A 120,133-nucleotide genomic window follows, 5' to 3' on the forward strand; every position below is an offset into this window, starting at 1 on the left:
CAGCCTGTTTTTACCTCCTGGAAGTGTTAATGAGATGAAACTCTTTAAGGTCAGCAGTTGGGTTTAAATGTTACAGATTTTGTGTTGCGCTGTCCTGCCCTGACAAAACAAAGGCTTCAGAGCATCCCTGGGCTTAAAGCAAAGAACATGATGAAGTAATTTCTTGTTCCAGGGCAGGCAAAAAATGAAACCTGCAAAACACGGAGGACTTCTTCTGACTTCATAGAGGTTCTGCAGACTGATGTCCTGGTGCAGCCAAGCCCATGACAGAAACTCCTCTTGACCTCGGAGAGGCTGGGTTTCTCTGAAGTGTTCAACTTAAGCTTAGCAGGGAGAGGTGTAGGACAGCAGATGGCAAGGGACAACATGCTGATTGCATTGCTTTGCTGAATGAGAGCCACAAAAAGATGAATGAGGACCACAGCTTCACTTAAGAGAGCTTGAAGGACTGGCCTTGGCACCATGAGCAAAAGATGAACTCTTGTACTCTCAAGTGCCCACCAAAGTTAGTCAATCGTGCCCTTCCTCAGCTGGACAGGGGAGAGAAAATTTAATGAAAGGCTCATGGGTTGGGATATCACTGGGGAGAGATCACTCGCCCATCACCATCATGGGCCAGAGCAGAAAAAGGAGAAGTAAAACTAAATCTTAAAAACACCTTCCCCCACTCTTCCCTTCTTCCCTGTCTTAATTTTATTTCTGATCCTCTAACAACTCCTTGCAGTGACACAGAGGGATGGGGAATAGGGATGATGGTCACTTCATCACATGTTTCTGCAGCTGCTTCCTGTTCTCATACCAGGATTAGGAATCTTCTTCCTCTCACAGAAACATTATGAATATGAAACTTCTAATCATGTAAGTACAAATACAGATGTCAGACATTCTCTATAAAGTGAACGTCAATGAGCACGTTTGGGGAACAGTGTGCCAGAAATAAATGTCATGCAGCTGTCACTGCATACAGCAAATGTTCTGAGTTTTGCAAACTATTCCCCTAGCAGCACTAGGTGGATGGGGAGCCTTCCCAAACACTTAAATTATGAGAGTTTAGAGTGATAACATTTTCCATACATAACAAAATTTTCACGTTTACCACAATCTATAAAACCTTTTCGTTTCAGAATTCCAGTTCTGTTACACTGGTAAATATCACAGAAACACTTCCCACTTGCAAAGTGAAAATGATAATGAAATGATAAATGAAAATACTAAAGAAGATCAATAGCTACTGTCTCCAGTGTGCTTTGTTTTGTGTATTCTTCTTGCTGCTACAATTAAGGATTTTTTGTCGTTATCACTTTGTGTGTCGCTATGGTTTTCTATAATTTATTGTGGAGAAAAGAGGGAAAAACATTTCATTCATTATTACAAATCTCCTTTAGGTGTGTTAATGTGCTTTATATGAAGTGATTATACTGACAACATCAGCATTTGGACGCTAGTTTTTATGCAGATAACTTGCTCTGCCTTAACTAGTATATGTCCTCTTGGGGCAGAATCAGAATTGCATTGCTTTGTCTAAACTTTCTGAAAGACCATGCCTGACATCTCAAGTGGCTGCAAATGAAACATTTTCTTTCTCTCACCTGCCTCCTTAACAAGTATTTGCTATGGAGCTGCTTGTTGAATGCAGACAGCTTGTTCCTATGCCTGATGGTGCTCTCATCCACAAATTTCTTGGCCAAGCCACCTCACTGAGCTGTCAAAGACACCTGTGTTGAAGTCTACAGCTCAGGTCAACAGCAAGACCCTGGACTGTTTTTATCTGGCTGACATAATTTCGTGCAGTATTCCTGTCACATTTCTGCATTTGCAGCAAGCCACCACTGTTGTGCAAATACTGTAAAATTCTCAGAAACTTTGCCAGTATTGTAAACTATTTCAAAGGTATCCTTGTTTAAATTGGATCAGGGACATGGAGAGAGTGCTCTGACATTAAACTTCTCTACCCCTTAAGCAGGCTATGCCTATGCTTTACCATTGCAAAACAGCAACCCCAATGATAGCAGTACTTTTTCCTTTGATTTTATGAAAATGGTAGCAGAAAATTTCCAATTCACAAGCAAATAAGGTGGAGAGATATGTCAGTACAATATGAGTAATTCATTTTCTCCCTGCAATGCAGAAATGCTCTGTATTATTACTTTAACATGATGACAAGCTTGCTTTTGTTAAAAACTGATGCACTTGATCTGAAAAAAGAAAAAAAAAAAGAAAAAAAGAAAAAAAAGAAAACCAATCTTCAATCACAACAATCAACTATATAGATGTATTTATTTTTAGCTATGTCTTTGTCTTATATCCCTACTGAAATTTAAAGGAAAACTATTGAACCAAGGCACAAGTCAGTAGAATAAATCAATATGATAAATTAATTTTTATAAATTATTTTGTGCTTCTTCATGTGGTGTCTTATTCAGACTCTAGATCAAAATTGAAACTGTGATTCCAAGGCCTAGAGAGAGTTTAGAAATTACTAACAATGAAAGTAGCTCAGAGTGTATTGCTGAGCCATCCTGTGTCCTCAGATAGTTCATCTTTGATGCCTTGTGCAGAGCAGAAGATGAAGCAGCATGTTTCTCATCACATACAACTGCTCAAACACACATAAGTCCATAGTGTTAGGTTCCTCATACACTTGGATGAAGTCAAAGCATAAAATTGCAACCAGGGAACTGCTAAAGCACTCATCTCAGGGAGGCACAGTCTTTTACAGTATGCTGCAGCTCTCTCTGGCAAAAATTCAAGTTAGAATCTGGCAATATCTGAAGCTCTGCTAGAACAATTACAGTGAATCCCACGTTCCTGCTATTAGAAAGCAAATCCTGCCTTCAGTTCCAATTTCAAAGCTCCCCAGCTTTTCACACTGCCTATTCTAGTTAAAGATGGCAAGGATAAGAAATAGAGAAGAAGTTTTTCATTCTTTTTTTTTTCCGCCTGCCTCTTGCTTAGTTTCCAAAAGGGATTTGCACAGTACATGGCCCTTACACATTCTCTTGTCCTCTCTAAATCTATTAACACAAATCTGCTGGGTTTCACCCCCCCCCCCCCCCCTTTCTTCCTTTGCAAATCAATTTTTTGTGCACAACATCCCTTTCTGAGGACTTGTTTGTGTATGCCATCCATCTTTTCACCTTTCTTTATGTATTTCCTCTCTGGTCTCATGAATTCTCACCCACATTAGATTTCCTAATTTACCAATACAGAAATAACTCCTTGACTCATAAGTAATGACATGATCGAGTCCTTGAAAATCCTAACACTTTATATTTCCCATTCAAATCCTCTCCTCAGTTATTTATCTCTGGGCTTCTTATAGGCATCTCAGGCTGGGAGATTTTCACATAAAGCCCTTTAATAAGGAGCCCATCTGGTAACTAACCTGATGCTGGTTTTCATTTATCTAAGAACTAGTCCCTAGCAGTTCCTACGTGACCCTTTTGTTAAGGGGTTATGCCCTTCAAGAGAGCTTTGTTTGAGAAATGCTTCCCTTCTTTTTTTTTTTTTTTAATTTGTATGTAAGGATTTCTGCTGCTCTTACTTTCTTCATTCTTCATCCCACATTCTGAGGAAGGTTCAGAGGGGGTTTCATTTAGAATTCATCAATGCCTCTCGCCAAGCTACCACAGTGAGAGGATACATTTCCTCTGGCCCAACTGTTGAGTATTAAGAATACACTAAAAAAGAAAAAAATAATTATTTATCATGCATTCTTCTTGGGTCTCAGGCTGTATCTGGCAAGGATGTAAATTAGAAGGTATTCTGGAGTGAAAAACATTTGCACCAATTCCTTTTAATGAAGAAATGCTGATTATGAAGATGTAACTTATCTGTATGCTTTAAATTAGAGGAATCACTGAGATTAATCTCTTTCTTTCTGTTGATATCTTGCAGATTAAATAAACACAATTGTGCAGTCTCTGGTGCTGTTCCCATTCTCTCTCATTTCTGTTACAAAACCTGAAAGACATGGAGCCAGCTTGCAGGCCACAGCTAGATTTATCACTCTGAGATCCCTGGTAGGAGGTTTGTTAGGATGGCCAGAGTTCTTGCCTCATCTTTGTTCTTTCCAAAAAATCCTCTCAGTTTCATCCTGTCTGAGTCAATCCACTTGTTCAGACTGACATGCCAAGTGGTCTCCTGGGAGAACAGGCAGGAGGCAACACAGAGTCAAAAATCACTTCTTGCCCATCTTCCCTGTCTAAAAAGCACTTGGCTTTACAAGGCACAAAGACTTCATAATAAGACATTATTCCTGTGTGACCAATCCCTTTCTGAATCCACCCTCTTGGCAGGACACCCTGCAGGGATGTGTTTGTATCTTGCTTGCTTGTGTCAGCAGCTCCCTGAGATGCTTCTGAAAGGCAGGGTGAGGGCTTGAAACCACATCATGGGGAAATATTAAATGGAACTTGACTATGGGACATACTATGGTCTCTCCCATTCTGAAACTTCTAGGACAGAAGAGCTTAAAAAGCACACTAAAAGAAATCCAGTGTCCTTCCACTTATGGTCTCTTTTCCAGCTTGGTGGTATCCAGCATGGTGGCATATGCTTTGAGATATGCTTGCTTAGTGTAGCCTGTATATTAGCATCAACAAGGGCCTGGAGGGGCCTTTGTGCTTCAAAATGAGGTGAGTAGAAGACAAGCTGGTAGTGTCACACTTGTCAGAGGGTTTCCTGTCAAGAACAGTGACAAAGACAGTGACTTGGCATGTCAGGCATATTACTCAGTATTTACAGCTATTTCTGGGTCAAGGGCTAAGACAAGAATTGGATATGAAATTGCCCTTCTCTCTAAACAGAGTAGTATAACACAAAGAAAAATGAAAAGCAATTTCAGGAATCGAGGGGTGAAAATTGGAGAGGAGTAAATTTGTTCAAGTGCTGCTGAAAGAGACAATTATGAACACTCTGTGTGGCAGTCAAATTCTCTGTACAATTATTATCATGGTGCTGTAGTGCCTTGGAGCCATTTCCATGGAGCAAGACCTCACTGGTCTCAACAATTTTTTCCCACAAGTGTTCACCTTTTCATAAGAAAAAGACATGCTCTCAACTTTTTTTATTCTCCATATTGCAGTGAAAGGAGAAGACTCTCCTGCAATACTCCACATGTACAGTCCAGCTGGGACAGTTTCTGCAGGTCCCTTCAGTTTGCTGTGTGCTGCCCACGTGAGTGTGTGTTGGACTGAGCCACAGCACTGCAGGAGAAAAGCACAAAGACAGCCCCAAGGTCTCAGGAGCAGCCAAAGGCTGTGGTTACTCTGTACAGTGTCTCCAATATCAGTTTAAGGAATTTCTGCTCTTGCACCAAATGGGCTGATACAATTCTGTGGAACTAGCCTACAACGTGGCCTCTGGAGCTGGCCTATCTTTAATAGCTAAAAATGTGCTTTAATCTCACTTAAAACCAAAACAACGCATTGCACTGAATTGAAAGTCTGTCTAAGAGTATTTTAGTTACTACTGCAGTGGTCTGATGGACAGGGACTGATAAATAAAAGCCCAGGGCTTTGATCCCCTGCCCCAGCCAGATGATCTTGAGTCAGTATTTGTGTCTCACTTCCAAAGTAGCTGATCTGAAGCTCCCTGACATGTGCAGCTCTGGACCTCTCCAAGATGAGCAGGCACAAGAAGATGTAGTCATTTCTCCCAAAGGTGTGTTACCAGTCTCAACAAATCACAGACAGGATGAGTGTTATCCTTGCTGTAAGCTTCCTGTCTGATAAAACTCTTTTCAACTTCTCAAAGGAAAAAAAGCCAAACAAACAAAGCATGTAAATGCTTCCCAAGAAATGAACTGAACAAGTTATTTCACATGTGTAGCAGCTACCTCACAAAACATTTATTAGTAGAATAATAGAATCATTTAGGTTGGACAAGGCCTCTAATCCAAGAACACCGAGTCCAACCGTTAACCCAGAACTGCTAAATTGTCACTGGAGAATTTCCCAGACGAAGGATTCACTTTATTACAGTAATGAAACTTGGGTGGGGAGAGTGAAAATGGATGTTTCTAAACCCCACCCCCCTGGTCTGCTGAACTACGGCTGAAATTATAATCTCTTTTCAAAGAAGCTGAGGAAATTAACAAAATAACTATTGCTCAGGGGCAGACAACTCGCAATTTGCTATTGAATATGGAGCAATGGGTGAATCATTGTTCGATCCACCACAGCCTCTTCATTTGTTCTCATTGCAAGCTGAGCTCTCCTTTCCAATCAAGGCTGTCAGGAGCCTCAATGTCACTGGGGCTCTTTTGTTGCTGCCAGGAGCACTCTTCTTGATGGACAGTAGAAAATTGTCTGGTTTTTCACTTCAGGTGCTTACTGCACAATTGAGGCACTCACAGCACAATTCAGGCAACAGCAACTGATAACCTGGGCATTGCTGCTGCATTGATTTTTGGGTGATGTGTTCTATCATTTTATGGCACTGAATTTAGACACAGTTGCTTTAATTTTCTCCTGAGTAAACATAATGAAATTTCTATGAAAGAAATATGCTTTTCCCTGTAATTGCATCATTCTATGTTTGTTTGGTTTTTTTTCTGCTGCAACTTCTCCAAGGACTGACATTTTTATTTGAGACAAGACAATGACAATTCCCATCTGAGTCTAAGTAATCCCTCAGAACTGAATGTAAAGGACTGCTCGATAGTACCAATGGCAACAGAAAACTAGGTGGTTTTAAAAATTACCAGAAGAATTAACTGAAACTAAGTACATTTTGACTGGGGTGTGTCCCCTTTCTGTCCTCTTATCAGCATCTTACTGGATATTGTTTTTCTTCAGTATGAGAACTTCATAATGTGTTGTTATAACTGAGGTAAGAAATTCTCTCCAGCATCATAGTGGAAAAAGATTTTGTATTCTCAGGAAAAAAAAGAACTTCTTTCCTCTTAGTGAAACCTTGCCTCTTGTTTAAAGAAAACTGCACAGGACCACACTGAGTGGAGAGGATTTTTTTTAACCTTTTTGAAATAAAAATAAAACATCAAGCTGAGAGTTGAAGGCACGTAGTGAAAGTTAGAAGCATGGAGGTTTATAACACAGGTCAGTTGGAGAGTCACCCACCAGTTTCTTTCAGAGAAAATGTAAAATGTACCATTAAATGGAAAATAATACCTCACTATAAAAGGTCAGTTCTTCCCTAAAGTTCATCAAAAATCAGTATCTCCAAGGCATTACTGTTTTTTTAGCCTTTTCATTTTAGCACAGAGATTTAGACAACTGAGCAGAGGTGCCCCACTGACCATTAGAAGTGGTATACCAAGAAGTAGTTCTCTAGGCTCACTGATGTTTTCTGAGCCTGTGAGGAGCTCTCAGACATACTAATATCTTGAAAGAAATAAGGGTAAACTTTAGTTTTTACTTGCTTCCTTTGAGGAAATACTTATCTTGAACAAGGAGAGGAAATGAAACTAAATTATGCCACCATTTCCCTAACCACTGACTTCAAAATTAAAGGCAGCTCTCAGATATAACTTTCTAGGTTTTACTGTTCTTCAGTTTTTGAGATTCTAGAGCGTATTTGTGTCATAGTTTCTTTCCTGAAACCAAGAGTATTAGAAAATGGTTTTAAATGAAAATTTACAGAACCACCCTATTAATGACATGGAGGGTTACAGGTATGAAGAATAGCATGTAACACTGCAAGAGCTCACCCCGGTGCTTTGAATCCACTTCTTTGTCTGTAACTTTCTGCTGTAGAAAATACATTCCCTGTTCTCACTCCCAAATTGTCCACATCTGTCACTATTCACGTTATGCCACAGTTTTCAGACTTTCTGTTCCCATTCTCAAATACTTCCTAAACTGATTCAGTCACAAGTAGTTGGCTCAGCTCATGGACTATCAATTTTCTGTTTAGATTTAATGCAAATCTATTAAGCCCATATGCCTGGCTGTGTGCTGAGCGAGTTAGAGAGCACCCACTTGAGATACTCTGCTGGCTGCCTGGAACAAGTGGTAGCACTGGGATGGAAAGAAACCAATTTGTTGGTGAGAAGAGCACATCACAATCAGAGAAGAGGCTTTCCTTAATGGAGCAAACATGCTCTTTTCTTGCTTCTCCTCTCTCAAGCAGTGTACTTTGCTGCACATAGCCAAGGACTGGAAGTAGCATTAGTCAATCCTGCTGGAACATCTTCTGTATCCATCTGTTTGCTCTGTAAATGGCTCCCCGAAGATGTTTCACATGCTGCTTTTTCAAATGGTGCCTATGAAAGTCTATCAGTTATCATTCTACATCTAGTGGTGATCTACAACAGGTTTCTCTTGACATGCTGTTTACTGTCAGCATAAATTGAACAAATATGCAAATTCAATTTACACATTTAATACCACCATGGAGATGATGATTAAATTACTGTTATCACTTTGAAAACATACTGTCCCATGCAAATAGCTAACAAATTACCCGAGATCTTCACTCAGACCTTGGCCTAAAGAACGTTATTACTTGGCAGCTGTGGACACATTTGGTGTCAGACGCATTAATAATGCTCTGATCTCATCCCAAAGAAATCATTTCCCAGATAAACATTTGTTGCACCAGAGGCATAGATGCCCTGTCAAATACTGTTGGCCAACTGTAACTTTCAAGTGCTTGAACACACGTGTTTTTGAATTCCCCTCTGCTCACCCAGGCACATTCTGAGCAGCCAGCACCCTGACATTACCGAGGTCACAGTGTAGCATGGATGCACTGAAGTGGCTGCAATCAGGCAAGAAAGTGCCAGGAAGATCACCTGGAGCTGTTCGCAGCAGTGAGGAGCACTGGGCACTGCGTGGCTCTGGAACCTGTGAGCATCTTTTGGGCCACGTTCCCTTGTTCACTCTCATTGATGCTGGTCCGGACAAGCAGGCCAGGGTCTGCACAAAGGGAATTTCAGCCTGGCAGGAGGGATGAGCCTGAACCTCAGTATACCCAGTGTTGAGGATTACATTGAGTGCTCGGTGTGCAGCTGCAGGCTGAGCTCTGGGGAGAAGTCTGAGGCAAGAGACTGTGAAACTCCCAAAGGGCACAGAGATGTGTGGTGCCAGCCAGGTGCCCAGCCAGGGACACGGAAGGAACCAAGGGTTCCAGACATGACTCTGCTTGGACTGTGCTTGTGAGGGTGTAAGAGCCCTGAGGTTTGTTCATTTGTGGTCCCTCCTCCAAGGCACCCAGTTCAAATTGTTATTTTGTTGTGGTATTATGATTAAACTATTTTAAGGATTGAAATGTCTGAGACTTTGTTATGGGAAACCTGGGGTCCAGCCGGTAAGGAAACTATGTCTGACTGTGGAGTGCGGAGCTGCCAGAGCAGCTTGGGTGGTACGAGTGTGACTGCTGGAGAGTGGGGGGGGTGGGCAGGGAAGTTTCCATAATGCCCACTGCAGGACTGTGTATTCCTGTTGGTCCAGCAGCACAGGTTTCCAATAAGCTGCTGTGCCATGACATGGTAGTTGTTGTGGCCTCCACCTGTGAGGCTGGTGACCTCTGAGCAAGGTGTGAGGAACCCACCTGGGTGCATGGGATGGGACAACCCTGGATGTGCAGACAGACTGGGGAATGAGAGGATGGAAAGCAGCACCACAGAAAGGGACCTGGGGCTCCTGGTCTGTGGCAAGCTGAGCCTGAACCAGCAGTGCCCTGGCAGCCAGGAGGGACCAACCCTGTCCTGGGGGCATCAGGCACAGCAGGGCCAGATGGGCAAGGGAGGGGATTGTCCTGCTCTGCTCTGCTCTGCTCTGCTCTGGGGTGGCCTCACTCCAGTGCTGGGGGCAGTTCTGGGTGCCACAATATGACAGATACAAAGCTGTTAGAGAGTGCCCAAAGGAGGGCAATGAAGATGGTAAAGGGACTGGAGAAGCCATCTGAGGAATGGCTGAGGTCACTGGATGTGTTCAGCCTGGAAGAGACTGAGGAGAGACCTCATCACGGTCTGCAGCTTTCTTGTGAGGGGAAGAGCAGTGGCAGGCACTGATCTGTTCTCTGTGGTGAGCAGTGACAGACCTGAGGGAACTGGCGTGCAGCTCAGTCAGGAGAGATTTAAGTTGGATATTGTAGAAAGGTTCTTCACCCAGAGGGTGGTTGGGCACTGGAACAGGCTCCTCAGGGAAGTGGTCACAGCACCAGCCTGACAGAGTTCAAGAAGTATTTGGACAACGCTCTGAGGAACATGGTATGATTCTTGGGGATGTTCCCGTGCAGGAGCTGGACATTGATGATCCCTGTGGATCCCTTCCAACTCAGGATATTCTATGATTCCATAACCCTGGCATGAGCCGAGCGCGTCGCGACGGACGCCGGCGAGAACAGAGGGGCTGAGGGACCGAGCGGGCACCAGAACCCGGCTCCGGGCAGCTGCCCGCCGTGCCCGGTTGTCCCCGCGGTCCCCGCCGTGCCCCGCAGCCCCGTCGGGAGGATCCGCAGCCCCCCCGCCCTCCATTCCCCGGCACGCCGTTCACGACAGTGTCGCGGCAGGGCTGCCGTACGGCCGCTGCGCGGTTTCCGGCGGGCCCTGCGGATGGCGTCCGGGCCGGAGGGCGAGCGGAGCCGGGAGTAGCGGGAGCGGGAGGCGCTGCTGGCACAGGTGGGGTGACCGGCCCGGCCCAGCCTTATCCCGGGGCTGCTCAGCACCCCCCTGTTCCCCAAGCTTGGCGCTGGGTGCTCTGCGGGGTCGGGGCGCTCCTGAAGCTGCCCTGGCCGGGGCAGGCGGAGGCGGGGAGAGAGAGAGCCCCCTCCTGTGCCCAGGGGAGCTGGGCTGGCTGCGGCACCCACAGTGGCAGGACGCAGTCTGGAATTTCTGCGTGGCAGCCACCTGATTTCGTGCGTTTTGCTGCTTGTGGTATTGATCCTCTTGGTGTTTCACTTATTATGTATTTCTGTGCTTACACCTTTGGAAAGAGCCGGAGTCTTTACATTCTCTCTTCAGATTTTTTTATACATTGATAAGATGACCCCACCCTCACTTACCGGCCTTCTTTAGGCTAAACAGGCCCAGCTCTCAGCCTTTCCTTAAATGAGACATAAAAGGCGACTCTGTCGCCTTGTTTTGTGGCCTGCCTTTCTAAAGAGCCTGTATCCCTCCATTGCAGCATTCTGGTCGTGGAATGGTAACAACTTCAAGTTGTGTGCGTGTGTTAAGAAGTGGGAGCCTGATTTCATAGGACCAATTACTTGCCTGGTGATATGTTGTTGTACTGTAAGACAAGAATTAGGAGGCTCCCACTCAAAGGTGCTTTGGAAGAGATGCTGTGACTTGGAGACCCATGATAATCCCTGATGCATTTTGTTCAAAACCTGCCTGTTTTTGTTATTTGTGGTGATTCTTGTTGTTACTTGTAGGTAGAGTGAATGCTGAAGTCACAAATGGCACATCACTTAAGTGACATGGCTTGTTTTGGGCTTTAAGGGGGGATAACTAGAGAAGTGTAAGAGAAAGACAGTTGTGATGATGGGCTTTTGACAAAAGGAAGGTGAAGGTAATCAGCAGCCAAATCTTCCTGGGCAAAGATATGGTCAGAAAAGAAGTAGTAGGAAAACGGTCTGGATAGCTTGATGCTTACACAACAGTGATGTCTTTTTTCAAGGCAAAGCAGAAGGACAGAGGATTTTATGTAATATATGATGTGGGCATCTTGTTTGTAGAGTTATGGAACCATTTCTTGGCAATAAAAGTTCCCTTCAGTGATTTCCCCCCTTTTGACAAGCAGTTGAAGGAAAATTCTTTTAATTTAGTAATAGTGAATCACACTACCCTGCAAAAGTTTGTTGATGTTAAGATGTTTGTTGCTTAACTTGAACTACTGTTTATGTTTAAGATTGCTCCTTTGCTCAGCTCAACCTCTTGAATGTTCAGAAAATACTCTTAGCAGCAAGCAAAGCTTACGTGGGGCACTATTATACTACTTTACCTTTCCTTCTCAGCTGGTGCCACTTACAGCAAGCTGCCTGGGCCAGTGCCACTGGCTTAGAATCCTAGAACAGCCCTGGCTGGAAAGACTTTGAAAGATCACTTGGTCCAACCCCTTGTGGGAAAGGGAGCCTAGGTGAGATTATTTAGTCCTCTGTTCAGTCATGTCTTGAAAAACTCCAATGATGGGGTTGAGGAAACTCTCCTGGCTGACCATTCAGGAAGCACAGTCCCCCACCCAGGATGCACTCCCACCACCCAAGGCTGTCACTGATGGCACTGAAGCCTCTTTGTGGAGGACAGCTCCAGTGTGAGCCAACCTGTGCTCTGCTTGATTCCCTATACACAACACTCACACTCAGTCAAGCAACTTTCCCTTACCAGCTTGACCCCAGGTTATCCATGGAAGAGTCAGAGACATCTGGATCCTTACAACAATTTAATCATGGTGCAAAACACAAAGCCACCTTGAGCTGGGTGCCTGCAAGGAGGGACCCTGAGCAACTGAATCCCTGAGCTTTTATTCCCTTGCAGTGTAAGTGTGCCATAGTCTGGGCTCCTGCTGCTGAGTCCTTGGCTCCTGCAGTGTCTCTGAGTGCCTGCTCTCCTGGCTGGCCCCTCTGTTGTGCCTCTCTTGTGCAGAGGGGCAGCACCAGTTCACAGCCTTTTTGCCCAGGGCACAGGTTGTCTTTGGCACAGTTCCTGTAGTTGCTAGAAAGTTTGGTGTCTTGGGCAGGAGGGCTGCACTTCTGACTCCACTGTCAGGATATGTCTCAAAGAGTTCTTTGATGATATTGTAGCTTCATAGGCCCTAACTCTCAGTGTTAATACGTTCTTGTAGGTTTAGATTCTGCTCATCAGCCTTGCTGAAGAATGTTAGAGAAAGTGGTTTGGAGTTTTTAGAATAAAACCAAATCTGATATTTTTTCTTATTGCTAAGCTGTAGTGTGTTAAAAGGTAGGATCTTTGTTGAATTCTATAATTTTCTTTGACTTCAGCAAGAAACCGACCATCGTTGTATTGTTCAGCATATTTTTAAAATGCCATGAATACAAATTACTCCTATATGAACATCTTTAAAATGCATCTGCAATATTTTTGTGATACAAAAGAAAACCCAGTGTACAACCCTGATTTTCTAAGTAAGGCAAACACTGATTTTCTTTGTACAGCAGTGGGCTCAGCATTGGCTTTTACCATTCAAAACTCACAAATGGGAAATAAATAGCTCTATAAAGATGCTACATCATTGCTTTGACAAAAGCTGATCAAGTGTTAGAACCGCTGTGAGATGAATAAAGAACAAAGGAAGTGGTTGCACAGACTTGTTACCCATTCTGTGTAATTAAAAATAGTTTATGCAGCCCTGGTCCCAGCATCTCAAGAAGAACCAAACAACCTTGGAGAAGGTGGGAAGAAAGGTGCAGAGATGATCATGGTGCAGACTGGCCAAGGACTCTAGAGGTTTTGAGACAAGGAAAGATAGGCTGAAAATAAAGTTAATACAAGAAAATTCTGTAAAATTGTTAAATGATATGGAGAAGGGAATAGGAAGTGCTATCTGCTGGTTCTTTCAGGTTAAGAACTAGGTTGTATTAAGGATTTTACAGGTAGCCAGCTTAAAGCAGACAAAAGAAGTGAACGTTCAGATGATGCACAGAGAAATTCTGGAGTCTCTTGTATGGCATATTGCAAATACCGGCACTGCACTTCATCCAGACAAGAATAGCCTAAAATGTAAAGTATATGTTGGAAGCTGTAGATTGAAAAGTTGTTGAGCCTCAAATTGCTGGAGGATGCAGGAATAGTTTGGAGATGGCTCACTTTGAACTTAAGCCTGTATACACTTCAGCTTCCCTGGGCATTGCTGGACATTTTTTAGTTGGGATACTAGTTTAGATTCTCAGTTCTGAGAATGTCAGAGCACTGAGAAATCCAGTACAGGTAAACAGAATGGAGTATAATTTGTGAAATACTATGATTCTTCAAGTCCATTTTTTGTGGAGTGTAGGAATGGATCTGGAGACAGTGACATTGTTTTCTACAGAAGTTAACCATTAGAGATGCTTGATCCCTGTATGGCTGATGAGAAACCTTCCTGATGGGACTTTTCAGCTTCTTACTGAAAGTCACAGTATAGAGTCTGTGTTATATTTCCACATTGTTATGTTTTCATTTCCAAGCAACCTAAAGCGAAGTCAGATTCTTTGATTTTCAGATATTCTCTGGGGTGCATTGGGGTAATACTGAAACATAAATTAATGATCAAATGGTTTTCTTTGCTGTTGCTTGTGGAATTGCTCTTCATCATCTTATGAATGTCCTTGATCTATTTATTTTCCTTGCAGTGAAATCAAAAAGTTGAAGTGAGGAGAGGAGATATTGAAGTTTGGGAGTTTCCCCCCACACCCCCTTTTCTATACCAAAGTTTTAGAATGTGTTAGCAGAAGTGTATCATAAGCATTTTATCCTATACACGCCCATGTGGGCCAAAGGAAGCTGTAGAGATTCCTTTATTACTTATTTGGCAGATAGGGAAATTTAGGAATGAAAGTAGTTTTTTTTAAAACTCATTTCATGTTTCCTCTTCCCATTTATGGACCAAATAATCTAATATAGCTATGTAAAAGGGCAATATTTTTAAGACTTCCCCTGCAGATACTCTTATTATTTCTGTGAAAAGTCAATTTAGCATTTTATAATGTGAAAGCGTGAGGATGTCATAGTTGCCATGTCAATACTCTGCTGTCTGGTTTTCAGAAATGGACTTGTTGCTGCCTGTGTGAGAACAGATTAATGTCCTAAGTGTATTGACTTTCTCTGCTTCACTTTGATTGTGGCTGGGCTGCCTGCTGCAGTGCCTGTTCAGGGAGGGGATTGTCCTGCTCTGCTCTGCACTGGGACAGCCTCAGTCCTCCAGTGCTGGGGGCAGTTCTGGGTGCCACCATATAAGAAAGACATGAAACTAGAGAGATTGCCCAAAGGAGGGCAGCAAATACAGTGAAGGGCTTAGAGGATGCAGGCATATGAGGACTGACTGAGGTCACTTGGCTGGTTCAGTGCAGAGGAGACTCAGGGGAGACCTTGTCATGGTCTGCTGCTTCCTTGTGAGGGGAAGAGGAGGGGCAGGCACTGATCTCTGCTCTGTGGTGACCTTAGGGAATGGCCTGAAGTGAAGTTTTGTCAGGGGAGGTTTAGGTTGGATGTTTTGAAAAGGTTCTTCACCCAGAGGGTGGTTGGGCACTGGAACAGGCTCCCCAGGGAAGAGGTCACAGCACCAGCCTGACAGAGCTCAAGAAGTGTTTAAGAAGCTCTCAAGCACATGATGTGACTCTTGGGGTGTCCTTTGCAGGGGCAGGAGTTGGACATTGATGATCCCTGTGGGTCTCTTCCAACTCAGGATATTCCATGATTCTATGAAGAGAACTGGGAGAAAACTATTGCGACACTTATTCTCAATGTGTTTTGTTTGTCTTGCTTAGAAAAGCAGCAAGAGATTATCAGGAACTTATCACAGCTGGCTATTGCAGTCAAGACAGTTACTTGGTGATTGTAATCCTGGAATCCTTTTACTTTGGGAAAGACACTTGGAAAGCTGTGTAGTCTTTGCTTCTGGTAATCTGAGAAATTTGCAGAAGTAACTGTACTTTAGTAGATCTGTTTCTGGAAAGATGAGATGTTCAGCCAACTCACCTTAAGGAGCTTTTTGTTATGAAATATAGAACTTGCACTTGTTTCTGTGAACCAAAATGCCACACAATTCATTGATCAAGATTTCTCTTTTAAATCTTGCAGGTGTATTCTTTCATTTGTGTAGTCTGTTTTCCAAACTGCACTGATAAACCCAGTGGCTGATAGTGTTTATGATAATGATCAGTAATCAAATAATTGTGTTGACATGCAAATCATTAGAAAGCTTCAGAAATAGCATCTTGTTTTGCTGAGCATGATAGTTCATGACACTGCTATTTTGGTTTACAAGTTTACAGCAAGAAAATAATCTGATGGGTGTTGTGGTATGTGCAGGGATGTGTATTCTTCCTAGCCATGAACACTTCTTATCAAGACTTCAAATTTTGGATTATTTTTTCATCTGTTGTTTCATATGGTATTTTTGTATTTTAAGGTTGCTCTTCTGTTACTTGAGGCTTTTTACATGGACTTTGAGTCTTTCACTCTTTGGCCTCTGAGGGTGATGTGATTTGGCCATTCCTTGTGCAGAAAATCCTGCCTTTTAATTTTTAAGGATTACTGACGGATTGGAAGTTGAGTGTAGATAAATAAGACCTCGGTCAAATAATTTATATTATTGAAGCAATGAAAATAAATTGATACCATAAAACAAGTTCATTGTATAAACAAGAAATTACATGTTTAGTTTTACTTATTTATATTTCTGAAACTTATTTATATTTCTGAAAAAATTTATTTGATATTTGCAAGCCATTATCTTTGGAAACATCTTATTTAATGCTTTTTATTAGACTTCTCCCTTTAATTTTTGGTTTACATTTTTTGTTTTATTTTCTTTGAAAATACAACTTAAAATTAAAGAAAAGCAACTAACCAACAAACAGTGCATAACAGTATCACTGAGTTCACAGTATTAGAGCTCTAAAGAAGCTGTGAAATCAGCAGCTTTCCCAGTGAAGTACGATCAGGTATTTCCTCCTAAAAGCCTAACAATTGGCTTTTTGCAGTGATCAGTATTTGCTGAGGTGATGGAGTGCTTGGCAGTATTTCACATTGCAGTTTTCAGTGGAAAATTACAGAAATCTCTCCTTAGGCAGAAATTAGTAGCAAAACATGTCTCTGTTAGGGGTTATAGTTGCTTCTGTGCTGTAATAGTAAGCACCTTCTTTTTGTTCTTTCCCTTCTAAATCTTCATGAAGTGTTAAATCCTCAGCTCTATCTGCCAAAGAAAATAAGCACTTCAGCACTTCAGTCTGTGGTATTAGAAGAGTAATGGTACTGAGAAATGAATACTGCCTTTTCACAAAAGATTTTTGGATTTTTGTCAGAGCACCTCCATGCATTTTTGCAAGCAACATCTTTGAACAGACAGGTCATTTTTGAAGGTCAACGATGAAGACAGATGTCACATTAACAAGAGATACTTATTTATGGTTTCCTAGCAGTAATAGCTTCTAGAGCTTCTAGTTATCTGTTGTGTCTGCACGCGTACCAGCAGAACCTCTGCTGCCTCCCAGATGTTTCTGACTGAAGGCTAACATCTTCTGTAGCCTGCTCTTTAAATCACATCTGACTTTTGATTATTGATCACAAGAAGCTTAAATGATTGAAATGATAGTCCCTTCAGTGACCTTTCTTCTGTGCCTTTTGCCGGGTGAAAATGACAAGAGTGGTGACATTTCCAGTTGGCAAAGCTGTGTCTGGAGGAGGTGGTGGTGCAGGCAGCTCTCTGACTCAGTTGCAATTTCCCAAATTGGGCTGGAAGCTAAGCTCTTTCTTGTGTTTCCACTGTTGTCCTCCTTGGGAAGTCTTTGTGGATGTAGCAATAATTGAAATATTGAGACTCAAAAAATAATCTAAGCATTCACCAAAATAAGTGTGTTATTCAGACAGAGAGTTGGTATAAAAGCGTCAGAGCTGCAAAGAAGGGTATGTTCAAGTTCCCTGGAGGTAAGCACTCATATAACCAGGGCTCTCTGTCCCTGAACATTGGGAGGATGGAAAGTAATGGGGTGGTAATGCATGGCATAGCAACCTTTCTGATACTTGATTATCAAAACAGTTAAAATAGTGGGGTAGTTTGTATGGTAGCATGGTAGATGGTCCTGAAATGAGAAAGAAAAGCTCATTGTACATATTTTGAATGCCTTATCTAGGTGTCTGAAGGACTGGCTAGGTGTTAGATTTTTTGAACTTTCTTAACAGAAAGCTGTTGCTGAAAAGAAGTTTTTTCCACAATTCTTTTCCCCCAAGTGCACTTTGCCCCTTTGTTCCTTGAGCCTTGATGACCTTGCTGGAGTGGCAACTTGTACTCATGTTCTGCAGGAAGCTGCACCGTACTTTTGGTGGGATTTATTTTGTGTCGGTGTGGTCCTGGAAGTGGCTTTGCCTTTGATGGGAGTGCAGGAACAGGCCTGGGTGGGTAGGGTGAATATGTGAGGGGCAGTGCAGAGAGAAGAGGTGTGGGATGGAGCCCTGCCCTTCAGTGGCAGGTGGCCAGGATAGCAGCTTAGCTGGTGCTCTCTCTATTGAATGTTTTTGTCGTACTGTAATGATCTGATGTGCTGTAGATTTTCTTCTGATTGCTTGGAGGAAAAGGGAGTCTTTCGTCTTTTGGATGAAGAAGTTGACTATTGAGTCATGGGAATTATCATTTAAAGAACTAGAAGTTGACCACAGTTATAGGTGGAAAATTGCAAGGTCTTTGTGATGGTATGGGAAAATTTCCCTGGCTTTCATGAGAGCTGAAACAGTAAAATAGAGTTGAGGTCAGGAAGGAGTGTTGGTCAGGGTTTCTGTGAGCTGGGGAGGGAATTTTTACCTCATCCCTCCATCCCTTCTGGACATCCTTGAGGGACTGCTTTGTAACAAGCTGCATTTATTGTGTGACCTATAGCTTGGCTGTTGGCAGTGCCTTTGATCTTTTCTGCTTCTTCCTGATGTGGCATGATGTAATTTTTATAGCTTTTGGGTTTTGCATCTGCAGTGTATTACAGGCTGCTTTGGAGCAAATTTTATTCATTTAGTAGGTCATGTTGTCAGCTACTGGACAGGCTGCCTTAATGACCCACTTGATGGAAACCAGAGAGAACTTTCCTTGAACTTGGTTTCCTCCCACATTCACCTGGATCTGTGAAATTCAAACCCTTTTTGCCTACTTGTGGTAAAGTCTGTAAAATTTGGCTCTCTTCGACCATGGCAAGCATTGCTGACATAGTGCTGTAGAATAATTACTGTTTTTGTAGCACCGTAACAACAGACCTTGCAGAGTGCCTTGCCAACCTTAGACTTCATCTTTTTTTTTGCAAAGGAGACCATAAGCAATTTTAGTGGGGTCCTGCAGAAGTATGTAGTGTAGCATGATGCTTCTTTGACAGGTTGTTGCTTGTAATATGTTCATGTGTACATGCACAGGCATTTGCATAATTAAAGCATTACTTTTGAAACAGAGGTATTTCAGAAATGTATCATCCACTATTTATGGAGGAAAAACTGAAAAATATTGCTGTGTTGGCCTAAAATGTACCTCATTTGTAATGGGGAAAAGTATAAATTATTGGATTTTCCTGTGGTATTGTAAGTATTAATGAACCTTAATGTGAATTAAATGCTTGGACTCCTCTGAGTTGATAGATGTGAAACTATTGGAGTTGGTCCTCATAGATAGAATGGTAAATCTGACAGGAGAATTAATTAGTTTTTCTTTCTTTTTTATGTTTTATGACATGCTAGTAAGCCCTGCAGCTTTTGAAAAGAAAAGTAGAATATGAAGGTAAGTTTTGAAGCTAATAAAGTAGTGTAGGCAGATTTTCCGACTCACTTCTACTTGAAGTAATTGTGTGTGTGTGAGGGGAAAGTATAATGAACAATAAAAAATGAGTATTATAATTCGAGGGAGCTAGATTTTAGAGACAGAAATATTTAGAGGGTATTGCTGCTAACTTTCTAGTCTTGTGTTAAAGTGATAATATAGGTGAAATTATAACTTTTTCATATTTTTAGACATGTAGGCAGTGTTCTTATTTTTTTCTTTTTTCTTTTTTTTTCCTTCTTTCTTTTTATTTGATCTTGCATAGATATATTGTTAAGAATCTTTTATATTTTGTATCCTTGTTTAGGAGACACAGACTTCCATCTGATGCTTTTGTTTCTGTCTTTCTCTTTTTAACAGCCTTGTGGTCAATCTGCCACTCCACATTCATCTTGCCCAATCCTGTTTAGTTTATATTCAGGAGACAGCAATCTGTAGTCTGATGATGATTTCTAGTTAATCTGTGTTCTAAATGAGTATTTGTGTACTTCAGCCAAAATGATGATCCACCTCTTTCATTAGAATGATGTATCTCAATTACTTAAATACTTGCCTTCATTTATTCTGTTTATTTTTAGATCTAATAAAAAGTATAAAAGCTCAGTTTGTGCCTTACTTTGTAACATTACCTCATTTTATTTGTAACTTCAGCAGCATGAAGAAAATAGTAATGTTATTTAAAATATACTTATTATTATAGGAAATGATAAGAGGCTAAATCTTCCATGACAGGCAGAGAACATCTACAACGAAGAAATGTTTACAAGCTGATCTTGAGTGGCCTTTATTGTGGCATTTATAGATTTATGGGCTGGAGAACTGCAAAAAGGGTGGAAGGGAGCTGTTGACCCCAGCTGCAGTTCTTTCTCAACCAAAAGTGAAATGGAATATGTAGAAAAAGCCTGCCTATTTTTTCCAGTCTACATCTTGGTAACTTCTTTGTGTTGCTTGTGGAGCGAACAAGCTTGGAGTCAGGGTTTGGTTTTTTTTTTTTTTTTTTTCCATCTGGAACTACATGCAGGTTCCCTTTATCTCCAGTGTTTCATCTCTGTCCAGTTATAAACTTAAGTTTGGAGTCTGTGGCTTGTAGACATTTTGTAAGTTGCAAAGCTGACGTTATTTTCCTTTATTTGTCCAAAAATGTGGCATATTCAGTTACTTTGTTTTAGTCAGATGAATATGTTTTTAAGACAAAAGAGCCATCATTGTCTACATAGACTAGAAGAGAATATATCAGTCTGATATATTTCTGCATGAATTTTCAAGGATCTTGTCCCAGATGTCATAGGGTGGCCAGGGTTACCTCTCTGTATGATGGAGAAGTTGCAGGAAACACACCTGCATTTTTTGGATTCCTGGGTGGTTTTAGTGATGCTATGTTGTACTTAACATCTATTTCACTCTCACTGCATTGTAGTCCTGCACATTCTTTTGTTACTTTGTTTACTTGTAAACTAGAAAATGTTTTGATGTTGGAACAGATGTCTGAATGCATTCCTAACTCTTTCTTTATGCCTGCCTTTTGAATTTTAAGAGGTAGCATTCACGTTTGTAGACTGTCAGCTTCATTCTAGAGATGGAAGTCTCAGTCTTGACCTCTTTTTTCAAGCTGATTTATACTATTTTTTGTTTGGTTTACGATATTCCTTTGTTTAAAATCAATAAGTCTGGGTAGTAGCCTTGCTTTGCTTGCATGTAATTGCATTAGAAAGTTTATCACATGGATAAACTACTAAGAAAGTAGGCAGTGAAAAGTTTTAAAGGGTGTTTTGTTTGGGCACAGATAAGAAGTGGGCTTTTTTTTTTTTTTTGAGTTCATTGTGTTGTGCCACTTTAAAAAACACAACAGCAATCCTGTCTTCTCAGTTAGCACTTTAAAAAAAATCCCCTTTTAATCTTATTTTTTAGCATGTATTTCTGTTCTTTTGAACCCTTATAGTGTATTTGTCATCTTTCTGCAAACATTGTTTTCTGTCAGACAAAAGCTGCAGATTTTCTTCTTGGCTATATCAAAAAAGAGAAACTGCCCTGTGGTAGTGTGGTTAGTGTCGTGTGCAGTGCCCAGGCTTGGATCTGAAGAAACTAATAGCTGGCCAGGAGGAAAGACCTCAACTGTTGTCCAATTTCCTGAGACTTTTTTATTTTTTGTTTTTAATATTGGTCTTTCTTAAACTTGTATGTGTTCTCTTAGCTTATGTTTGACAACACTTTCTGGTAAAAGTTGGTGTTTTAGGATAAGAATTTCAAACTCTACCTTTAGTTTTTGTTTTGATTTTAGTTGTTTTAAAAGAAACTCATCAAGTAAATAAAAACCCAAAAGCATGTTGAAATTTGCAAGATTATCTAACACAAAATTAGGGCTGTAATAATATAAAATAAGTTTGTCCTGTTTAATTAGGGTAGGGTGATATATGGCATATATAAATAAAGATAAAGAATTTATATGTGAAAAAGATAAAGAATTTACTAAAGACAAGTTATACTTAAGTAAACTTCCTTCTGAAAGTCGTGTTTATGCTGAACATAACAGTGAACTTCAGAGGCTGAAAAAATAATTATTTTATTGATGTGATTTGTAAAAATCCTTTTTAGGAATTGAAACTGTTTGCAGTGATGGTTATTTTTTCAGAAGATGTAGTAAAAGTATTTCTAGTTTTATCTCTGTAACTACAAAGGGAGGAACATTCTGAAACCTGAAATGCCTGAAATGCCTGAAATACAGTTCTCAACATTGTGTGTGGAAATGCTACTGAGCTCCACCTGATTATTTTTCTTCTCTGTTCATCTTAGACCAAAATTAGTTCTGAGAAGAAGGAGAGCTGCAAGCTGCTAAAAGATCTTTGAGGTGAAGATCCATGGATGCCTTCTGATGTGAATGAACATATGGAGCCACTGGAAAAGGTGATGAAATTGTAAATAATTAAATTGGGTTGTTGCCTTTACAGAATGTTTGTATGAACAGAAGACTTGGTGGGCTTTAAGACAATCTTGAAACACATCCCAATTTCTGATTTCTTTATGCTTTGATATTAGCTTTTTTTAAAGATAGACATTATCTTTTATTCGCCAGGAGGAAAAAATTCTGTCATTCAATTCCAGCTTTAATTTCTACCAAAAGCAGAAAAGGAAGTGCTACCAGACAATAATAGTCCCATGGGAAGAAGTCTGGAGGATTCAAGGCTTCATAGCAGTCTCATTTGTGTTCATTCACAGGAGAAGCCTTAATGGAGCCTGTGAATATCACATCCTTTTAATGTGCAGATATTTCAACAATGGAAAGATGTGTATTGATAATGTAGTGACACCTGAAGAAATAGGTTTGACCAAAATAAATGTAGTTTAGTAGGTATTATCTGTTTAGTTGCAGAGCCTTAGTTCCAATGAAAAAGATACTAAGAGGGGGAAGAAAAATTGTTCATAGATGTGAAGTATGCCCTCCCTGCCCCTACCACTCCAGCCCTTCCCCCATAGAAGAGAGAGAGGGTAGTAAAAACAAAAGGTATTTATGTGTATTTCATCTTTTTTCAGTGAGGTTTGGTAAGTAGGTTTTGATTATTTTTTTTTGTATATGGATGATTTGGTTTACTGGATCTCATTTACAAACATTTACTTGTAGGAACATTCTGTGCAGAAAAAAAAGAAAAAGGATAAACATTCCAAAAAAGCTAAGAAGGAAAAGAAGAAAAGTAAGAAACAGAAATCTGAAAAGAAGGATGACTTACTTGATAGTTCTTCCGTAAGTAAAAAATTCGAAAATAGTTCAAATTACAGTCTTAAAACTTGAACCATTTTAGTCCCTGTGGGTATGCATGGTTAGTAAAATTAAGGCTCATTCTTACCATTTTCTGTTGGGAAAAATTGCAACAAAATTTTTCCATTTTCATGTACTGAGTATTTAATCAACTTAAAATAGGCTGTTATGTGAGTGCTTGTGAATTTTATGGTATTAAATTCACTCATTAGGAGCGAAGGGATTTCTAGTTTTTCAGCAGAGAGAAAATGAAAATCAAAATCCTCATTCTGATATGGAGAGGAAAAAATTTCATAGATAGCCTGTAGTGTGTGGTATATGATAGAAAGATGTGTCTAAAATTGGAAATAATTGACTTTGATTTTAAGCATGAATTACCTCTGCCTTTTTCCACAGATGTTCAACCATGGACACTCCCAACCACATGGGAGTTGTACATGGGGCTAAAGACTTGTACATTTGAATCTCTTTCTTCCATGTAAGGACATGCCTTCACATGGAAGGGCACTCTGGAAAACAGTGCAGGGACTGCATTTGAAATCTGGGTGCTGCCTTCTGGCCACATTGGGGAAAACATCTTCCCAGCACTTTTGGTACAAGTCAGGTGGCACTATTAGTTGTAATTTTCAGAGTTGCTTTTATGGAATCAAGGAACGTCCATTATAATGAGACTTATTTTTCAGGGGTTAGTACCAGAGATAAACAATAGTATCAGTGCGGGAAGTAACCAAAGGCACAAATGTCCCACATTCTCCATGGGAGTCACCAAAACTCTTCAGATCACAACAGGGACTCCTAGGATGCAGCACAGTCCCGGCTGTAACTTCCATCCAAAGTCTTTTACTCCTAAGATGGGTTCATGTGAATAGCAAAGAAACACTGTTCAATGCAGCCTATTGGATTCAAGTGAAAAATCTCTGCACGCTGTTTGCAAATGCAAGTGTAGGAAGCTGGATACAGGCAATAGCATGTACCATGATTTATATTGTGCTGTGTAACTGATCTAACTTTTTAAATGTGAAACATACTTAGTAATGCATCTAGATTTTTTAAAATTTTGTTTTTTGTTATATCATAAACCCAGTTGGTTTTGGTTTTGTTTTTATTCTGACTGTTTTACTTTTAGTAGAGTTATGCAAATAAGCTGCCTGTATGAGGTCGTGTTGCATGCTTATGAAGTGAAATACTTTGATCATGACAGAGCAATCTCCTATTGGAATATTAATATTCTAGTTTTATTATCAGTATTATTAAATATTAAACAATATTATATTAGTAATGCTAATCAGCATTAATTTTGATTATTGATATAATTGCTAAGTATTGCATGTTATCAAGTAGTGTGTTAAGGTAGGTATTATTTTTATTCTTTACATTAAACTCTCTTTTTAGGATTCTTCAGTTGAATGGGTTGAGTCAAATGTGTCACAGTCAGATGACACAGAAGAGGCTTGGAAGGTCAACAAGCAGCAAGATACTGCAGAAGAACCTTCCCTGCAGGTGGGCAGGCTCACAGCTACTCCAGAGATAAATTCAGCTTGTGAAACGTGCTTAGGTTTCTTCGGAGCTCTTTTGCAGAGCATTGAGTAAAACCTGTTTTACGGACAAATGTCTTTGTTTAGCTGGGTGATGTTACTTTTCATTGATTAGAAGACTTCTCTACCTAATAGTTCTGAGTGTTTAATAAGGCACTACTCTTAATGTTGCCCAACACCAACTCCTATCAGGTTTTGAGGCTCTTACAAGTTACTTTGAACATCATCTTAAAGGTCTTAACTAGACATGTTACTTTTTACTTCACAATTTTGGTGGCTGTTCTACAATTGAATAAATTGGCAGCTGGCCCTAGGTGATCCTCCTTGAGTGGGGGTTTGGAGCAGATGACCACCAGAGGTCCCGTGGACATCCGCATTTGTTGATGCACATTGCTTGCTGATGTGGACATAGATATTATGGAATCACTTGGAGATAGATAATTTCTCAGTTCCTTCTCTTTCTTGAAAGAGATCTGAGAAATGGAATGTTATGTTTCACCTCTGAAATTCTCTGGCATGTTGTCTACCATAATTTTTAAATAAGAGACAAAGTGACATATGGCATCTGATCAGATTGACAACTGAGTCTTGAACTCTGTTGAAGATAGGAAGATTCTTCTGCAAGGCCATGTTTCAAAATAGATGTAGTCTGGTCATTTTGGTTGCTACACTAGAATTACAGAATTGCCCGAAATACTTGCCTTTATAGAGTAATTGCTTACAATGTGTATGTCACTGCTTGCTTTTGAGGCTTCAGATTTTAACCTGTATAAAGGTAGTGGATATATCTAGGCTTTTAATATGATGCTTTTCTTTAGTCTAGTCCTCATTTTTAAAATCTCTTTGATCTGGCTTAAGTTCTGAAAATGCAGTTTTCTAGCTGTTATCATGGGTACAGTTCACAGAATTTAGATGTATAACTGTTAAGTTTGAGGGTGCAGTTAGTGCCTGGATATCTGAGGTGTGAACTATGCTCAGATAATGATTGCAGATTTTGTATACACTAGAAGAGATGTAAGAGATCATGAGATTAGAGTTAGCTAAATGAGATGTACAGTATTTGTTTATTCTAATGATTAGCAGACTAAAAATATTCATGTTTACTAATGTCTTAAATGCCATTGTAAATATGTATTTCATATTACAGGGAGACATGAAATTTGTTTAAGTATTAAAAAATTTGAAGATTAGAGTTCTTAAAATCATATTTGCTTTTCATTGAAGTATTTAATATGTGTTTGTAGAACCTATACTGTTTATTGTCAGCAACATTTGTCAGTAGTTGCACTGCTTTGGTTTGGCACATAAGCCATGTTTTTGTTGGAATTATGAACACTGATTCTTTGTGTTTATTTTAAAGAGAGAAGAATGGATGAATTTAAACTTCATGTCATTGAAAACAACATCAGTAGCAGCTGTCAAAGGTGAAAGACACAAAGAAAAAGTATTGGAACGGCAGAAAGCTCAAGAACTTGAGCAGGTAGGAGGAATTAATATCTTAATCTTTTTCTGCCTTTTACTAAATTTTGTGTGATGAATAAAGTAATGAATTGGTTCAAATATGTAAGTCTTTATTGTTATTAAAACTAATGCCTGATGTGATAATGATCTTAATTAAATTGGTCTGTTTGGATGGAAGGCTTCATATATCAGGCTTGTGGAGAAAAGCCTTTTAACTTCTAGGTAAGGAGAATGCTACTTTTGTTAGTACTAAGTTCTGTTAGTAACAATGACAGGCTATTGGTCTGGCCTTCTCCATGGTGTGTGAAAGGGGCACCATTGTTTAGTGTTGTAAAAGCTTATTTAAGTTACTGTATTTAAGTGTAGGGTACAGAGGCTTGTTTTCTCCTAAAGAAAGAACTCGGAGCAGTTGTTGTGCCTTTCATGTCTCAGTTGTTGGTGAACACGTGGGTGATTCAGGGTCTGGCTGGAGAAAGGGCTGCTGTCATTGAATTAACTCTTTTTACATACAGTTGATGGCTCCTTCATTTGTTCATTTACCTTGTTAAATGCTATGTAGTCTGATCTGAAAACATAGTGACGCATCACTAGCTAATATTTCTTTGTCCTCACATCTCACAGCAGGCTCTTTCTTGCCATTAGGTTTTCCAGTTAGTTGTGTTGTACTTGGGAACCAGACTGACCTGGATCACTGTTTTTGTGTAGTATGCAGTGCCTTGGTTATTGTCTGTGGACAAGGGATGAATATTTTAAAATTTTTTTTCTCTGCAATTTTTTTCCTGAACACTATTTCAGGAGGACCATTTAATGTGGACATCTTAAATCACCAGAATGTCAGCATGTATTATATGGTTAATGACAATTCATATGTATTCTTAGTCTTAGAAAAGAATTATTTTTATAGACTCTCCCACCCAACTACTTGCTGTCCACATAGGTTTATACTGCTCTGTTTTCTGTGCCTGAGTGTCTGCTTTTTCTTTGGTACACAAAACAATGTGTACAACAGATGCTTAGACCATGAAAGTGGTGATGGTGGTGAATTGTGTGACTTCACATACAAGTCTCTCAAAATGTATAGATCTTCTATAAAATACAAACCATATGCTATGCAAACATTTAAATTATTTCTGTTTTAGGCCGTGTTGTCTGAGAGAGAACTCAATCCCTATTGGAAAGATGGTGGTACAGGTTTGCCACCAGAGAAAGATGAAGAGGCTTCAGTTAAGAAAGGTAAAGAGCAACTTTTAGTAATAATCTTAAATTTCTGTCTCCAGTTTCTGGACTCTGTGTTGCTAACAAATGACTCCTAATGTTGTTACTCCTGTTGTAACAGGATTATTAATAATATATATATTATTAATAATATAGGTAATAGAGTAAAATTTGGATGAAAATTCCATAGTGAATATTGGTTAGTATCATAGTATATGTGTTTTGCAGAATCACTGGGTTTTTATCTTGAGTGGTTTGACCTTCAATATCCTTACCAAATTCTCCATTTTGAACTAATTAAAGAAAAGTATGATTTAACCAAGACAAGATAAATTGTTGTCAACTCATTTGGTTCCTTTCATACCATTGCACAAATTACAGTTTTAAAGAATTCACCCACAGAAGTCTGAGTCACATCAAAATGAAGTACATTACAGGTGCAGTTGGTGAAAAATAGCATTTCTGTAGTCTTTTCACTTTTTTTCTTACCCCAGGACTATCCTGCTCATTTTCAGCAAACACAGTAACAAAAACCTTTTACATAATGTCATGAAACATTTATTATGTGGTGAGAATGATCCTTGTATTCTATCAACAGAGAAGAGTGGGGTCTGCTTTTTGAGAGCCTTTCCCTGTGAACCATTAGCATGAAGCTAATAGTTTCTGGGACAAAAATTTCCAGGTTTGTCCCAGAAACCATTAGCTTCATGCCCACTTTTAGGAGTCACAGAGATCAGAGATCTGTAGGAGTTGGCAGGCATCAGTGAGTGTGTGTTTAGAATGTCAGGACCACTGCTAGCCTTCTCACATGGGAAGCAGTGGGTTACTCATTCAGTTTCTGAGAAAAGGAATTCACTTGTTTGTAAGGAGTATGCCCAAGAATGGATACAGGATGTGGGAGTGACAGGAAGGTTCTTTAATGTCATAAAGAAACTCTACAGCTTCTCATATGTCACTCCTGTATTGGAAACTGCTTGTGATAAACTAGAGAAACTTAAACTAAATGAGTGGTATTGCTGAGGTATAACCAGCATTAACTTATGAAAATATGTAATTGTATTTGTATATGAATTCTGTTTTTCTTTTGAACTCCTTCAATTTTTACAATAAGTTTAGGTGAAGCTGTAATGTCACATACAAAATAAGGTCAAATAGGAATAATTATTGAGATGTTAAACTACAACCTCTTGTTGTTTTCTACTTTAGTTACAGTGGTAGAAGATGCTGGATTAAGTTGGCTGCGAAAATCATACCAAAGGATGAAGGAGCAGGCTGAGAGAGAGAAGCGAAATTTTGACGAAATTGTAGCAGAGAGATATGGGGTAAGGATCTTCAGTTAAATTTTCTTCATATTAATAGATGCTTGGAAAAGATTACTTTCATATGAAGGCACAAGTACTTAATGTATAAAGTAAAACATGTGAAAAGAAGCAAGAAAAACCAGCCCCTGAAGCTTCTCTCAGTTGATAAAGGAGTTAGAGCTACCAAGCCTTTTATATATTTTTCTTGTTAAATGTTTTTAATATATGGGATCTTATAGCAAATTTGAAATACTTACACAATATCCCCTTGCCTTAAAAGTGGTATGACTTTTTTGTTTTTTCTTTTAGTCAGTGGAGGTATTTCAATCACGATTAGAAGAAGCTGAAAAAGCTGCATCCAAAAAGGAAAATTATCATAGAAGTGGAAGATGGAAGAAGACTGACTATTCAGAAAGTGAGAAAGAGAAGAAAGAAAAGAAAGAACAGCATATTGAAAAGATGACACGAGATGAAGATGATAGAGACAGGCATACGTCTGGGGGCTATTCCAGGGAGAAGTATGGCAAGGGGTGGGCACAGGAAGACAGGGGTTACAGAAGAGATGTGTCAAGAGCAGACCAGGAATGTGGACACAGTAGAATGGACTCAGTACCAAGGGGCTACAGCTCCAAAGCAGACAAATACTCCAGTGACAAACGAAATCAGGAGAGGAGTTCATCTCTAAGCAACTTGAAACACAAATTTTTGAAGCCCTCTGAAGATGATTTAACATCTTATAATGCATCCAGAGACTCCAAGTTAAAGCAGTTCTCTTCCAAGGAGGACTCAGCTCATAGCTCTTTGAGCAGCCGTTTCCAGAAACCTGGTGAGGATACTGCACTGTGGACCAAAACACACACAGAAGATAGCAATGAGAAATTAAAATCTGATCAAAAATCATCAGGTACTAGAGAACAAATTGATGGCAAAAGTTGGAAAAGAGCTCCAAGTGATGAAAAAGAGAAGTTACGACAGGAGCACGCAAGTGATACCCCTGAGAAGAAACAGATTTTATCTGACAGTAAAACATCATCCTCTAGGTATTTTATGAACATCCTTACTTGGTTTTTATTTGCTGTATTTTTCATGGCAAAATATAACGAAAGCTCTGTCTCCTTTTTGACATGATAAGCACTGATTATATCAGATCTCTTTAGTTTCGAGGAGGGGTCTTAGCCTCCAGCTAAGGGCAGCTGGAAGAAGTAACTTCAGCAGAAGTAGTGAACATCCCCTACCTGATCTGTCTCCTCAGTGCATTTGAGAATTGCTAATGATAGGCTATTTTCTGCTTCTTTCTAATGTTATTCACACTGTGGTAAAATTGGCCTCTTAGGCAGAAAAACCTCCAAAGTATCCTAACGGTCATTGACTTTATAAAATACAACCTTGAAATGGTAGAAAATGCTGACTAAAAACTGAAATAATTAATACAGTAGGGATAGGTTTGCCACTCGTGAGATGAGCTCATATGCTAAAGTAGTAGCATATGAAAAATAGTAGAAGCTGTTTAATAGAAAGTGTGTTTTTTGTGGTGAAGGGGAAGCATTAATAGGACTGGGAAAGGAAACACAAACTTGATAGGCAGCAGGAATTTAGTTTTCCATTACTTACTTTTGTGAAAGACAATGGAGAGTAGTAAGGAGAGATGGTCAGACTCAGAAGTTGTAGAGAACTAACCTTTTGCTCTGCTCAGAAGGCCTCCTGTTCTCCAGGCCATGAGTATTAGCAGCTTGCTGGTTCTTCCAGTGATCTGACTAGTGTGGTTGTTACTATGAATCTTTTCTTTCAGATTGTTCCAATAATTCACACGTGCATGCACGTGGATGAAAAGAGATCTATAGGGATAGAAGTGTATAAATGTATAAATATATATATATATGTGAATATATAAAAAATGCCTTTTAGGAGTTCCTCTTGAGTTCAGTGAAATACTTGAAGTGTATTGGGGTTCATCAACAAGCAGGAGTTGAGCCTCAAGGAGTGGAGGGTTTCAGGTTTCTATGACAGTGCTCTAATCTTTGCATGTGGGGGAGTTCGTGAGTTCTGAGAGGGGTCCCACTCAGTGCACTGCTGGCACTGTGGGCTAGGAGAGCTCAGGGGCCCTCACACAGCTCTGTTGTTGGGGGAGTCACAGTGTGCTGGGCTGCAGTCATCAGTAGATTTAAATCCTGGCCGCAGTCTGGCACAGTCACTGGAATTTTGAAAGTTCCAGTAGCAATGGTACAGTTCTACTCAGGCTGTGGTTCAGGTGAGTAATGATCAGAGGCTGCCAGGGGCTGACTGAGTTTTTCTGCCTTTGTTCCCCACTGTGGCAGGCACCAGGAGTTCTGGGTGCAGACAGTGTGCTCCTGCCTTAGCCTGGCAAGAGTTCCTGCTACAGTCAAGGGATACTTCATTGCTCCTCAAAGGCCAAAGCATAATGGAAATTCCTGGGATTGCAGAATGGCCTGAGAAGGAGAGGGCTAGGCACAATGTGGAGGAAAATTCACCACCACACTGCTGTGGAAAAAATAAATTCCATCCCATCCAGCCAGACCTAGAAGAACATTGCCTCAGTATTGTTTTCTTCGAAGAAGCAGCTACTCTTTTCAGTCCTTTTTTTTTTTTTTTTTCTGTGAAAGAATGGTGATTCACTTTTTTTAGTTGCAGGTAAATAACAGTACCTTTTTTTAACTGCAACATTTACTAAGTGCAATGGTAATTGTAATTGGACAAAGCTGCAAATTTTGGGAAATGAGATTGTGTGCGGAAGTGGTTTACTTGCTCAAGTTCAAAGAATTCAATTATTATTATAAAAAAGATAGTTCTTTTCCTCACAGAAGAGAACTAGATGTAGAAACTGTTCAGCTGATATTTTCTTTTGCATGTGTTTTCCGTTCTGGTGCTGTTAAACCCAATTGTCCATCTTCTTTGATATTTTAATTATATTTCTTAGCCAATGCAATTACTAGGCTGACTCATTAGTAAACTGGGGATTACTTAGGCCTGCAAAACCATATAGCCTCTGCTTATTGACATAACTTATTTCCAAGTTCTTCTGAGATGACTTTTTAACTCCTGAGACTCTGTGTGTTTTGAAATACTAAATAACCTGTCCTCCTGTTTCCAGCAGTCAGAAGTATTTTTTTTGGTATTGTATTTCATAGAAAATTCTGGCTTTTGGAACGTTTCAGGTTTGGATTTGTGCAGCAGATACCTGTTGAGAGTAATTTATAAGCTGCTGCTTTCTTTTTCTTCTTAAAGTTTCAAGACTTGTAATACATGCACTCTTTTGATAGTGTTGTCAGTCACAAAAAGTAAATCTTTGAGGTGAAGGCTTAAATTAATAGGTGTTGCTGGTTCAGTTCCTCATCTTTCATGCTGAAAGTATGGCTTTTAAATTTTATCTTTTCTAAAGCACAGAGGAAGTCTCTTCAGCCTATAAATCAAAGTGTTTTGGACAGTTATGACACAGGTTAATTAAAAGTGCTGATTGGATGTCCAAGGGATCTCCCCAGAGGAAAAGTCCATCAGCTAGTGTTTGCTGGAAGTCACACTTAATAATGTGACTGCTTCAGAGTTTAATTTGAGACAAGATAAAAAGCAAATCAAAGCAATGTCTCAAGTCTCAGAAAGTTCAGACAGTGATTCGAGCACTAGCACCATCAAAAAAAAGCATATATGAATTAATAAACACCTTTTGTTCCCTTTTCTGACGTAGTCTGCCTTGCTTTGAAGGATACAGCTTAAGGAACAGTGGGAACTTAATCTTTGCATGTTTTGTTTCTGGTGAAATTAAAGTAAATTCTGCTGAATTTTGGGGGTTTGGATTGGGCATCTTGAAAATGAAGAAAAGCAACTCTAGTAATTTTCTCAGGACTGGAGAGATCTGGTGCCTAAAGAGGATACCATCTTCAAAGATTTCCCCTTCTTCAACTCCTACAGGGTTTAGCCATATCAATTAGTGAGAAAATTCTGTCTCTAACAGCAGGAACCACTATCATAACTGTACTCTCATGTATCTTTTGTGTTAGGTATTTTACTTTTAGAGTTAATTGGTTTTAGTCTTTCCTAGCGTCAGAGAACAAGAGCCAAACTTCCTTGATGCTTCTTTGCAGTATTTTTTTGGAATCTGTACTTAATAAATATGATAAAAATAACAAGTCGTATAAAAATAAAAAGTCGTATGCTAAGTTTTTAATACCAACATTATGGTACAATACTCTTTATTACCAGCTGTGGCTTCTCTAGAGGGACTTCATATTTTTAAAAGGTACCTGTTAATTTTCTATGGCAACTCTTCTGTATCAACCATAAAATATTCAGATGCAAAGATTGTACTGTGAGCAGATAAATATGGGAAAATAAATAATCTTCAAGAGGTGGAAGGCCATTTGACAAGCATAATAACTCAGAAATGGGTGATTTTGCAGAAGCTGAGAAGTAAAAGCATGGCCAAAGCTGGAAAGAAGAATTAGAGTAGTTGAAAATAAAACTTTCTTCTCTCTCTTTCCCTTGTTTTTTCTTCCTTCTTATACCTGCTCCTGACTCTTGACTGTTTTTTCATGCTGGGAGAATGTTCACAGATAGTGCTTTTCATTTGAGTTGTTCTCAAAAGTTAGAGGAAACAAACCTCATAAAAATTTGATTCAAGGTCTTTGGTTTCAGAGTCCTTGGCAAATTCAGTCTGTAAATACATTTTTATAATACATCGTTTTCAATTATTTTGCTGGTAGACACATATGTACAAGTACAGTAGGCTTATCATACTGAATTACACAGGTGAACACTGCACTGTTTTTCTGTGGCTTTAGTGCAGCTGCTGTTTTACAGATCATCAAAGGATGAGCCGCCTCGGGTCCTTAGTGAAGAGGAGATGAACAGACTGGGAGCGAGGATTGTGAAAGCAGAGCTCATGGGAGACATGGTAATGGCTCTGAAAAACTGTCATGATTTACTGCAGTTTTTCTTCAAAGCTCACAGCAATTTAATTGTTTGGGTGTGTTTTTTAAAAGGGTATTGATTCAAGCAAATAAAGACTTGCAAAATTTGGTAGGATTTGAAGGTACTGCTTTTACAGTAATTTCTGCTTTAAAAGCAGTATAGAGGATTCAGGACCCCAGGCTTTTTAGGATAAGCAGCATATCTAAACCAGTTGTTCTCTGCCCTTTTTATAGTATTTATTCTCTTTTTATAAAAAAAGGAGCAGGTGAAAACTACAAAGCTCCCTGTCTTTGTTACAAGGTAAACAGTGTCTGAAGCTTTGCTTATTTCATCAGCTTTGCCACACGTAGGTGCTTGTGGTCCATAGCTCTGCTGTATAAGCGGGCTTATTAATTGTCATATGGAAATTGTAAAACTGGCTGCCATTGCAGCCAGCTCTGCACTGAGAACAGCTGTGGAATGCTTTGTGGTCCTGCTCTGATTGAGGCTGGTCTGTGGAGCTGGGAGAAACAGCTCTATATTTAACGTGTAAACATTTTATTTCAGCGAGCTACCTGAAGGAACAAGATTTTCCCTCTTCAGCAACACAAAATTTGGAGGTTTATGTATTTTATTTATTACATTAAACATGGCTATAATGAGTTAATTCCTTTCAGTAGTACTGTCTGGAAGCTTCAGTTATAACAAGGTCAGAGTCTGTTAGTTTTTAAGCTGTGTTTTTCAAGTGCTTGGCTCTGAATAGCTGCTCTTAAGGAACTATTTTCATATTTTTTAGAAGCAAATGCTATCACTGTGGGCTTTTGTATTTATTTTTTAAGATTAATTTTTACTGCACCTGTTTAGTTTGCCTCTTGTGACATAATATTTGCACCAAAATCTGCATCTTTAAGAAATAATAAATAAATATTTATTTATAGTAATATATAAACATTTTAAGTCTCCAAGTGGTAATTTAATATTTCTCAAGAGCTATCAATTCTTTGATTTGTGGAAAGTTTTAGTATGTTTTGTCATTATTGCTGGATTAGGACATGGTGTTAATCTTTGTTAAAGCCCCTATCAGATAATTCAAATTTTGTTAGGAGAAAGTGTCCATTTTACAAATATTTTCTTTTCCAACCAATTTTATGTTATGAATTCTTTTCTCACAGGCTTTAGACATAGATGTGGGTATGTAGCTTTAAACATTTGAACAGCTATACCTTATCTAGAAATTGTGTCCATTTTAAATGTTATTATCCTCAAAGGTGAATTAAAAGTTACTTGAAGTAATGTATTTCCTACTAAGGTACAGTGTTAATAATTTAAATAGATGTGTTCATATGTTAATATCTAGATTTCTTAGTTAATACTAAAAAACATACACTAGTGAGGAAAAATATGTTTATGAAAGTAATTATGATAGGTTTGTGAGGGACTGGTGTCTACCATACACTATCTATACACTATCTATAAGCTGTCTATAAGCCATGTATACACTAATTGCTAAAGTACTGTGAAGGGGAAGGTTTTCCAAAGACTGATGGAAAGCAGCAAAAATTTGTAAACTTTTTTCTGATACTGTTCAGCTTCAGTAGCATTGCCTAAACAAAACTTCGGGCACAAATCTGTCTTTTTCTTTTCAACCTGATGGGAACTGAATGCAAGTGATTTGATGAAAAATATACACGTATTCTATGGGGACAGTGTAATTCATTTAATATTGGATCATTTTGTTTTATTTTGACCCAAATCATGTGACAGAAACCAGTACTACAATTTATTATTATTTTTATCGATACATTTTTCTATATATGCACTCTGGATCAACCTAATTTTTTTTTAAACCAAACAACAACATTTTAAATAATAAAATAGCTAATATAATATATATCATATATAATAGCCTTGTGGCATTTTAAATATTTTTCATGGTCTTTCTCTTATCAGTTTGAAAATGCAGCTTGTTTAAGCAAGTTCATCCCCACACACCAGACTAGATGGTTATGTAACAGCATGTTCTGGTGGCTGGAGCTCGAGGTTGGCCATGTGGGCCAAATGAATTCTGAATCTATTTTTGTTACTGGTTTTCTGCCTGGTGTTGATCAAATGACTTAATTTTGGGTGGCGAGTATGGGCATGATTGTTGGAGTCCAGTCAGTGAAACTGACAGAGGGGTTAGAGTATAAATAGTTCTATTCTTTGCAGGTTGATAGGCTGCCAATTCCTAGCAATCCAAGATATTCTGAAATACTTCTATTTAGTTAATAGTCAGATGGTTAAGGGAGCACAGGAGCATCAAAACCAATTTGCACAAGACTGTAAACTGTTCTTATTTTCTACCTCTTGTACATTTTAATTCTCAAAATAAGGTCTGAAGTGCAGAAGTTGGACATGGAGTGTAGAGAGCTGTGAAACTTCATAGCAAAGATTTCTGAGAGCTATTTCCCTAGACCCATAGAGCTGATGTATGTGTGTAAAGCTGTGTATGTATGTGTGTGTACAAGAAAAGAAAAAGCATATGATGTGTTCAAGCTTCCTTATTCAGCTTCCTATACATAAAGTAATACCTATGCTTAATTATGCAAAGCATTTATTCGTAGAACTTAATAATGCTTAAGAATACATTTTCTGGTCTTTTTATGGCAATGCTTGTTCCTATACTTCAGATGCCTCTATTCTGATAATTTTTTTCATGTTATATCCTATAAAGAGTTGTGTGAATGATATTGACATTTTCTTTACTATTTTGTGTTATTAGAGTTTAAAATGTTATATCAAAATACAAAAAAATGAAATGAACAGTTCATTTTGATAAAAAAATTTAGATAGTTAAACTAATGGAGTACTATCACTTTTGTTGAAGGATTTAGCTTCAGAACTTCAAGCAAAACTTGACAGTGCTCGCAAGTTGAGAGAGACTCAGGGACAGATTCCAGCAAAGGCTGGCAGAGAGGTAAGTGGGAAAATATTTTCTTTTCTTTGCACTGATGTTATATGTATGATACAGGTAGCAGCTGAATTAGAGAACATCAGATGTACTCAGGAACATTAGGAAGTGTGACTGAGGTGAGTGACTGACCAAATTGAATGGTACTTTTTGTTGGTAAACAAAACTTTGTCCATGGTACTTTAGCAAATTCAATGTTTTTTTTTTTTAACTCATAATATTTCCTCAGCAAGGATATATATCTTCCATTAAAAATGAAACTGATATGTGCTGGCTGTTACATGACTACTATCTCTGAAGAAGCTGGCACTTCAAATGTTATTCCTTCTGAGGGGTGGTGTTTAAGAAATGTAAGAAAGCTTCTTCTGTACCAACACTGATATAAGGAAACAGGGCTAATACCTTAAGTTATGAGTTATCTTTCCTCATGTTGGAGAGGAAACTTTCAGACAAAAACTCAGTTCTTGTTCAATTTTACCCAGTTTCACAGTAAAAACTCAGGTGCTAGTGAGTTGAGTTTTAAAAGCCACTAAATTCTTTTGTCCTAAAAAGCTTCATGTGAGACCTCATACACCAACTAGTATTTGTCCAGTCTTTAGAAGACAAATTAAACTGAATTACAATGTGTGGTCTCTGCCTGACTACCTTGTGATGATAGTATTTAAGTCTCACACCTGAATTCACAACAATTCAAAATTACAAAAGCTCTGTGTAGGTAGATTCTGCTTCTTTGCAGTGCAGTTCTTTGGCATGTTTTTCATATATATAAAAAAAACACTAAATAAAGCAGACTGGAGTTGTGTAATTACACAGGAAAAAATCCATTCAGATTTTAAAATTGGGAAGTACAGATCATGTTGTGGGTGAGCCTCACAAATGCTGGTGGACACCTATTCCTTAGGTACTGAGTTATGGATAACAATTTTGGTCAGGTCTGGTCTTCAACCATATTCTGATTTTTATCTTAATTTTTAATTAGAATGTTTTTACTACTAACAGTCATTGCAAAAATACCAGATGTAAATATTTATGAGTATCCTTTGCCTGTGCCTCTTTCCCGGCTCCTTTTAGTCTGTATTAGGTGGTGTTGGAGTGTCAGAAGTCCATCAGAGCTTACAGTTGCTCTGTCCTTTGTGATGGCAGGCTATTTTTACTGATTTTACAGCTTTGAATTGCTTTTGACTAGTGGGACACAAGCAGGATATGTTTGGTGCTCCTGTGTACCAAGGGCCAGCTAAGTAACATTGTGTGTCAGCAGCCCAGATGTTCAGAAACCATCCCATATCACAAGGGAAGCTGCTTTGTGAAGGGGTGTTTGGCTCTCCATGACTCAGCCTTCCTGTGGCATAGATCACCCAAGTGCCAGCCTCAGCCACTTCACACAGATGTACTCCAACTGAGGTACCTGAAGCAGTTGCCACAGAAATGGTTTTCCAGATATCCCATTGATCCCAAAGCTTGATAGCTGTGCCTCCATTACCAGTAACAAACATGAAACATTTTGTTTCAGGCAGGTCTGTCTCTGCTTCTGCAGAGCAGCATGGCCAGTGTCGTGCTGGGTGGTCCTGAAGTGTGTCTTTGCCTTATTTCAGTTTCTGTTGGGAGAGCTGGGGAGATAAATCAGGAAGCAGTGAAGCCAATTTTGAATGCATCTCCCTAGGAAGGTTTTTTTCTTAATTAATTGGACACGGATCAATTTCCCAATTCCGTTCCCTGTGTGACTGAGTGAAGACTTACACTAGTATAAGGGGGTGTATGAATGGCTGGGGTTTGTACAGAGGACAGGATCAATTCTTTTGAATTGATGTGGTGCTGGTTTATTCTGCCATAAAGTGATCAAGAAACTACAGACTGAAGGGACTATAAAGTGTTAGCTTAAATCCTATTTTAATTTTATATCATTTTATTTTGTTTATAACTGGGAGTAGAGGCAAATATAGCTTTTACAGTGAGACTTAGTGACTAGTTTTGTAATTTTTTTGACTTAGACAAGAATTCTACCCCAGGCAATCTCAAAAATGTGGTTGTGAAGTACAGTTTTCAAAAACTTGTTTGGAGTTTAAAACCATTGTGTTTCTCAGCTGATATACTTCACTAAGTCTCAGCTTGGGTAGAACCCCTCTGTTGTTCACTGCAGGCTGCCTTAAATATGTAACCCTATGAATTTTAGTATGAATACAGGTAAATTACCTGTTAATGGAATTTGGAGTCTTAATGGGTATTGTAGTTAAATGTTTGAGCCACATTTAGATTGTGCTTATTTTATCTTTAAGTTTGAGCAGGAGTCAACCTTCAGGATCTATGGAAATCAAAAAACTTTTGATTTCATTTGGGATAGAATGAAATTATGCTTATTTTCAGATGCTTATTGTCTAATTTGTCATGGGCATTTTGAGAAAGCAAAGCTGCACTTTGAGTCCTGGTGAAACTCTGTAAAGAGAAGGCTGCTGTACCATAGGGTTTCTGAGTTGGGATAGATGATGAAAATGATACCTATTAAATGTAAGGAGACAGCAGAAAATTGTGGATACTTCAGCATTTACAAAACAACTTCCATGTGTTCATAGTTTACCACTTAAATACAGTTTGTATTTCTATTCTGAAAGTGCTACACAACCCTAGATTTTATTACATTGATTATGAGGATGTCACCTCTGCCATTGTCAGTACCAGTCACAACTGCTGTAATTTATACTTTTATTCAGTATTTTTATTTAACAAACTGTATCTGGAACAGTGGAACTCCTATGAGGCACATTATTTGCAGCGGGTTTTGCTACTACAAAAATTGGAATGTACAAATTTAAATGTGGAAGAGGCAGAATATAGAATATATCCTTTGCAAGGTACTTATCATGAGCATCTGGTCCAACAACATGGTGGTGGATGAATATAGTATAAGAGTATGCATCTTTTTAAAGTGTTTTCAATCCCAAATGAAGTATGGCTTAGAAGAAAAGCTTCTCAACCCTAAGCTTTTTTCTGTATTCCATAGAACATAATTAGTATGCAGGAAACAGAAAGTAGTTTCTGCTGAGCAAATGCTAGATACAGTTATCAATAATGATGAATTGCATTTGAAAGACAAAAATCAATACAAAATTGAATGAAAGCTGGAAGGTGGTACTTTAAGCAGAATAACATGGTAGAGTATAGTGCCACTGATTATTTAAAAGAAGAGAGTTCTGAAAAATAGAAACAGCTATAGGCTTTTCTGTTATGCATTTGAGAATATGTAGGGAAAATATGAATTATTTAATCACAGAAAATCTTCATTTGAATAACTGAATTTTCTGTGGAAGTCCTTCAGCCTTTGGTCTAGTATGAGTGTTTTTCTACTGAAGAGTATTCAGTGCTTCTGTGAAGCCTCTTGGGCATAGAAGACATCCGTAGAGTAAGACTTGACTTTTGGCAGGCACAGCATTTCACTTTACAGTGGCTGACATGGTGCTGCTTTAAAGGAGGAAACCTTTTCTCGGCTACCTGTTGCATCTGTGAGAGTAACTCCAGGCCATTGCTTGTACATATCAGGAGGAGAAGATTTATAGTGCAAGGAAAAGTTAATTTGGTGAGTTTTATGGCATAAGTGGGACTCATCTTTTACTGAATATATTTCATAATATTAAGAACTCCATGTACTTCAAGCACTTCTGCTATTTTTATTTAATTATTCTTCTTGGGTATAAATAATAAGGTTGATTATGTTTCCAACACCTCCTGTCTGAACACAAATTTTGATGTATTGAAGTTCTGATGTTTAATTTGGATTCCTGAGATTTATTAGACTCCAGAGTGAGGGAGAATTCTAGGGAAACTAGCTCACTATAAATAATATTTTTTAAAATTCTTTTTGAAGAACTAACACTGGTTTTTAGAAAAGAAACTGAATAAAACAGCTTGGCTTAAATCTCAAATCCTACTTGTCTGAAGGGGACCTACAGCGAAGCCAGAGAGGGACTCTACATTAGGAGCTGTAGTGACAGGGCAAGAAGTAATGGGTGCAAATTGAAAGAGGTAAAATTTGTGTTAGATATTAAAAAGAATTTTTTTACTGTGAGGATGGTGAGGCACTGGAACAGGCTGTCCAGTGAGGTTGTGGATGCCCCAGTCCTGGCAGTGTTCCAAGGCCAGGTTGGACAAGGCCTTGAGCAACATGGGCTAGTGGGAGGTCCTGCCTATGGCAGGGGGTTGGGACTAGATGATCTTTAATGTCCCTTCCAAACCCTTAATATTCTCTGATCCTATAAAATTGCATCCGTTGCATGCCATTGTGTATAGTTCTGCCTTAGGGGAGACAGGATGGAACATGCTGGATCTTTAGCCAGAGAAATGATTTGCTGCACAGTTACTATCCTGAGACAAGTAAACTACGTGGCATTAGGAGTGAGAAGCTGAGAGGAATCAGATGTGGAGCAAACCTGAAATAATTTTCCCTTGGTTTCAGTAATGATAATGGGGAAAACAAGAACGTATGTTTATTTTTCATATGTTTTCAAGATTGACCTATTCACAAATAGCTTAAAAATGGCAGTGATTCTTTGTAGAAAGAGACAGTTATCTCAAAGTCAGGTGGTATGTGTGGACATGTGTGTTTGTGTATATTTGTGTATACATGCAAAATTTAGATAGTGATTAGTACTTCAGAGTAGGAAGTGAAAGAAAGAAGGAAAGGAACGCTTCTGATATGTGGGGGTTTTTATTTAAAAAGAAACCAAGCCAATGCTAAACAAACACAAAGCAAAAGCCAAATCACCCTGAAAATTAATGTTCAAAATTGCAGGTGTACCAGGTTGTTAAATTTTAGGTTTGGGAATTGAGACTATAAACACAGATATTTTTCTGCAATGAAAATATTTGGTTGTCAAAATTTACCTATAATATGTTTTCATAACTTTTATTCCGACTTAACCAATGCAGAATCTAAATACAGCTGTAGGATAGACTTACCATATATAAAGAATACTTTAAAAATGATTTTAAATTGCTTGGCATAGAAGTATAGCTGAGACACTTGTGCAAAAACTAGAAGGCTGGGGATTAATGATCCTCACTAAATGCACAGTAAAAATCTGAGATTTTATTTGAAACTTCAGATGGTGGGGAGATAAAGCAACAGATGGCTCATGGCCTGTTTACTCTCAGATGTTTTCAGCTCATCATCATTCCTGATTCCTGCTGTTCCATCACACTTGAATCTTGTCTGCAAGATGGCTGTGCCATTCTTTCTTCAGCAAAAGTTTGTTTCCCCTACAGACTTGAGTAGCTCTAAATGTAGCACAGAATAATGAAAGGGGTATGAGCTGCAGAACAGCTTTCATGTCATTAGTGCATACTTTTAAAAAATAATAAGTGTATGCTGTTAGTGATTAGTTTATTTCCTGAACATTCTTGTTGATGTCAGTAAGAGTGTATTGCACAATTATTTAAGACAAATACATATTAAGTCAAAGTGGTTTATCTTCCTGAATGTAATTCATAGGAATGTGGCTTTTGCAATTAAAACATGTTGGGAAAATTGTATTAGTAAGTAAATGATGTAAAATATCATTTCAGAGCACCTAAAAAGTATAAAATGGCAGAATGGCAAAAACTTCTTAGAATTCAAACTGAGAATACAAAAGGTTCCAAATATGCTTTAACAGCAGAGAAAAAACCATATCCAAGTGCCACGCAGCACTTGTAACTGATGGTGCCATTTTTTCTGGCTGTATTTGTCTCCCACATCATGTTAAATTCCTGCATATTTTTACTGCTGTATTTACCATTTCACTGTGTTAAATCAGTTGATAAGATGAAATAGAAATCTGTGGACTTAAGAACCAACATGCTTCAATACTTCTCTTTTTTTATAGTTGTAGTATATATGTTTTGTGTCAGATGTTCTCGCTGTAAAAACAAGCCATCTAGTCATTATAGTTTTTACAAATTTTCTTACATCTCATACCTACAGTGGCTCATTGATGTGGCTAAGTGACTAACCATTTCAAAGTGTAGCTAACAATTTAGAGTATCAAACTGAATATTTAGAGCTTTGTTTAAGGTTGTATTTTCAAGGCTATGTGGCTTCCTGAAATCCAGGATATATTCTAAAATTAGACTTAATTGCTTTAGTTTTCTCCATTTCTAGGTGCATCAATGGACAGACACATTACAATCTGCAGTAAGTTATATGTTACTAGTTGCAGTTTTACTTCCACAGGCTGGCAGTATGACTTAATGAATTTAATTCTAGATTTGTGTGTGTGGCCATTCTACTCAAGAGATGATATTCTGATCACCCTGTCTTAAGGATGCTCTAAGAAAATAAATACTGAGCAGAAACAGAAGGATTTCTGCATGCAGGGTTAATGTCAGAGACATTCATTGTAAAAAGTAGATTAATGAAGATTAATAAACTGCTTATTCTGAGTAATAAACAGTTTAGCCAAAATAACCTTTTTGTAATATAAGGTCAAAGAATTGCTGAATTTTAAGGGGCAACTGACTTTACATCAGTAAGAACAAATGAAGTTTTTTACTTATTGTGTTAGTAACCAGTGTCACTCACTTACTAGCGGAAAAAAAGAATAGAAAGCTAATCCTTTTCCATGGTTTGGAATTTTTGGATTTTTGTTTAGTCCAGTGTTTACACACAAACCAAGCACTACCTGATACAGATGCTCTTCTGTAGAATAGTTCACCTCTGTGTTGCAACCTGCAACACAGATTTTCTAATGCTTCTCTTCACTGTTAAACACAAGGGCCTAATTATGGCAATGCAACTTTCTGATCTTGTAAAACCTTTTAAAAATCCCATTACTGTGTTAGCACCTTTTGAATGTGTAATAGTGACTCATTAATATATTTATGAAGTCTTTATTGAAATACTAAATTTTTAACCTAGTTTTTAGAAGTTTGCTTTTGCTTTCCTTCCTCATGCTGCTAATTCTCTTAGTCTTATCTTTTTTCTACTTTAAGAAACCCAGATCAAAGATGGGCTATATACAACATGTATATACATGGGGTATATACAACATGCATACAGTGGACTGCTGTCATAGGCCTCTGACCATTTTAATTTCATCTTCCTGTGAGATGCAAACCTTAGTCTTGCCATAGAGAGTGGTTAAACTACTGATTTTTATAAGCATTACATTGAAGGCTACAATGCCACTATTCACAGCAAATGTTAGAGCCTGAAGGGGAGCTTAGATGCTTTGAAACTTGTTATTTGGGGACTCCAGGTTGGGAATAAAATGAGTCCTAAATATGAGATATAGTGCCCTTAGGACTAGCCACTGAAGGAGGCAGACGCTCTTCCTACATGGGATTTACCCTTCCTTCTGGTAACTGGTGGTTATGTGTGACTGCAAGCTGAGAGCCTAAGAGAAGGGTAACTGGAATGGGAGGAGAAGGAGCAAGGGAAGTGAGCAGGAGATGGTAGATGGGAGAAATAGCTGAGTCCAGCACTCTGAGAAGTGCTAGATATCTTTTGGACACTTACTGATACTATAACATAAGGCCAGACTTTTCCAGTAGAGGAATAAGACAATATTCAAAGCATTTCCATTCACCGGAGACTGTAGGGGAAAGGAAACAGGTGGCATGCTTAATGCAGAATCTGATTTAACAAAGCTAGAATTTGGTTGTAGAGGCTAGTTCCTTGCTAAAGACTGTTCCTTTGTTATGCCTTTATTACACTGTGCTTGTACCACTTGAATGTAGCTCTCAGTAAACATGTGCAGAAAGCTTTCAAATCATGCAGCATCCAGCTTTTTGTTGGCTCAGTAATTAAAAATATATTTTTAAACTTTATTTGTTCCCTACCCTAAAATACTCTGACTATTAAAATATATTTTATTCCCTATAGCTATTAGCATTGAAAACTGATTGGATCTTATCTTAGATGCTTGGCCTGACTACTTCATTTTTTCACCTCACTACTTCATTTGCTCCTCAAATTAAGCAATGCACCTGATGTTGCAGAGGATTTCCACTTCCTCCTGCTGGATTATGGAATAGGGATAATCTCTGGAGAGTTCAAAATTCTTATTCAGATCGGTATCTTATTTATTTATGTATTTAATTCAAATATTTTATCTTTCAAAACCAGACTTGTCTGCTTGTTTTGTTCAGTTGAGTCTTAATTGCTGTATAGCAGTTTGTACAATTGGTGAGAACAACTGTGTACTTTGCATATTTAATTGGCCTGAAGTAAAAAGTCATGTTCCTTAATTAATAGCAACAAACAATTCCTCTCTCACTCTGGAAATAGACCCTATTTTTATTCATTTCAGACTGTAAACTATATTGTTTGTTTAGCAGACATCACAAGATTTAAGGATAGTGACTGAGCCTCTTCTCCAGTTTCAATTTTAACATTTAAGAATAGGTATATTAAAAGTACTTTAATATATGTTTTAAACTTATTGTTGTACTTAACAGAAATATTATTTATCTGATCATATTTATAGATGAGTATTTATTATATCACAGTGGCCACATTGTGTTACCATATACCATGTCATATAGTCATGGGAATACAGGTGTAAAGAAAATATCAATAGATAAAAAGAGAACATTAAGTAACTCTTGCAGTTAGATTGATATCCACACTCCTTTGAAAAAGTCTATTACTTCTGTGAGTGGTGGATTGTTCCTGCAAAGGCTCTTACTCAGTATGGTGTAATTGTTCAAGTGTAGAGGAAGTCTAGTTTTTATTTTGCTTGTGTGAGCTTGTCCATTACAAATTTGCATACATTGCCCCAGAATTCCCAGGATCAGCCTTTGGCACATTTTAAAGCTTATTATTATATTGGGCGCTTTCATTATTTTTGTACTAACACCTGTTTAAGGGATATAGTATATGCTGAAGGATGTGGACATTATGTGTTAGAATTCTTTTTTGGAAGCTCTAGTGAAAATCATTACTTCATGGCAGCTTACTAAAAAACCTCCTTTTATTGATATATCAGTTTAAAGATTATTTCTAAAGTTCTAGGGTTTTTTTTTTTTCTTTTTCATTTCAAAAAGTGCTGTTGAGTAAAATACAATTAATTAATATATTATTCAAATGTCACCTTCTGATAATGCTGTAACCACTTGAGCATCTTTTTCTACCAGAAAGCTTTTTGTTTCTGATGTGTTTAGAAATAGCTTTACTAATTATTGTTAGTAAGATTCTACTAAAAATCCATTTTTTGTGTGAATAGAATTAACTTTCTGTTATGCTATATTTTTAAGTCAGTTCTATTTAGATAGGGTTTTGAATTTTGAAGGATGTTTTTACCTCTAATAACATCTTTAATCTTCTGAATAATCATGTTTGGCTTGCATCCATTAAATACATTTTGGTTCCTAGTATGCATTTGCTGTTAGTCTCTAACATGACTTCACATTGGTCTTCATACTGTCCATAATTATTTTATCCTTTTATCTGCTTCCTTTAATCTCTCTTTGAAGGACCACTTTGATTTCTTTGTACTTGGTATTCTAAAGGTAAAAATTACTATAATTTTTTGCCTTTTTTTTCCCCTCTGGAATATTGAATCTAAATACATTATAGTCAGTATTACATGCTTTGTGTCAGGACTCAGGACTCTTGGAAATTAGGGAGAAAAAACCTCAAAGTCTCATAAAGCAGACAAAACCTTGCCAGCTGTAGGGTTCTGACCCAAAGAATTCAGTATGTATTATATCTATTGCTCCCCTCTCCATTCCCTGTCCCTGTCCTAACTCATTCCATGGTTCAGATCCAGAAGATTCTCTTCTGCTGCTTGTGTGTTAGTGTGTAAGCATGCAGAAATGGGAAGAAAAGAGAAAGTGCAAATGTTGCTTGGATCTAACATTTTAGAGCCCTTTTTCAAAGACAAAGAAAGTCTGACACAAAGAACACCTTGTGAATTCCATCAGCTTTTGGGAAAATAACAGCCTGCACATCAATGACATCCTTTTTGAAATGTCTGTATTAAGAATTTTAGTGAAGACAAATTTGGGGATGGCTGTCTTTAAAAGGAATTAAGTGTTTGTAAGTTGGTATAAGAATCTGGTATTTACTGTTCTTTGCAGTTGTTGAAGCACTGCTGTTGTAATGATTGTTGGTTTTAGTGATTTGTGTTATTTAAAAGTCGTGTATACAGTGAAGTTAAAGTTTAGAGACTGGGAATGGAAAAGTTCGTCCTTTTCTTGTCTCAGTAAAACAAAGGTGCGGGGAAGGAGAGACCTGAAGTTAGCATCCTTTTGGAGACACTATGTGGGCAGCAGGTAAAAGGAGCTGAATGACTGGAAAGATGCTCCTGGCAGAGGATTTCACATGAACAGGACCCTTCAGAAGTGGCTACTTAGTAGATTATTCACTGAAAACTGTAAAGGGTCTGCTATGTGAATTTGATTAGTCCTCTTGGGAGAGCTCTGTATCCCTGCTTGGCCATGTGGGTATGGTGAGTTTTTCCTCTACAAAGGTCTGTGCAATTACAGGCTAATTAGCAATGCTCTGGATTTTTGAGATTTCACTGCAGTATCTGTGGTTATGTGTTCAACCTCCAAACTTGTAAAGTCACCCAAGTTTTAAAGGAATTGTGGCATTGGAGAAGTTTGCTGTGATACATTCTTATTGATGTTAACTTCATCTTTGCTTTCTGTATCTGCTGTGAATAAGGTTTTATGGCATGGTAAAACCTGGTCCCCCCAGTCTGGCTGTTTGTGTCTCAGTCAGCTGTGACCTTTTATCACATGACATGTGTGGGGTGAATGCACACAGCCTTTTTCTCCCATTGGAATGAACCACCTTTTTTCCCCCCAAAAAATAAAAATAGGGACAAAAGCCCTTACATTGTGAAAAAGGAATACTTGAGGTACAGATTACACACAAATAACATGTATCTGTCTGATTCTGGAAATAAGTCATGTTGTATTCTCTGAAAATATCAGTATTGTTATTGGAGCCAGAGTTGTGCTGGACACCCTGGTTTGCTTTGCAAAATGAGATTTGCCTTTGGTGTTACAGAAGAGAGAGGTCTGGCTTACCCAGGCAGCTTTTTGGTCCATAACTTCTACCTTCATATGACTTTCCTTGGAAAAATGTAATTAAGCTGTTGAAGTATACTTCAGTATCTACAGATTTTCCAGACGTTATTTGGGTTTCTGGGACAAGCTTTCCTTAGGCAAGGATGGCAGGTGGAAAGCAGTTTGGTAGAAAATAGCTTGAAATGGAGATTAATGAAGTTGTTTGTAAGATTTGACAAAGGCTGTCCTAATACCATCTGATTAAGTAGTGGCCCCATTATGTGCTCTAATTTAATCAACTGGTTTACCTAAACATCTTTGGAGTATAATCAGGAAGTTCACAGGACTTTTAATGATTTTAAAAATTATTCTTAATATTTTAGAAAGCAAAATACTTACTTTTTGGTGAAGAATTTCTGCCTTTTTTTCCCCCTCTCTGTGTTTGTATATATATCTATCCCCTATATCTATATAGGGGCCCCCTATCAAGCAGGGGCCCTATAAAGAACCTTCCATGAAGACAGGTTCTATAACTTTTTGGGGAACAGAGGTGAGAGTGTTTATTCTTCACACTCCCAATCTATAAAAGAAGTGGTCATGGGCTGTAGCTTTTTAGATGGTTTTCAGGAATACAGCATTATAATGATGGTGGTGTTTATTAATTCAGTATTATCTCTTTAACTCTTTCAGAAGCATTGTGTGTCTATCTGTGTGAGATCATGCTTTATGTGAAAAAAGCAAGAATATACAAACTTGGTTCTTTTGGAAAAAAAAGCTCTGCATTTAATTAATTGAATGTATTTTTAATACTTTTTTTCCTTTTTGAATGTGAAAAGAATACCTCACTAAGGTGAAACTGTCTACTTTGAATTATACTGAACACACAAAATGTAAAGAATCTGTTACTTAATCTTTAGGATTTTAAACACTTATTTCATGTGGATTAGGTATTTCTTTTGGCTTGTCTGTACCATCTGTTTTAAAATATGTCTTAAAACCTGACACAGGTTTCAAGCCGTCAAGAAGATGAACAAGTGGTCCTTGTGAGAACAGATGGAAGTGGAAGGGCATGGCCTGTGATGGGAACAACAGAGCCACTGGAGCCAAAAGGAGGACGAAGAAAGCAGCAGATGGTAAATTTTACAAATCTGAGTATTGAACTGCACCTCTTAACAGATTTTGTAGTTTTACTTTTAAAATGCCACAATTAATGAGTATCTTATCAGAATGTCAGTAGGTAGTTAAAAAGTTCCTTTTGGAAGATGATTGTTATTAAGTATTAGAGTACGTATTTATTAAGCATATATTCAGTTTATTTTCAGATTGCATTTCCCAAGGGATCACTTTGGGACTTACTTAAATGCATGTTCAGGGAAAAGTTATCACAGTCTCTTTAGTTTATATTACATAAAGTTATGTAAATAACAAAGATTAGCAGAGCTGAATATTTCCAAATTAAGAAAGATTTTGCTGAGGTACTCAGGTCTCAGGGGTTAATTTCACTTTAGTTCTTACCAAAAATGTGGCTACTGATGACAATAATAATTATGACCTAATCTTTGTAACAAAGTGCTTTGGGGAACAATAAGAAACTTGGAAGCTGGAGCAGTGTTTTATTCTTACAATAATTGCTTCCAACAGTAAATATAGTAGCACTTTGATCTTTTGAGATAAGAGGAGGTGACACTACCTCATAATTCTAGCAAGCATTCTTGATTAGTAGGACAGATCAGTTTGCAACACTGCTGTGGAGAAGTGAAAGACAGAAGAGGGTGAGGAATTTGTTGTCATCATCCTGTTGTTTCCATTTTGGAAAATGCTGTCCTGCTTTATGTTAATGACCACTCCCTGTACTCCTTTGGAATTTAGTTTAATCCTATCCTAAGGGACATCTCTGTTCCCTTGTGCACTCTGTCTAAGATGGCAACATTTCCCAGAGGTACCATATTCACACGGCAAGTTTGCAGTACTGTCTGTGATTACTGTGTTTCAGTAATGTCTGTGACTTTACAAAAGCTTTAGAGTTGTCAATAATGAAAATTACTTTTTAGGATATTTCATTTTTATGAGCTAATTAACTGTTTCAGTGAAGTACTGTCCTATCTTTCCTGAGTGTTAATGTTGTAGCTCTGATACCTTAAGGATGTTAAGGATATAGTGACGTTGGGAAGAGGCTTTATTTTTATTTAGACATACTGATGCAATTGAAGAAAGGGAAAGATGTTTTTCTCCTTAGATAAAATGGAGCTGTTAGCCCCAATGTTTCAGATCTGCATACCTTGATTCATGAGTCTTTAAACTTGTTGAAATTTTTAGGGTCTGAATTTGTAGCTGATCTTTTCTGATTAGGTTAATATTTATTTTTAATGTGTTTGCTTCCAGATGCCTACTCATGTAGATAAAGAGAGAGTAAGGTATTTTCAGGATGATGATAGTATGAACCTGAAGGATTTGGTCAAAAATGAGAAGATGAGAACAGCAGAGGATCAAAACTCACTGTTTATGCGTATGGCATCAAAGGTAAGGTGCTGTGTGTATGACTTTTTAATTAAGCATGTTATTATTAGAAATATCAGGGAGGACGTGAGGCCTCAGTACAGGGAAGGCATGAAGGAAGATGAGATTTTTTTATGGCTACAGAATTATGCAAGACTGTCAAAAATAGGGGCCATTGTAAATTGTAGAATTACCAAGTACAAAGCGAGGATTTTTCTAAGATTGTGAAACATCTGAACTGATTCTTAAGAGTCACTTTACAGAGTTGCTGGAGAGACGTACATATTATAGTGATGTGAGTCACCTGTCCTATCTTAAATGATCTCTGAAAGGCATTATGGGTATAAAAGGAATTAAAATGTCTAGTTCAGACACAGGAGATTATTCCATGGAACTCTCAAATAAAAAGGAAGGGATCCCATCACAGGCATTGAGGCAGTGAATTCAGATGACAGACAGGGTTGATGAGGGCAAAATGTTGATAATGTTGAAGCTGAGTGAGGCCATGACTGTAAATATACAAGAGGCTGTTGATGCCTGATTTGAGAGTTGTTGTGAGTCTGCAAACATCGTCTCAGTGCTGGTGTAATTAAAAGGACAATCAGAATTTTGGATGTTATGAAAAGGGAGTATTTAGCATTTTAAAGCATGTAGTGAACACATCATGCCACCCATATCTTGAACGCTGCCTAAGCTGTTAAAGCATACCCTGTGTTCAGGAGCACAGAGCAGTGGCCTTTTGAAGAAAACCTAAGTAAACAAAATTTCTTTAGCTTGGGGGGAATGGGTGGATGGGTAAGGGAAGGCAGCTTCTAGACTAGAACTATTAGCATTAAAGGTTAATAGAATACAACTGTTTTTGTTTCTTATATGGGATGTGGCCACAGAACACATAACATGAAGGAGTGGTTTGAGGTTTTTTTTCAGTGAAGAAGGTAATTGTAGAACTTGTGTTGTAGAGCATGAAATGCAATGGAGGCCTTGATTGTGAGTTGAATTAAAAAAATATATATAGCAACTTAGTAAAATACAATTTCATTGTTAAATATTGAATAGGGAGATCTAGATAAGTTTTGGCTCAGGATTTCCATAGTAAATGCTGAGAAGTGCAAATGTGTAGCAGAAGAGTCAATTCTACCAGCTTTCCCCCATATGTCTTCTCCATTGCTGGAGATTGATTTTGCAACATGAAATGGTCACACTAGGTGAGAATGCAACTGTTTCATTCTAACAGCTTTTCCCTTTTTTTTTTGGTTTCATTTTTGGTTTTGTTTTCTTGTTTTGTTTTTGTTTGGTTTTTTGAAGGATAGGATTTATTAATAACGTTACAAGAATGTATTGTGTTTCCTAGCCTATGCAAATACTTCATTGTAGTTTTGGAAGGCTCTGAATTCCTACTAACTTCAGTGAGCTTTGGATCAGATGCTAAGTAATGTTTCTTTTTTGTTACTAGGCAAAGATCTACTACATCACATTGTTTTATTAGAACAAGTTTCTTGACTGACCTTTTAAGATTCAGACATACTATTTATTTATTGGCTAAGTGTATTGGAGCATATGCTCAAAGTAGATATCTTGTCAAAGCCATTACTGTTGCAATGTCCATGTTTTAATTCATGGTACTATAGTCTTTCCAGTCCTTTGCAATGTCACATTAAGGTTTTGAAGGTATTTTTATTCAGCTTTCTTAAAAAGAAGCATCTCAGATGCCAATTGTTCTTCTCCATTAAGATCTGAAATGCTTTTGGTAGTTTCTGTGCAGGTGATTCCCAGATCCTGTCACCACAAAATGTGATGGTCTTCCCCAGATGATGTTTGTTTCTTGATCTTAGGTTAAGAAACTGGCTCCTAGGCCTCCCTGAGGTTTCCATGTCTTTCCATGTCTGTAGAATGCATTCTTATTTGCAGCACAGGATCAGTGTTACCACTGAAGTGTTGTCAGCAGTCTGAAAAATTTGGGTGTGATCTCAGATATTCTAGATGATTATTTATGTACTTTATAAGCCTATACTACATGGAGTATCTGCATTATGATCTGGGGCTCAGTAAGTTAATCTTCAAAATTCTTGCATGTCTCCACAGTGGTTTCAGCAAGGTGTTTTACTCCAGCAGGAAGTCTAGCAAACAAACCTCTTTTGCCAGTTTTATTTTGATAACATAGTACACAAATTTGACACATACAAATTACTTTCTCTTTCTGCCTTCGTTTGAAAAATGAAAACGTTATCCACAAAAATTAATCTGTCATATTGCAAAGGAGTGGTGGGAGGAAACTGCTGCAAGTCTACAAATGATATCCTGCCTCAGATGGGAGAAGGGAGATTGTGTCCCTTAAATTCTGTTCAATAATTTCATTCATCTAACCACTGTGAATTGCCTAGGGAACTATTATTTCCTTCAGAGATTTTCCCAGGGCTTCTATCACTTTCCCAGACTATGCCCAAAAGAAACTTCCAGCCCCATGGCTGCTGAGGATGGAGGAAATAGGCGCTGCTCTCACAAATGGGAACAGAATGAGAACGACAGTCCAGCATGTTTTCTGGCTTTTACACAGCTGAGTGCTCTGCTCTAGATCAGTGTTACTTTCCTGATATTTAGTACTTTAACAGTATTTCAAATGAAATACAGGCTAGTTGTTATTGAAGATAATAACATAATTGCAGTTTTGTAGAGAGAGATGGGGTTATTGAAATAGAAGGGTATAATTCATGAAAGGATTTATTTTCTTGAATGGGACTTGGAAGAAATATCAGTGCGTAGACCCAAAGTCTCTCTTCATGATTAGACCTCTGTCTAATCCCACTGGCAGGTGAAAGTCTGTATGTTATCTCATGCCAGACTCCCACTCAGATTGACAGAATAAACATCTGCAGTGTTCAACCCATACTTGTACTTATTAAATCTTTTTCCCACCTCTCCTTTTTTCAAGAGCTCAATGAGATGAGATTGAGGGATTTTGCTGTCTCCTTGCTATTTGTTTACCTGTTGAGTCTCTGTTTTAAATTTAGATTCTGACTTATCATTGCCCTCTTGTCCATTCTTATTTTTGTAGTCATGATTCTAAGACAACCCTGCTGTGCTTGAGACTTTTGCCTCCTGTTCCCCTTCAGCCTCTTTTGGAAGGTGGCTGATGTGGGTGTCACTTATCTCAGAAGTTTGAAATGCTGCCTTTCCCACAGCTGTCCCTTGCATGCTATTATGTCAAATTTATGAATATGAAAAAGGCCCAAATCTTTAATTTACAGTGGTGAAAAAAAAACCTTTTTAAAACCCAACACTAATCTTTTTGATATATGGAGAAAAAGCAGGCCTGGAGTTTGATTTGTTCATGTTTTGCTGTTATGTCTCAATGAAAAAACCACCCATTTAAATCACTATTTCTACTTTTTATTTTCTTCACCTCTGAAAGTGGTTTTGGTTCTCACTGTTGTAGAAGCATGACTTGAGGATATAAAGAAGTCAATAAAACATTTGAAAGCTGTTTTTTTCTTACATTTCTAGAGTACAAAATATGTGTGCAGTCTTAGATTGTCACTACTGATAGCTTTAAGTACCCTGTTTGTAGTTTCTTTAGCCTTTGACTGTTTTAAGTGGTTCAATTTTCCCAAATTCATGCTGTTAAGACTTATGTAATCCTTTCACTCATGTCAATAGATGCTTGTGGGTGTTTAGAGACTGGTTCCTGGAACATAACCTCAAGAGAAATTACCTTGTATTTGTATGTATTAATTCTACTAAAGCATTTTTTTTTCCTTTTTATATTTTACTTCAAGAAAGAGAGAACAATTAATTTTAGTTGTTCATCAGGACATTTTAATTTTGGCCAGAAACTAATTTTATTTTAAAATATGTGCAGTAATTCCTAAGAGGAATTCAGCAGTGAAAAATTAAATGCTTTATTAGTAATGCTGACCTTCCTTTATGGATTTAGCCGAGTGGTATTCTGGTATTATAGGTTTGCAAAAAGGAAATTTGTATGTTGCCTTTCCTTGATTCTCTAAAAGTCTGTAAAATGGAAAATTACTTTCAGCCTAATCATTTTTGCTTGCTGTGCAAATCTACCTGTTCACATTTTTGCATTTTCATCATCATAAACCAAAATAATAGTCTTGAAAAAGCCTTAGAAGCTAAAGTGAAAAATGCAAAATGTTGTTGCTGCTGCTACTATTATGTAATGAACCTTTTTCTTCTTCTTCACATGGTGAAGCAATTTTAGCACAATATTTAATAGACATGATAAAGCCAGCAAAGCTCTGGTGCCCTGTTGCTTTTTACATTTACTTAAAGACCATGTGCATGGTTTATTGTAAAAAACTATTGCGATAACCCAAGAGAAATAACTTTCAACACCTTGTTCTGGTATATTTCAATTCAATTCACTGAACACCCTTCTGTGTATATTCTGTGGACACAAAATTAAAGCTGTTTCTGCATGTGGAAACAGATCAACAGCAGTGACCAGCTGCATTAGGGAAGAAAACCTGGGAAGAGTAAGAACTGTGTAAATGTAGCCCATATTAAAGTACTGCATAAGCATTTAGGATTCTGCCAGAATTATGTTAAAATTACAAGATATGTTGCAATTGAAGACTTGTGCAAGACAGTCTTTCCTAGACATAAAAATTATTACAGGAATAACTGTAAAGTGAAATGCTAATAAGAATTTTAAAAGTAGAATTCTGTGACTGAAGGTATTTTTGTTTAGTTTACATTTTATGCCATTAACTTTATATAAAGTTTTATCCATTCTAATAACTACTTATAGGAAAATCTGCAGTTTTCATTTCATATAGCAGAAACAAAAGGAGCTTGGTCACTAGCCATTGAGCAGTCCTCTGTCATCTGTTTTTTGCTTGACTTCTGCTGCTCAAAGGTAATCCTGAGCTACCTTGCTCACCAGCATGGTGGGTAGTCTTTTCTTGTCAGTGACACAGGCCTTAAAAGAGCTCTGTGCACTGATATCTTAAAATCCTTTGATATTATGTGATTAAAATATTCTTTAATTCAGTGTGGTGATAGGTTTTGAAAATGCCTATTCACTGAATTATATGATGAATTAAACCTACAAATTTAAATGTCTGTGTTCACAGGGAGACTGGAATTGTAATAAGGTTTTACATGATAAAATTCTGCCTTTGTTTGTCTTAAGCAAATACTATTTGAGATCAGAAAAACTTTTCTGAGGTGATTTTGTTGTTCAGAATAGGTGCTAAATGCTGAATAAATTTAAATATGATGAGATGTATTCTTATGTCACTCAGGTTTGTATTCTAAAATAATAGATTATTCTTCTTTGCAGCTTCCTGAAATACATTATGATACAACCTTCCACAAATATTAGCTCTGTCATTTAAAGACGTCAGTGTTGCCATGACAATTTAAACCCAAACTGATACATTTTATACAATCTATAGACTTTTTTTTTGGACGAATTTTTCAAGCAGATGCACTTTTATTAGCTTATATGGAAGTAACTCCAGCTATGATTGCGTTAGCAAGGAAACAGGAAAAGCAGAAGTTCAATAGTTGGATACAAATTGGAGCAAGAAAATAAGCAGAAAAGAAACAGTACAAAAAAGCTGAAAATAACCCACACTGGAACCATGCAGGTATCTTTTGTTCCTCTGCTAATTGTGTTTAATAGAATTTCCCATTTCATCCACGAATTTCAAAGGAAATTTGAAGTGGGGGGAAAAAAGTACTGAGGTATTATACAAGTATAATCTCGATCATTGGGAGTTCTGTCTCTTAAGGTTTCCTTTCAGTATCACAGTGATACTGAATTCTTTAGCAGGGCTTTTTATTTGAAGGGGCCACCCAAAAAGCAAGTAGTAACAGCAGAGGGAGCAATAAGAGACACAATGAGCAGCACACTCGAGATGGAGTGTGTAGGAAGCCAGCAGTGTATAAGACTCCAGGAGTTTTACTGTGGAATAAGAAGAAAATAATTGCTTTAAAATCAAGCTATGAGATATGGTTCCAGAGGCCTGAGCACAGGTTGGCAGAAAAATTAGGCTGACCCTGTAGTAGTATACCTTGCACAGATTTGCAAGAGTTACTTCAGGAAGTAGCCCCATGCCATGGTGCCTGATGGCTTCACTAATGTAGCAAATGAAAAAAGGCTTCAATTATTTAGTAAACAGAATGTTATATAATGAAATAATTCATGTAATTTATTCATATTATTCATGGTAATTATCATGATAAGGATTTAATCAGAAAATACAACACTGTAATTTTTCCCTCTCTCAAATCATTCTAATTTATGCATAGTCAGATGCTGATTTCTTTCTAAACTCCTCTGCTGAATGGTTAGAGATCTCACCCCTTTTCTTGGGTTTTAGCCACATTTGCACTGTATTTGAGCTGTCCAAATGAAAGCCCAGAGGGCTCCTGTGAGAAGTTTGGATGCCTTCCCTGACTGCTGTTTAAATGTTTGTGTATTACAGGCCTCTCTCGGCCAGGGCAAGCACAATTGTGATTCTTCTCTGTTAGTTAAATGAAAACTGCATCCTGGTTGTAAAAATCAGATGGATGGTAGCAATGACATAGTTGCACAATTATGCTATGAGATGTGGGAGGCCATGTCATTTTGCCTGGTGCTAAGAGTCCTAATGCTGCCTTTGTGTCCTCTGGTTAATCAGTGCTTGCCAAAAGAGAAGGGAAGGCTGGAAAAAAGAGGATGTATATGAAGGAAGAATGTGGGAGATAAGCCCAGAATAAAGAAAAGTGAAGTAGGAAAAAGAAGACTGGGGATTGTAGAGCTGATCTGTTTTATGAACATATCACATATCAGTTTAGCACAGCTCTGGACTTTGGTCAGTGTCTGGTAGAAACAAGGACTTCAGGTGTATTGCCCTTACAGATACCTGAATTTCCTTTGTTAGCTTTAGGTAATTCAATGATGTATTGCAGGACATCCCACCTTTAAACTAATAGATCAGAATGACTTCCTGTGTCTTTCTGATCTCTGTGCAGCACCTGAGCAGCAAGGGCGATACCGAACAATATCAATCATGGCAAGAGAACTAAATGCACAACATCCAAAATGCATTGGCTTTCATGGTTGGCAGGTGTGATGCTGCACCTATGATTCAGAACAGCAGCTTTCCAGCAACTCTAATACATCAGCATAGTTCCTTCTTTGGATGTGTACTAGCTCTGTCTTTTGTATGGAAGAATATATGTATGAAAGAAATTGTTTTTTAAATGATTACTTGCTTTCCTTCTGGCATTTTAGGGAATGATTTCTTCTTGTTCTTTCAATTCCCTTTTAACTTCTTTTTGAGAGATTTAGTTATAGCCAAGTAATACAATTGGCAGAACTCGCTGGGCACCTTGTACAAATAGAGGTATAAACATTTTAAAGGAGGAATGGAGCACCTCTCCCATGAAGACAGGCTGAGAGAAGTTGGGGTTGTTTAGCCTGGAGAAGAGAAGGCTCCAAGGAGACCTTATAACACTTCCAGTACCTAAAGGGGGACTAGAAATCACACAGGCAGATACAACAGGGGTTAATGGCCCCAAACAGGAAGAGAGTAGATTTAGTTTATTTATCTGGGAGAAATTCCTTGCTTTGAGGGAAATCAGGCACTGGGACAGGTTGCCCAGAGAAGTTGTGGATGCCCCATCCCTGGAGCGTCCAAGACCAGGCTGGATGGGGCCCTGAGCAGCTTGGCTTAGAGGAAGGTGTCTCTTCAAAGTCTCTTTCAAACTAAACTGTTGTATGGTTCTATGGTCTGTTGGTCATGACTGTACCAGAACAAACAAAATCTGGATTTTAGACTGCGCCTACTTTATAAAAGTTTGCTACTTTGTATGTAAGAATTTTGCTTTGCATCCCAGATAGCATGTTGTATACAGCAATTTATCCATCTTGAAGACAGACATCTTCTATCTAGGCTGTTTAATAAGATGAATATTTATTCTATCACAAGGGATTCTGTGGAGTATTTTGGAAAGTACTATTATTTAAAAGAGGTTGTGGAGGTTGTGTGTAACAAACCAGGAATTTCCATGGCTACTTCTAAGTGCAAGCAGAGCAGAGTAGTAATGGTATTCTCTGCTCCATGTGATACTCCTGATAGCCAAAATGTGATTTCCACTCTTCCTTTCCTTTCTAGTCTGCCAACTGTGATGTTTCCTGAGTATTTCCAGTCTTTCATCTTTAAATCAAAATTCATGACAGAATTTTGATTTAAATAAAAATCCCAAACTTAATGTTTAGTAGTAACAAAATGCTGCTATTCTCCAAGCAGTGCTTCGGCTGCAGGTCTAACTTTACCTTATTAATGCTTTTATGACAGAAGAACAGAGACTGGATTTTAGACACCCAAACCACTACATATTTTTTCTAAATCTCAGAAATCTCCTTTTTCTGTTAAATGTAGAATTACAGCAAGACAGAAGAAGAATGGAGTTAAACTCTTGAACTGTTGATTTTAGTCTGCAGTGGCTTCCAGTAGGAAATGCACATAAGCACTTAAGTGTATTATAGCTGAATAAAGTAATATTAAGGAGGCTCCTTCTCAGTTGTTTGATAAGAAGAGTACTGAACATATTTAAAACAAGGTTTTGGTCTGTGTTAGAGGACTGCAGTATTTGGGAAAAGCACGAGCTTTTGTCTTTTTTGGGGAAAGTAAAAAGTTACTTATGTACTCTGTCCTTTTTTTTTTTTTTTAATGTCAGATTATCTACAGAAGCTATGTCTGGGATATTTGGAAGTATTCTTAATTTGGAGACTGTACCTCAGTTATGAAGGCATGCCTTCCAAATGCCTCCAGTTAACATTAGTTCTTTTCTAGGGCTACCCTAGTCAGTATCCTAAAATATATTAAGATTTGTTGTGGCATACAACAGGTGCACTCAGAAGGACTTAGTACTGAAGGCAAAGACTGTTTTCTTCCCAAAATGGCTTAGTCCTGTTCCCTTGGTAAGAATAAGTGTTGGAATATTTTCACAGAATGTGAATATGAAGTGCAGAGTCATGATCTAGTTATTTCACAAAAGATGATTTAATGGTAGTTGTAAAAGGCGAGGAGGAGGAGACAGGAGAGGATAAAATATATTATAAAAAATGATATATTAAATTGTGCATCTATTTAAAGATAGCCAAAGTTATGTCAAGATAATATTGAAATACCTAGGCCCTTAATTTGAAATGGAATATAGTAATATACTTTTCTCACTGCTGTCACATATCTATATTTTAATATCTGTGTAGGACTGCTCTCAGGAGAGGTACCTGATGATTCCATCTGCAGCAGATGCCATATGAAAAGAAGAAATGCTGCTGCTTATGTACTTGATGCTTTTTTCAAGGAAGGAAGCTCTTTTTCAAAGAGCTAAGTATTTTTTCTTGCTACTTTATAAATAAGTGCAATTTTTCTGCATATCTTTTCAGCTTATGGAGAAAACAGACAGAGAGTACTACACTCTGGATGATATGTTTGTTTCCAAAGCAGCCAAGAGAGCACGCAGTGGGGAAGAGGAGGAAGTACAAAGAAGAAAAGCAATCCGTGAGCACCAGCAACTCGCTGCATGCATGGAAAAGTGCCCCTACTGCTTTGATAGCAGTGAACTCTCTAAACATCTTATTATTGCAATTGGCACCAAGGTAAGAAAATAGCAATTTAACACAAGCATAGAAATAAAAGAGAAATGATGTTAGAGTGTTTAAAATTAGGAATGAAAGTGCTTCTATGGAAGGATTTATTGTTCTGCATCTTACTTTCCTTGCTCTTTCAATTGATTCCACAACTTCATGGGTGAGGAGGAAAAAGATATAAATCTGTCTGAATTTTAAAGCTAATCTTTGATGTCAGGACTTCACATTTGTAGAAGACAAGAGTAATAATGAAAGATCTCAGTGCAGAGATTAGACTGTCGGTGGATTTGTGGATGATTAAATCACACTTCACTGGAGGAAATTTGAACTGGTGAAGAACTGTGTCTTGATATCAAAGAAAACTAGGTGGAGAATTCAATTTTTAAGCTTAGAATCCTTTGAAATAGACAGAAGTTTGGTTTGGAAACCTTTCTGGTTCTGTTAATGCTTTTAAGAGTTGCATAAATATTTGGATTTATAACATCTGAAATACTTCAATATAGCCTTTTTTGTAGTTTTTTTACTACAGTTTTCATTTATCAGTGATGTTTTCATTTGATCTGAAGCTCTTTATAGGTAAAGAGCTGCACAGCTGCTACAGGTACACAGAGTTAGACAGCTGAGAGGTACACAGCTGATACAGTGCTGTGTTTTGGATTTAGGATGAGTGTAATGTTAATAAGACACTGATGTTTTTAGTTGTTGATAAGTAGTGCTCAGGGACTCTTCTGCTTCTCGTACTGCCCTGCCAGTGGGAAGGTGGGGAGGGCACAAGGAGTTGAGAGGGGACATGGCCAGGACAGCTGACCTTAACTGACCTTAGGAATATTCCAGACCATATGACATCGTGCTCAGTGGATAAACTCAGGGGAAAGTTGGCCAGGGGCCAGTGCTTGGGAAGTGGCTGGGCAGCAGTTGGTGGGTGGTGAGCAATTGCAATGTGCATCACTTGGTTTGTACGTTGTTGTTATTATCATCATCGTTACTTAATTTCCTGTCCTTTTAAACTCTCTTTATCTCAACCCACAAATTCTACTTTTTTTCTTGATTCTCTCCCCCTATCCCACTGGGAGCAGGGAGTGAGTGAACAACTGTGTGATGTCTAGCTGCCTGCCAGGTTAAACCATGATACAGAGTACGCATTATATATCTATATATATATCTACATATTGTTTAAAATGCATAAAGCCATATATCTATATTAAAAAGACCAGAGTGCACAAAACAGTGTGATTTCATAGCAGCTATGATACCAGTTGGTTTATAAGGGTGAAAATACTGCCTTGCTGGTGGAACTGCTCTCAGGATACTGGTTTGTTTGATTTGCTGGTAGATAATGGGCCCTTTTAAAAAGTACTAAAATTGCTAATACCTTTCTGTAGTTAGTAGCTAATGGCTTCTGTTGTTTTGAATTTAGCAAATGATGAATTTCTTAGCCTCAGCAATGGGAAGGTTTTTAATGCTGGAAAACTGGGCACATGAGTTTTTGTTTGCTTTTCTTAGGTATACTTGTCTCTACCAAGCAGCCAGTCCCTTACTGAAGGTCACTGCCTGATAGCCCCTCTACAGCACCATACTGCAGCCACTCTTTTGGATGAAGACATCTGGGAAGAAATCCAGGTCTGCTCAGAAACTGTCTCCTGTTCTAACCCTTTTGTAAAATAATTTTGTTGTGGATAATAACATCCTTGTCATAAGTACGTATTTTCATAATTTGCAGTCTGGCAGCTCTGTTCTGATTCCACTAAGGGGCAAAACCTTCTGACATTGTGGATGAAAATTAGTGGTCAAATATTTACAGGAAAGAGAGGCAGGGTAAATACTGAAGCAAATTTTCCATTTATGAGCACTAGGAGAAGTTTCCTGGAATGCTGCAGAATGTGCATCCTTGGAGATCTTTGAAACCATGTCAGAGGAATGTCTATTGGAAATGAAGAAGGTACAGCTGATCCCTTACAGAAAATAGAATAACTGGCTTCATAGGATTTTCTTGGGAGTGCCAAGGAAAAGGAAGAATTGTCAGAGGAGACAGATCACTTAAAATTAAAAACAAATATGTTGTTTACATATCTTCAGTTTTTAATCTGTTTTTGCGTGGATATTAATTAAGAGAGAAATACCTTACTCTTAAAATCAATGAGATCCTTGTTCAAATCCAGCTTTCTGTCTTTTTTGAAAAGAATTATTAAAATAAAGCACCAAGCATGATGGGTTGTGCTTTCCAAGTCTCTTATGAAGACATTTTGAGTTCTGTTTTCTTTGGAGATGGTAAATCAAGGGAGGGATGTAACAAGCTTCTGCCTAAGAGATTGACTATGTTTGTCAATCCCCTATTCTGGCATCAGGATTATTACAAGGGGAAAACAATTTGCCACCTCTTATATTGAAATATTGGAGAGTATATCAGACTAGAGAAAGGTTTCATTGTTGTAGTTGTGAGATTTAGAGACTTAAAACCAGGATAATTTATAAGTTTGTAATAATTTAAATAATGTTGGTCTTGCCTCAAGTCTGGCAGATGAATTCTCTGACTTTTCAAATTTGCCCCCACATTGATTCTCATGTCTGATGTTGTTTCATATAGTAAATTATGCTCCCTTCCAGCCAGAAAGAAATGGAGTTCTCTTGCATATGACAGAAATGCCTAAGAAAGTTGGATAAGAAACAAATAAGTGCAACAAGTAGGAATCAGGAGGAACAAAAGAGCATGTGGAAAAGTGATAAATATGTTTATCCTCGATCTTCTGTTTACCCCAAGCTCTTAACTAAACAATTATGATTTTTTAAATTGTATGAGAAAGAAAATAGGATAATGAAAAGATAAGCAAATGCAGTCCCTGTATTCAACACTAGTGTTTTACTTGTTAGAAAAGGCATCTAGTTGATAAAACCATTATCCTTTGATCCTGTGAATATATTCATAGAGAGAATATAGATATTCTGAGATATTTCTTTGCAGCAAAGTATTTTGGAAAGTGATGGATACATAATTATTTTTTCCCCCCCAACATATATGTAATACAGAAGAAGGAGTCTGGAAAACGTCAGCAAAAGTATAAGCAGGCAGTCAATGGCTTAAGTAACTTTCTGATGCAAGAGATATATTTTTTATTACTGTTGAAGGGAAAAAAATTAAGTATTCACAAAAGGTTGTGTGAAGTATGTGTTTTAGCTAACTATTTTTGCTGGGTTTTTTTTTAGGATATATTGGAGTAAAGCAAAGAGTTCCTTTATGCTGTATGCCTTCAAGCTCTTGAATTTAATGTATTGTGTAGTTTAGACACCGATGTGCTCACTTGCCAAAGCAAATATGCATGGAATATTTTTAATATGAAAAGATACAAATCTTTACACATTCTGTGTTGACTGAACTGTTGCATGTATTAATGTTGTGTGCACCCAAGCATAAGCCAATCCTTCTTATTTCCCCTTATGAATGGTTCTCTCCTTTCCACTGCTAATTATTCTTGATGCTTTGGCCTGCTCAGAATTTGGAGGAAAAGTCCACTGTATTTAAAAATAAGAAAATCCAGCTGGGGAAAGTTAGCTAACATCTGCTGATATTCGAGGCTTTTTGGTGGATTTTGCATTTCAGTTAACACTGCAGGGTAGCAGCTGTAAGTCATAATCTTTCTCAGCCTTTGGTGTCTCACCACATTGCTTGCTTCAGTGTGTTTCTGAAGTAGAGTTCTGGTGGCTGGAGTGACAAGGAGAAGACAAAAAGTTGTTAATCCAGAGTAGCCTGTCACTCTGTGCTGTAGAGGCCCATATCAGTCATGGCACACTGGGCAGTGTCTTCCGGCTGTAATTCATCAGTTGCTTTAGGGGAATGATGGCAGCATTTTCCTGTCACAGCCTGGAGAAGCTCATTAGTGAGGAAAAATTCAGGGCACAAGGACCTGCTTTGAAGAGCTTAAATGCCAACTTTAGATATATATTGGCCATGTTTCTTAGACTTTTAGTTTGATTTATACTGAACAAAATGGCAAAAGGATGAAGAGCTCAATTTCTAGTCCTGTTGCATTAAAAACCTGGTAATGATTTGTTTTCCTTCTTTTTTACCTCAGTACTTTATTTTTACAGTAAATTATGATGTTGCTGATGTGTATTTGTTTATGTATGTTTGATTCATCACTCTCCATTTACATTAAGATAGGGAATCTTAAACCTTTGAATGGGATTTGCCTTTTAATGGTGCTGTTTCTACTTCTGAGCATTGTTAATTGGGAAAAAATGGACTACCTATGAATTATGTGAGTCTTAGGGCTATGATACCTTGATCTGTGAGGCTCCTACAGTTTCAGTGATTTCTTGGCTTACACTTGGAAATGATATAAAAGCACTCGTTAGACAAAAATCTTCATTTTTAAAAAGCATTTTTCAAGATCTTGAGAAACTTTCAGAAACACTCACTCTATCAGAAAGTTAGATCTTTTTTGCACTTGAAAATGAGTTTGAATGACTCTTAGAAATCATCCCTTTTTCTTGATAATGTGTTCAGCATCTGAACATTGTAAGCTATAGAATGATGCTTTTGCATATCTTGGATGCAATGCCAACTGTCAGGAGCCAGGGAGCAGCCAGAGCCAGCTGCTCTGCAGGAACCAAGTCAGGAGCTCAAGGTAATGGGCAAGGCATGTGGGGGAGGTCATCTCATGACAGGACACGCTCCCATGGTACCAGGCCAGGCGTGTTCCTGTGCTAGTAGGCAAGGTCATCCATAGCCCTGTGATGGCCACGCAGGTTAGCAGTGAGGACTTAGGTCTGAGATGAAGTTAGGGCCCAAGAGCTGCCAGGTACCTGGCTGGGCACAGACATTCCTGAAACAGCTCAGAAGAACCCAAAGAGACAGCCTGGACTTAATTGCAGCTCCTGAATGATAGGGGGCCAGGTCCACAGTTCTCACCACTCTTTAATACCCCATCCCTTTCTGCTAGACCTGATCCAGTTCACAACTGAAGTGTATCAGAGCTTCCCACCTACATAGGCAGCCAGAGCCCCAGCAGGTAGGGTCCTGGCCCCTGCAGGGCCTCTTGGCTGTGTGCAGTACCCTGACACTGAAGCTATCAGAATTGTTACCTGAAATACACTTTGAGTAGGTGCAGCACCTCCTCCCTCTGACAGGGAACTGGTAAATGTAGCTTGAGGCCACATGTACTGAGTATTACATTTGGTTTGCTTCAAACAATGAAGATGGTGGATTTATTTTTTGAGGCAATTATTAGTGTTTTACTTAAAGATCAAGCATGCCTAGTGAAAATACTTTCATTTTTTAATTTTTTTTTTGTTGAACTGTATAATTGGAAGGAGTAGTAAAAGGGTAATTGTAACTATAGTCAGTAAAAGCCAGGTCATTACCTTCTTAGGAATTGCAAGCTTGGGACTTGCTAAAGCCATGTTGTTTTATGGAGCACTACAGTTAAGAAGTTCAACATAGTTTCAATTTCAGCTGTAAAAATATGTGGTATATATTAAAACTTAAGTTTATTGTGCTAATTATATTGTGTGTTTCAAAATAGTTTCCTAGACTTCCTATGTTTTTATCATAGGAAATACAGTTAATCTTAAATTCGTAAATAATAAAGAATAAATAATTTTCCTAGTATGATTGCTACTGTTTTCCATTTTATTGTTAGTTTATTACAAATATAATAAGCTAGTGAAATAGTACATTATATCTAAAAGTTCTGCAAAGTCAGTTTAAATAACACATTTTTTTTTCCTTTAAACAGATGTTCCGAAATGCATTGGTGAAAATGTTTGAAGCTAAAGACTTGGACTGTGTGTTCCTAGAAACAAACATAAGTATGAAGAAGAGGTATCATATGGTATATGAATGCATTCCTCTTCCAAAAGAAGTAGGAGATATGGCTCCAATCTACTTCAAGGTACATAAAAATGTTTTTTTATGAAGTAATTTGAATGAATATATCATAATTCATCTATTTCTGGGGGAAAAAATTATATTCAAGTGCTGTTTTTGAAAATATATATTCTTAGATCCTTCTTCTGGTCCATTCTTTGCTAATATTCCTTGATCTTAAAATAAGCAGTGTGAAATAATCCAGTTTTTCAAGTAGTCAGTGGAAGAGCTGTTTTTCACTGAACATTTGTCCCAAGTCTGACTGCACTGAAATTCTAGAGGAAGATGAGAGAATTGTAGCCTCTTGAAGTGCTTTAAGGATTGCAGTACTTCTTACTTGAGTCTTGTACTATAAACTTAAAACACAGTATTTGTGCCTTGGCAAGCATTAAATGAGAAAATAATGTTACCTATTTTAAGAAATACCAATGTAGATATTGTTTCCTCCCCATTTTATTTCAGTAAGCCCAATGTGTCTTAGGCCTCTGATGAATGTTCTACAGCAGGATAGATATTTCTTCTACAGCTTTTCTGGTCTCTTTACCCTGACCTTTTAAGAAAAGGTTCATTGAGGCTTCTGCCTGGAGCTGAGTCCTTTCAGCTTTCAGCAACTGACTCATTATTTGCCTTTTATAAGTAAATTATTTTTATTTGATTTTTGAAATACTATTTATGCTTTCTGGAAATAATGTGATTAAGTTTTGATGAAGTGAGGCAGGAGTATGGTGAACAACCACACACTAACTTTTACCACATTTGAAATCCTCCACCTGTCAGATCTGACTGCTCTGCTTCAGGTGCTGGTAAAACTTGTGTTTTCTTTGAACACTCAAGGAAAGAGAAAGAACAAGATTTAATGCAATGTCATTTATTTTGGAAGTATCTACCATTAAAATTGCAAATGAATTTCATTTGCGTTGCAAATGAAATTTAAAGGTACCTACCCTACAATATACCCAATTCCATGCTATGGGGAATACAGAATCAGCTTTGAGTTTTTAAGGGCAATAATCCTTCTAAGCTGAATTCTTCTCTTGGTGTTTAAAATAGAAAAAAGGCTAATTTAGTGTAATGAATTCATAATACGTTTTGTATGGGGTGAGTAAAAAGAGAATGTGACCTTTTATTTGAAACTTGTGTCAAGCAAAACTTAAAAAAGAAACAGAGGATCTGAATTGGGTGGGTCTGAAATACTATATGATGTCTTTATAAAGTAGCTTGTGGAAATGAGACAGGTTACCAAAAATAAAGTTACTTTGTTAAGAAGTTATTGTTGCTTGCACTGCTACGATGTATTTCACTACAGTTAGTTCTTTATTTGCTGTATGAAGGAATGTTTTCACCTTTAGATAAAATAATTTTACAGAAAGCTATAATGGAGTCTGATGAAGAGTGGTCCATGAACAAGAAGTTAATTGATCTCTCTTCAAAAGACATTCGGAAATCTGTAAGTAATGAAGTGTTTTGTATCCTGAATTTATCATCAAATTCTTCTAACATTTTTCCATTATTAACTGTTTCAAAGAGAGAAGAAAGGGAACACAATTAGATTAGTGCATTAGAGGATGGAATAGGTATGAGGAGAATTACTAGTCTGCACTCTTAACTGACATTAGGGAAAATATTCCTATTTATTTCAACAATTGGTGGACTAAGCTGCCAGCATTAGTTCAGAACAAAGCTGACACTTTGAGGACATGTACTGGCATAATTTTCTTGATTAACTTTAAGAATTAAGGTAGATCAAAGATTTGCAAATTACTTTCCTGGAACAAATATGATTTGTCCTTTTCATTAACCTAGAACAGCTGTTTGTGTTGCTAAGTTTATGAAATGAAAATATAAATAGCATTATGAATCTTTTTTTTTTGTACAACAAGGGAACAGTACCCTCTCTGTCTCCTGGATACTGAGATGAACCATCTTTATATAAACAAATCTTAAAGGAATAATGCTGGATTGGTTAGGTTCAAAGATTGTTCTGTCATTTTAATATTGAGCTGGAAGATGTGTGTTATATAGCCATACATTTTTGTGACTATTATTTATTTATTGAAGGTAGGCCAGTTTTCAGAATAAGTCAGGACAGTTCTTTACAGTAATACAATGTAGCTGAACATAAATTGTTACACAGTTGTGTGATTTTAACATTTGTTGGGTAAGAATGTCTGTAGGCTTCAGGAAGATCGGACAGTGTGGCTTAGAGACTGACCTGAGGTTTGGGAATTTGGGGAGTTGTATTGGGAGATGGTGGTACCTGACTAGAAGGTCAGACTTGGCTAAGACATCACCTAGTGGGTGGATTGTGCGTAGAAATTGTGAGAAATAAGACAAAGCTGACCTTTTCTTTAAGGTATCACCTGCCAACCCATTTTTCCTTATCTAATGATTTTTTTTAAGTCCATTTAAAGTGTTAAATGTTTCTTGCTATGCTACATTGCTCCTCTTTATAAAGTCTTAATTATTTTTAGAGTCAGTATTTCAAGCAATAGATTGAACACTCCTGAAAGTTGTATGGTTATTTGGACTGTAGCAGAGGAAATGCTTATGAATTGGAGGCTTTGTAAATCTAACCAGTACAGAAATGTCCTCAGCAATTAAAGAAGTGAAAAATAACTTGTTGCAGTAAAACAGCAGAAATTATTTGCAGTACTGTAGCAACAAATGGATCCACTTCTGTTAGACTGGAGGGTCTTTGTTGTGGCAGATATCTAGCATCTCTCCTGCAGGCTGACAGAATTATTGTCTGATTTGGCAAGCTAAGGATAATATCTGTCCATTCACATAGAGGGGGTTTCTGGTAATCTATTGTCCAAAAAGGTGTTTCTCCTTCCCCTGAGTCAGTTTTTTTACTGGGTAAATATTTCCTGTTACCATAGGAATGTTGACCAAAGTCAACATCTTTAATAAATGCAGCTTGCTAGTTATCCTTAAAATTTCTTTTAAACTTATGTAATTCATAGATGTGGAGTCAGGGAGTCATTTGCCCACTGTGAACACTGCTGCCTGGTGTCCCCATCTCTTACCTGCTATTCCAGCTGTGGCCTCTGGAGGTTCTGCCACGCAGTCATCCTCCCTTCAGTGTCTTTTTGTCCAGTTGCTGTAAATTGTTCTTTTCCCTCACCTGTTTGCTTTACTGTTTCTCTGTTGCAATTTTATCCTACACGTAGTTGGTTTGAGAGGTAGTTTAAAATAAAATGTGATACTATAAAACTGCAAAACCAAGTTCAAGTTCATTCTTCTGTGGGGAGGTTGACTAAATGCCAGCAATGTTTGTTAAACATCTGAAAATGTGGTTTTGCTTGTGTAGGTTCCTAAAGGGTTGCCGTACTTTTCTGTGGACTTTGGCCTTCAGGGAGGATTTGCTCATGTGATTGAAGATCAACACAATTTCCCTCATTACTTTGGAAAGGTATTGTTATGTAAAAGATTAATTTACCAATTATAGTCTGTTTTGGAAAATTTAAGTAATTAAACCACGATGCTGCCGGAGCAGTTACTTTGGTGTTCCCTATCTGAGTTTATTGTCTGTCTTTTCTTGATGAGTCATTGTAACTTGGCTGCTTTAATGAAGTAGTTGATTTTTTCACTAGCTGATACTGAGATTGTGATTATAAACTGGTGTTTCTTTTAATTTGATCTGAACTGCTGATATTTGAAATTATGAGTATATAATCTTATACATGGAAGATACTTACATCTACTTGAGAATTTTCATGGCCATAGTATTGATACATAGGTGCACTGGCACCTGCTTGTATAAATTACTGTGCATACACATACAGACAACTACTAAAATCCTCGTGTGGTTAGTTGCTACTCATGGTATGTATAGTGTAAAATGTATATACAGGGAGAGCTGTAATAAACTCTTCCTGTCTTTACGATGTCACAGAAAACATTTTTTTTAAAGAGTTGGTGTTGCAAAAACATGGGAGAAATTGGGGGAGAAATATAACACTAGAAACAGCAAAGTGAGCAGCTTTCTTTCTCTGAACTTACCTTAATCACAAATGCACTAATGCATTAACAGGCTTGCAGTGTTAGGATATTTAAGCAGTACATCAATGTGCTGTGCTTACAAGAATTTTGCTGAGGCAACCATCTAAGAACTGCAGTTCTATGTTTAAATGGGTATATTTTTCAGAATTTCAAGTTTTAATTAGCACTTGAAGAAAATGGACAATCTCATAATTTGAAAATACATATTTCTACATTCTGTGATAAGATAGTGTTAAGTAGTATGGTAATTTTGCATTTATCGTTATCTATCTTACTTTTACTTGCAAAGGAAATTATTGGCGGCATGCTGGACTTGGAACCACGGCTCTGGAGAAAAGGAATCAGACAGAACTTTGAGGAGCAGCGGAAGAAGGTGTTGCAGTTTGCACAGTGGTGGAAACCATATGACTTCACCAAAAAGAAAGAATGAGAACAGCCTGGAGTCAAGGACTATATAAGCCATGAATTACACTAAAGGATACTTCAAATGTTAGGAATAACACCAATGTGTTATGTGTGGCTAATATATTTTAAAATACAGGATACTGGTTAATTCCTGACAGTCTGTTTCTGTTTTGGACACTGGATTACATGTACCTGCAAGCCTGAAAAACCAGATTTGTCCAGTGAGTTTAGTTTTTCCTTTTTCAGCTGAGCCAGAAGGATAATATCCATTTGGCCATTTGAGTTCTTAAAAATGTAACTTTTGCTTTTGGAGTTTTTATAATCTTTGAGACAACTGATATTTTTTATATTCTATTAAGCCAGTGCTTAATTATCATGGTGAACTTTTGTCAAAAATGGTGTACATTTTAAGAACATTTTGATTAATACAAATACATTGTTACAGAAGGAGATTGTCCAGAAAATAGTCTTCTGATTTTGTGTCCTTGTGGTCTTTAAATTGAGGTTATTGCAGTAACACAAACATTCACAAAGAATGTGATTGATAAACCTGCTGTTGCCCCCCCGCACAAGAATGAATGCAATTTTTTGTACTTTCTTTCAATATGAAGTAGTGTTTTTGAAGCACAAAGGATAATGGGACAGTCCATAATTGATGGCAAATGAGAGCTTTAATAGTTACAGTTACTTTTGGTAATAGTGAAAGAAGAATCTCAAGTGAAAATGCTCTCTGATGGCCAGCAAAGAAGAAAATCATCACAGGGATCTCCCCAGGTGACTCTTCTCCCCTGGGTGTCCCCTCTCATGCCACAGGTGGTTTTTGATAATACTTTGTCCTAATAGTTTTCATCACGACCAGCTCAAAATCCCTGCTTGTGATTCTGTTAGAGCTGGTTGAAGCATGCTGTGACCAGAGGCAAGAGTTGCATGTTAATTGATTGTTAAGCATGGATGTCACTAGGAAATGCCTGTGTGCTGCTTCAAGGACCACTTCCACCATTTTTTTTTTTTTGTTTTGTTTTTTTGTTTTTTTTTTTTTTTTTTGTTGTTTTTTATTTTGTTTTTTTCTTTTGTGTGAAAGATATGAAATGAGGGTAGGGAAGTGTGAGGTGGGGAAAGGATGATTCTTGCATCAGTGTCCACCACTTCCTATGGAAACCCTAACATAGCAGGCTTGGACTTTGCAGGTAGGGAGCTGGGAGAACAAGGAGAACAGGAGACAAGGACAGAAGGACATGGATAGAAACATTACAGCAGCACAAGGGAAGGGATGCAGACTTGTGAACAGGAGGCTGCAGTGCTCCGGGGAAAGGCTGCAAACAGTGGAAGGTGGAAGGCCCTTGGCATAGGAGAGGTTAAGGCTTTGTGTAAGTGTCTCAATGTGCTTCCTGTTCTTTTCCTTCTGAACGATTGCTCTGTACAGCTCTGTTAACTCTTGTGAACTGCTCAGATTAAGAAATGGATACTAAATATTACAGGGTTGAATAAGTGTTTATTTATAGTCCCTTGGTGGTCTTTGGCAGCTTTGCTGAAGGTCTGGTGCTTTCGCTGTTCTTGCCCCACTGCCGCATTTTGGCAAGTAAGTCTGGTAGAGATAGGAATCTGCTGTGTTGTGAATTTTCTGTAGGATCTTTGTCAATTGGTGCCACTGCAAGAGAAGTAACTTAAAAGTAAGCTTTGATGATGATTGTAGTGATCTAATGTCTGATTTACACTGTTCACCAGCAAGCTGTGGATAAAGGGAAAGTTCTTCTGTTTTCCGTAGACTATTGGGAAGATTGCTTAGCAAATAGGATATGAAATAGTAGCTGCTAGTAGTTGCTTAGAATGTAGCAATGCTGAACCAAATTTAGCTAAAGCACAGTCTTTGGTGGTATAAAGCATGACTAAAAATTGCTTTCTCTGAAAGCATATGTAGCCTCCAGTCTCATCTGCCTCCTGGGATGCTAGCTGGAAGCAGCAGAGGTGACTGTCTTTTAAGGCTGTGGAAAAGTCTTTATCCAATGCTGTACTGGAAATGGAATTCTTCTTACATCACTTCTCTCAGAATTTGTGTTCCTCAAGGGAAGTTCTGTGTTTCACAAAGAATATCCAACTTGTGTGTAAAAAAGTCCTCTGACTCATGGTCCATGCATATTTTATTATTCTGCTTTCAGCAAAACTACAAAACTACTGGTATTGTTTGGAAAGGACTCTGAAATATGGGCTAAGAGTAACTCAAGCTAGTGATACAGGAAAATGTTTCTTACCCTTTTAGATGTTTTCAAAATGGGAGACTGTGTTTACCACATATGCTGAGAAGAGTATCCTGTTGTAATTGGTCACAGACCAGAAAAGTGTATTTTCTGGTTAAGCTGTTCCTCCTCATAAGTATCTCTAAATATTCATGAGGCTGTGACAGTAAACAGCTTGTTAGGGCACTTTTGGAAGCCATGGTGTGCTTAGACTTCAGTCCTTATTCTTATAAATACTAAAAAATTTTAAATAGACCTCTTTCATCTGGAAGGATACCCAATAACTAAGTTCTTTAGCAGTAAGAGATAGAAATATTAATTCAGGTGTCTTTAGGGAAAGCAGGGAGTGGAAGCTCGATTTCTTATGTTGTTATAAATATGCTTCTATGTACTCTTTTGTGTGACCAAGGAAGAGAAGGATTTTCTTTCTTCAAGTGAATCTACGTGTGTGATTTAACAGGTGTTGGATTGTATCCATGTCTTGCCCTGTTTTACAAGAAGATTGTGTAATAGGTGCTGCTACTCTTCTGAAAGGAAAATGTGTTAAAATGTATAGTAATTCTCATGGTGTTCACCAATCTCTTGAAATCTCATGAAAGAAGAAAACTTTTGCTGGATCCCCTGAGAGTTCTTTCTTAGGTTGAAATTTTTTCAGCATTTCCTGTTTTCTGCATTTGTCATTTTATCATTAAAGTATGTTTTTCTAAGTGACTACAGATGAAAAGTCATGGAAACACAGGCTGCTATACTCTTGCTTTAAGTGTAGCTGTTTTGTAAACTGGATCTTTAATATCCTGGGTAAACTAGGACTAGATACTAGAGTAAAAAGCATCTTTACCTACAAGCATCTTTACCCTCCCTTGCTCCTGGGTGTGACCCAAACACTACACAGAGGCACATCTCACACATTGGTTTTGTTAGAGAAAGCAGTCTGAGCTCATCATGTGTGGGTAGTTGTAAAAGTGCTCAAGCATGTGCCTCTGTATGTGTGGTCTGAGGGCAGCAGGCAGCCTGAAATTGCTCTGATGAGCCAACTTTTAAGTTCTGTATTTGAACTGAAAGTGCATCAATTAATTATTTTTAAATTTTTAGCTTTTGTAAAGCAAGTACCCTAGAGCATACGTGCAGTAAAAACAAATCTAGCAAAAACCCACAAGCACAATTAACATTTTAGAATAAAGTTGAAAGTTTTCTTCTTGGGCCACTATTGTTGAGGTAATGTTTTTATTCAAGAGTTTCTGGTTTGTAATTTCTGGCCATTGATGCACAACTATTGGTCACCGGCAAATCTGGAATGAAAGATAGATACAGTTTGGTTTTGAGACCAGACAAGATGACCAGACTTTTCCAAGTCTGTTCCAGCTCTTTCTTCTATGGCTTTAAGATGTTACTTGGTTCTGATATTTTATGTGATAATGTTTTGGAACAGCATTGTAAGACAGGATATGAGCAGCGAACAGCTGATAAATATTTAATGGGGCATAAATACACAGTTGCCACTGTACAGCTTCCCCTTGCCTGTTGTCACAGGTTGCAGGGCTTCATTTGGGAATGCCAAGTAATCTCTTATGTCTCTAGAAGGTTTTATAGCCAGTTTCAGCTGTGGGCTTTGTAGTTGTTTGAAAGCATTACAGCTCTTCCAACTCTTCCCATATTCTCCCTTTTAGTGTAGAACAACTCTTTGAATGTTTGACCACAGTGCAGGAGGCCAGTGAGATGAAAGACAACAACGAACAGTCATAATGGCTTTATGGATTGTGGCCTCTCCAGGTGGAACTGGGTATGTAGGCTTTTAGTTCGGAGTTAACATGGGCAAATTCAATCAGAAATGGTAACATTATGATCTTTCAGTTCCTTGATCTTCTTTCTTGGCTGCCATTGCATGACTTAGATTTTCATTTTCTTATCCAAGCTGCTCTTCCATTAGGTAACTCATCTTAGCAACACTTGCTAAGACTTAGTAAGAGCTTGCTAGGAATGGCTGGGTCAGCCTCTTAGCCACTAAGACTGACCCATCTGTACTACAATACTGGGTCTTTGCCTGAATCACTCTTTCCCATGGCTGACAGTGAGGATTTGTTAGTGTTATGTAGTGGAAAAGGTGCAAAGCCTGGTATGGCTTTTATACACCTGTTTGTTATACACCAGCACTCCAGGTCTCTGTGTAACTGTGTGTTGGGATGGATATGTACTGATTACATTTAGGAAACGAGTGCTGAGGCTTCACGGGATTTCACTCGAGCTACACTGGGCTGTACACCATTAAACATGTCAGAGTATGTCCTTTATCTTGAAGAGAAGGTAGTTTTAAGTGTGTAAAAGAAATTACTATTTTACTTGTTTATGTACTTCATCTGCTAATACTGGATTTATAAAATGTATTAAGTAGGCCTTAAGCCTTTCATAAGTGGTTTGTGGCATCCATAGAATCAGAGGAGGACAGGAGATTTTATCTAGCTGATCCAAAGGGCAATTCAGGTACATTTGTGATATTGGCATTCCTGATCTGTTTTTCATAATGAAACATTTTTTTTCTTATCTTTAATCTGATTTGTCCATGATTCAAGTTCAGTTTTATTGTCTTGTCTGTTACAGATGTGTGAAACATGATTTCATTCTTCAGAGGCTGCTTTTGCATATCTGAGGACTGCAGTTAGGCTGTCTCCAAATTCTTGTCTTCAGGTTAAACTGTGCATTTTCTTTCAGTGTTTTCCTGTAGGTTATTTTTTTCTATTCTCATTCTTTTGTGCTCTAGAGTCTCTCTGGTTCATTAAGATGGGATGTGATGGAAGTCTTGAGAGTGGATATGATATCTCAGAGAGTTGTTATCACTGTGTCTGAAACGAGAAGTTGCTGCCATTCTTGGTGGAATATCCTCCTATTCACAGACACACACACACACACACACACAGACACACACACACACACACACACACACCCCCAGTGCAGTTTGCCTATTTGAGGAGACTACAACATAGTGAAGCCCATGACTCCCTGCAAACTTCAGATCCTCTCCTGCTCTCAAGTCAACAGTTTGCTATTATAGCAAATTACACCCAAGTCTGTGTTCTTGCTCTTATTGTTATTGACTTAATTTCCTTTTTATTGACCTTTTTTATTTTCATTTTGATGAGATAATTTTGAATTCTACTTCTGCTTTTAAATTATTTTTACACCTTCTTGAGTCATGTGCAAAGTTAAGGAGCAGCTCTGTATTGCAACAACTAGCAGATGGTGCCACATCCATGTTCACCTGCTAAACTGTTTCCCTGCTGTCACTTGGACTGTTGCTTGCTGCAACTTCTGATCCCATTGTTCTTGCTACAGATGTGTCTGCTGTGGGCATCTCAAGTACCAAATGCAATAGGAAGGGTTGCTTTAGTAGAGTCAGAATCTAGTATCATCTGTAAAAGGTGAGATATAAATGAATAATTATCCAGGATTATATTCTGGTTTTCCTTTGGAAAAAATGGCCTGAAATTCAGACTTTGCTGTTATACCTTTCTCATTCAGGTGATTAGCTTGGCTGGGTCCCTTCCCAGCCTCTTGCACACTCAGAGCACTGAGGGGGCAGAGGGAGAAACAGGAGATGTTGTGAAAACACTGCTCAGCCATATGAGAAACTTTAGTGTCCTATCAGCATTGTTTTGGTCACAGATCCAATTCACAGCACCAAGCAAACTGTGCCCTCTGCTATTGGCAGAGCAGGGCCACTACTCAGCAGGAGTTTTGAGAGGCTTGGTTGAATTTATGTGCCATGAGTTCTGCTGTGATTTACAGTCAGGTTGGTTGAGTTTAAAAGTATATACTACTGATTATTCCTGAAAACTCAGAGGAAAATATTTTCTGTAATGAAAACATAGATTCAGGGTTTTAAAAGCCCTGAACAACTTGATAGGCTTCAGAAGGCAGAGTGGAAAGAGAATGTGGCTATTATCTCTTTTTACAAACAGCACATGGCTTCTTGAGAGGTTCCTGTTCACCAGCTCCCCACTTTTATTGAAGTGTAGTCTTCTGTGGAAAGCTTTTGAATTATTTTCTCTTTAGAGCAAAAAATACTTTGGCTGGTATTAGAACAGAAACAGAGGATATGGAATTCATCTGACATCAGTGCGAGTAGTTCTTGTCTCTGTATATAGCTGTCTGCAAGACTGTGGGTAAATAGCATTTTATACTTCCTATCAAATAAAAAAACTTTAAAAAACTTTGTTTTAAGGTGGAAAAAAAAAAAAGAATAGCATCCTCCAAGGAAATCTTAATCCGCAGGACTTTGATCTTCAGAGCTCTTACAAACATGAACTTTGTGATCTGAAGGTTTTGACAGACACAGCTCCCTCTGACAGCTGTGACTCTATTGATTGTCTCTTTGGACCAAGTGAATTTCCCCCAAGCCTTTGCACATGCCCTGCCCCAACCCAGTACCTGGAATTTGGGTTGCTTAGGGCACCTAGAAAACTCTCTCATATTCCATCTCCTTTTATATCCCTGGGATCCCATCCACTTCAGTTGGACACATCATCCTTGAAATGCTCTTTGTCCATGAACACAGTTTTAAATGATTTATGATTGCACAGTCTTTTATTTTTAGCTTCTGTGCAAAGCTTCCAAATCAAATCTTGATGGGAACTGCTTTCTGTGATAATTTTATTGTCTTCATTTCCACTAATGAAAAACAAGTAGAGTCTTGCAGTTAAACTGTGTGGTTGTCTTCCTTAGTGTATTTTTTACACAAATCAAACAGGAATACAGGTAGATGAGAGCAGTAATATAATTCTGGCATATTAAATAATTAACTTAAAAAAGGTCAGTGAATCTCTTCCTAACAAAACAGCACAGCTAGAAAGCTTGGATTGTTTTTTAATGTTGGGAAGTGGGGACATGCAAGAGGATTGTGAGGATGCACAAGAGGTTGTGAGCTGAGTGGTGCAGTTGGCACAACAGAAGGGTGGGATGCCGTCCTGTGGGGCTGGACAAGCTTGAGAAGGGGGCCCATGAGAACCTCATGAGGTTCAACAAGTCTAAGTGCTACAGCTGGGTCAGGGCAATCCCAGACATGGGAACAGACTGGGAAAAGAAATCGCAGAGAGCAGCCTGGCCAAGAAGGATGTGGTGGTGCTGGTGGATAAGAAACTGGATGCAACACGTCATTGTGTGCTCACATCCCAGAAAGCCAGTTGTACCCTGGGATGTATCAAAAATAGTGTGGCCAGCAGGGTGAGGGAGGTGATTCTGCCCTCTGCTCTGCTCTGGTTTTTATCATCATGTGATTCCTCAGTTCTGATGCTACTGGCCCTGTGGTGTTTCACATGTCTACATTATTTGGGCAATAAAATTGTGATGTTTCATTTTCTTAAATTACCCTATATGCATTACTTGGTTTATGCAGACATCTTTGTGCAACTTCTGGTTGAGTGTTTTTGCTTCACAGAAGATTTCTGGCTATGCAGTTTTCATTGCTTTTTTTTGTTTTGCTGGGTTTTGTTTTCCCCTGTAACACACTAACTGCAGTATGTCTTTCAGGATGCCAACCAGAGTGCTTCTCCTGCATGGAATTGTGCTTAGCTCCTCTGTATATGACTGACTCTCAGTTAAGTAGACTGGTACTGCCTGATCCTGAGGAGTCCTTGGAGACCTGGGCTGCTCCCTTTCCTAATGGCTGGGGTCTTGGAGAGAGGGTTTGTTTATTGGAGATGGGCTGTGTGGTTATTGAGTGTCTCCCACTCATGGAAGGGGTCTGTTGTGCAAGAGGACAGGTCTTGGGGAATAATCTAAGAACTATCACTCACCTTCTCAGGAACCGTGTTTCACATCTGGATCAGCTTATTAAGGATATTTACTAACGAAGCCCCAGTAAGGTGACACAGCAGCCAATTATTTTTTGCACTGAGTTCCCACTTGTTTAATGACTGACAGCAGGACCTTTTAAAACTGCAGGCCTGACAACTTTGTAATAATCAGTTATTTCAGTTTAGTCTTTAACAGCATGTTTAAATCCCAACCTGAATCCCCAAATATAATCACATTACAGACCAATTATTCTGCTTGCTGAGTCACTTTGTCAGTTTGACAGCATGCCTGGCAGAAAATTTCGAATCCTTTCAATTCTTTGATTAAAGAAATGAATTAATTCAGAGTTTTATTTTGTTTGGAGATATGGAAGTCTGACTCTCCCACTGATTCATAGTCGCCATTTGAAGCTGGAGAGTTCTCTTTTGTGGTAAATGTAGTGAGTAGTCACAATTCTGGGCAAAATCTTTGGTTTTGCCATGATGTGGTGCAGATTCCTATATTTGAAGGCCTACTCCTTTCTTTTTTGCTTGTATTGACCAGAGGTTGACTGTATTTCACTCTAGCAGCCATGAATGGCCAGTGAGACAAGTAGTCATGAAGAGGGAGTTGATCCGTACAAAGAATGTCTTCCTGATGGATTATCATATAAAACAAATATACAAAGAATATAAAGATGTGTAGGGAGTTTGGAACTGGGAAAGAATCCTTTTGAACAAGCAGGTCTTCAAGTTGGAAGTTAGCAAATAAATATTCATAGCGTTTGACCTTCAGAATATTTGGTTGGCTTAGAAAATTTAGGTATCTGCAGCCTGCAGCGAAGACTGAGAACTGTTAACAAAATCATACTGTTATAGGTCTCTGTTTGATATATCTTTCTGCTCATTATAATGGGAAAGGAATAGTATTAGTTTTGGAATTTTAAAACTGTTTCTCAAATGCCACAAACACGTCGTGACTTGGAATTTACAAACATTGTACTGCTATCTGCATGCTGCAGACCAAATCAGCTGCTGTGCTGGTTGTTGCCCAGTCACTTAATTAGGCTATGAATGTCACACAGCATTAACAAAAAACCCCACCCAGAGCAGAGGAAAGTTCATACTTTTCATTCCTGTGCTGCTAATGAGGAGTGACCTACAGGAAGGTTAGTGCTGGGGTGGGGTTCCTTCACAGTGTGCAGTCCCTGCTGGGCAGATGTGGGCAGCACAGGGCAATGTTTGATGGGAGGGATGATAATCCACTCAAAATTAGCAAAAGGAAAGATATTAGAGAGCTATGTTAGGGCATAACAGGATGTGTAGGGATACAATCAGAAGGACTAATATGTGAAGTGGATCCAGTGACTTTTAGGCTCATGAAAGACAAGAAAAAAAAAACCATTTAACACCTGCACTAAGAGGAAGGCAATGATACCATGGCATCATTGCTGAGTTAGGAAGACTCTCAAATAACTGATGGTACAAAAGAGATATGAAGTAATTTTGGCTTTTAACCTTATTAAAAAGAATAATTTTGACCAGACTCCAAACACAATTAAGTTTTCAAAGGGGAAAATAGTTGTCAGCAGTAAGGAAAGAAGAGGTAGAACAAAATATTCAGTAACTTACATGCGTGTCAAAAAAAAATTTTGACAGCAAGAAACTAAAAAAAAAATCAGCAAGAAACTATCTGGATGCTGTAGGATATTTGGGGTAGATGTGAAAATACCATTAATAAATATTTACAGATACATTCAAATATGGCATGTGTAAAGTTGCCTAGACCTATATCCCATAGCTCTATTCCTGTTCTCAAGGACTTTTGAGGGGGTGGGGGGAAGAAGCCAGCAAACTTTCAAAGAGAATACATTTTTTTAATGTTCTCTTCATGAGAATCTTCATACTTCCTTTAAGAGTTACCTTTCCATCTAAGCAAAGCTTTCAGTATTTCTACTTTGAGTTTTTTGTCATTATGAAGTCTAAATAAAATTCATCTTTGAAAAATTTCTTTCAGATAGAGCTGTACTGCCAAGAAAGAGAGTATAATTTTCACTTTTCTCTTGGGAGTTTGTGCAGCAGAAAAGTTGTTTTGAAGTGCACAAAACCTGCTCTTTGTGCTGGGTAATTTTGCACCCTCCAGTGGCCGTGAAGCTTCTTTTTTAGTCCTGAATTCCCTGAAGTAGACAGAACACACTACTGCAGGAAGCAAAATGTTCAGATTCTGAAAGCCATCTGAGTGCTTTTTTCCTATAATCAAATAATCCACAGCTGTTTCCAAAAGGATATATTCCATTAACTCTGTGATTTGATGAAAATTTTATTCTTCTTTCTACTGTACTCTACCACTGCTGGGGAAAAAAATATAAATCTCGTGTGTGACATTCTGTTTATGTTTAATAAGTGCCATAGGCATGCAGGAGTCCTGCAGCATTTTCTTGTCACCTTTGGCAAGTTTTGTAGTATCACTGAAAAGTGGTCCTTGGGAATTAAAAATAATGAGCTGTGATTCCAGGTCTGCATCTCTTCCTTGTGTTGGGACAACCCTTCTTGAGAGGAGAAAGTGCTGGCACCATTTATGTATTCTTTCCAAGGCAGACATCAGCAAGAGGTAGTGAATTTCTGAGTACCTCAGTGGTTACCTGGGTTTGTTCCCACTAAATCACAGACCTGCTTGATACTTTGTCCATATGTGGAAAGAAATATCTTTCAAATGTCCATCAGCATCCCCTGGAAGAGACCCTGATATGCGACTGCAGAACTGTAGATGTATTTTGAGCAAGATCCCTTATCTCTCTTGAATTCAGTTTTTACACTGAACAATTTACCTTTTATCCTCTGAGAAGCCACCAAAGGCAGTGCTACCCATGCTGGCAGGTAATCCTCAGCCTTCAATTCTTCTGTGATGCATCAGAATTTGCTTGGAATTTACTTCTGCAGTTTCACTGAGAAATGTTTCAAAAAGTGTAGGGTTTTTGCTACTCAGCAGTGAGATGCAATGAGTAGAATACATCTCAGCTTAAGTTTGGGGGGAGTGATTTGCCACCAGTATGGGGAAGGTGTCTGAACACCTGTTACAGTCAGTATAGTGAGCAGAGCTGAGAGTGATTCAGTCTCCTCAGAGGGGGTGGTGTTCTTGGGATGAGTCAGTGGACTCCAAGCCTGTCCTGTCCTGCCTGGCTCTCCATGGGCTGTGATGGGAGCTTGGGCACCTGCCTCACACAGAGACACCTGCACTGTAGAAACCCAAATCCAAGAAGGGTAGATTGTAGCCTGTATTTTTATGTAGAAAATCACTGTCATTAATTTTTGCTCTTATATAGGAGTTATATCCTTTAGAATGTAACTTTTCTCATGGGAGTCTTGCAGCAGCCATCAGAACACTATTGAATTTACTTGCTCCGAGACATTAGGCAAATTGTGTCTTATTAAAGGTGAGAAAGTTTAATATGTTTCACAAATTGAATGTTAGATGTTTGGTAATTTATTTTAATGTTCTAATGAGGGATGGGGTACGCAGGGAGAACTGAGCACTCCTGTGTCTAGAGCCACAGGATTTTAACTGAGGCCAGTCCCCAAAAAATGAGGGTAAGTTTTCATATAAACCAGTAGTTATAATTCAGAATTCAAAGGAATTGGACAAGGTCTCAGAGGACTTGCAGAAGAAAAATGTTTTTCTAAAAACAGACTAAAGAGAACCTAGGGACCTGCACTGTTTTAACCCATACCTTGGAACTGGGGAAAAAAGCAAGTAAACCTCTAATGGTTGATGTATATAGGTAAAAAAAAACCAAATAAAAAGGATTTTGAAAATTCCTCAAGACTTTTTTGTTTGAATGGCCTAGAGAGAAAGCAGTAGATATGACACATTTGGAATTTTTATGATTATGTAACTCATGTGTGATACTTCCATAATCAACATAGGAGGATAATGAAACCCTGGAAATGTTGGTACATTCCACAATTCAATTCGCATCTTTGGTCTCATACAGCACTGTGGTCCAGATGATCAGTGTGATGCTGTTAGATGTCATGTGGTTGTTAGGTTTAGGAAATATGTTTTTTATAGCTTTATCACAATCCTGAAAATGTGAAGAATAGCAAGGAGGTTATTTTGGCAGAATGGGAATTACTTTCAGTTTGTACTCAAATCCAGAATCAGGATAAAGGACCTCTTAAAAACATTTTGCTCAAGATGAAATGAGGCATTGTAGCAACACGTGATGCTTCTGAAGTGTAGTTTTGCTGCCTTTCACATAAAAACAAGATGGTAAAATAGAAGAGGTGATTGAAAAGAATGAAGGATGTAGTTTGGACAGAAGCAGTCAGATGCCTCTTCTTATTGTCTCCGTGCCCTTAATGAAAAGAACATGATTTTTTTTTCCTTTCCGCAGTTAGGTCAAATTTAAACATGCCAGTTGTGTTCTGCTGGGTTCCAGTTCTCAAGTTCTTCTTGCACAAATGGTGGTACATATGCCCCTAGGTCACATCAGTAGCCTCTCCCTCTGACTGGATAAGCCCCTGTGTTTAATTTTTTGCTGACTTTTATGAACCATTTTATTTGATGATTTCAGTTGTTTGGTTTTTTGGTTTTTTTTTGCTTTCCGTGGGACAGGCCCTTTAACAGGTGAGATCTCTTGCTTCGCCCCATTATGGGTAATATGGCACTTTCAAATAATCATTAATCCCAGGGACACAATAGCTCTGAGCACAGCAAAAAAGAGGAGTTGCTGATGTGGAGCTCTGAGCTCTTATGCTGACAGTGAACCTGTTATTTCAGGTAGGATATGTATCTTTGGAGGATCTGGTGTTCCTTGTGGCTCATGTTTCTGGATGCGCTGCAGGAGCATCAGGAAATGGAAAGTTTAGTAAAAGTAACATACAGCTGTAAAGGTCAAAAGTTTGATTATGGATTCATGACAGCTTACATTTGCAAAATGATCTCTCTTTTTAAAAATTATTGCTTGAGGGGCTGGGAAAAGTCCCTGGCTCCAGACTAAACAGCCCAAGAAGTGGCATCTGCCCTCCAGAGTTCCCCAAGCAAAGAGTAGCACAGATATTTCCCTAAGCTTGAGAAGATTATATGACTTTTTTGTGGATCTTGACTGCCACTGTGATTGCTATTGCAGCAGATGAAGTTTCCTCTATCCTTGTGTTTTGTTGTTTTGTTTTGTCCTTGTGTTTTGTTGTTTTTTTAATAACTTTATTCTGGTGGAATGGCTCAAGACTTTAGGAATGATATGGTATTTCTGCTATTTCTGACTTTGCTCATTCCTGGTAATATTGATTTCAGACCTCTATCAAAAGCTTTATACCTAGAAATTATATTTCCTCCTTTGGTGAGACAGAGACAATTTGAACTCAAGTCAACACAATCCAGTTAATAAAAAAAACTTTAGTTGCTGATAAATGGACCAGTCAAAAACCTACAAACCTACTCAGGCACAGCCTTGAAGGCATCAGCCTCAGCTTTGTCACTGATGGAAAGAGAAAACATGATTATTGCAAGTGTGTTTAGAATTTGAGGGGGATTCTGGGTTTATGTGAAGCTTATGGGATTTCAGAAGAGGTTTGTGGGATTATGTAAAATTTAATACAGGAAGTTTAGGGGAAGGGAAGGGATCAGGGTAAATGGGTGAGAAGCATGAGGCAATGAGAAAGAGGGATAAAAATGGCTCAACACACTGAACCCTGTGCCTGCCCAGCATTCCTGTCCTATCTTTGTATAAAATCCTTTCCCCAAACCATTCTTTCTTTGTAATCTTCCTGGGCTGTTTGTGAGAACTTTGAGGTCCAAGTGTCAGCATCTGGAGAAAGACTGGGGAGGTCCAGTTGTCAGCATCTGTGTTTGAGATACCTAAATGCCAGTAACCAGAAAAATCCGTGTCCTGCTCCTACGACTGCTAACAATAAAAGAAAAAATCTTGTGTAAAGGTCGCATCTCATTTCCGAGAGCAACGGAAAACATGCTTTCCTAAAACTCCCACAGCACCAAATGTAATGACTCATTGCCTCTGTTTATTCCTTAATTACAAAGTTCCTATGTGGGGCTCTCAATTTACGACAACACATCTCACTGGCATGACTTTGATAATGACTCTGCTCCGTGGCACGTTTGAGCTCAAGCATGGAATTAGGCTGAGGGAAAAATGTTTCCAGTGGGGTTTCCAGTGATTGATGCCTCCACCATCCCCAGCTCCAGCACCTACTGACTCAGAGCTGAAGAGAAAATGACTAGAAAATTCAGAGGGAACTGCTGTGCCTGCCAAGAAAGTGAAGCAAGAAAACTGTAAGATTTATGGGAGAAACCGGTGATTTATGTGGTGGTACAGGCTGAGCCACATAAAGAAAATGACCACTTCCAGGTTCATATTCCATCATTATGCACTTCCCACAGTGCTGCTGGACACAGACTTGAAAATGATGCTGTTTTACTCTGTAATTTGGATGCCAGAAGGAATTGTAGTTATCCAGTTGACTGATGTCCAGCTTTTAACTGAAATTTGCTAATAAAATACCCTTGTTTTCCTGACTGCCTGTAGTCTGCTAATGCCTGCTCCTACCTGTGGCAGAGCCTTGATTAATGGCACTGGTGTTGATAATGCTTCTGTGCTAGGAAGTCCTGCCAAACTGAAGAGAAGCTAATCCCAAAAGATAGACAAGGCACAAAAGGGGAATCTGCTCCAGGCATGCTGGCAAAATTGATCAGAGAGAATGAAGGAGGAATTCTGCTGGCCCTGAAAATATGCTGGGTGAGGATGCTGAGGGTGCTTGGAGAAAGTACAAAAATGGGGTTTGAAAATAACAAGGAAAACAAAACATTGGAAGAGCAATTGAGAGAAGAAGCATGGAGCAAATATTTTCCCTCTTATTTTCACCCCAATCAATATGAAAATTAGCAGAGACAAAACTGTTTTCAAGAGGTCTGAGTCATCTCTTCTAACGTGGGGGAGAAAGAGTCTGCAAAGTCCTCGCTCCTCTTCAGGGTGTGCTTCTGGGAATCAACCTGCCTAACTGAGGTGGCTTTAGGCCTTGCAGAGAAAATTGGAATGGCATTACATCTACCTGCTGCCTTAGTACAAGCAGAAAGAAATGTGTTGGGGGTAGTTGCTGAGCTTGCAAGCACCCACTTTTGATGATTTTGGTTTCAAAGGTGGCATGTATTACCACTGAATAATTAAAGTTTATCCTAATTAATCTGGACCTACAGATCATAGTGTCTCTGAAATACATTTTCTCCATTAATTAGTGATTTTAACAGAGTGGTTAGGTACAAAAAAGTCAGCACTTCCCTGGCAGGGGATTTGCTCTAGCTTCCTTTAATGTGTTTTTCTGAAAGAAAATCAAATCTGATTTTCTTGTAAAAGATCTTCATTTGGCCAATCATTCTTTGTGAAACTGTACTAAAAGAAGTTTCTTTAGATGCTTAAATTGAGGATACAGGAAGAAATAACTGAGACACATTCAACCTGAGGAGCTGGAGATGACTTTTTCACCAACCTTTTAACCAAACTGGTATGGGTTGCCCAACACATGGGCTACAGGTCAGCAATAAAGATTTCCTGGCAAGTCCAGGGGCAATACTGGCTCTTGACTTGGCTTTTTCTGTGCTGTCAGGACAACATCACCCAACAAGGACTTGTGCTTATTTATTAATTATGTTTTTCTGTTGAGGAACCTCAGCACAATTTGACCCCTAACAAAATTTATTCCTCCTGTGCAAAGGAATGACTCAGGTTTTTGTAGCTGTTGGGCCTGACTAAAAGTATATTACTCACTTTGTACGAAAATTAATGCTGGAGTCGTATGACACTGTAATGGCTGCTCTGCAGCCAATTTTGTGGTCTTTGTCTCTCTCTACCATTTTTAATCTTGTATTTTTTGAGGGATTTCCAACTCACTTATTGAAATTGGCATCAACTTAATGTTCAACCTTCAAGATGTTGCCTAATTTTCTTAGAAATATTATCCAGGAGTATAAAAAGATGCAGATTCCTTAGTCAAAGGCAGGTTCTCCTGAGACACAACATTTCTATCTCTTGGCATTATCTGAGTTTGCATGAAAAGCCTCAGAGAAGGAGGCAAACCCTTTGTTGAAGGGTTAGATATCCTTTAGATATCCTTTAGATATCCTTTACAGTAGACATCCTATGTACAAAACAAGATTATGCTCGGCCCAAACTTAAAGCCCAAAGAAAATGAGGCCCAAACTGATGAAAGAAGTTGGGGAAAACTGACATTTATGGATAGTAGGACAAATGCTTCCTGCCCAGTTGTAGGGTGCTGGGCCATCTTGTCCACACTATGATTTTGCCAAGAAAGGTTGAACCAGGTGATCCTCGAGGTTCCTTTCCAACCTGATATTCTGTGATTTTATGACTTTTCAGCCCAAGAAAATTTTATTAACATTGGAACAGTTTTGTGTTCTTTCTCCCTAATGCAGTTACTGGGACATGGCATCTGAAACTGCTACAAGGAGCAGAAAGAAATAAAGATCTATAATAAAGGCATCAGTTTAGGTTTAAATGGGTTCTGTACCAAAGTGGAAGACACAAAATGACACTAACTACTTTTTAGACCTATTACATTATTACAGATGACAGAGGTGCATTTAGATAAAGCTGTATAGGCAGACAAGCAATATTTAGAGAAGAAGGGCAATTGGGTGCTTAGTGAGTAGTTGTTTTTTGCCAGACCATTGTGATGGAATGGCAAAAAATACCTGCATAATGAGACTCTGAGAGATGCAGTACAAGGGTACAAATACAAGACACAGATATTAGGAAGATGATGCAATTGTTCTTGTAAAACCGGATGTGACACTTGAAAGCACCATGAGAACAGCAAATGGTGCTGTTATATAATCAATTTTCTATTTTTTTTAACTATAGTTGAAAATAATTCCAGAGAGAAGAAGAATGAGAGGTGATTTTTTATCCCTACTATTAAGATACTCCCTGCAAACACTGTGGTGAAGCTGAGCAGAAGAAGGAAATCTCCAATGCATCAGTGTTAGAAATTGTGTATCTGAGCTCATGGCTGAGGTTGAATGCTATTTTTACTAGAAAAGCAAAGAGAAGATATAAAATATCAAGGGATAGAAAAGAAAAAAGGGGAAAACATTAATACCAAAGAAATGACAGCTAACACTGGTTTGCATCAGTAGAGATTACAGCCCTTCTTTTACTAATGGACTTTCCAGAGGTAAAGAGTTACATCAATTTATATCTTGAAATGACACTTGCCAAAGAGCATAGTGTCCATTATAATCTCATTTAATAAAATGCTAGGCCACCTAAATATGCTTTCTATCTGAATTATCCACTGGAAACATGTGCTTTAGCAATTCATTAACCTTCCTTCTAATTATGTGGGTATAGGCAGCACTCTGCTATGGCCCTGCAGAACCACAGCACAAGAAAATTTGTTCTTTTGCTCAAAGTACATGTTTGTTACTGAAAAGGGCACAGGAAGGTCAGAGGGATGTACCCTTCCTTGGATTTACTGGAATTGTTACTTACTTGCTCAGAATTAGCCATTACTTCAGTACAGATTTTATTACAGGTCAAAGACACACTTGTGGAAGCAAAACCAAATCTCCTACTAAAATAAAAAATAAGAGATAAAATCAGATACAGTATTTCTACTTCAAGGAAAATATAAATAAGTACTTCATTAAAGATGTTCTAGAGGAAATAAGCTGGCTTGGAAGAGTTCTGAACTTTGGGGACATTTGCTCAGTGTGGAGCCAAGTTCAACCTTTGCAGTTTTTCTGAAGGGAATGTGGTGGTCTCAGAGGATGAGAATGCTGATAAGCACCAGAGATCTCCTAGGCTACAACATCTCATATGCAGTTTGGAGGGGAGTCCAACCCTTGCTGGTTTTAGGGAAGAAACAAACTTCCCAGGAGACTTTTGGGGCTGACCTCTGTTCCAGAGGTAGTGTGTTTGAAATGCTCAGTGCCTGGAGGTGGGTTCCTGATGTCTGACATGAACATCTTTCAAAGCTTTGAAAAATGCCACATTTTCCCAGGTTTAGTATTCATTATTTCAGCTGTGTCATGTGACAGAGATGTCCAAAGGATGCTAATGCACCAGGGCAACCAAACCTTGGAATGAGAATTGGGAAGATCCAAATATTCTGTGTCTTCTTTCAGTGCTCTTGGGAGAAACACCATGAAGATGTCCAAGGTGTTTTTCATCCTGCTCTATTTCATTACTCACATTCATTTTCTCTCACTCCAGGAAGGGTAGGTGTTGTGACAGCTGGGGGACTGTGGCTTCTAAGAAGTGCACTGTCACCTCACTTAGCACTTAGTGAAGAGGATGCCTGCTGATGTGTGTGCTTGAGTTGCAGCAAAGATTAGAGCATGGACCTTCCCTCTGCTCCCTGGTTGCACAAATGCCAAATGCCACAGGAGCCCTGGTCCATTGCTGTGGTTTTTATGTATGAAGTCTGCCACCAGAACAGACAGTAAAAGTGAGACAGAGCCCTTTGATAGAACAGGGGCTAGATGTCTGCTTAAGGACAACATGCCAGTATCATCACAGGAATGCTCCTGTTGGGTACATGTCTGAGCTGTGAAGAGACCCTCATGGTTTGTATTTCACTCACTGGAGTGTAAATTACATCACTGAATTGCCTTTACTGCCTGCTCCCTTACCAATGATTTTAGCTCGAGGATATCCCCTGATGCACTTCTTCACTGTACTGAAACTCCATTGGCACTTCTCTGGCTGAATCAGTCCATATTGGACAAGGAATTTCTGAGGAAGAAAGCTGTTATTTTGGGTAAAACAAGACCACCATCCCTATCCATATCCAACAAAATGCGTAGAAGGTGAGCCCTGGGAGTAATTTTATTGCTATTCCTCACCCCCCAGATGCTCAAATCCATCCATATGTGAGTAACTGGTGTTACTTCATTAACAGCTGGTGCTGCTGCACATCACCTGTGTCTTTTGAGGAAGTTTGGCTGTGAATATCTTTACATGCAATTTTGAGCACTGTGCATGTCCTGCCCACTGCCTGGGGAAAAGTGAGTGCTGCTGGCTGTTTTTCACCACACATGCCTAAAGGCAAAACATGAATGTAGTGAGGGATGTAAGATTCAACATCCCAACCAGCTCTTGCTGGTGCATCAGGGTGAGTAATTGCACAAGAGGCAAGATGATTATGGAAGAGCCTTGGATTTCCATCTAGTATTCCATTCAGGTTTTCCTGAGAGAAGAATGGTCACATGCTGGTGTGAGTGCACAGGAAATGAGTGCTTGACATGAGCCTTGCCACTTTGTGGTGGGCTGTGACAAACCCTGAGGTTCACTGCTGCAGGCTAGTGACGCACACAGCAGAAAATCTGATATTAGCCAAATAATGAATTTGAAGGAGTAATGGACAGGGGTATCTCTTCAAGCATTTCACTGTTAGATATCCTCTGCCTGGAAAATGGGATATTTATTACTCAAGAGGGTCTGCCAGGGCATTTGGATTCAGCCCAATCAAATGTTTTTGTTATGATGGGGAGGGCTAAGACCTGAGAGAGAAGACCATGAAATGACTTTAAAGAGTAGCTTTCTTGCAGGAACCTCCCTGTTGACAGAAACTCTTTCATGTTTAATGCCATGTAAAGTGCTGTGTACAGCAACTTGCTTAAGTGAATGAATGAGTAATATGAAAGTGATATAATAGTGCAAAGACAACATAAAAACCCTTGAGACATTCATGACAAGAATTCCACCTTTCTGTCTCAGTGTGTTTCAAAGTGCTCTAGAGGAACCTTTTTTCTAGAAGAAAAGCTGAGTTGTGCATTTTCCTTTTATATCCAATTGTAGAGAGAGATTCCTGTAACAAAAATTGAGCTGTCTCCAGACTGCCTTTATCTCATAAAATTGGAAATCATCCATGAGGATGCGTGACTTTGTTGTCAGATCATGTATTCAAGTGTTTCTCTTTTGATTTTAAATCTGATACTCTCCTGATATAATAGGTGGCTCTGTGGGGCTTACCAGTTAGGTGTGGAATAACCAAAGCATGTGGAAACCAGCCAAACTGGCAATAAAAATATAACTGCTTGGACTTTCAAACACCTGTTTTCAAAAACTTGGCAGCAAGGGTTAAATATACTTGTAAATGTACCTTTTGTAAGGCTTTTCCTGGCTGCATGCCAAGTGACAAGAAGTCCCTTTGGATGCATGAGGGCAGATGATGGTACAGTTAATGCTTCAGAAACCTCTGGAACATCTGGGATCCCAGCAGGGATTAAGCCTTGGCTCACAGGTGGTACTGAGGAGCATTCACAGTCTTCCTAAGCAAGACTTTCTTATCAGAGAGAATACTGCAGCAAACAAATTTCAAATATGTGATCATGGGCAAAGTCTATGACCTTTACAGAGCTGAGGATATTCTCCTTCCCTCCTATATCTTTCTCAGATTTCTGCATCCTCTTTGCACTCCTGGGACTGAAGAAAGTATTTGCTGAAATATTTGCGATTCTCTCTGGAACTCTCCTAATCCTCACTGTTTGCTCCTTTCCTCCTTGAGTCCTTCCTGCACATGTGAACCATAATGCTCTCCAACCAACTCCACAATGCCCTGTGAGAGCTGGGTTTGGGGCTAATCCCTGCCCCAAAATTGTTATGTCCTCACCCTCAAGGTATTGCCTACAGCCCCAGGAAGTGACACAAAATACGAACTCCAGAGAAGAGCTGAGCAGGTGGTTTGGATGCTGAAGGACATGGTGGTGGGTTCAGGAAAAATACCTGTGCAATGGTACATTTCTGACTGCAATACATGTGAAGTACTCTAGCCTTTGAAACAAAAATCCTTGGAGTGCCTCTTCTGCATGGGGCACCTGGAGACGTGCTGAGAAGGCTGGAGGGAGAGGCATGGAGCTGGGACCACAAGCTGCATGGTATATTTGAACTCATTTGTGGATGGATGGATGGATGGATGGATGGATGGATGGATGGATGGATGGATGGATGGATGGATGGATGGATGGATGTCTGATAGTGATCCCTGAATATCCTAAGCATTATAATGGAAATAGGATGAAGAGTTCCCCTTTCCCTCCCTTGAAACCACAGTTTCTGCCAGGGCAGATGATCCCTGTTCTACTTCAATGTTCAGCCCTTACAGTCCCACCTCCTGCCTTACCAACAGGTGTGGGAATCCCCTGTGCTCCCTCACAGGAATTTTGTAGGTTATAAATTTGTTAAGAAGCTTAATCACAATAATTACAAAGACCCTTCTTATGAAGTGCTGTAGCCATGGGACTTGGCTACCCTTGACATAATAAGACGGAAGAAGAAGTACATTTCTCTTGGTGCAAGGACAGATTGAAGGTTTAATGCTGTGCAGCTTTGTAGATGCTGGCATAGGGTGGGGAGCCAGGCTTACTCACAGCAGAACACTCTCATGTCATTGAGAGCTGTGTCATCGCACTTTCCCTGGGGTTTCTCCACCTTTGTTTGGAGCCCACAGATGGCCCCAGAGGTGCAGTTGCTGCTCCATGGGCCGAAGTGACCCCCAGAAAGACCCCAGCCCTCCAGGTCGGTGCCGTTGGAGCAGGTGAACCTCACATTGTTGACAGCCGTGTTGTCCCACAGGTACTGCCACCTTTCCACACGCAGAGAGAACGACACCAGCTTGTTGCTGGAGCAGAGCTGGGCCTCCGTCCAGTTCCCCCACCTGCCAGAGGAAAAAACAACTTATCAAGGCTTGTCCAGCCTCTGCTGTGCTGCAATCAACACCATGACCTGCCCGGCAGTCCTGGGGCAAGGGACGTACATGGGGGTGGCAGGTTTCTAGGAGCACCTGCTTCACTCTCCTTCCCCATCATCCCTGGATGCCCAGCCACCACCTGGCCCAGTCTGCAGAACCCCTTGGCAATTTCAGGCGCTTGCTATGTCCCTGTTACTCAATGTGCTTTCCAAAGTAAGCATTTGAGGAAAAGGAGAAAGTATTGCTTTAAGATCTGTAATTTCTGATCTTTCCTTCATTTTCAAAGCACTGTTCCTTTCCCTGGGACCAGACCTTTACCCTGAAATCTTCACACTTTGTGGCCAAGGGGAACTCGCTCACCTCCTCAAGAGGGATGTTGAGCCACCTTCACAGGGGGTGTGGCTGCCTACAGAGAAACCATTGCCCTGGTTTCCCTTCAAGCTGCCCAGGAGCTGCTGCCCGGGAGGAGGATGAGGAAGTGAAGGCTGCTCACCCCCCCACGGAGGACTCGATGACTGTGCCGTCCGTGCAGTGCAGGCGGACGCCGTTCAGAGCCGTGTCATCACCAAACAGCCAAAATCCCTGGAAGGGCTGCACCTTGGGAGAGGGGAAGAAAAAGGGAGAGGTCACCCTTTCAAAAGAGGTGATGAGAGATGGCAGGAGGCTTTGGGGACAGAGTAAGAACATCAGTGCAGCTGGGAAGGGCTGTGTGGCAGTTCCATGACATTTCTCAGGAAGACCATTTTGCTGTTGCCCACCTCTGTTTTTCTCCAAGCAGTGGAGCACGTGCTCTGGAAACAGGAATGCTCGGTGGCTGCTGTCCCAGGCCATGCCCACCCTCCCACCACGTGCTGTGATACCCAGAGCGGGCATGCTGGCAGGTGAGACTTGCCCCTGGGAACAGGCTCTGCTGTACCAACCTCAGGAATTTTCTTACCCACGAGACCCCTCTGCTAAGGAATCACCTACTCGCAGGAGCCTGGAGAGATTCTCTGTGCTAGAAATTTCTTGCTGAGAAGCCTGCACGCTGCAGATACAGCACAAACTGCTGTGATGGGGCAAAGTGCTGTGGCCAGCCCTGCTGCAATCAGAACAAAGTAACATTGCCTCACAGCAGGTTTTGTTCCCCATGCTGGAGAAGAAGTCAAAGCTTACCTTCAATGCAAATCCCTTTGCGTAGCCTCTAGGGCAGAACTGCTTGTGTCCCCACGAGCCCCAGGGACCTCCATTTGGCACGGTGAGGACAGACCCATACTGCCGTGCCTCTGTGCCCCGGGGGCAGCAGGAGCCCAGCAGGCAGAGGATGGCTGGGATGAGCAGCTGCATCGCAGGGAACCGGCTCAGCTCCCCGCCTCTCTAAATGGAGGGGCTGGCACATGGGAATTTATTGGCCAGGAGAGTGGGGAATGTCAGCAAAGCTCCCCGGCAGCGCTCCTTGTTGCTATGTACTGCTCCTGCTGCCTGCCTGCCCTCTCTGGGGAGGCCTCCTGGGCTGCCCTGGCTGGGGGACTTGCAGGGCTCTGAAAACTTGAGGATGCAAAGGAAGGAAAGTTATTCCAGTCTTCAATTACCAATGGAACGGCCTGCTTCTGTAAGAGCCCCTTAGTGCAGGGGAAGGGGGAATGTTGCTCTGATGTTACCCCTTGGGTAGAATTGTAAAGGACCTCAGGTGCTGACAGCACCCAACAGGAGCCAATGAAGACAAAGATGTCTTACTGTGTTATTGTATCTCATAGGCAGCACGAACATGACAGAAAGAAAAGAAACACAAATGAAGGGCTGTGTGATTACGGTGCTGCTCAGGAGAATGAGTAGCTCATGGATATCTTGCCATGCCTGGTGGCATAGAATTTTCTAAGCTGGAGGGGTTGACTGGATTTCTTCATAAAAGTGGCTGCACCCACAAGCAAGAGCAATGGGCTGTTGCCAGATGTTGTGTCCAGTGAAGAGCTGTGAATAAGTGATATTATCATGCCTCTCCATTAACCATGATATGGCTTTTGGGATATATGGAAAGTTAGGGTTGATCAGTGTCAGAGATACCTACAACTGTACATGAATCTTAAAGAAAGCAGTGAAGAGAAACTAGGTGGAGAAGGAAACTCCAAGATGACTGATACAAAAAAATAGAGATATTTTACAGTTTGTAGTTATATTCACAGAGCTGAATCTTTCTCTGTTTGAGTCCCACTTATTGACAGGGCTTGTTTTCTCTGTCTTCTGCTTTCACACATCTTCTCCTGTTTCCTCTCTAACAGTCTGAGCTGTCCTACCACTGCAGGTGGCAGAAGGGAGATCCTGGTTGCAAAAAGACCCTGCTTAGCTGATTTTTTGTTATTCCTTTTGGTTGTGTGGGGAGGAGGTGGCAGAGACAGTGACACTGGGTTGGTGGTTCTGGGATACTGCAGCAGGAAGCAGTGAAAACTATTCACACAAGTAATTAACTGCCTGTGGGAGAAAGTGAACGCTGGCTGCATTTCTATAACTTCACGGTGGGGAGCAAGAAAACAAACAAGGAACTAACTCAGCTTTATATTTCCTCCCCTGTCTCTCATTAATTTTTAACTCTTCCAGAGTGAGGAATCTTCGTGGGTCAAAGAACTTTCCCTCCCCTCTTCTCTCACCCCTTTCCCTACAGAAAACTTTCCCAGCACTAGGAGGAAGGAATGGACTGAAATAAAAATGATGGGATCAGTATCAGCAGCTGAATTTGTGCTGCTGGAGTGCAGGGCCAATGAGTACTTTTGGGTAGACCTGCTGATACACTGAACTTCCCTGAGCATCCAGGGATGCCTCTAACATCCCTGCTAATTAACAGCTTATCACCTGGGGAAGCTCTTGCTCTTCACCCACTGCTTCTTTTTCAGTCGACCTGCAGTTTGCTAATCAGGCAGGAAAAGTACCAGCTTGCAAGGCTAGGATGGGTGGGTTTTTAATTATGTAACTTTGGAAAGCTGGAGTTTGAGCTCAGAGAGTCTGGCAACTTCTCTGCTGGTAAGCTATGGCAGCTAGTGGTAAGGTCATGTGTGACATGTCCTTTCTTCTTTTAATCAAGGTATTGGAAGGCCATGATAGTGTTAGACTCAGCAATTGAAGACATGATGGCCAGTGCAGAACAGTAAGAGGTAATCACACAGCCAAAACATCAAGATTGAAGAATGAAGTTCTTGCAGTAGCCTTATTGACATTGCATGTACACATTTACATTGTAGATAGCTAAGTGCAGGTTAGGTGAATGCCCCTTTCCCTAGGGCAGAAAGTATTTTGTCATTTATTGTCCATTTATAAGATGGTGGGGCTCTCCAGGAGCTGTGTTCTCAGCTGACCTTCTCTAGAACATAAACCTTCTTAGATGGTGGTGAGAAACAGCCATTTTACATTGTGTGTGGGCTGAAAACATTCCTGCAATGGCCTTTGTAATGTCATTGGAGATAAAAACAGTTAAACTCTTCCCACATCTATAAACTAAATATAGTTCTTTGAAAAAAGACCTAGTATCAAGAATTCTTCAGTGCTGCCAAGGGCATCAGTCAGCCTTTGAAGCTGACTGACACTGTACTCCTGTGGCTGTCATGTCAGTTTAAAAACAGATGCAGTGCCTCAAAAGGCCTCTGCTCCCTTTGGCCCTCCATGGGTTGCAGGTGCACAGCTGCTTCACCACGGGCTGCGCCTCAGGCTGCAGGGAAATCTCAGCTCTGGTGTCTGGAACACCTCCTGCCCTTCCTCTGCCCTGACCTCCGTGTCAGCAGGGCTGTCCCTCTCACATATTCTTACTCCTCTCTCCAGCTGCTGTGCAGGAATTTTACCCTTCCTTAACTATGTTCCATATTCAGCCACCAGCATTGCTGATGGTCTCAGCTCTAGTGAATATGTCCTGGGGCTGGCTGGCATTGGCTCTGGCTGGCATTGGCTCTGGCTGACATGGGTGCAGCCACTGGCATCTTCTCACAGAAGCCACCCCTGCAGTTTCCCAACAAAGACTTTGCCACAGCACACAGATGCAGCACATATTGGCAGATCCCATTGTAGCATCTGAGCTGGAATAAGAGGCGTGTAGTTACTTGTCACCACATTTCCCTTCACAGAGAAAAGCAAGGCACAATTCTTCCCAAGGATATTTCTGGGTTCCACATTCTCTGAACATCAGAGAAGGAAAACACAGTTCTTATCTTATTAGCTGTGCCTGTGTTTGTGCAAAAGTGGAATGCAATATGAAGATTGTTTACCCAAGTGATGGTGTTTTGTTTCCTTGGCCTATCAGGGCCGAGTGTGTGTGTGTGTGCGTGTCAGGACTGTCGGCTGATAGTCATGGGATTCTGTGCAGTGGTGTGCAGAGTTGAGTGCTTGGCAGATTTAGTTTAGATGTAATGTTATATAATGTAATATAGTATAATAAAGTAATTATTTAGCCTTCCATCTTTAGATAAGATGGAGTCCTCCTCATCATTCCTCCCTGCCACGGGGTTCATCCTGTTTCTATGGTTACTCCCATCACCTTTGGAGCAAAGTTTTAAAATTGACCACATGTTTGCCCCTGCGTAACTTTCCAGTAATTTTAAATGACACATCCATCACTGCTGTGATCTTAGCTTTTCCAGTTTAGAGACATAGATCTCCTGAGTACTTATTATCAGTCTTAGTCATTCATTGCTATTCACTCTGTGACTTTTTTAATCTCTCCTCTGAAGTAATTTTGATTTCTACCTAATCTTTCTTAAGAACCCTAACCCCCGAGAATGGCTGGAGCCATTTGAAGACAAAGTTTCTTCCACTAGGAGCACTGAGCAAATAAATAATTTTAAAATGGCCATATCTGCTGTGTTCTTTTATAATATCAGCTGGCCCTACAGATTTTCTGACAAGGTCCTGAATCTTTGATGTGAAGAAACATTAATAGCATTTATTCCCTTTGCCATTTGTTCCTCAAAGTGCTTTTTGTCTGCCATTTTTTCACACGCAATCTACCACCAGATATGTTACTTCTATTTTTTCCATCTGGCTGCAATATTAGCACTCACTGTCTCCTGCAGCCTCCTTTACCTTATGGTATAACACTGACAATTTTCTTTTACCCTTTCCCAAGTAAAAGTTAATTCCTTGTGTTTCCTGGTCCTGTACTTCCAGCACCACAACCTTCAGGCTGCTCCTGCTGTCTGTCAGTCTACAAGCCCATGGCTTTCCTTGGGAGGCTGCCTTTGGGTGGGAAGAATGGAGAATGACCCTGTGCATGGTCTGTATCTGTGGTTTTTTGGTGAGCAAGGGGAACAGAGAGCCAGGAGCTACTCTGAGCACTCCTGAGGACCTGGAAACAGGGACCTACAGCATTGTCTCAGCCCTGAGATACAGAGAGAGATGGGCATCCTGCAGCTCTGATGGTGCCCCACAGCCAGCCTGGAGAGATTACCAGGAGAATTTTTCTGAAGGTCTGAAGAGAGGACTGGGGCAGGGGGAAGGGGGGGGGGAGATGTGCATAAGTGAATTAAAATTAACTGATAATTAAGTGCTTCTCTTTGTGTATGAAATCTATCAAGAAATTCCTTCCAGGTGGTGAGCCCTGGGAACTTTATCACTGGCAAAGTTTTGTTGGTGTTTCATTCCAAGCAAAGCCATAGCTATCCTAGCATGAGGTACTGCTGCCAGCTCTTGCTCACTTGGAAGACTGAAAAAAACCAAATTTGACAAAAGAATTTTTTTTTTTTTGTGGGGAAAAAAATCTTCAAAACTTGACTGAATGTGACCTTCAGAATCTTTATCTTTCTTTTAAGTTATCCCTCCTTTGAGCAGGGCACTAAAGTTCTGTGGAAAAGCCATGTCTGCTGAGATGTTGTTTGGGACTGAACTGGTGTAAAACTAGATATATGGCAGTGTTACTGCCATAACTGTGACAGCAACATTCTTCTCTGGACTTGTCCTCTGAGTTAATTCTGAACACATTTCTTGCCTGATTTATGCTCTTCCTCACAGTTTACAGAGTCACTTCTCTACTTTAATCAATTTCCAGACATTATCTCATCCCTTCTCTTTCCTAAACCACACAGATTTATCCTTTTGAGCTCTTCCTTTGCATTTCCTTCTGGTATTTTCTGTGTTGTCTGGGAGCTTTGGATATTTGAATAGTTAAATCCCCATTACTCTTGTCTTCAAAGTCTCAAAATTCTTCTTTAATAACATCCCTCCAGTCCAAAACCTGAGTTTCAGATATTCTTGTAGCTCTTATACTCCAAGGGCCCATTTGCTGATTGCAAACAGAGGGGAAGAAAAAAACCCAGAGCACCTCATAAGAAAAATACCTCAAGCACAAATGAATTGTGAGACAGGATATTGAAAGTACAAGGGCAGAAGGTAGATCATGGGAAAGGAGAAAGGTTCTTTACTGTCATTGCAAATCCCTTGATACAGCCAAGGAGGAGCAGCCCCTTTGGAGCCTCCATGGGCACAGCTGGGACAGGGCTGTGCTGCTGAGCTCCATTTTCCTGAGCACACAGGAACAGAGCCAGCAGAAGGTTTGCACATCAACAGTTCATCTTGGTCCTACAGAAAGAGCAGTCACTGGGTAGCTCCTGGCTTTGGGAATGAGAGAATTTCTACTGCAGCACCACAGGGTAATTCAGCCCCTGTGGTCACTGCTGCTGTCTGCTCCTGTGTCATCTGAGTGGCTGTCAGGGTGGGACAGCCCCTGCTCAGTGCAGCAGCAGGACAGGAAAGCTGGCAGTGATTGCTGAGGACCTGGGAGAGTAGGGCAGCTCTTTTGAGTTATAGGAGAAACAGACAGACTGGTCCTAAGTTGCATCCTCAGATGTCCAAGCAAAGGTGCAGCCAGAGAGCTTTTCTTGTTTTATGCCCCTGTTTATGGTCGCATGGGTTTTGCCTTTTGACCCCTGTCTCCAGCAGTGTCCTGCTTTGGTGATCCCCCCAGGCCCATTGATTGTCTTTGCCCCAGGCACTGCATGCACCATCCTCTCCCATCTCTCAGCTCCTCTCTGGGACACCTGGCCACATGGGAGGTGATCTTGATTTGGTGGCTGTGTGACACACCCACAGCACAGGGACACACATTTGTGACTTGCTATGGCTCTGACTGCTAAATGAAGCAGATGACATGCATAATGTGTTACCTTTTTTCCCCCCTCAGATGGGAAATGAATAATAATCTGAGTTTAGCTTTGTTTTCTCCTCTCTCTTGCCTGACCAAATCCAATTTCCACAGAAAAGTTTCATGAAGAATGAGCAGGGTGGCCTCTGGGAAGAAATTCATGAGCAGGGAAACGCCAGGTCAGGCCATTATTAATGGTGGTCTCTAAAATAAATAACAAGCTTATTAACTTTGCAGGCCACGGCAAGATGGAATAGGCTGCAAATACTTTGGAAGACACAGCTTGAGCTTGACAAATGGTCTTGTCAAATTGGAGAAATAGTTTGAGAAAAAGAGGATGTCATTCAGTTCTGGGGACAAGGGTGAGCTCCCACCTTCTCTGGAAATAAGCAGTTGCATGAATTAAAACACTTGCATTGACATCGCTCTGCAGAGAAGGGTCTGGGGTCATAAAGGATCAGAGGCAATGCGTGAGTCAGCGGTGTCAGATGGTCTCCATGCTCAGAAATGTGAACCAAATTACAGCCTAGGAGACAAATGGAGTGAGTTTTCTTCTCAGCAAGTGTGGGCCCCTCTGCTCCACTGAGGGCACTGAACTTCCAGTAGGATATGGCCTGGCTGGAGAGAGAACAACAAAAACCATCAGTAGTCTGGAAAACCTGATCTGTTCATAACGAGCATGAGAGCTGGGACTGTGTAACTGGGCTGTGGGAGGACAGGGAGAGGGGTTCTTGGGAATAGCCCTTCAGTCAGGGGTCTGCAGCCACTGCTGCCCTGGGAGCATGTGGGAAGGACAACGCAGGGAGCTCAGGAGAGAAAGTCTACCCCAGGTTTTTCTGTCTTCTCCCTCACTGGGTTCCCTCCATGCCATGAGCCAGGCTGGGTGGCAGCTGTAAGGAACCAAGGGGGAGGCTGGTGGCTGTGCAGGGACTCCAGTTCAAGGGGGAGATGCAGGGACTAGGCTGGGGAGGTAGGCATTGCTCCAAGGACTTAGAAACCATATCAGAATAGGAGTGCAGTCACCTGGGCTCTGCAGGGAGCTTAACAAGGCCCCAGGCACTGCAAACAGCTCAGAGCTGCTGTGGGAGAGGACAGCATAGGAGCCTGCAACAGTGCAGAATACTGCTGTACAGTGGAAGGGAATGGATTGGACTCTGTCTGAAACAAAGACTAATGGATGGGTACTGTAGCAGGCTAAAGTTAGCCAAGGAGTATCCTTAATAACAATAATTAAGCCTAGGGAGGGCTGCAAGATTATCCCTGGAGGATTTTTTGGGAAAGTTTGAGCAGAATTGCATCAGTGGTGCCTAGTTTGCAGTGACTGATTTGGAGTAGGAATGCTCCAGGAGACCTCCTGAGCATCCTTCCAGACCAGTTTGTTCTGATCAAACAAATAATTCTGCAAGCCAGGAGCCCATCCTGACTGCTGAGCTGCTGATCTGTGGCAGAGCCCCCAGGAGCTGCTCTCTGCTCTGGAGACTCACTGGGCATGTAGCTTATCCTGGGCACCCAAGTGGGCACAGCCTCATGGGGAGCAGTGCAGCTCTCGTGGGCATGGCCCAGGGTGCACCACAGGGATGCTGCAGCCTGAGGTATTGGCTGCTGCAGGTGAGAGGGAACGCACAGGAGTGGGAGGGGGATGCCAATTCTCCCTCTCAGCCATGCAGGATCATGTCACATTTGCCTGTAGGCTTGCTGGGAACAGCTTTCCCTGGGGCCTTGCTCAGCTGCTTGCCTCTGCATCACTTGGGTTCTCCCAGGTACCCGAGCCTCCGCCTCCGTCGGTGCCTCAGGGAGGGGAGTGTGAAATGTCAAGTGACAGGAGACTGCAGGAGCTTCACACCAGTAAATGGGTGAAGGCTGCTGCCAGAAACACCATTATAAAGTGTTCATTTTCTCTGTATTTCCAGGATAAAATTGGGAAAACATTGAGAAACAAGCAAAAGCTGGGATCTGTTTACACAAACTGTTAAAGAGAATGTAAGTAACCAGGGCCACATATACCTTACAGTATATGCTGTGTTTATTTGATTAAGTATATGAAAATATCTGTTAAATCACATATTATTGCATGTGTTATATTTTACTGTGAATGTAAGTCTATCCTGAATTTCCCATCCCCTCTGCAACTGGCCAGCAGACTGGAAGTCCTAAATAATCTTCAACCTTTTTTAATACAAGCTGGACTAGAGCTGCAGATAAGAAACTGTGGGACATCAAATTCCTGCTGCCTGGGGAGTCCTTTTCCTGACCAGCAATATGAGCCTAGCAAAGGGTAAATATCCTCCAAGCAGCACTGAGGAAAACAAAGAAATAAATCCTGCCTAGCACTGACATAAAAGGAATACCATGGAGCCAATTTTCTGGGCTACTTGCACTTTCCTCCAGCTACAGCATTGTTCATGGAGCTGGGTGAGTGAGCCTGCCTGAGCACTGGCACAGGTCTGGCTTGGGTTGTGGTTAGGAAACACCGCCTCAGACTGGCACCAGCTCTTTTTTAATGAACAGATGGGGAGGTGAAAGGACATTTGTGGGTCAAACAGGGAAAAGGAGAGTAGAAATAGCAGTTAAATTGAGTAAACTCTCTCAAAAAACCCCAGACCTTAAAAACCAATCCCACTTGAGCTTCTCTGCTATTGCCAGGCATGGACTACCTACTTAAGTGAATGATTTAGGGAACAGGACTCCCACTGTGTGCTTTGGGATATATTCACTTTTTTGCAACAGTTTTACGGGACCAGAAAACTTTTCCAGTCTGTGTCCCCCTGGTGTAGCAGCAGTGAAAACCTGATGTGATGGAGCAGGGACAGCAGATCTCCAATGCACCAGTAGCAGCTAGAGCTCTTGCAGCAGCTGAGACTCATGAACACTGCTCTCCTCTGCAGAGGTGGAGTGTATTCCACTTGGGACTTGCTGGGGTCTTGGCCTGAACTTTGCTGTGCTGCTAAGGAGATTTGAGTCATCTCTGATTTGTTTTGTCAAGGCATGTTCATTTCCTGGTGTTCTAAGAAGGCATTTTCACTGGCTAGCATTTGAATTCTGTGATACCTCCGGGTGATGCTCAGGTGGACACACCATGGTTGGTGTGGTTTCAATACCAATCCACAAAGTTGTCTGTTTTCTGAGTATTTCTTTCTCATCCAGGCTTTAAAGCTGAAGTCCTGGATCTTGTGCTCTGCCTTGCCCTTGTCTCCCCTCTCACTGGCTTGTTGTCCCCAGGCCAGAGCAGAGTGTTCATTTCTTGCAGCAGCACAGAACATAACAGCTCCCAGCATCATGGGAGGGAAGAGCCCAGGCTTGATTTGCATTAATTTATGCACAAAGGCTTCCTTTTGTCTGAGGTACTTTTAGCTAATAGATCCCTCACTGGCCAGAGCCAAGGTCTAATTACATGATAAAATTGTGCAGATGTGGCCACAGAAGAGACTCATGCTGTTAATGGAGTGTTTTTCCACAGAGACTTGACCCAGTTTGGAGAGAAAATTGTGGTGGTATTTTTTTGAAATTTCTTTTTTGTTTGTTTTTTATTTTATCCTCATGTAGGGATACAGTTAAAATAAAAAAGACATCAGCCTCAGTGGTGAAGCTACTGTGGCCAAGCTGGTTGGACCTGAATTTCAAGAAACTTTGCTCTTCTATACCTGACTGTGGGTGAAAAAGGGACAAAATGACCAAAGCGTTGAGGAAATTCCCCAAAGCAGGTGTTACTCAAGTGAAGTGTGCAGAGACCATTTGTAGTGTTCAAAGCCCTTCAAAGACTGAGTGCAATACTACTTGGAGGAATAGGTGAAGATAAGGGAAACAGAGGCTGACCTCTAGGGCATTTATATGGGAGGTTAACAGGGTTTGTGTCTTCATGGTTAGGCCTGTTTTTGTGAAAGATTTTCTTGAGAAATGTCCATAAATTTTAAAGAAAAGGAAGAAATTAATATTCCAGCTGCATAAAATTACTGAAAAACTGGACATTCTGAGGGAAACCTAGATATGAGATATTTTTTGGCATGTAGCCTAGGAACTGTGAACTGCTGGAGTCACTGCAGGTGGTGGTACAGTAGAAAATCATGTTCTGGGATCAAGGAGGGTTTTCAGAGGGATTTAAAGACATGTGGGTAGCTGGCATAAAACACTACTGGCAGCAAAGAAGGGTTATACCTGTAGTACAAATCCAATGCGTCCACTAAAGTGATTGTGGGGATTTCCCCCGGTTGCCCAAGGGTCTTGTCCTTAGGAACAGGGATGACAAAAATGTGCTTTGTGCTCCTGCTCCCTGGAAGCAACAGGAGAAAAGGAGACCAACCGCTTGGGTGTGCTGGTGTCTGTGAGCTCTGGCCTGGTGGCAGCACAGCCATTGCTCCTTGGCAGAGCTGAGCAGGTCTGCAGTGACCTGTCCTGGCTGTCACTGACACCGGGCTCTGGAAGGTGGGCAGCTTCAGAGCAGCGTTTTCCATCAGCAGCTTCCCTCTGCTCCCTCCACTGCCTGGCAGCCCTGATAGGGAGCCCTGTGGGGGGCTTCCAGCAGTCCTGAAGAGAGGGGTGGAACCTGGGGTAACCCCAAATGAACAGAGGATTAAGTAGTTGGTGAACAAAACCTTCTGCCAAGGAATGCTTCTGTGCTTGCAAAATCTGGAGCGTTGCATGCAGGCAGCTCTTAGAGGCAGGGCAAGCACAGTTTCCCTGCAAGCAGTGTATAGCTGCATTTTCCTCACCTGGAGGAAATAAGAAGTCACAGAGTTTTATCTGGGTGCAAAAGAAAAGGGACCATAGCATAGAAAATAGCAGAGTGGGAGATTTTTCATCAAGGCAATCACTTTTTTTCCCCTGAAATAAGAAAGCAAGCAAGAGCCCCAGAGAGAAGCTGAAGGGCCAGGTGTGTTTGCTCAGGCAGTGACACACCAGCAGCCAGGGACACCCAGACCTGCTGTTTGAGTGCAGCCCATACAAACCTGAAGTAGTGAAGAGAACCACTGAGAAAGGGCTTTGACCTGCAGGTGATGCCATAAAAAGAGTAAAAAGAAGCTCTCTGCTTTCTCCTCTCCCTCTGCTATTCCTGAGGTCCTTCCTCAAGGGGGCAGGGACCACCTGGTGTTCCCTTAGCCCTTGTGCTCAACCTGAGGGTCTCTCCCCTGTCCAGTATGTTATGAGGAATGAACACTGGGAGAAGAGATGGACACAGCAGTGTCAGGGTTTCAAGGACATGCCAAAACCAGCATGACTGCCAAGTGCATTTAGGCAGACTCTTTGGAGCAGTGAGATAATGAAGCAGAGCCCAGCATGGCCATGATGAGTCTTCCAAAAGGTCTTGTGGCTGTCTGAAAACCTGCCTGTGGCAGCAAAGAGAAAGAGTAGGGTGGGCTTCCAGTAGGAGACCTGCATGTGGGCAAGGCCCTGTACAGATCAGCTGCAGTGGCCGGCTTTGGTGGGGACCAAACAATATTAAACTTGCTAAAGAATTTAACCCTTCCTTATTACATGCATATAAATTTGCAAACATGTATAAAGATGAGGTGTCATTACATGCACCCATGTTCCCTGTGAGAAGTTGTCAGGACAGGTGATTTTCATGGATAATGCCACAGGAATTTCAAGCCTGTTCAGAGACTGCCAGCTCCCATGAGTGTGGGGCTTACCTCTGCTCTGAAGTCACTCTGGAGAGGAAGGGATCAGGGACCTTGTGCCCATTGGCTTAGCTAGGAGGAGAGTGATACAAACCAGCATGGATTCAGTGGGTAGGGGTGAGGGAAAGTGCTTCTGAAAAAAAATTAATTGTATATATAAATCATTTGAGTCTTTCAGATGCAGTAGAGGATTCAGAAGAAACTGTGGAGGGGAGGAATGACAACTGTCCTGACCAGGTTCCTTTCCAATGATTTTCAGTGGGTTGTAGCTTTGCCCCATTGGAAAGGCTTGTGGTTAAACTTCTTGTGCTGTGTACTTGTCTGTTCAGTTTTGGCTTCAGGCCTCTCTTAGAAGAAGACTTTTGTAATGTTGTAAAACTTCAAAATTTCAGGAACAGGTATTTTGGGAACAATGTGAAATCTGGCAGTATCCATCATATGAATTCCCTCTCCACATTACTTTGTCATCTCTAATTGGCATGAACATTGAATGCAACAAAACAACTTTTCACCTCTGCAGATGAGCCTTGGCAGCAATTGCATTAATTGGATGGTTATTCCATCCCTGCTAGGTAAACTCCAGCCCTGAGCAGAGGAGGAGTATTGCTGCAGCAATGGTTGCACAACTTCACCTGCCTTGGTGCTGGACAGAAAGGAGACACAGAGCCTCCCCTGTTCCCAAAATCTACCTGAGCTATACACAGGCAGTATAGCTTCAGCAATTCCAAAATAAAATACAGAGGGGCCAGAAAGCAGACATGGGGAACGTGGAAAAAAATAGGTATACATGGAACAGGAGGTAGGAGCTGGGGTGAGGAAAACCATTGCCTTTTCCAGGATGCAGGATTCCCTCATGTCCAACATCTCTTCCATAGCAATTTTTCTCCCTCCCCAACACTTGGCTGCAAGCCAGCACCTCAGGTAAGGAGACAGGGGAGCTATAGTTAGCCACTGGAAGAGAAGCTTCCCCTTACCCAGCAAGCACTTTTGTCCCAGCCAATATTGCCTTCTCCAGGTGGGCTTCCACCAATTCACAAGGCTGGGGGAAGAGGTGGGAGAGGGCCCTGTGTCCCACAGTGCACTGCAAGCATGTGAATGTACCTTCTTCTGGACTGACAGTGTCTCCCTTGCCTTCTACCCATGGCTGTTCTGGCCTCTCCTTGCTTTGTCTGTGTTCAGCACCTCAGTATCAGGACAGAGAGCTCTGCCTCCTCTGTCTGCCTCTCCAACACCCCTTCTACCTCCTCAGGACTTTCCTGCTCTCTGCAACCCTCAAAATCACCCATGACAGCATGAGCTAGTGGGATGTGGCACACATGCCTCGTTTAGTGCTACAATTTTAATTATGCTGGGATAAGATAATTGTTCCTCTTTTCCTTTCCAAGGCTTTGGGCAGGGGACAAAGCAGCAAACCTTGCAAAGGGGACTGGATCTCAGCACCAGGATCAGGTGCAGGGAGTCAGGGTCTAGATATGGTCAGTCTGGGTCACCAAGACAAGGCTTAGGCACCTAAACCTGTGTCCTGATGGTGAATGCTGCCTTGGGCATCTCTGTCATGACCCCCTTGGTGGTTCAAGGTTGATTATTTCACTTACTTGTAAATGTATTCCTCATCATTGATTGTTGTCTGAATTGTTTGCAATGAGGCACTGTGGTCTCAAGTTTAAACCAGCATTTTCTACAAGCAGTTGTATCTTTGCCTTGAACTATTACATCCAATGTAATACTCAAAACTATGAAATATAGTCAAAGAAATCTAGCACTCAGAGTAAATGAGTGCTTCTGTCTTTAGTCTATGCACCTCGGTGCCTGGACTATTGCATGCAGAAATGTCACTCCCTTGTTTCCCAGGGAAAGTAATGTTGGTGGAGTCCTTGGATACCTCAGTGAAGAACACTATGGAAACTCACCAAGCAAGCAGGACCTTTTTAGATCAGGGTTTTAACAGAGTGTAAATAATAAATGGGTCATGCCCCAAACAGCTACCATTGTTTGTAGGTGGTGACCAATTCTTGCTCTTGACAGCTGTGATGGAAGTTGGGTGAGAGACGTTGGGCTGGATCAGTGTGTTTGCAGGAGCTGAAGTCAAGCATGCAGCAGGTTCAAAACCACAGCAGAAATACCTGTTCATAACTCAGCAGGACTAGCCTTCATGTTTCCACTCCAGGAAACTGCTCCCAGGTATGGGATATCTTGGGCTTTCCCCCATATTCATCTGTTCCTGACAGAAACCTGAGCTACCTCTCAGGCAAAGCTGTGGCAGGACCAGGGCTGCCTCCCAAGTCATCACTTCACTGGTCAGTGGTGAGGGCTTTGGGACCTTGATTTGAAGGCTGATAATTGAAGATCTGAGCTTTTAAGGCACTGCAAGATCAAGTGCAGAAAAGTTCATGAACACTTGGTGAACTTTAGGAATATAAATGAAATCCAGAATGTTGATGCAGTGCTTAAAGGCTTTGCAGCATGAATTCCAGAGGTGGGTAGCTAAACTATAGACAACAGGGTCTGTTCCACAGTAAATTCCCTGGATCAGCATGACTGTCTGTGAAGAGTTCTTGTGGGAGACAAAAGACACTTGCTTGAGTCTTTTCCCAAAGTGCAAACATTCAGACTGCAGTGGCCAGCAGTAATTGCACATGGTAGTTCCCAATGGCCATCATTTATTTCTACCTTGCTCTGGTCTGGAAGAGAATTGAAATTCCATGTATGGATCTCCTGGAAGAATGTGGACTCCTCCATGGGTGATGGCCTCAAGACTTTTTTGTCAAAACAGGAGGCATAGTCTACACCACCACATTGCCTTGTTCTGGGCATAGATCAGGATGTAATCTGCTGTTTATCAGCAAGATGCTCAGAGTGATGGCTGAAATATTTTCAAACAACACCTGAATTGCTGATGGCTGAAAAATTTTCAAACAACACCTTTCTTTCTCTCTTTCTCTCTTTCTCTCTTTCTCTCTTTCTCTCTCTTTCTCTTTCTTTCTTTCTTTCTTTCTTTCTTTCTTTCTTTCTTTCTTTCTTTCTTTCTTTCTTTCTTTCTTTCTTTCTTTCTTTCTTTCTTTCTTTCTTTCTTTCTTTCTTTCTTTCTCTCTTTCTCTCTTTCTCTCTTTCTCTCTCTCTTTCTCTCTTTCTCTTTCTCTCTTTCTCTCTCTCTTTCTCTCTCTCTCTCTTTCTCTCTCTCTCTCTTTCTTTCTTTCTTTCTTTCTTTCTTTCTTTCTTTCTTTCTTTCTTTCTTTCTCTCTTTCTCTCTTTCTCTCTCTTTCTTTCTTTCTTTCTTTCTTTCTTTCTTTCTTTCTTTCTTTCTTTCTTTCTTTCTTTCTTTCTTTCTTTCTTTCTTTCTTTCTTTCTTTCTTTCTTTCTTTCCTTTCTTTCCTTTCTTTCCTTTCTTTCCTTTCTTTCTTTCTTTCCCTTCCTTTTCCCTCCCTCCCCCAACCCTCAGTAGAGCTTAATCTGTTTTTTTTGTCTTGGTGTTCTTGAGCCTCAGTTTCAAGGGGGTAGAACAGCCCTGTGGCTGTGGTTAGGGATAAGTTTCCTGAGAACTTTTCCCAATGAATTTTCAGAATAGGTTGCTAAAGTTTTCATATGTGAAGTGATCTTTAGTTGAAGACTTGCAGTGGGTGTAAATTGTCATTTTGTCTCTGGCTGTTAGTAAATCTGCACTTCAGGAGGGTGTGCCTCTCCATTTCTTTGTGGGGTTTTTTGTTAATTAGCAATTTGAATTAATAATAAAAAATATTGAAAACCTGGAAAAACACATATCAAGCCATGTCCCATAGGAGGCAATTCTAAGTCTAAAATTGCTCAATATTTTTATTTATTTTATTGCACGGTAGAATAGAGAGTTTGCTTATTAAATTTATAGACTGTAATTTCTGTTTTAAAAACAATAAAGTATGCTCAGCTTAGTAGATAACTCTACATTTTCAAGGTAAAGTTTTATATGAAAGCTGGGGGTTGTGGGCAAATGGGAAACCTCCTGAAAATAACTTCACAAGAAGTGGAGCACCACATCTACAAGTAGGTCATCTTTACATCCCATCCTTTCACTAATGTGAAATTATCTCCCCTTATATCTGAGAAATGGCTATACTTATGTTATTTGCTTTAAAGCTTCTCTCTCTGCTCATGCATCTAGAAAACTGCAGCTCTTGTCTCATTTCTGAGATCTCTCACTTATATTTTTTCCTGCCATTCAATTTCCTATTAATCTGAGTCAATTTAGCAAATGAGAAAATGAGGACCAGATAGCACATAATTTGATTACTCATTTTCTCTTAAACATTTACCATATTACTGAAAATTAATTCTCATCCAGCACTACCATTCTTAGCCTGCAAAAGCCTAAACAGATTCTGAGGTTATAAGACTAGTTCAGATGGGATCATGCCTCACTGTAGTCAGTGGTGATGAACAGATGATTTCAGGGAGAGGTTCATGTGAAGATATCTGCTCCTCTCTATTGTCATCATGCTGTCTCTCAGCAGCTATGAAGGGAGCCCACTGCAATTATTTCAGATGGAGACATCTGCACTGATGTCTGTGTTCCTTCACAATCTCACCTCTTCTTTCTAAATAATGCAACCCTTTGCTAGTTCATATTTTCATGGAATAGAATAGATTCTTTATTGCCCTTTTATGTTTTTTTGGCACTGGGTGTGATTCCCAGGTTTGCTGGTGTACCATTTCCATGAGATAGTGTGTCTTTTGCAGGATGCAGTTGGCTGTGGAGTGTCTTATCTACATCCCAAGCTGCAGGTCAGGAAGGTTTGGCAGAGCCAGGCTGTGTGATTTACAATGGATTTCTACCCAATTGTAATGGTCAGTTTTGGCATTAGAGATGATGAGGAATGTGGCTCCTGAGAGCTGATGGGTGGCAGCCAGTGCCTTGGTAACAGTGTGGGAGGAGTGTAAAATGGCCCAGGGCACGCAGAAGCACACAGTCATTCAGTCAAAACCATCACCCTCTATTTATTGACTTCTCTTTTAGGGAATGCTGTTTACTTCTCCTCCTATTTGGAGTTCTTGGGCACCTGCTGCCTTCAGCCCTTCCTACAACTCACTCAAAAGAGTCCAACATCTCAAATGATCTCCATCCTTTGGGCAGCAGGTTTACATGAATAAGAGAAAATGAGAATATGAGAAATACACAACACAACACAACACTGCCAAACTAAGTTTGTATTGCTAAGTGTGTGGTTTTTTCAGGTGTAAAAATCAGAAATTAATGAATTTTCAAGAGCAACTAATACGTATTTTTTTCCAAAAAAATCATGAAATAAGCAAATCATGTATGGTATATGTTTCTATATGTTATAGACAATTTTTTCCCATGTTCCATATAGATTTTAAATACATCATAACATCACAATAATAATTTTATAAAATCAATATACTGATTAGTATTATGTTAATGTGTTTATAAAAAAAAATAGAAGTTTTTATAAAAGCTGAAAAGTAGTGGCAAAATTTTTATGCTCCTCTGCCTGCAAAAATAATTGTATTAAGCTGGATAAATAATGAAAGGATGAAATACCCTGTATCATCATCATTTTGCTGTAGTCATGTTTCATTAATCAAATTCATCAGTTTTCCAATTTTCTTTAAAACTGTTCTGACATTTTCAAGGATATTAAAATACAGGAGAGGGAGCAAGAAAGTGGGGTGGCTGTGTCAGTAAGAGATCTGGATCTCACCATTGTAGGCTTTTTTTGATTTTGGTAGTCTGTATGAACTGATCTTTGGAAACTGATTGAGGCATCCAAGCAAAATTGGCACTGTTAAGTGGTAGCAAAATCAGTGTCTGCTGTGCACATGTTAAGTGCTATCTAAGGCATCTACTGTGAAATCAAGTCCAAGGCATCCCACATTTGGCAGCCAAGGTCACCAGCTGTTTGGTTAAAAATGGGAAAAGGATCCTCCCCAGGTCCTGGATAATAGTTTTCTAATAGTTCTCCTCTTGAGCTTGAGTTTTCTCCTGGATCTGTGAATTCTGCACAGGAGTCATTTCTCATGGCCAAATCCCTGAAGGAAGGCGGCTTCACCTCCTGCCTCGTCCTGCTCCCCTGCACACTGTGGGCTCACTGTGCCCCAGGATCCTCCTCTGGCAATGGGAAAAGGCAGGAATCTTATGATTTGAGCAGAGTCTGAGGGGCCAAGTTGGGTCCTGCCAGGCTGTGGACCTGCATCACTGCTGCTAGAGGTGAAGTGATCAAGGGTGGTGGTTTAGGGCCAGCAAAGGAGAAATGAGAGGGAATCCTGATCCTTTTGTAGCCTAACCAGGTCCCATCCATTTCCTTCTGACTCCTTCTGCTCCTTTCCATCCATTTGCTGCCAAGGGCAGGTCTGAGTGTCCTCAGCTACCACTGTGTGACCCTGCCTGAACAAACACACCTGGTTTGCCAGATGTGATTGCACAGTCCTTGTGGGAGAAAACACATCTTCTCTGGACTTTGACATCCCTTTGGAGAAGTAAAACAAAAATTCTGGTTTAAAAAGGAAAACAGGTTGTGCTTTCATCATGTGCTGTGCTCTTTCAGTGCCTTTCACTAAAAGGATCATCCAACTTCCCATTATCTTAATTTTCATATATTGCCACCTGTACAGACCACTGACAAGTGTAAGAGGAACGCAGAGTCAAGAATGGGAAAAGCAGCAGCATCCTTTAGTGGGACAGGAACAGATGGAGCAGAACAGGGGATTGGAAGAGAAACTTAGAAGAGGGAAATTCTTTGTCTTCTGTTAGTTCAAGGTTTGGTACCTCATCTTGCTTTAACATCCTGAGGATCAAGATACTTCTCTAAAATGTATTCTCTCTTCTTTCCCTATTGACCTGAGTGAAAGCTTCTGCCAGATGCTAGGACCAGCCAAGGGCCCTATGAAGCATTGGTTAACTCTATGTGAAGGGAATCACAGCTCCAGGGTTTTGAATTCACCTCTCTCTGCATCGTGACAGCCTCAAAGATGGTGCCCTCAGGCTCAGTATCACCTTTCTACTTTTCCCCAGTGGCACTTAGCCCTGAGAATCACTGTGGGCGTCCCAGCATATCTGACTTTGGCTAAGCTTGCTGCAAAAGCAAAGCATACAGGTTTTTTGAGATTAAAAAGGCTGTTGAAAAGAAGGATATTAAAACCATAAATTACCTAATTTGTTGAGATTCCCAGGAATCCTATTCAGCAGAAGGTATTGGGAGACACAGGCCTTGAGTTTACTTACTCTTTGTTCCAGGCCACGTCCCTTATATTTCTTCATCTAGTCTGACCTTCCTTGCCAAATAGCAAGAGGTAAAATGGTTATGGAAGTTACTCTCAGAAGACAAACATTCCCATGGCCAAATATCTGCATAGCCAGAAGAAGAAATCAATATTAAGCTTCTACAGTAGGGAGCACACAGGTGTTCCCATAGCCCTTCAGCGGTGGTGGATACACCTATGGCCACAGGATCTGCTGCATATCAGCTACTGAACTCCCAGAGGATCTCCTCGTGGGCACTGTGAGCAGGTCAGCAAGTGCTGTGCCACTGCCTGGGTGGAAACTCTTGTTCCAGTGGTGTTTGTCAATGGACTTCTAGGGAAAGGCAAGCAGCCTTGGGAGGATATAAATTCCGCAGTCCATACACCAGCTCTCCTTCAGCAGAAGCAGAGCGTGAAATGAAGTTCCTCATGCCAGCCACCCTCATCCTGCTCCTCCTGTGCCCCCCAGGCACAGGGATGCATGGTTACACCTCTGTCCTCTCTGTGCCCAACAGAGGCCACTGGGGCAAGTGGGGCAGCGGGCAGTTCTGCCACCATGGCTATACCAATGGATTTGCACTGAAGGTAAAAGTCTCTCCATTCCCTACCGTCCCTGTCCCTAAGGATCTTCTGCAGATTTTTCATCTTCTTGAGTATGATACTCAGTACATAAAGCTATGAACCTTCTGGCAAGTGTTGCCACTGTAGCTACACCAGAAAAGTCTGCATGTGGCTGGTGTTGCTGCGAGAAGTCATGTGGGTGAGAAAATCTGGAATCTGGGAGAGAGGCACCCACCACCAGTGTCTCTTCTGAGACTCTGCCTTACCTGTTGGGTCAGATATAGTTAGAAAACACAAAGAACATGTTACAAGGGTTAGTTAGGTGGTTTCCCAGTGACAGCTGTCTTTTCCAATGTGCTTTCCAAGGCATTTTCTCTTTCCCATTACAGAAAGGAGGTAGGACTTTTTAGGACAGGCATGTAAAGGACTTTTCCTGGTTCTTTTTCCCCTTGCCTTTACCTCTGTCCCTGTGTGACTTCCATTGCAGGTGGAGCCTGACCAGTTTGGAAGTGATGACACAGCTCTGAATGGCATATGCCTGCATTGCCAGGATGACTCAATAACCACTGAGTCCTTGGTGGGGGAGTAAGTGACACTTTCTCTCCTGTTTGTCATGCACCAGCCCACAAAACACCCATGGCTGTGACCATTTGCAGGGGTCTCTTCTCTCTGACTTGCTGTATTCATAGTGCTGTAGTGTAGAGAATTAAAACAAGTGGTTAGGGGTTGTTTTTCATTAATTTTGAGGGTTATTAAACAGGGTTTAATAACTTTAACTTAAGTTAAAGTAACTGAACTTTACTACTTTTTGTTTGCCCTTGGATTTCCTGCAGAGCACTGTAAACACCTGAAGTTTGGTCCCAGGGTCAGAGTCTTTCTTTGGAAGGGTTTCTAACCATGCATTTAGAAACTGCCAGGTCCAAGCCCTGGCCATGCTGCAGGGAACAGTGCTGCACCTCTGGCTGCTGTCCCGGCTGCCTGCTGTGTACCTGTCACACATGTCAGGGATGTATCATAAAACCTACGCTCAGGCTGCCCTCAGAGTTTCCACCAGAACCATAAATATCTCAGGTTTCCTGATGTGTTTCTTATGAGATATCAATGAAGAGAAAAGTACGTCTTTGGAAGGCAAGGAAAACAAAAGGAGAAAGTAAAGGGCCCCAGACTGCAGCACGATGCTGTGTCAGAGAGGTGTTAAGCTTCTGAGCAGCATGACAAGCAGAAGGAGCATTTCCCAGCAGCTCACAGAACCCAGACATTTTTCCATTTGCTTTTTGTCAGGTGAGGTTCCTGGACCAGCTTCCAAGTTTGCCCTGGAGGCTACCTAATCTCCTTTTCACTGAGAACAGAGAAGTCCCAAAGAGCAGGTGATGACACAGCAGCCAATAACATCCAGTTCAGATGCTCAGACGAAGCTGTGCTGGTTGGTGATGGACTCTCTTGGGGCAGCTTTGGCCCGTGGACCAACAGCTGCAAGATATGTGGTCTCCAGACCAAGGTAGAGCCCCCACAGGGACTTCAGGATGACACAGCACTCAATGATGTGAAGTTCTTCTGCTGAAAATGAGCACTTGCTCCAGCTTCCTCACATCCCATATCCCACAGCAAGTGAAGTATCAGTAAGGCTTTGCTCTAGCTTTATCCTGGGGTGTGCCCATGATGTTTTGACTGCTTGCATCTTGCTGTTCTGGCCAACGCCTTAGGTGATGATGTCTTTTACAGCTACTGCTAAGTTAGCATAGCCAAATCTTTGCATCAACTACTGCTGGTATGTTGCTGTGAAAATGCTCAATCTCTAGCAACTGCTCAGAGCTGACAGATTTCTCAACTTTCTTTTTTTCTGACTGGCCAGTTTCTTTGAGGTTTGGTCTGCCCATTTTTTCCTTATTTGAAGTAATACTTGATCTGTCGGTATGACAAACAGGGAAGAATGGGTATTTGAGTGCATTTGAAGCTTCTGACCAAAGCCAAGATGAGTAACAAGACACAAGCAGGGTGAAATAGAAGTTTGGGTGGGCTCATGAGAAGCATCAAAAGTTTGCTGTCATTTCCCACTCCTAGCTTGAATTGCCTCAAGATTTGTACATGTTTTTTGCAAGCAATCTGTTAGCTCCTGCCTTAGGAAACATGGCTAGAAAGTGTGTTTGCACTGTGCATTCATCTGTGTGGCACTGAACCACCCAGGTGGGTTGTAGCTCCCCAGGCCTTCCTAGCTGCTGCATTGCAGTGTGCTCTGCTGGTTCACCTGGCTGCTACTGCAAAACATTTTCACGGGACTTGGATTTTGTTTGTTGCCTCTGGGCTTCATGCTTTAAATAGAATGGGGGAGAATCCAAACTAAAAATAAACTCTATGTCATTCATCCATTTTTTATGCTCCAATTTCCTGGTTAAGCTGGAAGTTATTACCTTGTCCTGATATGCTAGATGTAAAGAATGTACTCTCAATTCAGGGAAAAAGAATGTTTGGAGATCATTATCACACTTTATCAAGCCACCAAGCCTCTCTGGCAAGAGGTTGAGAAGACTTGCTGGCTCTCTGGGCACCTCCTAGGAAGCGTAGCTGTTGCTTTTTCCTCAAAACAATGCATTATGCATCTTTGTGCGCTTGGAAAAAAGGTAGGGGTGTGGTGTTGACATTCTCCAGGTGACTGCTGGGGTTGGGCTGTGGGATGTTGTGTCTGGGACCACAGCCACGTGGAGCAGCACAGAGCTGATGGTGGAGGTTCCTTCTGCCAGTTCACATCCTCTCCTTAGCACACACATAGTAGCCATCTCCATTCTGGCTCTTCAGGCATACAAATTTTTCTTACTGTTGCTTACCTCAAAACGTACTCTAATAATAATTGTATTTCCTTCCACTGAAGCACTTCAGCAAAGCTTCCATAGTGCAAGAAGAATCTCAGAAAAATTCATGCATTTGAATGATTTTATTTTAAAAAAATGAAATTTTCTAATCAGACCTTCTGCTGCAAGTTTTCATAGTTCTGATTTGTTTAATCTCAGGATTTGATTTATTTCTTAACATTTGGTATTTCTAAATGATCCTTTAACTGCTTTCTCTCTTCCTCTTGATTGCAGACATTTTAAGTGCGCAAATGCTTTATTAAAGAAATGCTTACTTTGTAAAACCAGCCCAGTCATCACTTGAAATACTGATTATTAGCTTCAAGGAACTGTTGTGTAGCTTCCATCTCAATTTAGCAGTTTCTGAAAAAATCCTTATTTATCATATATTCAGCTCTCTCTAAGCATATAAATCCCTCAGCTCTAGCAATTAGCCAAAAAAAAGCAAAACAAACTCTCCCCCCCCGCCAAAAAAAACCAAAAACCAACAAAAACAAACAACCACAAAATCACAACCTCTTTTTAACAAGGGGAACCAAACTAAACTAAAACTAAATTCTGATGCTATCAGAGTTAACTGGAGTTAGCAGTGCCCACACCATATCCTAACTTCCAAAATTACTATTTTCAAGCCCCACAAGGGGACATATTTTAATTTGCATCTAGTTGCTTGGCTTTCATTTTCCTGTGAAACAGGAATAATTTCAGCTTGCAAGCTGACATCCAGTGTAATTAGCGAGGCAATATTTGGGGACATAAAAGTAAAAATAGCTGCATTGATCTAAGCAAAATAGGCTTAATTTGATGAAAGTGAGCAGAAATCATGGTGATACAATTATCTGCATCATCTCCCAAAGCCTGGGAATCCCCTTGCTGAGGCAGAGGCAGCTCCATGCACTTCACAGAGGTCTTAGAGGGCCAAGTGCTGGTCACCTTCCACCAGAGCACGTTGGACAAGCAGAAACCATCAAGTATTAATGCTATAACACTCCATGATCAGTGTCACCAGCAAATTTGGCAACAGGACATTCCAAGTGCTTTTGTTTTAGCATGTGAGTAAGTTGTGTTTTTGTGAAAGCCGTACTGAGTGGACCTAAGCTGTGTGTGCAGCCAATTATGTGAGGGAAAAAAGGTCAGATAGTTCATCATCTCCATATAGAGAAGGTTTCTAACAGAGTTAATTTTTGGAATGACCAATGCTACTGAGCTGAAGTGCTTGAAAGAAGGAATGGCATTTCGAGTGACTTGTTCAAGAAGCAGAATCTGTTTTCTTATATATGTGTATGCACATGTAAATGTAGATGATGGAAAACTGGAGTTTCATATTGTGCATTTCTTCTCCAGAGGGTAATTCAGGTTGGAAGATGCTGATCATCTGTTCTTTCTTTGCAAATGAATGGTTCAGTTAATTTTGAGGTTTCACTGTGGGAAGAAGTATTCACAGTGTCAGCAAAACTAACCTTCTCTGCTTTCCTGTTATGCCAGGTGTAACACAGCTTCCTAATAGAGTATGAATAGACACTCCAAATGAGAGCTGTTCCAAGAAATGTTTGGAAAGCAGGATACCATCTTCTCCTCACATACTTTCTCATGTACTTATCAGCAACTTGAAAATTGCTATTTTTTTATCATCTGAATATTGATAAACCAGCTGGGTCTCCTTGGATGGTCCATTTGCAAAACATGGATCATACACAAACTAGAAAGTAGGTCTCAGGCATTTACTTCACTCAGAGTGGAGGAATCACTCTTATACCAGAAATGAAGGTATAAAACCATCATCTAAGTGTGCTGGAGCTGGTGTGGCTAAAAATGTGCATAGCTGGAATCTGTGAGTGGCTACGTCTGCATGACTCAAAAAAATGACTGTGTGTCTCTGGCACATCTACAAGTCAGGCATATGTTGCTAAAGAGCTAACACATAGTCCCTGTGGAATGTTGGTGGGACTAGTGGCAGGACCAAGGACCAAGCAAGAATTATCCCTGAATCGACTGATAACGTGGCAATTTTAGATCTGGAGCATGAGTAGGCTTGGGGAAGGCAAGAAGGAGTTTTCCACTGATCCATGCATATGCGGTACAGCTGCCAGGGAGACTGGCAGAAGTAGCAGATGTGGAGCTTTCCCAAAGTGAATTCTAAAAGCCAATTCTATTGAAAAGGACTGAATCAGACCGAGATCAGACCTGCTGTTAGTGGTGCTTCAGTGAACCAAGCTTTGAGTCTGCCTCTGAGAAAGATGACCATAGAAATCCTAACCTTCATGGCCATATTGTTCCTGTTGCACAAGGAAAATAGACATTCCATCCATCAAAAGTACTTTGAAGCTTAAGTTGTTAGTTTTTGTGAGATGCAGGGGAAACATCTGAAGATGCTTTAGCTGCATTTCATTGATAATACTATACATGATGAGTGCGTCATGCAGCTCATGCTCAACCTGTCATAGTTAGCAAGTTATCCAGCCCCATAAAACCAACCCTAATTAACTAGTGTGATTGCCAATGAAGAAACAACTAAAACCATCTGGTTTTGAATTTTATGAGTATCATTACTTGGAAATGTTTTTACAGAATGTGAGGAGGAAAGAACATTAACCTATGGATCATGAAAAGAAAAACATCAAGACTCTGGAGAGGCGATTAATGAAGGATTGAATTCTGGCTTCCATGCTTCCCACAACACTGTGGGCATGCCTGGGTCCTGCAGGACTGAATATATATGGTATTGTGCTTGAACCCTTACTTTTTGTCTGAGGAGCTGTTGTGTGGTATGTACCTGCCTGCTCTGTCTTCATCTCTCCAGAAAGGGAGATCCTTCCCAAGGCAGTCCAGGCTACAGAAAGTAATGTTGGAAGTTGTTGTCCTGGCAGGAAGAAGGAGTAGCTGGCTCAGTGAAAGCTGGGGGAACGCATGAGCTGTCTGACAATGCATAAACACGATTAGCAGCAAGGCAGCAACACCAGATATATAGAAAATATATTGCTCCTGGGCAGATAATATAGAATCTTGCTTAGAGACTTTTGCATTCGGTGGGTTTTTCCTGAGCTTTCCATGTTCCACTGGAGAAGAACTTGGTAGACATCAGTCACCTCATAAGCCCTTCAAAACAGGCTGACTCTGTACTGCTTGCAAAGCTTGGTGGCTTTGGCACAGGCCACCTAGCTGGGTGACATTTGGCTCCACTAGCACCTGGGCCTCTCCAACAGAGAGGCTTTTTTGAAATCCCCAACAGAGATTTCTTTTTGGTGACTCAAAACCAGTTCAACAGTAGCAATAGGGTAGTGGCAGTTTGGTGCACTTCTTAATGAACATAAACGAGCAAAATGGACATCAATGACCTCTTCAGTGCTGTGTAGCAAGGAAAAAAATACAGTGCCACAGGAACATGTGCAGGAGTTTATTAATTCAGTTTGTGAAAAAGAACATTTTCAGAGGGGACAGGACGGTATGAGAAGTCAGGTTACTGTGGGAGTCATTTCAGGATCAGGCCCTGAAGAGGCCCAAGACATCCCCTTTGTGTTTCTGCTGTTCTCCTTCTCAGGGGGAGCATTCTGCTGCTGTCTATGAATGACTTACAAGTCCATGGACAAAACTGTACATCACTGCTTCATTGAAATCCAGAAAGGGCCACTCTTACCCTAAAGGAGCCTCTTCATGCATTCAAAAATAATTTAACCAATTTCACTTTTGCAAGTAGTAAAAGTAGATTAAAAGATTAATTCCCCAATCTGATGTTGTGCCTAGAATGACCTTCAATCCTTGTACCAATTTTTATGTCAGTGAACTTTTTATAGTGTGATAACCAAAAGTAATTTAAAAAGCAACTTTCTGTCTCAGCTTTTGCCACTTATCAAGTAAGACCACATTTAGTAATTCTAGTTTATTGCTATAGAATCCACAACATGGCTAGAAGTGCTGTCAATTGAAAACATGAAATAGATTCTAAAAGTTGATTTGAACATGTTCTTTTCTGAGGAGAAAACACAAAAATAAATTTTGTCTCCTTCTAGCTACATTGTTTGTACTTCACTGTGACAGCAACTTCTGTGTCCTTGCTGGGAAGAGCAGTGTCAAGGGGACAAAGCTTTTCTAATTTTAAAGGACACTTTCATCTCAGGAAAAGTAGTACCTAACGGAGAAAATATTACTTCTATGTCTAGGTTTTTTCAAACAAATATCTGGGAACACATCAGTGTTTATGGAAAAAACATAACTGGGTTTCTCCTCTGGGTCATGCTAGTGAAGTTGCACATCTCTGAAGTAGGGGAGAAGTAAGAAAGACATAAACTTAGGAATCATTACTGTATAAACAACCTGATGAAAAATTTCCTTTCAAGTCCAACCAAATGACTGCAACTTTCCATGTGAGATTATAACACCCATGCTGTGGTGCTAAGCAGCTATGCAGCAGTACCTGCTGAGTCTCACTCCTATTAGAGGTGTGAGAAATCCACTGGTGTCCTCCTGGGCTTTAAAACCCAGCTGGAAGTTTATCAATGGGTTACCTCAGAGGTGGCTCACCTTGAATGAGATACGGTGTCACACTCTTGCTTGTTAAGCAGGCTTTTATATAAGTGTTATGGTTTCCATAGAAACATAACTAAATCTTTCCTCCACCATAATCCCCAAAAGCTTTCACAGACCTGGAAAATACACAGTGAATAGTCAAATCATTTTTTATGCTGACAAAAAGAATGCCACAGTTGTCACCCAGTCAGGTTTCTCACATGGGGCAAAATAAGTTTAAATCCCACACAGCAGAATTGCCTTGCAACATTCAGACATTTTCTGGAATCCCATTTCCCTGCAAGTTCAGTTTTAAAAAGCTCTAGAGAAACCTTACAGAACTGTGTGAGCTATAGGTGGGAAAGACCTTAATTGTGCTTCCCAAAGCATGTTGGTGAGTGCAAAACCCATGAGAACAGAAAGAATAATTATGCTGATGATCTCTTCCCCAGGCCTGTATTGCTTTCAGCTGTACATTTTCAAGTGTTCTTCATGATGAGTTTTAAATGTTCTCCTTCATAGCTGGGACTGCCAGCATGCAGCAGGGATCCTCTGGGCAGAATAATTTCCCCCTTACAGTCTGTTTCCTCTTGTGCAGTTTCACCCCACTTCTCTTAGCAGTTTAGGAACCTTAGGTCATGGCTGAAGACTTCCTTTAGCTTGGAGAAAAGGAGGCTC

The 120,133-nt window shown here is 40.0% G+C and overlaps 3 protein-coding genes across 3 annotated transcripts; 2 read left to right on the forward strand and 1 right to left on the reverse strand.

The window, feature by feature from the left end:
- The first annotated feature begins 10,508 nt into the window (after positions 1–10,508).
- CWF19L2 (CWF19 like cell cycle control factor 2) lies at positions 10,509–70,352 on the forward strand. The gene is made up of 18 exons (XM_036392107.1): positions 10,509–10,588; positions 22,206–22,316; positions 23,032–23,151; positions 24,559–24,666; positions 26,062–26,181; positions 27,302–27,395; positions 28,584–28,699; positions 28,988–29,718; positions 33,491–33,584; positions 36,447–36,536; positions 48,521–48,646; positions 49,896–50,033; positions 59,413–59,625; positions 61,120–61,236; positions 65,349–65,504; positions 66,846–66,926; positions 68,790–68,891; positions 69,771–70,352. The coding sequence occupies exons 2-18, from the start codon at positions 22,275–22,277 to the stop codon at positions 69,909–69,911; spliced, it is 2,589 nt and encodes an 862-aa protein (XP_036248000.1). The 5' UTR covers positions 10,509–10,588; positions 22,206–22,274; the 3' UTR covers positions 69,912–70,352.
- Positions 70,353–91,279: 20,927 nt separating this feature from the next.
- On the reverse strand, positions 91,280–92,933 carry LOC118692435 (vitelline membrane outer layer protein 1-like). Its single transcript, XM_036392252.1, has 3 exons — positions 92,763–92,933; positions 92,101–92,204; positions 91,280–91,574 (listed from the first exon to the last, which is right to left on the reverse strand). The coding sequence occupies exons 1-3, from the start codon at positions 92,931–92,933 to the stop codon at positions 91,280–91,282; spliced, it is 570 nt and encodes a 189-aa protein (XP_036248145.1).
- A 19,029-nt stretch (positions 92,934–111,962) lies between these two features.
- LOC118685244 (vitelline membrane outer layer protein 1-like) lies at positions 111,963–113,667 on the forward strand. Its single transcript, XM_036380691.1, is given in 3 exon segments — positions 111,963–112,130; positions 112,594–112,691; positions 113,388–113,667. Coding segments are annotated over 3 exon segments (546 nt in total).
- The last annotated feature ends 6,466 nt before the right edge of the window (positions 113,668–120,133 follow it).

This window comes from Molothrus ater, chromosome 2, assembly GCF_012460135.2.
Source record: "Molothrus ater isolate BHLD 08-10-18 breed brown headed cowbird chromosome 2, BPBGC_Mater_1.1, whole genome shotgun sequence".
Classification (NCBI taxonomy): Eukaryota; Metazoa; Chordata; class Aves; order Passeriformes; family Icteridae; genus Molothrus; species Molothrus ater.

What these genes read in the sequence shown, in the direction of transcription:
- CWF19L2 (XM_036392107.1), top strand. Translation starts at nt 22,275, where the DNA reads ATGCCTTCTGATGTGAATGAACATATGGAGCCACTGGAAAAG. An exon ending in TTGTAGCAGAGAGATATGGG is followed by an intron (nt 28,700 to 28,987) that starts GTAAGGATCTTC and finishes TTTTTCTTTTAG; the next exon opens with TCAGTGGAGGTATTTCAATC. An exon ending in GACGAAGAAAGCAGCAGATG is followed by an intron (nt 48,647 to 49,895) that starts GTAAATTTTACA and finishes GTTTGCTTCCAG; the next exon opens with ATGCCTACTCATGTAGATAA.
- LOC118692435 (XM_036392252.1), bottom strand. Translation starts at nt 92,933, where the DNA reads ATGCAGCTGCTCATCCCAGCCATCCTCTGCCTGCTGGGCTCCTGCTGC. An exon ending in CAAAGGGATTTGCATTGAAG is followed by an intron (nt 92,205 to 92,762) that starts GTAAGCTTTGAC and finishes CCCTCTCCCAAG; the next exon opens with GTGCAGCCCTTCCAGGGATT. An exon ending in ATCGAGTCCTCCGTGGGGGG is followed by an intron (nt 91,575 to 92,100) that starts GTGAGCAGCCTT and finishes TTCCTCTGGCAG; the next exon opens with GTGGGGGAACTGGACGGAGG.